This window comes from Heloderma suspectum, chromosome 11 (assembly GCF_057233095.1).
Source record: "Heloderma suspectum isolate Gila_16-S chromosome 11, 16-S_ref, whole genome shotgun sequence".
NCBI classification, from domain to species: Eukaryota; Metazoa; Chordata; class Lepidosauria; order Squamata; family Helodermatidae; genus Heloderma; species Heloderma suspectum.
This window is the reverse complement of record NC_139468.1, coordinates 38,923,438-39,067,070: the sequence shown is the minus strand read 5'-3', so window position 1 is coordinate 39,067,070 and position 143,633 is coordinate 38,923,438. Positions and strand designations below refer to the sequence as shown.

At 46.1% G+C, this 143,633-nt stretch overlaps 3 protein-coding genes across 9 annotated transcripts; 1 reads left to right on the top strand and 2 right to left on the bottom strand.

Moving 5' to 3' along the window:
- Positions 1 to 643: 643 nt before the first annotated feature.
- On the bottom strand, positions 644 to 38,799 carry CLPX (caseinolytic mitochondrial matrix peptidase chaperone subunit X). 2 transcript variants are annotated; one of them, XM_084817446.1, is made up of 14 exons: positions 38,582 to 38,799; positions 34,027 to 34,187; positions 32,118 to 32,235; positions 19,627 to 19,781; positions 18,761 to 18,920; positions 16,698 to 16,739; positions 15,196 to 15,372; positions 13,055 to 13,219; positions 12,654 to 12,742; positions 9,967 to 10,131; positions 7,727 to 8,026; positions 7,346 to 7,438; positions 5,530 to 5,636; positions 644 to 4,390 (listed from the first exon to the last, which is right to left on the bottom strand). In XM_084817446.1, exons 1-14 carry the CDS (start codon positions 38,649 to 38,651, stop codon positions 4,300 to 4,302), a joined length of 1,893 nt encoding a protein of 630 aa, XP_084673572.1. In that variant the 5' UTR covers positions 38,652 to 38,799; the 3' UTR covers positions 644 to 4,299. The 2 variants fall into 2 exon arrangements, with proteins under 2 accessions (XP_084673572.1, XP_084673573.1); XM_084817447.1 differs by lacking the exon at positions 16,698 to 16,739.
- An 11,210-nt stretch (positions 38,800 to 50,009) lies between these two features.
- Positions 50,010 to 72,651, top strand: SPG21 (SPG21 abhydrolase domain containing, maspardin). The gene is made up of 9 exons (XM_084817444.1): positions 50,010 to 50,119; positions 54,926 to 55,017; positions 64,578 to 64,739; positions 65,863 to 65,943; positions 66,801 to 66,946; positions 67,358 to 67,466; positions 67,985 to 68,092; positions 70,846 to 70,986; positions 71,953 to 72,651. The coding sequence occupies exons 2-9, from the start codon at positions 54,955 to 54,957 to the stop codon at positions 72,079 to 72,081; spliced, it is 939 nt and encodes a 312-aa protein (XP_084673570.1). The 5' UTR covers positions 50,010 to 50,119; positions 54,926 to 54,954; the 3' UTR covers positions 72,082 to 72,651.
- Positions 72,652 to 72,851: 200 nt separating this feature from the next.
- Positions 72,852 to 104,405, bottom strand: ANKDD1A (ankyrin repeat and death domain containing 1A). Of its 6 annotated transcripts, none has more exons than XR_014785417.1 (16): positions 104,127 to 104,405; positions 99,522 to 99,625; positions 97,059 to 97,157; positions 95,624 to 95,722; positions 87,306 to 87,410; positions 86,124 to 86,222; positions 84,993 to 85,091; positions 82,283 to 82,381; positions 82,014 to 82,112; positions 80,921 to 81,019; positions 80,279 to 80,377; positions 78,783 to 78,878; positions 77,448 to 77,649; positions 76,514 to 76,645; positions 74,422 to 74,668; positions 72,852 to 73,141 (listed from the first exon to the last, which is right to left on the bottom strand). XR_014785417.1 is itself a non-coding variant. In XM_084817441.1 (15 exons), exons 1-15 carry the CDS (start codon positions 104,158 to 104,160, stop codon positions 74,607 to 74,609), a joined length of 1,524 nt encoding a protein of 507 aa, XP_084673567.1. In that variant the 5' UTR covers positions 104,161 to 104,347; the 3' UTR covers positions 72,852 to 74,606. The 6 variants fall into 6 exon arrangements, 3 of the variants coding, with proteins under 3 accessions (XP_084673567.1, XP_084673569.1, XP_084673568.1); XR_014785418.1 differs by having other exon boundaries at positions 80,921 to 81,016; positions 104,127 to 104,390; XR_014785419.1 differs by lacking the exon at positions 84,993 to 85,091 and having other exon boundaries at positions 104,127 to 104,337.
- Between the last annotated feature and the right edge of the window lie 39,228 nt (positions 104,406 to 143,633).

Sequence of the window (143,633 nt, the reverse complement as noted above, 5' to 3'; positions counted from 1 at the left end):
TGAGCAGGGGGTTGGACTTGATGGTCTTATAGGCCCCTTCCAACCCTACTATTCTATGATGCCCTCCAGATGACTTATACTACAACTCCCGTCATTCCCCCTGCCAGGGGTACTGGAAGTTGTAGTCCAGCACATCTGCAGGGTACCAGGTTGGGGAAGCCTGACATACGATGAGATAGACTGCAATCCTATGCATGTCTACTCTGAGGTTCCACTGGGTTCAATGGGGCTTACTTCTAGGCAGACATGTATGGGATTGCAGTCTTCATTGAATTAACTAGAAAAAGAGAGACATACCTTAAAGCCCAGTGTGTCCAAACAATTGGCAGCAGGAAAGCAAGGTGCTTGTGATCTGAGGTCTTTGTTCATTAAAAAATACAAATTTTAATAGATTTAACAATTAAAAGTGTAACTTCTTGCAAGCCGATGGAACAGGCTTCTGCATGGAACAGAGTGCTGACTTTGGCCTGGGAAGGGGCTTGAGGGGGCAATGAAATAGATTGACTTTTGATGTAACTTGAGCAGAGATTTCTATGGGATTTGTTTGGGTTGGGAATCCAAACAGCCTCAATCCCAACTTTAACCTGCAACATCAACAGAACTACATTACTACAACTCCGCAATCTGCTTTTTCAGCCTTACCCTGATCCCCAACCTGCAGCAGGGATAATGAATTACATTTGCATTGGAATTCACATTAGCAGGACTATTTTTAAAATGTTGAAAAAACATAGACTTTTTCTAGTGAAGAGTTCATGCCCTGGGGAGCACCTAGAACAACCCATGTGCATTCTTCCAATACATTCTATAGGATGTATAGACCAGGTTCTAGTCCCCTTGAATGGAATGAGGGCATTATTTCTGAGTAAAACATGGTCAGGGTGGCACTGTGAATAAGGTTGCCAACTCAAACACCTGGTCAAAGGCACCCTTTGGGTTTTTTTATGTCAGTGTGGGGTCACACACAACGAATGTTCAAGGTATCCCCATTCCCATTTATTTCATTTAACAATATTTATGGATCACTTAAAGAAATTTCTATGTTTTGCTGCTACTTGTAGGGGAATGGCCTGAGGCAGCAGGCCTATCCACCAACCTGAGGAGAGAGGGCCAAGATGGCAGTAACAGCAGTGCTGAGCCACTTCTTGCCTGCTGCTCCAGGTGATCTCTTATTTTGATTTCTGGTTCAAAATAGCTGGCTTACTCAATGAAATACCTGATGGCTGGTAAGGTTAGCTGGGATGGCATTTGCAGTTTGTTTCTGCAGCTGATGGAGGCGAAGGTGTGGTATAGGGGTTACCGTGGTGCGAAAGGATACTGCCCAGTTGGCTGTCCCACAGTAGAGGACGTGGTAGTTTCTAACAGAAGGAGCTGAGGAAGCAGAATCTTGAGCCCTTAATAGTTGGGTCCAGCAATAAATCTTCTTTAAGCATAACTCTACTACTTCTGGCTGGGACAGACTACTATACGTCCTATAGGACCACCAAGTTTGTCCAACGGGCTTTGGAGAAATGAAAATTATTGACTGGTAGACTACGCTTGCTAATATAATACATTAATATTGCCTAGACTCTGTGAAATGTTTTAATAGTCCCCTATGAGATGTTTTAATTAGCTTGGTTATAATTCCCCTTCTTCAGTATTTTTATTTTGGTCCTATTTTTTGTTTAAAAGGGGTATTTTATTATGTTTTGCATGCATATGGCCTGACTGGTCGACAAGCAACAAATGGAACTTTCAGTGCTCCAGTTCTAGCAGAGGCTTGTCCCATAACTCAACAGCAGAAGCCTGTGTAAGGCAGGTGAAGCAGAATTGTCCAGTTTTGGATTTCACCTAAACCACACTGATCCTGCACTGTGGGGATAGGGCTGTGCCATGCACTGTAAGGGCTGCCGGTAAAATGTGCCTTCCCACTTCAAGCATCCTCAGCCCACTGCTGACACCACTGTTACCCCCACAGTGGAAGACACCCCATTTGCTGAAACCTAATGCTAGATTCCCAGCTAAGAATCCTGTGCTCAGCTACAATTGGGTTAAAAATATTTAGTGGACACCCTACATAATTCTAACACCATTCATTTTCTGCTAATCTACTTGTATTTTTCAGAACCGACAGTGCTATCATGACGCTAAAGAGAGGAAAGTAATAGACTGGAGAATTTGCCACGTTCGCTGGTAGAGACCAATTGCTCCCCTTCTGCTCTAAGCTGCATGGGAAAATATCACTGCTTTGCCATGTCTTGGGGAACCATTCGTTTTTTTCTGACATATTGGCAGCTATTACACCAATTCCCATTCTTATTTCAGAGCTACTTACATCGTCTAGGAGCCCACAATTTCACACTAAGGAAAAGAGCAAGGAAAGGCCTGGAAGGTGTTAATCAACCCTCACATGGGCATATATGGTCTTTCCGCTCAGTGGCCATGTTGCTAATTTAAAATAACCAGCTTAAATCAATGCTCAACAGGAATCTAATTCAGCAAAACTTTAGACACATCTCCATATTTGTAAGTATAGATTTTAATTTTGGAAGTAAATGAAAAACATACAAGTCCTTTTGGGTTTTTACAAATACTTTACTAAAGGATCAAGTTAACTCTAAAACAAAGCAATCTTTGCTTTGCTAAAAGATTTAAAATTAACAAGATGCAGGACCAGCGTTTTAAGCTTATAACTTAAATAAGAATTTTGTGCAAACAGTGACTACTGATTACATGAAAAATATTATACAATTATATGTTACTTTCTTGTGCCTCTTAATGTTATAAGAAGGTAGGCTGGGAAAAATATTTGGCACCAAAAAATTGATGCATGATGGCTCCAGTACGTTCAATAAAATGTACTATATTAAAATACTGGCATAGAATTTTAAATATTCTATGTTCTGTTTCTTCCTGTAAACCTTTATTCCCTCAAAGAAAGGTGCAGCAGGTTCCTGGTTCACCTAATATCCAAAATTTCTCAAAACCTACATATGGCATTTAATTAAGTAAATATTAATGAAACCTTTGGTATTATACCCAATTATTTAATGCATTGCATTATGGTGGGTTTTTTTTTTAGTAAAGTGGCACAAGATGCTCTAAAATATGGTCACGCTCTGCAGCCTGTTTAATCTAAAGCAATCTCATTGGTTTGAAAATAACCACTATGGAACATGTGGACCAGAAAGTACTGTCCTTGTTTTAAGCCTTTGATACCCAGTTTTTTTAAAGGGCAATTTCCATAATAAATGTACAAGTACCTCTAGCACCCACTGCACTTAAAGCAGAAGAGATAAAGCAGAAGAGATACATACTGAATGATCTCCAAACTGAAGGAGAGGAAGGTATTTGAAATAGCTTATCTATTTTGTATATGTTAGTTTCCATGCCAAATTTGTAAAGTATCATTACTGTAAAATTCCTTAACTATTGGCAATACCTTCATTGAGTTCTAGAACTGAAAAGGCTAGGGTTGAGCTGAAAGTTATTCAGTAACAATTTCATTGCAAAAAATGGGGATTTTGAGAGGCCCAATGTTTCCCTAAACACCCCCAAAATCTACTTTTTTCATGCTGGTTCACTGCTGTTTGCAGCCCTGGCACCATTTTTGTTTGAAAAGAACAGTCCCCTGATCCTAGTAACAGCAACATCACACAGCCAATCAGATTTTTGCCACATGATGAGAACAAGGCTAGTTCAGTGCCTTCACTCCCAACTAACTTTGTTCTCAGTGGCTGTTCTCACATAGCCAGATCTGATTGACTGCATGACTATGTCACTGTTATTAGAAAGAAGGGTGATTTTCAATCTCCCCAAACTGGCACCAGTTCCTGCTGACTTAGGTTGAGAGAAGAGACTCACAATGGAGTACTGCTGCAGTCATCTAAACGTCAGGTATGAGGAAAGGGGAGCAGCTGCAGGTCACACGTGCGCAGGTGCCTTATCTCTGCAGCACTGCCAGTAGAGGAAAAATGGCCAAAATGTTTCTTCCCCAAGATAACCAAAGGGGGAAGGGGTGAATTCTGCAGGGGAGGAAGTGTTTATGCAGTAAAAAAAGTATTTGTTTTTTAAATTGAGCAAAATATAATGTTCAAAATTAATTGTATATTACATCATTGAAGTCCAAGTGTCCACTGAATAAATCAATATGATGTTACAAGAAATACATGATCTGTTTTTCATTAGCGTTGTCAATATTTTCTGACCATGTATTATATTCAGGAGAGATCCAATGTTATCAATAGGCTGCAAAGCCAGGTGCGGTCTCAAAAATAAAAACATTAAGTGCATTTTCTGCGGACATTTTGACAGTATTTAATTGTTTGCAGCATCTGCTTGGCGAGTCCAGCTTTCTTCTTCTACTCCTGAGTCATATTCTTCTTCTGAAGAATCTTTAGTTGGAGCCCTATGCAATGCAAATAGGATCAAATATTTTAAGTAATGAATAGAACAGAAAGTCATTTCAGAAAGGACAAGTCATGAATGCTGACTTCAACCATGGAATGCCATCTTGTGGACATCTAAGCTTGGATCCAAAAAGGTGCTCACACAAAGAGCTTTTGTCAGCCCAGTGGAATTTTTGACACCAATTCCCATACCATATTGCTTCTTAAACTCTCATATTGTATGACATGATTTCATGATTATGTTGTATGACGCTCTGAATACTTATAGTAGAAGAGTGGGATAACACAGTTATTATTATTAAAAGCATTACTACATGACAACTGAGACTGCTGTTTAACAACAACAAATTTACTGGACCTTTGCATCCAAGTTTCACATTTCTGTGATCCTCACTTTGAGATGCCATGAAATAAAGAAAAGGCTAAAGGTTTTCATTTCTTGTAACCTTTACCCAGAAACAAATATCAAAAGTGGACTCAATCTTTGAAGTAGGAGGTTTGACTTGACCTCCTATGGTTAGCTCTGAATAAAAAGGGTGTTCACTAGTGGAGATATGTGCTCTTTCAAGGCTTATTGGTTAGCAATACGTTACTACTACTGCTCTTTAACAAAGAGCTTTAGGTAAGACTTTCAATGGGCCAATGAATTCCCTTTCAAATGCACAAGCAGTCTTCGATTTCCACATCCCATTACAAAAGCAAACACACCAATCCCTCTTTTTTTAAAAAACAAACCCCACACTAAATGTTACTGGGAAATCTCTCCTCAAACAAACTTACTACCAACTGCTTCAATGTTTCACACAGGAAACAGCCCTGGTGAATTGTATCAAATGAGCACAAATATTTGTAGGATGTATCCCAATGATACAGATTAAAAAAACATTTTGCATGACTGAGTGTGTTGCACAGAATGCTTAATTATGAAAATATAAAAATGTTAACGTTTACTAGTAGTCTCCATATACAAACTCTGCATTAAATATTCAGTAATCACCTACTGTGAGAGGCAGCTACAAAACATAACCACAGAGTAAAATATTATCTAAAACTACATTGTCTAAAAGATCCTAATTGAGAAAAGTGTTTTGTCTACGTCTGCAACCAATCCAATCTAGTGTTGGAAACCCAACGTTACCTGATATATCCTGGGTCTTTTTTTCCTTCCACAACATCTTTGTCAACTTCCACACATACAATATCAGAATTCGGTACTTCAAACATTGGTTCCAGCAATAACTTCTCCTAATAAGTAGGGGATGGAATGGTCATCAAGGTTTTGTTCACAGCAATCTGCACAGTTCCTGCTCCAAGACACGCCTAGCAGTAGATAACGTGCCAAGACTACTCCTGTGTCTAAACTAGGGATGGTGGAGAATTCTGCCACGGATTTCAGTGAGGCCGAATGCACTGGCATTTGGCCCCCTGAAATCCGTGGCGGAAAGACCTGCCCCTCCGCCCCCCCACGGATTCCCCCCGGGATGAGACTTACCTGGGGCAGATGTTCTGGATGGCGGTGGCAGCGGCTGGTCTTTCGACCGGCTGCCGCAGCCACCACTGTCATCCTGGTCTTTGCCGTGATAGGCTATGTAAGTATTTACGTAGCCTATCACGGCAAGCCAATTAAAAAAAAAAAAAGGCGTACGCAAATGGCAGTGGCTATGGCGGCCGCCATTTGTGTTCCCTATTTTTCGCCGATTTATCTTACATAAATATTTATGTAAGATAAAATGGCGAAAAAAAGGGGAACGCAAATAACATAGTGGGTGCTATTTGCGTTCCTTTATTTTTCACCGTTCTAACCTACATAATTGTTTACGTAAGATAAATGGCGAAAAATAGGGAACGCAAATGGCAGCCGCCGTAGCCGCCATTTGCGTACGCCATTGTTTTTTTTTTCCTTCCGGAAGGAAGTTGCCCAGCGGCCGGATTTCCAGCTGCGGGTGGCCCTGGTCGGCGGCTCTGCAGAACCTCCACGGAGCAGAGCTGGCTGGAGAAGGATTTCGAGGGGAGGTGCGGAGCGCCTCCCCCCCACCGCGAATTGCCTTGTTGAAAAGGTAAGTGACTTTCGTACATCCCTAGTCTAAACATAGTCTGAAAGCTTTATAATCTGGGATTTCAAGGTAAGACACTTTCCAGTTGTCTTATAAAGCTGCTTCCCCAACCTGAAGTCCCCTCACCTGTGAAGCTGCCTCGTTCTAACCCCACCTTAAAAACAAGAAATGGCCCCACTGCAAGGCAATGTGAGACAGCTGCTTCAGAGTGGAAGATTTTGGAAAATGAAACAAGTGGCAGAGTATAAGCCAAACAGGTATGACTTAGGGGCAAACTATACTCTTGTGCAAACCCTACTCAAGAAGATGGGTTTGCACAGAAGCTACACAAGAAAACAGATGCTCTTGCGCTGCTCCCATTTATTTAAATGACACATACATATGCAAGAAAACTTCTATAATGCAACTATGCCTCCACATTCTGCTTCAGACACTTCTTGTGCAAACCTTTGCTTCTCCAGGCTTTTTGCTACCCATTAATCTCATCCCGTCTTTGTTACTCCATCGACAGACTTTGTTTTGCTCTTTCTGTCTCTCTTCTTAGAGCTGATTCACACATTTAGAATTATCATGTGGCACAATCTCATTGGGACTCTACCACTTCAGACTGGCGAGGGTTTGCAAGTTGAGATGTTCCCTTATGGAAAAGGTTTTCCTGGACACAGAAAACTAGTACATCAGGAGAGGGATAGGCTGGAAACTTTCTCCCTGATGAGAGTATTTTCAAAGTTGTTTTTTGTTTTAACAAGGTTGCCTAATCTACTGGTGATCCAATTTCTCAAATCTCTCTTGTGAACCTACATTCATCCCCAATGCAGCTAATGGAATTTTTACATGGAAAACCAATGGCTACATTTTAGGTGATTAACAACAATGAGGAGAGGCCATTATAGATCTTACCATTATAGATCGAAGACCTCTAGCGCCCGTCTTGCGGTCTAGAGCCAACCTGGCTATTGCCTTTAGGGCATCCTCAGTAACATTCAATTCACACTGGAAAACATAAAACAACATTACACTTTGCTAGATATTTCATCTTCCAACATTTGTTTTTTCCCCATGGGAATTTCTCTTACGCTTCAGACACTTTTAAAAAATTCTAAATAGTTTATTCTCTGGATTTTGAGCAAGGTACTGTTCATATGTATCTTTAGAGGCCATTTAAAATCGATCCACTGCTTTAATGTGGCTGAGTGAGAGAGTCCTGCTCTCCTGGAAATGAATGCTATAGCATGGAAACGCTCTGAACAGTCTCATGGAGCAAAAGAAAAGCTATCAAACCTTGTCCATGCTGAACAATGCTTGGTATTGGGGAATCACAGCATTCCGGGGCTCAGTAAGAATCCGTACAAGGGTTTTCTCATCAAGGCTGTGCAGGGGAACCACCACTGGCAAGCGCCCCACAAACTCTGGGATCATGCCAAATTCAATAAGATCTCGTGCTTCAACGTGCCGTAGCAAGCGATCTTTTTCTTCCATATCTTGCTGTGTGCTGGACTCTCCACCTAAATTAGCCAGGTCTGCAGCTGCAGCTGCTCTTCTGCCTTTACCCAGATTTGATGGAGTTCCGAAGCCGAGATACTGCAAGACAAAATTTTCAGCATTTAAGACAGCCACATTTACAGTTTTTCTTTATATAAAGATATACTGCATGTGACTACAGATACAACAATACATGGTAGAATTCGTGACCAGCTTGTTACCGAAAAACCATTTTAAAAATGTGAAGTACTATTTGTTACACATCTGTCCCACTCTTTCCACAAGGAGCTTAGAGTGGCATTTTAGCCACTGAATAACCCAGACAGGTAGGTTATGCTGAATGACTTGTCTATGAGATTCTCAGTGGGATTTGAACCCTGGTTTTCCATACTGGAAACCAACACTGTAGCCCCTGTAAGCACAAGTCGTCGCTCTTTTAATTCTCCAGGCAATGAAACCACTGCAGGCCTGCTCTGATGTTTAGCTTTCCCAATGAAGTATTATCATCAACAGAAATACTAAAATCTTTCACAGCATAGTACATTCAATGGGGTAGAGCACATGGCCTTCTTACATAATACATGACCATTTGCTAATGCTTGAAAGTGCTCTTTGGAGAGAGATGGCCATATGGGATCTCCAATTTAAAAGTCATGTTTTACACTGGCAATAAAAAAGTATAATCATGTGCTAGATAAACCAATCATATTGTTTTGAATAGGGGTGCAGAACTTCAGGCCCAGGGGCCAAATCCTGCCCCCCTGGGGTCCCTAAATGGCCCTGCCCCCTTTCCCCCGGCCACCAATCATTTGGTGGTTTTCTGGCTTTTTTGCAGTTTTTCCCCTATTCTAAAGGGTTGAAATGCCTCTCCTAAGGCTTAGTTAAGAACATGGAATTTGGCCTTCAAGCTGAAAGAGGTTCAACATCCCTAATTTTAAAAGTATGCTTGACCTTTTTGGTTATTGACCTAAGAGGATCAAACTAATATTATATAAATACAAGTTGTTTTATGTATATTCTAAATGCAAGAATGATGGTTGAGGTAAAATAAGAACACAAAAAGGTCATGGGCCTTCAAGATTTGCTCTTCCTCTCCCATTCTTTTTTTTTTTAAAGTATTTCGTTGTGCCCCTAAGCATCTCTTCACATCCAATAGTTCATTAATGTTCAGATCTTCATTTTCTTAAATAAAAGATTTTAATTTCTGTCTCTGTGTTAAAAGGCTTTTGATAAAACAGAGCAGATTTTTTAAGAGTCCATTTTATTTGCATATACAGGACCTTTCCATTTTAATATTTACATCTTGCTTTTCCTTTCTGCAGAATGCTCAAAGCAGCTAACACAGAGAAACAGATGAAAAAAGCAAAGCAAAAAATAAACCTATTTAATTAATATTAAACTTACCAAAACAGTTAAATAAAAAATCACAATATTTCATCTAAACAATTAACCACTTAACAAAATATCAGCATAACACTAATTTAGAAATATTTTGTTTCAATAAGCTTAAACTCATCTAACTCACAGCAACGGCAGCAGCAGATAAAGACAACACATATAAAACAAATTACAAATCACTCAAATCTATTAAAAGCAGCAGCACTAGAATGGAATATGTGACACCACAATTATATTAAGCACCTCCATTATAAGGATCACCTCCCCACGTGGTGCATGCCAGGGAGTCCCCGTTCAGTGGCCAGCCACTTGCCTCTCACTTGGGCTGACCGGCCCCCTAGCTCTCAGCTAGACCACTTCCCCAGAGGTGCACTACTCGTCTTACCAGGAGGAAACTCAAAACATTACCCACCATGATGTCCCGCACGTGAGCCCAACAGGGTGGTGCTCTTGCTCTTGTATCGAGTCCAAAGGGTCACCCCTTGAGGACTGCCCCCGGCAGCAACAACATGCATAGCTCTCACCCCCAGACCTTTCACAGCACACTGACCCTGCTCCTTTGCAGAATTAATGATCAGTAATTAAAACCAAGTGCATCTTGTACAGCTAAAATGTTGAATTCTAATTTCCTGCTGCCTTACCTTTTCATTTTTCCTCCGGCTGATGATTCTATCAAGACCATTAAAAGCACCAGAGGCTACAAAGAGGATGTTGGTTGTATCGACCTGCACAGTCTCACCACGTAACTTGCGGGAATTCTTTTCTGGAACATTCACTATTGTACCTTCTAGTAACTTTAACAAACCCTAAGTAAAAGAAGAATGAACAATGTTTTCACGTTTAAGAACGCAAGACTAAAGGCCATCCTGTTCCCACAGTGGCCAAACAGATGCCCGTGGGAAGTCCACAAGCTGGATGTGAGTGCAACAGCACCTCCTGCTTGTGTTCCCCAGGAATTGGTACTGAGGGTCATACTGCCTCCGATACTGTAGGAAATAGATGGCCATCATGGCTAGTAGTCATTGATAGCCTCATTGTCAATGAATGTGTCTCATCCCCTCTTAAAGCTGTCCAAGTTGGTGGCAATCACTATATCTTGTGCTTGCAAGTTCCATAGTTTAAATATGTGCTACGTGAGGAAGTGCTTCTTTTTGTCTGTCCTGAACACCCCCCCACCCCCGTTCACTGGATGACCCTGTGTTCTAATATTATGAAAGAGAAAAACTTAATGCACAGTTTTATCACTGTGGCACAGGCATATAGAAGGGGAAGAAATGGAAGCAGAGACAGATTTTATTTTCTTGGGCTCCAAGATCACCGCAGATGGTGACTGTAGCTATGAAATTAGAAGACGCTTGCTCCTTGGGAGGAAAGCTATGGCACACCTAGACAGCATAGTAAGAAGCAGAGAATCACCTTGCCAACAAAGGTCCGTATAAACAAAGCTATGGTTTTCCCAGTAGTAATGTATGGCTGTGAGAGCCATAAGGAAGGCTATAAGGCTTCCTATAAGGAAGGCTGAGCGCCAAAGAATTGATGCTTTCGAACTGTGGTGCTGGAGAAGACTCTTACGAGTCCCCTGGACTTCAAGGAGGTCAAATCAGTCAATCCTAAAGGAAATCAACCCTGAGTGCTCATTGGAAGGACAGATACTGAAGCTGAAGCTCAAATATTTTGGCCACCTAACGCGAAGAGAAAACTCTCTGGAAAAGACCCTGATGCTGGGAAAGACTGAAGGCAAAAGGAGAAGGGGACGGCAGAGAATGAGATGGCTAGATAGCATCACTGATGCAATGAATATAGACTTGAGCATGCTCCGGGAGAGAGCGCAGGACAGGAAGGCCTGGCGTGCTATGGTCCATGGGGTCACGAAGAGTCGGACACGACTGAACAACAAATCGTGTTCCCCCTTACCTTTTTCCACCGCCTCCCAAATTAAAAGCCCTCAATGCTGTGTCCTTTCCTCACAGGTGAGTTGCTCCAGTCCCTTGATCATTTTGGTTGTGCTCTCTGCACCTTCCCCAGCTCTACAATGCTCTTTTTAAGTACAACAGCACACTCCATATTCCTGCTTAGCTTGCTCGTACTCAATGCTATGCACAAGGTCCCCTACAAGGGTGAGCTCTTGCCCCTCCCCACAGTTTTCCTGAGGGTAGCTTTTCAAATCAGCCCTCTATCAAAGCAATGGAAACGTTTCTCTACTGCTTTGCCTAAGGGGCTGCTTTGAAGAACTGCCTCTGAGAAAATTAGGGGTGGCAAAAGCACGCAGAGAGTCCCTTTGCGGGATTCTCTTGTTTCAGATTTTAATTCAAACCAGGGAAGAATTTGGGGGCTTCTAATGCTTGCATTTCCTTTGAGAACTTTCCTTTGAGGCTTTTTAAATACAACTGAGTTCCTGAAGCTTGTTTAAAAGCCTGAGCTGGGAAGCTTTGCTGGCAGGTGTAGTTAGGATCAGACTGCATCAAGGTCAAAAAAGTAACACAGCAGTCATGCAACACCTGAGCCTCTCAAGAATGCAAACCAAAAAATGAGAAGGAGCGCGCCCCCCCCCCCCCCCGTGAGTGCAGACACAGAGAGACGCTGGCAAAAAGGAAGCTCAGAAGATGAAGGCAGCAACAATGTCACGCATGGGGGCAGGGGGAGGGAGGGGAAGCAAGGGATCCCTGGGAATATGAGGCAGCCTGAGATAGCCAGGAAAGGTGCGCCAGTTGAAGGTGGCTGGAGCAAGAGAGCGCAATAAACAATGGCAGTGGAGGCTGCCAGGAGGTGGAATCAGTGCAATGGGGAAAATCTGTCAGCACCGGGAGGAACAGAGGTGCACAGTGGCAGGAGACATGAGGCTGCTGGGAAGAGGAGTTCCATAGGGAATGCTTGAAGCAGGAGAAGTGGTGGGTGGCAGCGATGCAGATCCTGTGGTTTTCAGCTATGTGAAAATTAAGAATATAAAACTTATGAATTTCAGCAGCCCCAACGTATGGTGTAGCAGCCACATCCTCCTTCCTGTATTTCTTCTTTCACATGTACCTGACAGAAGATATTGTCTTAGCCAGCCCTCAGGGAAATAAATACAATTCTAATCTCAAAAAGCAGAGGAAGACAGTAACGTGGTTCACATGTAATGACAACCCCATTCCTGAGTTGTTTTATAAACCAAATGCAAAGTGGAAGAAGTGGGCAGGTGGGAGACAGCATGATTCCTTGCTCCCATGTGGCCCTGACCAACCACGGGTGAATTGTGTTATATTACGTGTGAACCAGGACAGTATCTAGAGCGCCATAATTTCTAAAAAGGCTTCACTATGTGAGATGCAAAGCTCTCAATACTCACTTGCTGAACTCCTTCTCCTCCCACATCCCGCAACTGATGAATGCCTGGCACACTGCCAATCTTATCCACCTCATCCAAGAAAACAATTCCTGTGAATTAGAGGCAATTAATGTGAGGAGAATTTGGATTGTTTGAGAAGTACAATTTGTACACAGTGAAGGCCATTTTATAAAACAGAACAAGTTTCTGTGACAATATTATGAAATGCTGCCTATTACATACACTTTGTATGAAAGAACAGGCCGAATAGTACAGAGAATAAATGAAAAGGTATGCAAGGCTGTATACTACCATGCTAATGTGGGCTCCCTAAGTAATCTGGATTCCAAAGGGGTGACTGACTACATTCTTTAGTTGCACTTATGGGAGGGATCGAGGGTGCAGGGAGGACCCAGTTTTACCTTGCTGAGCTTTTTCTACATTGTAGTTTGCATCCTGCAGTAGTTTTGCAATGACAGACTCGATATCTTCACCCACGTAGCCAGCTTGAGTCAAAGTGGTACAATCACAGATTGCAAAAGGGACATCCAGGCATTTAGCCAGAGTCTGAGCCAGCAGGGTTTTACCTAGGTTTTAGTTTAGAAAAATCTGTTATTAACAAATTAATCACAGAATTGGCTTTTAAATACAATTTAAATATTATTTTCACCAGTAAAGAATTAACAGTGTGCTCTGCTTTTGTACCAGCAGGAAAAACTTGAACATATTGAGAAATTCAGGTAACTTGACATGGCAATAGTTCTTCATCTACTGGTGTTATTATACAACTAGCAGGTACTTAAGGAATACTGCAATTCCAACCTTTCCCAACCTGCTGCCCTCTAGATGTTTTGCACTGCAACTCCCATCAGCCCCAGCCATCTGGAGAGCACCGGGGGGGGGGGAGCCTGTGCTATTTTAACCCAATCAAGTTGCACATAATTCAAATCTACGTTCATTACATTTTTTATAAACTACTCCAATCCTACCGTTACATTTTTAAATAATGTGAGTAGTCCAAAGGAAGTGTGTCAGGATAAAATAAAGAGACCATAACAATTTTCCTTGTTAATATGCAGGGTGTGATACAAAGTCCATTAGTTTATTTGCATTTTCCTTGAAAAGCAGGTTAAGGCATTATCAACACCTAGTTTACATTACACACACACACACACACAAAGCTAGATGTGGCAATATATATGTTAGCACATAGGTGAATCCCTCTTCCCTCATTAGCCGGCCATGACATACTCATTTATCATTAACTGGAAAATGGTTAAATCCCCATGTCACATGGCTCACAGGCTCTGTGTATTAAATTCATAATCGGCTCTTAGGTGAGCAAATTCTATTTTGGTCTAGGAACAAGATGTGTTCAGACAGAACGCTTTAAAAGAGATAGCATGATCTTTGTTACAGAAACTGAAGAACACTGAACAAAAAAACACAGAAGTCTTTGCTGTATACTCAAAATACAGACAGCATGTTGCAGTTTGGAACAATCCCTGTAGTTTTCCTTGGTTAAAAAGACAGCCGGGATCTAAAAATTGAACTGAGTAGAATTGTTAGGGTAAGGGTAGCAACAAGTTGTGCAGAACTCTATGTGAGGCAGAGACAACAACTGCTCTCTGTGTTCTTGCCTTAAGAAGAATCTTGTTCAACTTCAAAGCTAGCTAAAAAAAAGGTAAAAGGTAAAGGTGTCCCCAGCCAGTCATGTCCGACTCTAGGGTGCGGTGCTCATCCCCGTTTCTAAACCAAAGAGCCAATGCTGTCCAAAGACGCTTCCGTGGTCATATGGCCGGCATGACTGAACACCAAGGTGCACGGAACGCTGTTACCTTTCCCACCGAGGCGGTACCTATTTATCTACTTGCAATTTCTTGCTTTCGAACTGCTAGGTTGGCAGGAAAAGCTAGCTACCCTGCCCAATATACCAGGCCCATTTAAAGGATGCATCTTGGCAATCTTTGGATCCTATGTTTCCCTAGAGTTTTGCTTAAACATTATCACTTTATTTAAGAACACAAGAAGAGCCATGGTGGATCAGACCAAGGGTCCATTTAGTCCAGTATTCTGTTCACATAGTGGCCAACCAGCTGCCCATGGCAAACCCACAAGCAGGACATGAGTGCCGCAGCACCCTCCCACCCATGTTCCCCAGCAACTGGTCTACCTAAGCATACTGTCTCTGATACCGGAGGTAGCATGTAGCCCCTGATAGCTGTATCCTCCATGAATTTGTCCTATCTCCTTTTAAAGCCATCCAAATTGGTGGCCATCACTACATCTTGTGGAAGTGAATTCCATAGTTTTAACTATGCACTGTGTGGAGAAAGTACTTCCTTTTATCTGTCTGAAATATCCCACCTTGCAGTTTCATGGGATGACCCCACTGGGTTCTAGTATTATCTTAGAGGGAGAAAAATGTCTCCCTACCCACTTTCTCCACACCATGCATAATTTTGTACACCTCTATATCTCCCTTTATTTCATTTACATTTTAAGCTAACTTTACTTAACAGTCTATCTGAACTTTAAGCAAAGAGCACTGTGCCCTACACACCTGAGCCAGTTGGTCCAAGCAGCAAAATATTACTTTTTTCAAGCTTTATGTCATCGTGAGTTGAATCTAATACTTCGCCTCCTCGCTTCTCCTGGGGCATCTGTTGATTCACTTGTTGCTGCATTGATGCTCCTAACGCGTTGCCATGGGGACTGATGCCAGCGATCTGGAGAAGTTCTAAAATTTACAAAACATTTCTGACTTGAGAATCAAATTAACTCAACTTACAAAGGCTTGAGATACCCTGCAGGAAATGCACAGTTTAACAGGTTTTTCATGCAATTGCAAGTATTGTTCCATCTACCTGAAAATCATGAGAGATCATAGGATTCGAAGACACGATTGCAACATACAGTCGATGTCATTAGAGGAGTGAGATTACAACAAATATTTTGGAATAATATCAGGAAGGTTCTATTTAAATTGAGAAGTAAGAAACTTCAATTTCCATAATTACATTTGTGTGTTACGAAATAAGTCTACAAATTTATTCTGGAGGTAATTAAAAATGCTTAGGTGCCACAGTAATGGGCAAAAATCTTTAAAAGTCAGATAGTTAATACAAATGATTGTGAAACGACTATCCAGAATTGATTGAATACTACTGGCAAGAACCTTTCCCCATTCCTTTTCATTCAGACCCACCAAGAAAGGAATGTAACTGGCTTTCAGAGACGTCTCATTTGTTTCTTTTGTAATTTTGTAACACCAACTTAAGTCATTCTTTACACTCACTGCATCCAGCAACTGTTTTAATGTAATGCAATTTAGGGTTTCATTTGGAATATATTGGATCCCAAAAGCTAGGCATGGCCTTCCAGCATACACTATGGCTTTTCAAGGTCCTCTCCCACTCTAGTCCTTCACAATTTGGGGGACTGTAGCAGCATCCAATGTGATATGAAGGACAGCAGCAGGAAGGAGAAATACTATTGCCTGCTTGGAAACACTTCAGACATGCATATAAAAGGGCACTTTGGATCCCAGCCACTGTTCATATCAGATGGAATTCTGTAGGATCTGGCTTCCACCCACAGTGGAATACAGGACCAAATTCTGATCACATAACACACTCCCAAGAACAGAAAGGTCTCTCACTGAGGTGGTAAACTTGTGTCTGGATTGTATCGCTTCAGACTAAAGTAGAGGATCACATGACTAAATGTGCCTCCATCCAAAAAATATTTCCTCACACACAAAAAACTATAAGTCAAACGGAAGGGTTCCAGCCTGGCCTTCTTACATGTTAGTTCATTATGTGTAGGAATCTTTTCCCATGAGGGAGCATTCTGCCACAATTTGCCCCACCTGCAGCCTGAAGTGGTAAAGCCTACACACAGGTTTACCACTACCTCAGTGAGAACTAAGCCCAAGTGGCTATTTACGAAATGGATGCAAGCCGGATTTGTCCTACTGTTACCACAGAGTCACAATTAAAATGCTGCTCATGGTTAAATTCAGAAAAGATATTACAGAGGAGGACATGAGGAGAGACAACTTACTTGTAAATCTGTACTCATCCTCCCGTCTTCTTATTTCTAATTCTAAGAGAGAGGATGAAAACAGTAATACAATATAGAGATTAAAAAGCATTACATTTTCTTCACCTCTTGCCCTCTTCTGAATACAGGTTTATGGAGCATAGGTTTCACTTCCAACAAGAAAAAAGCCACATCAGCAAGTGTTCGTAATTTAATAGCCTCTCCCATTTCTGATCTTTTCAAAAAAGGAAAGACAGACAAAGAATAAAAGCCTGTATTAAAACAGTTATGTCAAAGAGTAAGATAAACATTTACGGAATAGAAAAACAAATGCTACAAAAACCCTACACTTACAATGCAATTCTACATATGTCCATTCAGAAGAAAGCTGCAAAGTTCAAAGGGACGTGTTCCCAGGTTAATGAGCACAGGACTACAACCTCAGACATTAAACTCCTTTAAAAAGCCATGTGTTTTTATGTAAATGGTTTTTAATCTCTGTATATTGTATTTTTATGTTTTTAATTTTTGTAAACTGCCCAGAGAGCTTCAGCTATTGTAGAAATGTACATTATAGAAATGTAGTAATAATATCTTATAGAAATGTAATAAATAATAATAAAAAGCCACATCTAAGTATCAGATATTTGTAAGAGTACCCATTTAATCCTATTTCAGAAACAAAGTGAATAGTGCTCATCTCTACTACAGAAAATTTCTACTCTGAATGAACTTTACTGATATTTAACAGCATTAAATGGATCAGGCACTTGTCTTATGAACCAATAGAATGTTTGACCTTTTTTGGTTAAATCATAATGCAATTGCTTTTGAAACTTTACTGAATTTCAAAAACAGCTTGCAATGTGACATGAGAGTCCCAGTAAGGTATTACAGCAGGACGTCTGAGACTGCACAGGAATGTTAATATTGGGGTCTTTACAGACCTGTACACACACTCCTGTCCTAAAGTAAGAAACCTTAATACATTTTAAACATTTAGTTTTATTGTCAAAAATAATCACATTTTTCAAAAACGTGAATTAATTAGAGTTTAATTACACTGATACTGGATTAGTAAAGTGACCTCCCTCCCCACAAATCACAGGAGGGTTAAATTATTTAACTTGTTCCATGCATACTACTCATTACTGCATTCTTGTTTGTCTTTCCTTGTGGCTGAATGTTTTTATTGGTCTATATTTACTTGCTAATAATAGCAAGAGTGTCCCGCCGATAATGAATTACTCCTTTGGCCTTGGCTCTATGTACTTTGTTATGCCTGATGGCCAAAAGCAATAAAGTTTAACTGAACTGTCTGGCTAGTAAGAATACATTGGCCTATTTAACATTCTGATCCAAAGGCTCCTTAAATGAAGATAATTTGTTCAACCCCACTACCTGAGAGAATTCCACCGTTCAGTTTTCATGCACTGACTACTAAGGTACAAATTTACTACACATATCTAAATAAAAGTCACCTTTCTGAAAAGAGAGAGAGAAGTATCTCCATCAGGTAGAGGAAGATGGGAAGCAGGGCCACTCCATCAGCTCTGCCGTAAACCACCCAGAGAACTTTGGCTATGGGGTGGTATAGAAATGCAACAAATAATAATAATTCATTGGGCTCTTTCTCTCCTCAAACATTTTCCATTCCAGCTGGTCTTTGTAGGAACTACAATTTAACTTTAAGAACTGGTGCCCGAGTTTGCTTTTTCCCTCTTCCCTCCCCATCCTTTTTTTTCCTTTCGTGTTGTGTCTTTTAGATTGTAAGCCTGTGGGCAGGGACTATCTTCTTTTATCAACTATATGAAAGCTGCTTTGGAAACCTTTTCGACTGAAGAGAGATAAAAATGCTTTAAATGAACAAAGCAAAACACAGCTGGGTTCATGCAAAAATTCCAGCAGAAACTAGGAAATAATTTTGGGTGCCAATGATCTGTTGGTATAGGCAAACCACCAATGCTAAAATTAAAATAGGATCCATACTATTTAACTGCCAGTTGCACCAGGATCACACAAGAAAACAGCATGAATGACAGTGCCAGGCAATTTGCACATGCATCATAAAAAGATATACAAACCTCTTGGCGTTAAGGAGTTTTGCTTTTCAACTTCAGCTTGTTGTCTCAAATTGGCAGGGATATTGTTGTAGATTCTCTTATAATGATTGTACACAGCAACCGAAAGCACCTTCTTGGCAAAACACTGGCCAACAACATACTTGTCGAGGTAGTTATAGATCTGGCGGGGGTGGGGTGGGGGGAAGCCAACAAATCCTCAATATCAGACGGTGCTTAGTTAATACAGATGATCAATTAAAACTCACTTCTAGTGAGATGATGGAAGACTCCACAGCTAAGGGGCCATTACAGAGTTTGCAGGTGAGCCTTTATCAAAAGATGAGAGTCTCTTCCCCCACAGCTTTTAAGATAGTGAGCTCTTACGGTTTAAGAAGTGTCTGAGGGCTCATACATGTGAACTGCATCAAGAGCCCTGTTGCTAGAGGGGGCATTCCAAAGGTTTCCCTCCCCATAGAGTATTATACCTTTAAGGAAATTTGAGAGGACAAATAAAACCTATGAAACAGAAATTTGTGGGACGCTGCAGAAACAGAATAGCAAAACTGTAACCTTCCTTTATCTTTAGGCTGACAAGGTGCATTCTAGACATTAAACAAAAATTAAAAGGAATGTGCAAGAGGGCCACAGCACAACATAGGAAGCTGCCTTATACTAAGTCAGACCATGGGTCCATCTAGCCTAGCACTGTTGACAGTGACTGGCAGCAAAGGCTCTCCAGGATTTCAGGCAGGACTTTTCCTTGCCCTACCTGGAGGTATTGGGGATCAAACCTGGGACCTTCTGCATGCAAAGCATGTGCTATATCACTGAGCAACAGCCCTTCTCCTAACAAACAGCTGAAATCCAATTAAATTAAGACACTGTACTTTTTTGGGTGGAGGTGGTGGCTTCTGTTGGAAGGCCAACTTCACAGCTTCGGCTGCTGACTCTGGTTCTTTAATGATGCTCTTTTTGGAGTCTGCTTCTGACAACACAACAAAGAAGTGGTGGCATTTTTCACATTTCACAAAGCGGGTAGAAGCTGCAAGGACCATTAAAAAAAAGAGAGAAAGTTAAGTGTCGGTCTCACAAGTGATTGACCATTCAGCTAGAGTGGATTAATGTGAGTCATACTGACAGACCAATTTGAATGGTTTAGAGCAGTGGTCTCCAAAGTGGGATGCGTGCTCCCCAGAGGGTGTGCAAGATGATCCATTGGGGTGGGCAAGCTGCCTGATAATTGAGCAGCCTTCTGCTGCCCCAACGAGCTGCCATGGTGTGCAATGTTGGCAGCAGCTAGGGATGTCAGAGAATTCCGCCAGTGCATTCGGCCCCCCGAAATCCGTGGCGGAATGAAGCCCCCCCCACGAAAGGCGTGCAAAACAGAGCACTTACCTGCTGCCGTCTGCGCTGACTGGCAAATGGTGGCCACAGCGCGGCCACCATTCACTTCCTCATCATAGCTGTGATAGGCTACGTAAATAATTACGTCGCCTATCACGGCTAACGCAGGGACTTAAGTATTTACTTAAATACAAGTAAATACTTGTATTTAAGTATTTACGTAGCCTATCACGGCAAGCTAAAAAAAAACAAAACACAGTGTACGCAAATGGTGGCAGCTACGGCAGCTGCCATTTGTGTTCCCTTTTTTTCGCTGTTTTAGCCTACGTAAATATTTACGTAGGCTAAAACGGTGGGGGGAAAAAGGAACACAAATGGCGCCCACTACGCTATTTGCATTGCCCCTTTTTTTTCACCGTAATAGCTTACATAAATATTTACATAGGCTAAAACAGCGGAAAAAAAGGAACACAAATGACGGCCGCCATAGCCGCTGCCATTTGCGTACGCTGTTTTGTTTTTTTTCCTGCAGGATGCCCAGCGGCCGGATGTCTGGCTGCAGGCGGCCCCGGCCAGCGGCTCCACGGAATCTCCGTGGAGCAGGGCCGGCCGGATTAGGATTTCAGGGGGAGGTGCGGAGCGCCTTCCCCCACCGCGAATCACCCCGTCGAAAAGGTAAGTGACTTTCGTACATCCCTAGCAGCAGCAAAATGGGATGGGAGCCGAGAGGGAAGCTCCACAGCATTTCTCTCTTGGCTCTGGTCCTATCCTGCCTCTGCTGTGGCCCCAAGAGCAACTGTGCCAAGTCTCTGCCAGGCGTGGCAGAGGAAGGTGCAGTTGCTTGCTTGGCTGTGGCACTGGAGCAGCTGCCATCCTGCCGAAGGGGAGCAAATTTGTTCCAAATTTGCTGACCTTTTCTGTGATGATGAGTGGTTGTCAGTAGTACCTAGCAGATATTTTTGAACAAATAAACACGCTTAATCTGTCCCTTCAAGGTAAAGGTGACATTTTAACAATGAGTAACTGCTTTTCGAAAGAGACTCATGCTATGGAGAGAACATTTTGAAAATGGACGTTGGGAAATGGTTCTATCGGTATGTGATTTTGTTGCTGAAAACGATGTCTGTCACCTATAAAAACTCTCATATCTGCATACTTTAAAAACCTGAAAATGGAATTTTCTAACTTGTTTAAAAGTCTTCCAAATAAAGAGTTTCAGTGGGTTTTGAACCCATTTGTTAAAAATATTAAAATGCATCGCCTTCCAATTAGTTTGCAAGAACAACTGATTGACATCAGGGAATATGGAAGTTTACTAGCTGAATTTCAAAACGTTTGCATAATTGGTGGATGGGACTGAAAAATAATATAATTATTTAGTCAGCGTAGCCTAGGGATGGCGGAGAATTTCTCCACGAATCTCCGGGAGGCTGAATGCCAACGCATTCGGCCCCCCGAAATTGTTGGGAGAAATTCTCCGCCGCCCCCCCCCCCCGGATGGGACTTACCTTGTGCGAATGTCCCTTTCAGCGGTGGGTCCCGGCGGCGTTTCGGCAGGGGCAGCGGCGGCGGCCGGTCTTCTGACCGGCTGCCGCCACCGCCATTGCAAAATAAAAAAGGAAAGTAAAAAACAAAACAAAACACCCGTGATAGGCTACGTAATGATTTACGTAGCCTATCACGGCCTATCACCCCATGGGTGCCGCCATTTGCGTACGCGCTTTTTTTTTTTTTTTCAAAGTCACCCGTGATAGGCTACGTGACGATTTACATAGCCTATCATGGCTGACTTTGGAAATCTAGCCGTGATAGGCTACGTAAATTGTTACGTAGCCTATCACGGGGGTGTGTGTGTGTTTTTTTACTTTACTTTTTTTTTTTCGCGGCCAGGAAGACGGGGCGCTCCTCCCCGGCCTGAATTTTGGCCGGGCGAGGCGGGCCGCCTCCCCCCCCTCAGCTGAACTTCGGGGGGGAAGCGAAGCGCCTCCCCCCCACCGTGAAGCAAGCTGCAGGACAAGGTAAGTCCCTTTCGTCCATCCCTAGCGTAGCCAACGATGCACTTCTTTCATTTGGATCTATGTATCTTTCTGAGGTGTCTTTCTCAGCTGTGGCAAAGTATTGAAATAAACTGAATTCAGAACCAGATCTTTGAATTGCTGTACCACAAAGTATTAAACCAAAATCTTCAAAAATAATGAAGCATATTCAACCACATTGTTCTCAATATATATTAATAATTTTTTTAGTGAGAGGAAAAAGGATTTTGTACCATTAATAAATAAATAATTTAAAAAATATTGTTTATTTCATCTCTACCTCATCCTTTAATTTCTATTTTTTGTGTATGTTTTATAATGTACATAATTACAAAGAATATATTTGAAAAGGATGCAACTTCCAATTAATGAAGGCGGGTTTGGTTTTCTGGATTTAGCTATCTATCATTGGGCCTATTTGCTGACTTGTACTAAATTTTGGTCTTCTCCACTTAGATTTTCCACCTCGGCCAGTATTGGAATCTTCTTGTCTGGAGCCTCTCTTTAAATGGATGGCATTAGGTTCTCGGCATACTCAGGCAGACAGAGCTCCTCCCACAGTTTTGGCAGTTAGGGAAGTCTGGCATATAATGCCACATCAATTACAGTTTGACCCATTTTCCCATGCTAAATTGACTTTATGGGGAAATCCAGATTTAAGAATTGCCAAGAAAATGTTTTTATGGCAGACCTGGACAGATAAAATGATCTTTACCCTGGATCAATTAGTGGGGGTTGATGATGAGTTCTTCCTATTTTCACCTTTGCGAGATCAATTTGATTTGCCTGCTACAGTGGAATGGCAGTACTTGCAATTGAAACATTTGTTGGTATCTAGATTTGGTCCTGCTGCTTTTACTGCTTTGGGGTCTACTTTACTACTGGAAATACTCACTGAACCTGATCACATGTATCGACCTATGATTCATGTTTATAAATATTATTATCAATGAATAAATATGATACAAGTGGTTTACAGCAGGAATGGAAGAGGGAATTGGAACGTCCTATATTGTTCAATCAACGGACTGCCGTTTTGGCGTCTGTATCGGACATCTCAACAGATCTTCAGTTATGCGTTATCCAGCAAAAACTTTTGTTTCGGGTCTATTGGGTGCCACAATGTCTTTTTAATAACGGTTTGTCAAATTTGGCTAATTGTTGGAGGTGTAATGCAGTCAATGCTTCATTTATTCATGAGTTTTGGAAATGCCCAATGGCCGCTTCCTTTTGGGAGAAAGTCATTGTACAGATAAATTTTGTATTGGAAAGCTCTTTAATATTTACTAATGTAAATATTCTCTTAAATTATTTACCTGCTTCTTGTAACATAACACATGGTCAGCGTAAATGGATTTTTTGCACCCTTTTGGCTGCTAAAAGACTAATACTACGATATCGGAACTTGCAAATGGACCTATATGCAGATATTTGGTCTGCTTTTACTGAAGTTTATGTGTAACCTATTTTTGCCCTCTTTCTAGAATATTGTAATAATTCGAAATTGAGGGTTTTAGAATATGTTGTTTGTTTTGTTGAAATTCACAATAAAAATGGATAAAAAATAATGTACAAAATATTAGTACGGTAGTACGTGTCATTTATACACAATATACATATATTGGGGGTTCATGCTCAAACATTTTTTACTGATAGGGGTGAGTGATCAAAAAAATTTGGAGACCACTGGCTTAGAGATTTATTTGTGTGCTTCAATTTATCTTCTAAAGCAGAGCACCTATCAGCTACTTCATTTACAAAATAACGTTTAAACTTAACTTTGTTTAATTGTGTGTGCGTGCGTGTGTCTGTATCTATTTATCCATCCATCCATCCATCCTTATTTCAGCAAGGTTTTAAACTCCAGTTTTACAAGAGATTCCAAAAATACAAAGGATCAACATGTGGTTTTTCTTTTACGTGTCTAAAAGGGCTTTTATAAAAAGAAAAACATTGATGGCAAGTTATTAAGCAAATATAATGATCTAGTCAGTATTACTCTAAGCTTGATCTCATCTGTGGGCTTGATCTCATCTTTATCACTCTGAATCCAAGAGGCAAAAGGTCCCCACCTGCAACTGCTCATACTGAGTGAGCAGTAAATACTCCCATAATCCTGCATGCCAGATCTCAAATGGCCCAAACTGACTCCCGGGACACTAGTATGTTGGAAGAGGTTTTGGGCAGGGGAAGTGTAACAAGATCCAGGAGCCTAAAGCCTCTAACAGGAGGAGGAAAGCAATTGCTTTCTGGTTTCCAAGAAGAAATCTTACACCACCGTGCCTTTACATGTGCCTCCCAATATAGAATTAACTTTGAAGATGCTTATGAGGGTCCAGGGACATTCCCTCAGGACAGAAGACATATTATTCAGCAACACATTTTCAAATAGTGCATTCACCAACTGGCCCCTTCTGATATTTTCAGTTTATTTCTAAAACTATTTTAAACATGCTGCTGAAAACATACTCATACGGGGCTTCAGATTTCCTGCTGCCTTGTTGCACAACTTAGATTCTTGTATTTTGTCACTGTTATTGAATTACAAAGGTAGAGGAAAAGCAGTAAGAACTGCCAAGAGTAATTGGATTTTTTATTTTGTTTTAAGGCACAATAATTATCTCCTCAAAAATCACATTTTCTATTTTGTTGTTTAATTAATACCATGGGATGATTGAACAGTGGAAATGTTATGACAATGAGATCCGGTTCTACACAACAATTTAGTTGCCGGGGGTGGGGCAGGATATAACTGATCCATCCACATCTACGTGAAACAACTGGGGGAAGTCATTAGGAGGTTTGGGCTGAAATGTCATCAGCATGCGGATGACACTCAGCTCTACCTCTCGTTTCCATCTGCATATCCCAGGGTGGCTGTGGAACTCTTGAACTAGTGTCTGGAGATTGTTTCGGGATGCATGAGGGTGAACATGATGAAACTTAAAACCAGACAAGACAGAGGTACTGTGGGTTGGGAAACCAACTACTTTGGATGGAAGTTTACAACTGGTCTTAGTTGGGGTTGCACTCCCCTAAAAGACCAGCTGTGCAGTCTGGGAGTCTTCCTGGACTCTGAGCTAACTGGGGAAGCCCAGGTGGCTGCAGGGTCCAGGAGTGCATTTTACCAGCTTAGGCTGGTAGGCCAACTGCAGCCCTATCTGGACAGGACGGACCTTGCCTCAGTTATCCATGCACTAGTCATGTCCAGGCTGGACCACTGTAATGTGCTATACATGGGGCTGCCTTTGAAGACGGTTCAGAAACTCCAGCTGATGCAGAATGCAGCCGCCCAAGTACTGGTGGGGGCAAGGTGATTTGATCACATAATGCCTACACTGCACCAGCTGCACTGGTTACCAGTGTGTTTCCAAGCCCAATTTAAAGTGCTGGTTTTGACCTTTAAAACCTTAAATGGTTTGGGACCAAGTTACTTGAAGGACCACCTTCACCCATATCAGCCTGCTCGCACTTTAAGATCAGAAAGAGAGGCCCCTCTCATCTGCCCACCTGTGAGAGCAGTTAGGTGGGTGACTACACATGAGAGGGCCTTCTCTGCAGTGGCCCCACACATTTGGAACAAGTTGCCATCAGAGATCCGCCATGCTCCGTCATTGCAGGCTTTTAAGAATGCCTTGAAAATGAATTATGTTACTGTGGCCTTCTCTTGATATGATTGCTGTTGTTGGTTTTATTATCGTCTTTTATTGTTGCTTTTATTGCTATTTTATTGTGTTTATGTTTTTATCGCTTTTAATATTCTGTTTTTATGTATTTTATTGATGTGAGCTGCCTTGGGAGGGCTTCTGCCCTGAAAGGCGGCCAAGAAAATTTTAAAATAAAAAATATAAATAAATCCAGAGCAGTAGTCTTAATACAGAAAAAAACATAAGGTAAAATAATACCCTTGATTATATCTACAAATCTTTGGCCTCATATGTTCACATTCTACCAGTAATTGATTGGACAACATAATGTTTACAATAAAATGTGCACACAAACCTGAGCCCTTCTGTGACAGACTCCTATATTCTAATATAAATCAACAGGGCCATCTAGGGTGTCCGGGACTCTGGATCCCTGCTAAGAGCCTCCTGCATAGACTAATATACTTAGTTTTAGTTCCAATCCACGTTCTCATTGTAATCCCTTTTTCACAATAGCCAACTGGTCTGAACCGGCTAGCTTCTTTGCCATGAAAATCCAAAACTTTTAGGATGGTGGAACCATCCTTCTAAATAATTTCTGATTGGCCACTTTGATCACTTACACCAGAAATGTAGTGTATTTCACGACTGGCCCAAACTTCACTCCACCTCAGGTAGGAGGCCAGCTTCCACTGGTCTCGAATAACCACAGATATGTATGACATCACCCCAGTTTTGTTTCGTTTGGAACCATGAACCTTTGGAACCACCTTTGGTAGTCACCAAAGATGCTCTGCAAGAGACTAAGGCTCTCTCAGATCTTCTTTCTGCAAGGAACACATGCTCTAACACCCAAGATCCTACTCAAGTAGATAAGCGTAACTAGCTAAGTCAAATGACTGTATTATTTTTATTTGAAAGTGTGTGTGATTAGTGTGATTAGTTGCTTTCCTTTTTTCCTGCTGCATCGAAACCCTCTTTCCCAAATACACTTTCTTTATATGCCCTTTTATTCTAAGGGTATTTCATGAGGTTCTGTAGACATGTGTATCTCCTGGGTTTGGGGAAAGTAAATCTAAAGATCCTTTAATTTTTTCCCCCTAGGGATGGGCTTAAGCAGGGGATCCTATTCAGTGGGGCTTAGAACACCTCTCCCCTGCCCAGAAATAGCCAGATAACCCAGGGATTTTTCAGGCTAGGTTTAGCCTGTGGTGGCAGCCACTTCAATTCTTTTTGGGGAGCAACCCTTTCAAAAAAGGAGAATCACCACTCCGGAAAGACATCCACCCATCATCACACTTTCCCTGCCCCACTCTTGTGGCTTGAACCATTTTCCTCATGGCCTGGCTCTGATACCAAAATGAGCTGTACTGAGGAGAAAAGCACCTGAAAGATGTATGAACGTGGTTGCCCCAGGCATGTCTAATTTGGCCCTTACTTACACCAATAATCAATTAAACCCATATCTGTGCACAAACCTGATGGAGATTGTTTTCCCTACCCTGGAAATGCAGTGAACTACACCTGGGAGCTTTGGTCTGCACCCCAACCCCTTTGTCCCTATTTCTCCTACTTACAAAGGAGGCACCAAGACAGACACAGGGGCTCCCTGCTGTTTCCTTCTTGAAGATCTGGCTGTACTGTACACACAGCCAGAGCTCCAGAAAGTGAGGTGACACTTCTCTATGCTCCTCTATTGTGTGCGGTAAAAATGTATCTGAATTTTGAAGTGGCCCTTTATGGGTCCATGATCTAAATGTTCAGCCATGAACCCAACAGACCGGAGTTTTGCCATCAGCATCACATTTCTCATTTATGTGTACAATTTTTGTATGGCACCAGAACCAAGCACATCAATGCTCCACTGATGAGCTGTTATCTCTGTAGCTGAGCCTGATAGCTTTTAGAACAAAGCAACATGAAGTTGCAGCAGATACTGCGTTAATTAGATTGCAAATAGCTGGGCCCTGCTGAGACTATTCAAGTTACAAAAAGCCCTCTGGAGACAAAGCAGTAAAGGAGAATGGGGTTGAGCAGGGGGTTGGACTTGATGGCCTTGTAGGCCCCTTCCAACCCTACTATTCTATGATTCTATGAGAAAGAAAAAACCAAACAAAACTCTCTATTCAAGCATCAATCCTCTCTTCAGAATAAATGTCATGATGCTTATATTCCCCAGAGCATTAAGCAGACACAAAACTAAGTTCCATGGAGACAGTGCCAATTCCTGCCATTGTCCTGGAATACCCTCAGGCCCCATGTAGGTGCTGCATGACTTGCTCCACATAAAAGGCTAGTCACGTTAGTCACGTGAAGAATGCTGTTTCAGATCTCTGCACCTTTAAAGGCTTTTTGAAAACTGAGATCACACAATCAAATGCCAAGCAAATTTGGTTTTGACCTACTGAAACCCACACACTGTTTATTTACAGTATATTTATGCCCACTATGCCACACAGACAAGAGGAAATTCTCAGCCAAAGGGGAGACACTGTCTACATTTGCAAAACGGACTATTAAACAAACTACTGTATAGTGGCTTTTGATACCATTGACAACAGCATCCTTCTGAGCCCCCTGGCTAGGATGGGTATACTGACATCTCTCTTCAGTGGTTCTATTCTTATCCGGAAGGCGAGACACAGGAGGCGGTGCTTGAAGCCTGCTGCTCTGTCCCATGGCTTTTGCCACAAGGTTCTGTCTCATCTCTCATGCTTTTTAATATCTACATCGCACCACTAGGTGAGGTCATCCAAAGGTTTGAACAGAGATGTCACCATTATGCAGATGACACAGAACTTCACCCCTCATTTGCATTGTCTGATCCCAGGGAGGTAGTAGAAGTAATAAACAAGTGGAGGATAAACAGCTATATCATTCAATGAGATGAAGCTCTTACTACTCTTGCTACATTTGAATGTATCTCCTACAGCTGTCAAGTTCATATGGATGTTTATGTAGATGTATGGAGTGCTTGTATTAATGCATATATCTGAAATGGAAGTGATAAATCCTTCTTTTCCCCTCTTTTTATTATATTACGGGTGACAGAAATTGTTATTGTGTATGGATATGTATTATGATATGTTCTCTCTTTTTTCCCTTTCTTTCCCCCCTTCTTTTGTTGTCCCCCATTGTTTGTTTGTTTTTTATTATTGTATTTGCAAATAATTTTTTAAAATAAAAATAAATCAGTGCCTGGAGTCCGTTCAGAAGCAGATGGGATTAACGAGCTGAAACGTAATCTAGACAAGATAGAAGTACTTAGTCAAGAACACCAACTATCTGAGTGAGGTAGTTCAACCTGTTCTAGATGGGGTTGCACTCTCCTTAAAGGACTCGATACACAGCTTGGGGGCCTCCTGGATTCACCTATTTCCCTGGATGCACAGGGGGTGGCAGTTGCTAGGAGTACCTTTTATCAGCTTTGGCTGATTCACCAGCTGTGGATTTAACTGGCAAAGAAGCACTTGGCTCCAGTCATCTGTGCTTCAGTTACCTCCAGACTAGATTACTGTAGTACACTTTACATAGGGCTGCATTTGAAGACAGTCTGGGTCCTGGGAGCTTCAAATTGATCCAAAATGTGGCAGCCAGAATTTTGTCTGGTAGTCGCAGGTCATAGCATATAACTCTGATCTGCTGTCAAATCCACTGGTTTCCTATTTGCTTCTGGACTCAATTAAAAGAACTGGTTCTAGCTTTTAAAGTTCTAAATAGCTTAGAAAGAGATTTAAGGATTACTTGCTCCCATACAGACCTGCCCCCAAATTAAAATCAATGTCAGTCTTGCTACCTATCAGTGCCCTCTTGGGAGAATAGGGAGACAGTGTACAAGACAGGGCCTCCTCTGTGGCAATGCCACAACTCTGGAATGCCCTCCCAATTGGAATTCATCATGCTCCCTTTATGTGACTCCTGCCAGAAATTGAAGACATTTTTATTTCAATGGGCTTTTAATGTGTAACACCTAGTTTTATTGCAGCTAGTTGGAACATACAACATCTTTTGCTGCCACTAGGTTTGTGTTTTGGTTTAGGTGTTAACTGTATCTTGTATTACTTTTCAAAATTAAACAGTGTACTTCCATCTTTATTATATGGTTTAATGCAGGGGTGGGCAACATGAAGCACATCCCCCCCTGCTGGTCTCTAGTGTGGCCCCTGCCACTGCTGTCACAATTTGGTGGCACGGTGCCCAAAACAAATGGGTAGTTTGCTGCCAAATTTCAGCAGTGGCAGAAGTGCCGCCACGGAGGAGCCCTGGGGGTTGAAATTAGCCTTCAGAACCCCTGACGTTGCCCGCCCTGGTTTAAATTATTATGATGTATGCCACTCTGGGTAGTTTTAGAAGAAAGGTTGGATATAAATCAATTATTATTTCATTCCCACAACCCTGCATTCTATCAAGTAGACCAAATCACATTTAGAAGTTCTGAAACAGCTTTCAGAATGGTTGGAAGACGTCTTCTAGTTTTTCATGTTATCACCACCACTACTGTGACAACATGTGCAAAGCACACATCAAGAGGCCATTTAGTTTCAGGGCTTGTTCTGATGTAACACTTGTCCTCAGTGTCATGTTGCTAGAAGCATGTGTGCATGTAGGACTTGACAGATATTTCAATTTCCTAACAGCCAGCATTAAACATTGCTGTACCAGGCACTGCACAGAATCGCAAAATATTCAACTTCCTAATTGTCTTCTGATTTTTTAAAATAAGAACAATGGGCCTGGTGCCTGGATTTTTTTCATCCCTGCATGCTCAAAATTCACTACCCACATGGAGTTTTCAGGCATGATTCCAGAAGGAGGAAGGAACCAGCAGAAACGAAGAAGTCTGTTCAGAGAACTTTCCTGCAGAGTTCACAATCACATTACATTCCAGTGTAATACCACACAGTTCTATCTAATTAACACCCCGCACACACTGCTTTTGGGTGCTATGGAATGAGAGCTGGTGTGGAGAAGTGGTTGTTGTTGGATTTGTATTAGGGAGACCTCAGTTTTATTCCTCATTCAGCCATGATGCTTAATCCTAGGAAGTTCCTCCTTATTGGCTTCTAGACTGGTTCCTCTTTATTGGCCAAGGTGGCCCTCTTCCTGAGTGAGGGCTTTTGCATGGCTCTGACAAGCACCTTTTCATATTTCTGCTGTTCTGATCCATGTTGCTGAGTATTTATAAAGCATTTTATATATTTTATATATTATTCAAGAACTGGGTTACAAATATTCCAGCCACTAAACCAGGTGATTTTGGGACAGTCTCTCTCCCTCTCCCACATGCACTAATCTACTTCACAGGATTGTAGTGAAGATAAAATGGGATAGCCCTCATGTTTGCCACCCTGAACTCCTTGTAGGAAGAGCTGGATATAAATGTGAGAAATAAAATAAATGGAGGCAATTATTACATTGCTATGACCTATCACATCAAATCTGCCTTAAAAATCACTAGTTCCTCAAGTGAGCCTAAGGGTGCTACACATACAGGCTCTTTCCAATAACTGACATTCTTTCCAACCATCTTGACTACTAGGAGGAAGCACACACATATTCATGAGGCAACATTAGTTATCAAAAAAAGTCACATTCTGACTCTGCTTCCTGGGCATGTTGAAAAGCGCTTGCTGCAAGAATTAGTACTGAGTCAGCATCTGCAGTGATAACGTACAATATCTGTCACTCAGAACTTTGCAGTGTCTTTTTACTTACCCCACCCCTTGGGTGGAGGAAAACTGCCCATATCACTTGCGGCAGACAAAGAAGATGCCAAGGAAGACAACACTGGGAAGCCACTAACTGCCTAACAATTATGCCGAGCAAAATTCTGCTTCTAACAATACCTCATCAACATGGAACCTGACACAAAGCAAGATGCAGGTAACGCACACCAAGTAGAACAAGATTCCTCTGATGTCACCAAGAAACAGGTCAGAAAGACCATGATCTTTAAATATCACAAAAGGCTGCCCAACACAGGGGCTTCCTGGAGCCTACAAATATTTTTAGAAGCACACTTTGCTATTTGCCCACCGTTAAGCTTTCTGCTTAGGATTGGGCTGCTCCAGCAGATGGAACAGAAGGACCACAATACCAAGCAGCGCAAGACTCATATGCTGTGTGTAATGAATCCATGCTGTATGGGGTTACAACAGATTTACTCCACTTTCTGGGATGCTACCCTAACCTATTCCAGAATCAACTCCCATATTTACATATAGGCAAACTCACAAGTGATTTGCAATTCATGGAACAATTACTTAAACATATATAATATGGCAAATAATGTAACTGTTTCACAGAAACGGTGGAAGTCCATCTACAGAGGGCCCCACCACTACAACTTACACACAAAGGTCTCCACGTGTGTGCATAAGTCACCACACTTCGGGCAACGCAGTTGGTTTCCGCCTTTGCCAGAGCTTCCAGAATTTGACTTTTTATTGTTGCCTTCGCCAACACTTTTCTAATGGAAGCAAATAAAATAGGATTTTGAGTGTTAGAGGCAAGCAGCAGATTTCTGATTTGCTACACTTCATGTTATTCCCCCCACCCCACCCCACCAACAGGTTCACCCAGTAGAAATAGTTGAGATCTCTGCTTGTACCTTGCCCCCCCCTTCTCCCCGAAATTGTTCTTTGTGCTGTTTCCACCCAAACGTGCCAAATTCCAGCCAAATGCTCACAGTGAAGACAAATATTCACATACACTTCTCAGAAAGTGGCTAACTCACTAAAAGATTAGTGGTAATCATTCACTTGAAGAAGCTTCTTATTAATATGGACAAACAAAAAAGTTAAATGAGTTTATAAGTCTGTCAGGAGTGCAACAATTCATGTTATAAACAGTGCCAAGTCCAAATTTTGGGGCTAGGGGGAGAGGAGAAGAGAGGACTGGGCAAGTAGGCCTCCCTCTCTGAGAGGGCCCACCATCTCTTTGCCACTGTCACTGCTGCCCATTTGCTTGCTCTATCCCTCTGGGCCCAACCCTGAAACAGCCCAGAGGGAGAGCATAAGGCAAACAGAGGATGAAGCTCCATCTCTTCACTTCTGGCATGAAGAGGGAAGGTAGATCAACAGGTAATGACAGCAAGGAGGAGCAGGGCCAGGAGACGCCAGCAAGTGGTAGTTGGCCTGCAACAGTGGTGTGGGCCTTGGCAGGTGCCCAATGATGCTGACTCAGATATCAGCCCTGCCTACAAAAATTGCTACACCCCCCCAATTAAATATTTTAAATCATAAAAACAAGAGTGTGTGGAATTTGAAGGGGACCAATTTTTGTGTTTTTATAACTGGACTTCTCTGGCTCAACTTCACATCAGATTCTAATTCATAATTTAGAAGCCAAAGCCTGACTTTAGCTTCCAAATTTACAAGCAGCAAATTGGGTTTAGAATTTAAATTTTAGAGGTACTTGCCTGCTTTTGTTTTCCACCCACTCAGCTTCATGAGGTCATTACACTTTCTCTTGTAGTATGCACAAATATGGTTACTCAATTCAGACAACATCACACCAAGCCATGGTTCAGCCTCCTTATCTATGGTTTGGTGCGCTGTCTGACCTGAGCCTCATATTCCTGTGTTCTCTCTAGCTGTATTAGACATTCACTAAACTGAGAGACAGCATGGATTCAAAGTGTGCTTCAAAATTCCTACATTATTTCTTGCTAAATACTTTGAAAGGAAGTTTCACAAAGTTCCAACATTTAGACCTAATACACATAATGCTAATCTATGATTTATTAAACCTATGGGTTGCTGAATTCTGGGTTGGTGTCATGTGCAAATTCAGCCGCCCTAACAAACTACAGTTTTTTAACCACAAATAACCCAGAAAGAGAACCCATGGTTTGTTGTTGGGTTGTAAACCCTGGGCTGTTTAAATCATGGGTTGTTATGTGTAAACCCAGAATGAGGGTTGTTCATGGGTTGTTTCACCAGCTACAGACGTAGCAAGCAAGAGTGTTGAAAAAACCCAGCCTCTCTACATGCCAGCCCTACAGAACCACAAAAGGCATTTGGGATACAGTGAAGCAGGCAAAGGAGAAGGGAAACAAACAACCCAGGGATAGAGAAAATAAACCACAGTTTGTTCAATCGTTTACCAGACAAACCCTGGGTAGGGCAACAAAACCATGGGTTAATCAACCACGGGTTAGCATTATGTGCGAACCAGGTCTAAATTTTCAAAGAGGGAAAATCTAAATAATGCAAAGACTTTATTTGAAGAACAAAGCCTACTTAAAATGTTTACATACCTTCCCACCTTCTCCTGAACCATCTTTGCTTGCACCATCTTTTGAAGCGAAGTATGCTGGTGTTTCTGAAAAAGTTCTAAAGGGAATAGATCTTAGAGACTGAGTTTCAAAAGTCCCAATTATTCCTAAAACAGGAAGGCAGGAACGGCCACACGTAATACCTGAAAAAGAAACAAATCCCTTTGTTTTGTACAACAAACAAACTCAGCTAGAGTTACAGACAACCTACCCACAACTCAGCTGAGGTCATTTATTTGGAACTTGGTTCCAATCAAGTCACTGAATCTTATTTCCACCAAGGACTGTGACCCACTCCCCATAAGGGCAATCAACAAGCAAGCATTTGCAACGTGGCGCTTCCTCACTGGATACTGATCATTGCTTTTCAGATCACGGTGTAGCTGGATTTGAGCAGATTTGTTGCTACCGTATAAAAGCCTACTGTATTTGTATACAAACACAGGAGAGGGGACAATATTTATTTACAATATTTATATGCCACTTCTCATTTGAAGCAAATCCAGGAACGGTTTACAAAGGAATAAAACCAACCTAATAAAAAAAGGCTGTGCGCATGCACACATATCATGAGGCTGGCACAAAGATGGGTCATGGCTTGGGAAAAGCCAAAGCAAACAGATATGTTTTCAATCAACGTCTAAAACACGCCAGTGTTATCATAGTTTTCCAAAATGTGACCTTACAACAAGGTTAGAGAAGCGTAACATCAGTAAGGTACCCTGACCCAGGTTCACATAGGGCTGGGCCATAAATTATTTTATTTAAAAAATGTCTAGGCTGCCTTTCAAGGCAGAATCCTGATGAAAGTCACCCCACATGTGCCAAGGCATATGCACAAGAACCATAACTTTTTACTGAGATGATGGGAGATTGTTTTGGGTACAGGAGCACCAGTTGAGCAGAGGAGCTTGTGTACCAGGAATTAATCAATGGACTGGGCCAAGAATATGTGTCTTGATGTTACTGAATTCCCTTTGGTGTGCTGTTTTTATATTTTAATTGAATATGTATTGCTTTACCATATTTTTATAACGTTTCTGTCCACCACCTGAAGAAGGTTGGTTATAGGGCTTAGAAATGCCGAAGCTCAGACTCTTTACTTTTTGTTTAGCACAAACCAAAACTTGTAGTTACATCTGAAAAAACAAACTATGGTTCCCACCATACTTTGCAACTTATAGCTTGCAATTCTGATATGGAATGCAAATGTAAACCAGCCTGATGCTTGGATATAATGGCAAAATATAGTTGACATCTGAACCAAAATATAGATGACATCTATACACCAGACTTCTCCAACCTGGTACCCTCTAGATGTTTTTCACTACTACTCCCAGCATTCCTGACTATTGGCCACGCTGGCTGGAGTTGATGAGAGTTGAGGTTGAAAACATCTGAATGGCACCAGGTTGAGGAAGGCTGTACTACACTGTGCCAATTGAGAGGAATTACTCTCAATTTCACTTTCACATGCACCAAGCAATTGTACCTTAATGCTTATTTCACTTTGCTTATGATATTAAATGCAATGTAAATTTCATATTGAGAGAAGAGCAACATAGGATTAGCCATTCACTGAAGATGGCATTTAGGATGTTTTAACTTCTTTTTACCAAAAATGTTTGCCTTCTACAATTTGTAAGAAAAGGTAAGTAGTGGTAGAACTCAGGCTTAAAAATAAATGTTCCTTTTAATGGAGGGCACAGCTATCAAGTCAACCAGAATGCTTTGTTCAGTAACTTTTTGTATGCACTTTAGCTGCAGTTATGCATAACACTTAAAATCAGAATAAGTCTAATGTATAATTATGGCATAGCTAATAATGGTATTTTCAATCTAAAGCATTATGGAATGTAAGACAAAGACTATGTGGGAAACCCGTGAATAATGTCTACCTGTACCTGGAAGTCAGTATAGGGTGGCAGTGGGGAACATTGTTCACTTTCAGCTCAGGTATACTGGAAGTTAGGAATATTAATCAGGGCAATAATCCAAGAGAGAATACTTGGGTCACCGTTTTATTTTGTAGTCTTGTAGTTTGCTCTAATGCATTCCATAAGAGATCAGTTAATGGATGGCGGATGTTAAAATGGGAAGCCAAAGTGAGAATTTTTCTAAGTAAGGACAAAGTTCTCTCGTTGGATCTTTGTTGGGAAGAACCAGTCAAAAACTCACAAGCAAATTGTCCAGTGATTGGTACCTACATAGACACAGAAGTTATCAGGAACTGCTGAAGGTAGGTTAGCGCTAAAGAGGAATTAAAGAAAAGATTCAAGGAGATCCATAGTATTGGCCTATGAATCCTGTTAAGACAGCAGCCGGACAGCTTTAGAAAGCTCTCTGCTCCAACACTGAAGCCCTATGGAGATATTCAAACTGCATACACTGAACATCAGGGTGGGGGTATACATGTAAACTTGTGCATGCATAATCTCCATGCAAATGTTCCACCATAGGCACTCCCCCTATGATCAAGAACCCCGGTTTCCCACTCCCTCCACCAGGCATTCACTATACACAGTCTGAATAACTGCACAGGGCTATAGTCTCACCACCTGAGAATTGAGGTAGGAATACACACAGCACCTTGCAGCTACTATTGGCTGATCAAACCACCTGCAAGCAAGATTTTCAATAACTTCTTTGTTCCAGGTCAAGTAAGAGTTCAGGAGTTGCAGAGGTCACAGCAATGCCTGACTGATGTCTAACTGAAGTGACTCACTGGCAGAAGCCACCTCTTCACCCCGAAACCATACATCAGCACAACAGGTTAAAGAGCTTATGTAACAACTTCTGAAGAACCAAGGCCCAGGGCCGGGACTGGACATTCCTCTGTACTGAATGTGACCCCTGGCCTACATGAAGCAATATTACAAAGTTCTCTGTGTGCCTTCTCCTCACACACCCCCTCTAGAATATTTTTTTGCAGGACTATCTTGGGCACAAACGTGATTTAGGCTGCAATCCTACATGCTTACCTGGGAGTATGTCCTACTGAACTCAATGGGACTTACTTCTGAGTTGACATGCATAGGACTGCACTGTCAGGGTGGAGTTGAGAGTGAGAGGAGGAGAGAAAATGCAGAGGTAGGAAATCCAAACTGCATTTAGGGCTGCAAGCTTTAACAAGTTCCATCAGCAGATTAATCAGCAAGAGCAGTTGATTAATCAGTGAGAACAGGTTTTAGTTACTAGGTTATAAAAAAAACACTTTCTGTTTAACAGCAAGTGTTAACTTTTCTTTATTAAATTGTAAGCTTGGCCATCCTTCCAAATCTTAAAAAAGCTCCAGCATGGGAAGGTCTGGTACACTGATTGATGTATGTATTCAAATCCACTAATGAGTCTGGCCAAGGGTTTGACAGCCCTTTAATATATACATAGCAAGTTACTGATTTATTTAAACGTTTATATCACACCTTTCTATGAGAAAAATTTATTTATTTATTTATTTATTTCATTTCTATACCGCCCAATAGCCGAAGCTCAATCAAAAAAATCAAACACAAGGGTATTTGCGAACAAATAAAAAGTCCTAACAAAATTAAAAACAGATAAAAAGTCCTGACAAAACAAAATAATCATATACTAATAAAACAAAACAATAAACAAAACAGCAAGAAAAAAAGATACTGATGCAGATACAGTATCACAAAAGCGGTATCTGCAGCATGTCTACTCAGTATAGAGAAACATCCGGTCCCCAGCCCTGGGCCTTCATCCTTCAGGAGTTGCTATGTATGGCTCCAATGGGGATTACTCCCAGGTAAATATGTATGCTATATACACTGCATATAGGATTGAACAGTACAGCTATACTCCGAAGTGCACTTACTACAGAGTAAGCCACACTGCACTCAGTGGGGCTAATTACTGAATAAGACCCGCTAAGGATTCCACTGTAGTTAGCTTGGGGCACAATCCTATGCATGTTTAGACAGAAAAAGTCCTACAACTCCCAGCATCCTCCAGCCAGCCTAAGAGTTGGGAGGCCATTTCCTGCCTAAACATGCTTAGGATTGTGCCCTTCGTGTTGCAGCAGCCGCCCCAGCAATCATGACAACAACCCTGTTAGGCAGACTAGCACTGTTATCCCCTCATGTTGTCGATTTGGAAGGAGAGGGAAGGGGGGATGTTTTTGTTGTGGTGGGGGGGGGGGGTTGGCCGGAATATAACGGCTTAAAAAACAACAACAACAAAGCAAAATATCTTCCTGTTGTAACCCGCCTTTGGATATCCTTCCGAAAAGGCAGAGAGCTGCTTTTAGTAAACAAGATACGGGGCTGAGAGGATTTGGGGTGGAGGGGAGACGGGCACCTGGGGCTCCTGAGCCACTCGGGCGACACCCAAAACACTGCTAGGGGGAGGGGGGAGCACTTTTTTGGGGGGGAGGCCTAGCCTATAAGTGGGGGAGGAGGCTTAGGCCCTGAGGGGAGCAGCCGAGGCCTACTGACGGGCGAGGCCTGGCTGCCTACCTGAGGGGAGCTGGCCTGGGCCCCGACCCGGGGAAGGGGGCGCCCACCCCCGCCATTACCTCGACGCGCCGACGGCAGCGAGGAGCTGAGGAGCCGCGCCGCCGCTGCGCAGGTGTTACAAGCGGCCATGTCCGCGCTCCCCTCACGCCTCCTCCCCCCCGCGGCCAGGGGACGCGGACAAGCCTCGCGCCGAGTGCACAGCCGCCGCCTCTCCTCGGCCTTCTTCTCCCCGACCCCACCGACAGCCGCCTCCCGAGCGCTCGACGCCCTGTGTGGCGTCACCCCGCCGCCGCAAGCCCCGAAGGAACTCGGTTGAACTACGCCTCCCGGCGTGCGCCGCGCCCCACCTCGGGGCGCTCGGGCCGCGACGGCGCGCGCGCTGCCTCCTGGGAGAAGTAGTCCAGGCTTCCGACGGAGGACGCGAAGCGCAGAAAAGGGCGGGGCGGGAGGACGTCGCGCAGTCTCCCGTCGGGGAGATGCATGACGGGAGTTGTAGTGCGTGCCGAGCACTCCCCTTCTTCGTGTCGTCGGTCTGCTGCTGACCTTGCAGAGGCTGACGTCGCCTCATGAACATTTTATACCCTCCTCTAACAGGGCTGGTTGCTTGCGCGTTATTTAAATGTCTCCGTTAAATGGAGTTTAGGCTGCAGGTTGCCGGGAGAATTATCAACAACCTCAGATGCGCAGACGACACCGCCCTAATGGCAGAAAGCGAGGAGGATCTCAAGAGCCTCTTGTGGAGGGTGAAAGAGGAGAGTGCAAAAGCTGGTCTGAAACTCAACATTAAAGAAACGAAGATCGTGGCGTCTGGCCCCATCACTTCCTGGCATATGGAAGGGGAAGAAATGGAAGCAGGGACAGATTTTACTTTCTTGGGCTCCAAGATCACCGCAGACGGTGACTGCAGCCATGAAATTCAAAGACGCTTGCTCCTTGGGAGGAAAGCTATGGCCAACCTAGACAGCATGGTAAGAAGCAGAGTCATCACCTTGCCGACAAAGGTCCGTACAATCAAAGCTATGGTTTTCCCAGTAGCAACGTATGCCTGTGAGAGCTGGACTATAAGGAAGGCTGAGCGCCGAAGAATCGATGCTTTCCAACTGTGGTGCTGGAGAAGACTCTTACGAGTCCCCTGGACTGCAAGGAGGTCAAACCAGTCCATCCTAAAGGAAATCAACCCGGAGTGCTCACTGGAAGGGCAGATACTGAAGCTGAAGCTCCAATATTTTGGCCACCTAATGCCAAGAGAAAACTCCCTGGAAAAGACCCTGATGCTGGGAAAGACTGAAGGCAAAAGGAGAAGGGGACGGCAGAGGATGAGATGGCTAGATAGCATCACCGATACAATGAATATGAACTTGAGCACGCTCCGGGAGAGAGTGCAGGACAGGAAGGCCTGGTGTGCTATGGTCCATGGGGTCACGAAGAGTCGGACACGACTGAACGACTGAACAACAACAACAACAACTATTCCTGCATTGAGCAGGGGGTTGGACTTGATGGCCTTGTAGGCACCCTTCCAACCCTACTATTCTATGATTCTATTGAACGCATTGAGGCCCGCTCCTGAGTACACATGTATAGGATGCACTGTTAATTTAGTATACTAACACAAGTACAAGATGTCTATCCGACTTTAGTTTAAGGCTCCCAGTAGTAGGAAGATGGCATACGCTGACTATGGGGGCAGTGTAAAAGCCAGAAAGGGCTGGAACAGCCCCTTTATTTAAAAACAACAACAACAACACATGCCAAACACTATGGCATGTGTTAGAGACACCGGAGAACGATATTTTAGGACGGAAACCCTTGAAAAATAATACTACTAACCCCTGTATGCGCAGAACACATCCAGAACAGAATGGAATGGCCCAGAACAGCCACTTCCAAATAACCCAAATCAACCAAATTCACCAGTCACACATAACTACATGGGACCGAAGCAATAAGCCACCAAACTTCCACAGAAAACGAGGTTCAGATACTGGATCTGGGCAACAGTCAACATTCCCCCAAAAGGCCCAGAATGGCAACATCCACATGAGCCAACTCAACCAAATTCATCATTCACACATAACTACATACGAGGCATGCAATAAGCCACAATAAGCCAGAAAACGTCCCTATCTTCAAAAAGGGTAAAAAGGAGGAACCTGGGAACTACAGACCAGTCAGTCTGACATCAATCCCTGGGAAAATTCTGGAGCAGATTATCAAGCAATCCATCTGTAAGCACCTTGAAAACAATGCAGTGATTACTCGAAGCCAACATGGATTTGTCAAGAACAAATCCTGCCAGACGAACCTGATCTCATTTTTTGATCAGGTCACCTCCCCTGTGGACTGTGGGAATGCTGTGGATTCAGCAAAGCTTTCGACAAAGTGCCCCATGATATCCTGATGAGCAAACTAGCTCAAAGTGGGTAGATGAAACAATTATCAGGTGGATCCACAGTTGGCTACAAAATTGGACTCAAAGAGTGCTTATCAATGGGATCTTCTCAAACTGGGGAGAGGTAACGAGCGGGGTACCACAGGGCTCAGTCCTGGGCCCAGTGCTCTTCAACATTTGTATTAATGACTTGGAGGAGGAGGTGCAGGGAATGCTTATCAAATTTGCAGATGACACAAAATTGGGCGGGATCGCTAATACCCTGGAAGACAGAAACAGCATTCAAAGTGATCTTGATAGGCTGGAGCGCTGGGCAGAAAACAACAGAATGACATGTAATAGGGATAAATGCCAAGTTCTGCACCTAGGAAAAAGAAACCAAATGCACAGTTACAAGATGCGGGCTCAACAATACTACAAGTGAGCAGAATCTTGGAATTGTTGTAGATCACAAGCTGAATATGAGCCAACAATGTGATGTGGCTGCAAAAAAAGGCAAATGCTATTTTGGGCTGCATTAATAGGAGTATAGCTTTCAAATCACGTGAAGTACTAGTTCCCCTCTACTCAGCACTGGTTAGGCCTCATCTGGAGTACTGTGTCAAGTGCTGGGCACCGCACTTTAAGAAGGATGCAGACAAGCTGGAGAGGGTTCAGAGGAGGGCAACAAAGATGATCAGAGGACTGGAAACAAGCCCTATGAGGAGAGACTGACAGAACTGGGCATGTTTAGCCTTGAGAAGAGAAGACTGAGGGGAGAGAGGATAGCGCTCTTCAAGTACTTGAAAGGCTGTCACTGAGGGGAAGGCCAGGATCTCTTCTCCATCATCCCCAAGTGCAGGACATGGAATAATGGGCTCAAGTTACGAAATGTCTACAGAAATCACGTCTGGATTCTTGTTCTGGGCAGTAGTCCACATTCTCGAGTAACAACGCGGAACAGCAACTTCCAAGCGAGCCAAATCAACCAAATTCACCTGTCACACTTAACTGGATGGGAGTGATGCAATGAGCTACAAAACCTCCACAGAAACAATGTTCCAATAACCAGACTTACAGTCTAGTTTTTTCATTTTGTAGCGGATTTGTGTAAATGTGCACTTGCACACGTGTGCATTCATGCAAGTGCATTAATGTACATTTGTAAATGAATGAAATTCTTGTAGAAAAGATCCAGTTCCATCAATGAGTGGACAACAAAACAAAGGACGCCTGACAATCTGCAAAACACAGACAGAACAGATTTAAGAACATTCATACATCCCTACCCATACCTCCCATTTACATTGCCAAAAAGGCATGCAGTTGCAACATAAATTGCAGACATAGGGGAAAGGGTTAAAGCCCCCCACCCACCATTCTAGAGTCCTGATCCATATGGGATCCCATGAGCTTACTTTTGAGTAAAAAAGAAAGAAAACCTAACTACATCTTTATAGTAACATGAAGTTTGACCCTCAGATAATTTGGGAGGGATGGGGATGGAATGCACAGATGGGGGGAGCAGAAGGATCAGGACCTTACACCACCTTTCTGAAAGCAGAAATGCAGTACAAGGGCCCCAATCCTTGCTCTCGCATTCTGTGTGGTGGGGAAAGGACATGCAAGGATCGTGGGCTCCTTCACACCGGGCTTTTATCCTGTGATTGAGATGGCTCCTTTGCGGAAATTTGCGGGCTCTTTACATGACACCTTGATCATCCCAGGCATGTCCTGCACTAAATGCCCTTTGTTCCATTTTTAAATAGATCGCAGATAATGAGCTATCAAATTACCCCGTTGTGTTCTGCTTCAGTTTCCTCTGTGAAAAGAGTTAAAGTGGCAAGAAGAGGAGCGAGATCAATGAGAGATAATGGAAGACTATCAGATATGGAGAGAAGTGGGGGCAGGGGAAGGAAGCGCATGTAAAGGGAGTCAGTGGTGATCCTGCATTTAAAATGGAAGCAGAAAGCTCCATTTTAAATGCAGGAATTTAGGCTGGAGTAGAAATGCCCAATGAATAGGGAGTAACTCCCATCAAACATAGTGGGATTTACTTCAGATTAAATCCCCTACACACACACACACACACACACACACACACACACACACACACCAAGAAGCATAACAGCACTGGACAGAGACCTCAGGATGGGAGAACGGTTCTTTGCTACTTCTGGTCTCCAGACCAGGTGAAGAGGCAGAGAGAACCACTGCCAATGATGATGCCTACATTTATTTCTTGTTGTTGTTGGTTTTTTTTGTAATTTCTGGGACCCCCCCTTTTTTTTTTACAGTTCTTGGTTTCTAGTTTCTTGAAATCTGAAAATCTACACCAAATGTCTCAATATTATGTTCCTAGCATCCTCATCCTGGGCTGCAAGGAGGTCAAATCAGTCAATCCTAAAAGAAATCAACCCTGAGTGCTCATTGGAAGGACAGATACTGAAGCTGAAGCTCAAATATTTTGGCCACCTAATGCGAAGAGAAAACTCTCTGGAAAAGACCCTGATGCTGGGAAATATTGAAGGCAAAAGGAGAAGGGGACGGCAGAGGATGAGATGGCTAGATAGCATCACCGATGCAATGAATATGGACTTGAGCACGCTCCGGGAGAGAGCGCAGGACAGGAAAGCCTGGCATGCTCTTGTCCATGGGGTCACGAAGAGTTGGACATGACTGAACGACTGAACAACAACAACAAAGCATCCTCATCATTATACAAGTCTTAGGGGGGTAATCTTATGGCCGCTAGTCAATGGCTAGTCAGCCATAGGATTGGTCGGTTTCTGGGAACCGACCTCTGAGCTTGCGCTCCAAGGTCGGTTCCTGGAGAACTGCCTCCTCCCCCCCTCCCCAGATGCCACGACGGTGGCGCAGATCATCCCCGGGCTCTGAGCTCGGAAGAGCAGCATGGAGCGGGGCAAGAGGGGGCGGTCCCAGGGGCGGGGTGGGGAGTGCGGAAGTGCCAGTGTGACACTTCCTCTGTGTCATCCAGCCTCCCCACCCCATGCTCTGACCCCCACAGCTTGCTTGAATGCAGGGCAGGTGGAGCGTGGAGGAGAAGGTCCCCTCTGTGTTCCTCCTGCTGTGCATTGGCGGTTGCCTCCAAGTTTGGAGGCAGCCACCTATCTGCATAGGATTGCTCCCTTAAAGTAGCAAAATGCATACCTGGATACTTTTATTAGGACCAACCAACATTCCTAATAAATTCCTAATTGCACAACGTGGATTTGGGGTTTTTATTTCTCATAGACCAGCATGGCTACCGTTGTTTTTGGTTGTTTCCTTTTTAAATTATCAAGGTTATAAATCCCCAGGTTTCTCTCTAGAACCATATATTGCAACTGTCTTCAGGCTGGATAAAGCAGGTTGCAGCTCTTTAAGGAGTAAATCTCCAATCTGACATACACTTACTTCTTAGTAAACATGTTTAGGATTACACAGCAAGTTTGATATCATCCTGAACATGTTTCCCCATCCACAGATCTCCCTGTATCTCCAGTTGTTTTCCTAGCCCACATAATTTTTTGTAACAATCTCAGTTACCTCAGTAAATGGCATCTCCCCCCCAGCCCCCCGGGTCAAGATACATAGTACTCCTCACAGCCAGTCAAGCTGTTTTGGCCCCTGAGGCAGAAATTCCTACAAACAGCTCTCCCCTTCCCTAGAAGTGAAAATACAATAATAACTAATAAATAGTGAATAATTTCCTGCTTATTCATGATGCCCCAAATCAGCTGTCTGAAGCAGTTGCCTCAGGCTCTCTGAAACGTATTGAAAGGACTCTGTCTCCTAAGGACATCTCCATTTGTAAAAAGGGATGTATGGGTGCTTCCAGATAGAGGACTCTGAGCACTACCAACCAAAAGGCACTGTGCACAGCTTTTCCCTCTTTCCCTCCTTAAGGGTGCAATCCTATGCATGTTTACATAAATGTCCTTCAACTCCCAGCATTCCCCAGCCAGGATCATGGAAGTTGGGAGTTGTAGGACTTTTTCTATGAAAAAGCCCTATGAAGACAGACTACAAGAACTGGGCATGTTTAGCCTTGAGAAGGGAAGACTGAGGGGAGATAGGATAGCGCTCTTCAAGTACTTGAAAGGCTGTCGCAGAGAGGAAGGCCAGGATCTCTTCTCCATCATGCCAGAGTGCAGGACATGGAATCATGGGCTCAAGTGACAGGAAGCCAGATTCCGGCTGAACATCAGGAAAAACTTCCTGACTGTCAGAGCAATACGACAATGGAACCAATGACCCATGGAGGCGGTGGGCTCTCCCACACTGGAGGCGTTCAAGACGAGGCTGGACAGCCACCTGTCAGGGATGCTGTGACTTGGATTCCTGCATTGAGCAGGGGGTTGGGCTCGATGGCCTTGTAGGCCCCTTCCAACCCTACTATTCTATGATTCTACTACTATACTATTCTATGATTCTCTCTCTAAATATGTGTAGGATGGTGCTTTAAAATATTTTTTTGTGGAAACAAAAAACAGAAGGAGCAGTGGGAAAACACAGGAGGGTTATCAGAGGAAGATGATGTCACCTGGGCTGCCTATAAATTATGTGAATGAAACAGGGCGATTGCATGATAAAAGTCTCATTTGGAAGCACCCAGGCAAACACACAAAGAAAATACCACCTAATCTATTCTCGGACAGGCATGATAGCAAAGTTAACCTTCTGCTCCCTCCGAATACATCAAACGTGTACAGAACAGTTCAAGTAATAATTAGCACTGGATCTTGGTTAGGATGAAATCCATTTATTTTTGTCATCTGGGGAAAAAAATGGTCTGTGTGGTAAGAGTACTGGTTTCATATTGGGATGGTGGAAATGGCCCCTTTATATGGGAAAAAATGATGCCCAAAGTGTTGGAGAGACCTGAGAACAATATTTTAGAACAGAAACCCTTAAAATAATATACAACACCCAGAAATCATCTGGAACAGAATGCAATGGCCTGGAACACCAACTTCTCACTGAGACAAACCAACTAAATGCACCAGCCACATATAACCAAATGGGAATGATGCAAGAAGCTACAAAACCTCTACAGAATCCACACCCTGGTATCCATTCCAAACGGTATTCTGGGAAAAGGGTCTGGAAAATCAACTTTCAAGTGAGCCAAATCAACCAAATTCACTTGTCACAGATGATTAGAGTGGAATGATGCAATAAGCCACAAAACTTCCACAGAATCTCCATCCACTAACCTTTGTAGCTAATCATCCATACTCCAGAAAATTGGCCCAGAATGCCAGCATCTGAGCTAACCAAACCAACCAAATTCACCAATCAAACATAAGTAGATAACATTGATGCAACAAGCCACAAAGCTTCCACTGCTTTGGAATCCTGAGGCTGAAGGGCAGTTAAGAAACATTTTAAATAATAAACATATAAAAATAAGTTTGAGGAGGGGCATCTTACAATCTGAGCAAGGAGAGAGATGAATTTTTTTGCAGTGGAGTTTTGGACAGAGACAAGAGTTATGACATGGGTGGATCAACAAAAGATCTGAGTAGATCTACTGTCTTGAAAGGATTTAGTGTGCATTCTGGGGCATTTTGGTTGGTTTGTCTCACTCCGAAGTTGGTGTTCCACACCGTTTCCCAGAATACACATTATTGCCTGGAACAGGTACTGGAACGTGGATCCTGTGGAAGTTTGTGGCTCTTCGGATCACTTCCATTTAGTCATGTGTGACTGGTGAATTTGGTTGGTTTGGCTAGGGGGGTGTCTTCACAAGTGATTTACTGAGAGGTTGATGCATTCAGAGGTTGTTCGGGCACATGACGTCATCGCCATCTCACAGCCATCTCGGAGTTTTGCACTGAAAACCTGGTTCTTCTGAGACTACTTGTAGTCCGATTCTTTTCCTTAATTTGGCTTGTCTGCACTTCTGTTGTGATGTGCACTACCTTCCGCATTTACTCTGGCATGATTTCCCTGCCCAGGGGTGTGTCTTTCACCTGGCCATCACCTCACTGACCCCAGTCAAGGGTTGTTTCCCCAGTGTTTTCCCCACCTGTGTTTCCCTGATGTTTCCACCATTTCAGGGATGGCTGTCAGAGTTCTGAGCTACCTCATGGCACTTATTTCACCTTGCCTACCACTAAACTCTGGTGGCTATCCCTGCAAAGTATAGGTGTGCTCCAGGCAGTCTCTAACTTTTCAAGAAAGGTAACGCATGAAAGCGAAATAGTGCTTTTGTCCGGCAATACCTACACCCCCTATCTCACTATCTCCCATTTGCCAGCAAGTCCTATAGCCCGTAACTCACTATCACACAATTCCGCGATAGTGAGATAGGGGCTATAGGACTTGCTGGCAAATGGGAGATAGTGAGATGGGGGAGGGAAAGAAATAAAAAACAAAATTGGTGGAAGGAGGCATACGTTGGGGAAGCAGGTGTCTCCTCAGAAGTAACTCCCATTGTGGTCAATGAGGCTTGTTCCCTAAATATTGATGCTGCATTTCTTTACTGTTTGCTTTGTTGCTGTAAGGAAGTAATTAATGCAAAGCTTGGAACCTTCACATTATGGGATGTTCAGGGGAAGGAGACGGGGGTAGAGCCTGGAAGGGGGGGGGGGCTTCTCTTATTGGTTGAGCAGCCCCTGCCAATCTGATGACGTTCTCTCAAACCCCTGCCACCCCCACCCAGAAGTATGTTCCAGTGAAGCGACTTAGAATGGTGCGATGCACTCCTTTGTGGAGCCCTGCGCAGACCAAAGCTGGTTCCTTGAAAAATCCAGGTAAGCCACCGTTCGCTTCTACTTCCGTTATCGTGGAGACACCCCTTAGCTTGGACGTTGGAGTTCTGGGCTGTTTTCTGAAATACAGATGAACATAGTTTCTGTGGAAGTTTCATGTGTGATTGGTGAATTTGGTTGGCTTGGCTAGCTCAGAAATCGGCATTTTGTGCTGTTCCATTCTGTTCCAGATGGCTTCTAGATCTTAAGGGGTTAATACAAGTATAATATTGGAAGGGTTTCCATTCTAAAATATTGTTCACAAGTGTCTGTAACACAGCCCACTGTTTTTGGCATCAATTTTTTAAATAAAGGAATTGTTCCAGCCTCTTCTGTTCTGGCTTTTACACCATATAACATTTTCACATAGGGCATATGTTAATCCTCACCTCTGGGTAGCAGCAGGCACTAACCAAGGTTTAGAAGAAACCATACAGACTGGAATATGTCAGAAGAATAACTTTCCCTGTCAGCTGTGAACGTCACATGGTACCCTCTTTAAACAAATTCCTTAAGAGCATCCCCAAATAAATCCAACAGGCTAGTTCTGCAAGAGAAATATCCTGGAGTAAATAGTTTACTGTTTGCAGTTACAGTTATAAAGCTATATGGATTACTGATTAATGTGAGGACATGTGAATACATAAATAAACCAGATGCACGTAGACATGGATGAACCAGAAACAACATACAATGCAGAACTAACTCGAATACACCTGATAACACTATGTAAACCACTGACCAGCCATCTTATCCTTTCTGAAAAACTACAATGGGAGAGGTTGACACCTAAGTAGAATTGTAGTTTTCTCTGTATTTAAAAAAAAAATAATGTAATAAAAACTTTATTTAAAAAAGGGAGGGGTGTTGAGAGATACGTATATGCAGAGCTCCTTGGAGTAAAGGGAAGATATGTATCAGTGTAATAACATAAACAGACAAATAATGTTACATCAAAGCTACACCATTGCACAGTGGGGGACACTTGGCTTAACAATACTACCAGTGAGAAGGATCTTGGAATTGCTGTAGATCACAAGCTGAATATGAGCCAACAACGTGATGTGCCTGCAAAAAAGGCAAATGCTATTTTGGGCTGCATTCATAGAAGCATCGCTTCCAAATCCCGGGAAGTACTAGTTCCCCTCTACTCAGCACTGATTAGGCCTCATCTGGAGTACTGTGTCCAGTTCTGGGCACCGCACTTCAAGAAGGATGCAGACAAGCTGGAGAGGGTTCGGAGGAGGGCAACAAAGATGAGCAGGGGAGTGGAAACAAAGACCCATGAGGAGAGACTGACAGAACTGGGCATGTTTAGCCTGGAGAAGAGAAGACGGAGGGGAGATAGGATAGCGCTCTTCAAGTACTTGAAAGGTTGTCCCAGAGAAGGCCAGGATCTCTTCTCGATCATCCCAGAGTGCAGGACATGGAATCATGGGCTCCAGTGACAGGAAGCCAGATTCCGGCTGAACATCAGGAAAAACTTCCTGACTGTTAGAGCAATACGACAATGGACCCAATGACCTGGGGAGGCGGAGGGCTCTCCCACACTGGAGGCGTTCAAGACGAGGCTGGACAGCCACCTGTCAGGGATGCTGTGACTTGGATTCCTGCACTGAGCAGGGGTTGGACTCGACGGCCTTGCAGGCCCCTTCCGACCCTGCTATTCTAATGATTCACTCCCAGAGGGGTAGGAGTCCTGTTAAATCTATTGCAGGAAAAACAACAGAGAGTCTTGTGGTACCTTAAAGACTAACGGCGTAATCCTATGCATGTTTAGATGGAAAAAAGTCCCCTAATTCCCGTGCTGGGAGTTGTGGACTCTTTCCTGTCCCGATATGCGCAGGGTTGCGCCTTAGCCCATTTATTCCGGCGCAAGCTTTTTTGCGGACCCCAGCTCAGCCCCCATCCGCCGAAGCGGGCGACAGTCCACGAAAAGATTTTGCCAGGATAAACAGGTGCTAGTGTTGAGTCAGGCAGTCTTCCCCAACCTAGCGGCCCTCCGGATGTGTTGGACTACAACTCCCAGCACCCTCCGCTGCAGGGCATCCTGGGAGTTGTGGTCTAAGACATCCGGAGGGCAGCCAGGGGGGGAGGAACGGCTGCCTTACGGCGCCGCACGCCTTGCTTACGACGGCTGCGCGGGCTCTGCGCGCGTGCGCCTCTGGCGTTGTCCTGAGGTCACGTGACACAACACGCCCGAACGCACGCTCTTCCTTCTTCCGCCTCGGTCGTCATGGAGTCCTGTTCGGTCCCGTTCCCGGAGCCCCGCCCGTTTACGTGTGACGTCAGGCGATTGGCGCGCGGCTTGGGTTCCCGCCCACTTGGGGAAGTGCGGGGTGGGGGCGGGGCTTGGCTGGCTGCTTCAGGGCGCCGCGAGACGAGGAAGCGGCGGCTGCGGAGGGTCTCGCTGACGGGGGCGCAGCCTAGTCTTCCCTCCCGTCCGCCCTGGGGCTGAGGAAGACCCGGTATATCGGGGGGGGGGAGCGAGTTTGCGCCTCGTTTGAGGGGAGGGGTCTGCGCCCCCCCCCCGAGGGCATGCTGCCTTCCTTGACTGAGAAAGGGGGTTTCTGCTGCTGATATGGGGGGGGTCTGGTGCAGGGCCTTAAAAACACGGGGGGGGGGCGACGAGAAGGCCTGGCAGGTCAGGTGCCCTGTTGTTGCATTACCTGCACTTCTCCTTATTATTGTTAGTAGCTGGGGGGCCCTCCTGGAGCCCCCCCCTTGAGGCTCAAGTAGCCTCAGTGGCACGGAGTGCCTCCGACCGGCTTCGGTTGGTGGCCCGGCTACCCTCCTACCTGGACAGGGCTAGCCTGGCTGCGCCGGTCGATGCTGCGGTAACCCCCACGTTAGGTTCCTGCAGTGCGCTCTACGTGGGGCTGCCTTTGAAGACGGTTCAGAAGCTGCAGCTCATGCAAAATGTGGCAGACGGGCCGGTAACGGGGACCAGGCGGTCCAAGCATATAGGACCGATGCTGGCCCGCTTGCACTGGCTACCTGTGGGCTTATTCCGAGCGCTGGTCATAGCGCTGGTTTTGAGCTGGTCATAGCGCTGGTAATTCATAGCGCTGGTTTCGAGCTAGAGTCTTACATGGCTTGGGACCACGGTACCTGATGGAACGCCGCTCCCAGCATGAATTGACCTGTGCGCTGCACTCTGCATCTCAGGCCCTCTGCTGGGAGCCTCCACCGAGGGAGGCTTGGAAAGGCGGCAACAAGGGAGAGGGCCTTCTCGGTGGTGGCCCTCCAGTTCTATAGAATAGCCTCCCTGATGAGGTCTGCCTGGCACCAACATTGTCATCTTTTCAGTGCCTGGTTAAAACTGCCCTTTTCTCTCAGGTGTTTGGCAGCATATAAGGAGTCACTTTGATTGTCTCTGGCTGATGGTTTTAAATTGTTTTATATATATGTTTTTGTGTGTGCTATTTGTTCTGTGTCATTACATGAAAGGTTTTATACTTTATATAATGTATTTTAATGTTTTTTTAATTTTTGTGAACCGCCCAGAGAGCTTCGGCTATGGGGCAGTATAGAAATATAATAAATGAAATAAATTAATGAATAATAAGTAGTAGTTATGAGCCAGAGTGGTGGTATGGCTAGAGTGCTGGACTAGGAGTGGGGAGATCTGGATTTTAAAACTGGGTGAATAAGGGTCAATTATCTTCTCTCAGCCTACCCTACCTCACAGGGTTGTTGTGAGGATGAAATGAGGGAGGAGAGTTGTGTGCTCTGTCTTAACCTCCCTGGAGGAAACAGGTCTGTGTGTCTAAATCTGCAGTCCGCTGGTGTACTTTCCTGAGGGTCCAGGGGATGGGTGTGAGGGTTATATAAGTTAATTTGTGGGTGGTCTTGGGAGGTTTGAAGAGAGTTAACACTAGGAGGGAGCTCCTAGGCCCTAAGAAGCAAGGGTCAATTGTGGTGGTGGAGAATAGATGTACACTCTTCCCTGGGATGTGAAAATATAGATTTGGTTTGTAAGTCTGGTTCATTAATGAACACCCTCCCCCCACACACACACACTCTCACACACACGTTATTAAGCATGTAGGTTGCTTGATGTCTGCATAATGCATGTGCATCAGATAAACTTAGCAGTGCAATTCTATGCATGTTTATGAAGAAGCAAGGCTTGCTGTGTTCAGTGGGGTTTAATTCCCAACTAAGTGTGTATTCATATTGCTTTGTTGAATCTTTTACATAGACTATGTCTGCACTTCTGTATAAAGTGCACCATTATATATTTTCCACAATGCCTTTGGCTTGACCCATTGGTTCTCATTTCATGCTGAAACTAAGGTGGAGAATACAGGACTGCTTTCCCACACATTCTTTCCTTGTTTTTCCTTCTCTTCCTCTGTTGTCCTTTGCCTTTGTCAGAATTCTGGATTGTAAGCCACTTGGGGACAGAGACCTGTGCCTTTCCTTGTGCTACCGTGTAAAGCATCTCGCATGTTGGTGACATATTAAACATACAGGTACCTTAGGGAGCAATCCTATGGCCACTAGACACTGTCTAGAGGGCCATAGGATATGCTTATTTCCAGGAACCGACCTTGGAGCCTGCTCTCCGAGTCGGTTCCTGGAAAACTGACCTCCCCCCTAGTCCTCACTGCCTCGGAGGCAGCGCAGAGAAGCCCCATCCTCCAGGCATGGAAGAGGAGTGCAGAGCGACTGAAAAGGGGCGTTCCTGGGGGCGTTCGAGGGCGGGGAGAGCAGAGCTCCGCATACGACACATCCAATGTGTCATATGGCAGCTTCCGTTCTCTGTCAGTCCCCCCACCGATAGAAAGCCGAAAACGGCTGTCTAGCAAAAAATAGCAAGGCAGGAGAGGCGCGGAGGGAGAGGCGCACCCCCACCCTGGTGCCTCTCCTGCCTTCCTTAGGATAGGTGGCTGCCTATCTTGACAGGATTGCACCCTTAAAATAGCATCTAAGAGTCATGGGATGTTAGCTGACTAAAGCAATTTTGTTCAACTATGTTTGTATTTAAATAAAATAGTGCTACGGCAGATTTCAACTTTAAGTTAGTTTTAATACAAGTTCTTATAAGTCATCCTTCCAGATGTGTTGGACTACAACTCCCATCATTCCCAGCCAGCATGCCTGGGTCCAGCAGATCTGGAAGGCACTAGGTTGGGGAAGATTGACTTATAAGAGTGCCTACTGTCTGCAGCTATCTTCAAAAACGCATTCTCTCTCATACAAGAGGGAATGCCTCTTCTAAAATGGTACTTGCCACAACAGAAGTGTGCATCACCCATGGCTATAATGATTAAAGTGTGTGAATTTTGTGAAGCATTTCAAAAGTATAAAATCTTTTGGATTTCTCTCTCTGACTGGGAGTATGGAATGCATGGTAAATAAAGCAAAAATATCAGTTGAGTCTATAATATGGTTATAATGGATTACAATGAGGGTTGGAATATGGAGGTGGGGTCTAAGCACTTGGTGGTGGGAATTAGAGATATCCCTTTAAAGTCTCAATCCTGAGTTGTGAGACTGAAGCTCTGCATAATTCACTACCAGACAACAGCTGACTGTACTTCACTCCATACTTAGGTGATCAACAGAGGATTTATGACCAAAGCTAGGGGGCAGGGGGAAGACACAATCCTGTAATTGTGGTGCATACTTCACATTATTTTTCTCTTTAGTATTTTCCAGCTTCAGTTTAGCACACCTAGCTTTAGAGGAAGTGATGTTTGGAATCTTCTTGGTGATTTTAATTGCGATCCTGGCTAACTTCCCAAATGGTTTGCATTTGGTTTTGTACATTGTTTGTGATAATGCTGTTGTCTATATCTACAAAAGGCTCAAGCGTCAGGGTAGGAATCAAGAATGGTGAATTAGTTGGTTCAAAGCACATCAGTAAAGAAGGTGTTGAATGTGGAGCAACAGCTGTCTATACTGCCTACAGCTTGAAGATGTCAGATTCTAATCAGTAGTATTATGTCTGACATGACAAAAAGGGAAACTAAGGGATGGCATTAGTTAGTACTAGCTCTCTTTTTTACTGCAGAATTACTCATTTTGTATTGCGTTCCTTAGATCAGGTAAACAGATGCTTCATCCTTCTGAGGTACTTCCTTATGTTATTGGGCCCCAGGTTTTACTCTTAGCATCTGTATTAGCTGTAATACACACATATTCAAGGTCAGTCATATTTGTGTCTGGAAAATGTAAGTCCCTATGCCCAGAAAGCTCTGTATTCAAACAGATTATGCTAATCACTTCAGTATATGAACAGTATTTATTACATACTGCCCAATAGCCAAAGCTCCCTGGGCGGTATCAGGCAAACATTTGCTTAATTCACATTCTGGGGTTGATGGTTTAAATGTCTGCAGAATTTGTGGAGCTATTTTCAACAAAAAATAACTTGGAAAGAAGACAAGGGAGTGGGAGAGGGACCTGGAGGCCATGAAAGACATAGGTACAGTCTTGGGAGCATCACCTCCTGAATGCTGGAAACTTTCAGAAGACTTCCTGTACGGTTTTAAATATGCTTCCATAATCCTAAGTGCTAGCCATGTCCTGAGTGAAGTGTTTGGGCTGTTTTCTCAGGAATCCAAACTCTGTACTTCATACTCCATTCCCTGTGGTACTTTGCTCAAGTGGAATTATACAAAATGCACAGTTCCAGTTGGAATGTATAGTCTATATTTCGTAAGGTTTCTACTGTGCCAGCTTGCTTATTGTTACCATTTGCTAGACTTTAACCATAATCATAACCAAAATGTGCTGTATTGGCTGGCTGACTTGTTACACAAAGTAGCAACGGGTTCACCTGTTATGCACAGTTCCCTTTTGGGGCAGTTACACTGTATTTTTTGGAAGAGGCAGTTGACCTCTTTGCTACCTTGTACTGTCTGTCTAGGAAACATGTATTAACTCACTTCCCATTTTAAACTTCTACTTTTCTTCTCTTTCCTCATTTCCTCCCTCCCATACCTGAACATTTCTTAGGGCACAATCCTATGCATGTTTAGACAGGAAGAAGGCCTGCAATTCCCAGCATGCCTCAATCAGCTATGCTGGCCGGGGCATGCTGGGAATTGTAGGATTTCTTTCTGTCTAAACATGCATAGGATTGCGTCCCTGGTGGCTTATAGTAAGGCACCACTAGAACAATTCTGAAGGGAGGAAAAATCAACTGATGGGCTTTGAAAGCAGGTTTACCCTGAAGGGATTCCTTGAATATGTAAGTGCTTCTGTGTCTTTAACTTTAAACTTGCATTCTTCATGATAAACATTTCTCCTGTGTGTTTCAGGTTTTTCTTACCGTGGGTTCATTACCATCATGGGAGAGATTAAAATCTCTCCAGATTATAACTGGTTCAGAAGTACAGTTCCTCTGAAAAAGGTAGGTTTGGCTTTAATTTGCACTCTGACACTGAGCTAGCTCTAGGACATGTATGTAGGAGAGCTTCTGGTGCTGTGGAATTGACAATTTAGTTGCAAACTGGGAGCATAATAAGCAGGACCCTAGAGGTGGAAAAATATTGAATATCCTTAGGCACCCAAGTTCTTTGTGTCCATGTTACATGTATGGAGTTTTGTGCAGTGTTTTTGTGTGATCTGTCGTTTGTATGCAAGCACGTGTTGTATAGATGTGTCATGGATCATGGCTTCTAATGTTTGAGAGCAGTGATTCTTGGATCCAAGCTTCACCAAAATCTTGTTTGCCCTTATTTCAGAAGAATCATGCCATGCACAGGTTTTAACAACATTTAAAAGTCCCCTTTCAAGAAGCTTGTATTCTTCCTTCCTGCAACCAAAACAAGGCTGTTTAACTCTTTCACCTCTTTTTCCCTGTCAACTTTACTATGGGGTGAGCAGGAATCATGTGGTGCCAATAAAGGTTTTATAGGTAGTAGTGCAGAAACAGCTGTATGGTCTCCATGAGTTAGAAGCAGCTTGGTGGGCCACAGATCCTATAGTGCATATCAAAACCTTGGAAACTATTACAGAGCAGTGTCAACAAGCATGTGGATTGTGGCATCCAGTAGACATTGTTTACTTGGACTTTCAAAAGGCTTTTAATAAAGCCCTTCACCAAAGATGCCTGAGGAAACTTCGCAGTCATGGGATAAGAGGAGAGTTCCACTTATGGATTGTTAACTGCTTACGGAACAGAAAGCAAAGATTAGGAATAAATGCTCAGTTCTTATAATGGATGGATGTTAATAGTAGAGTCTCCCAAGGATCTGTATTGGGACTATTGCTTTTTAACTTGTTCATAAATTATCTGGGTTTAGGCGTGAACGGTGAAGTGGCCAAGTTCGTTGATTACACCAAATTATTTAAGGTGATTAAAAAAAAGAAGAAACAGCAAAGATCTCTCTGAACTGGGGGAATGGGCATGAAAATGGCAAATGCAGTTCAATGTAAGCAAGCATAGAATAATACACATTGATCCCCCCACCCCACCCCAAAGAAGTCACATATATGCTGATGAGGTCTGAGTTGGTGGTGACTGGTCAGGAAAGAGGTTTTGGAGTTGTGGTGAAACATCGACTCAGTGTGTGGCGGCTGTTAAAAAGCTGAATTCCATGTTGGGGGTCATTAGAAAAGGCCGAAAATAAAAATGCCAAAATCATTTTGCCTTTATCGAAATTTATGGTGCAACTACACTTGGAATACTGGGTACAGTTCTGATCACTGTGCCTCAAAAAGAAAATTATACAGTTGGAAAAACTGCAGAAAAGGGCAACCAACATTATCAAGGGGCTGGAGCAAGTCTCCTAAGAGGATAGGTTATAGTACTTGGGAAGTTTTAGCTTAGAAAAAAGCAGGGACATGGTGGAGGTGTATACAATCATGCACAGTGTGAAGAAAGTGGATAGGTCTCCCTCTCTTGTAGAACCCAAGATCATCCAATGTAGCTAAATGGCAACTAATTCATGAAATACTTCTTCACACAGTGCATAGTTAAACTATTGAATTCGCTACTGCAAGATATAGCCAGCAACTTGGATGGAGAATTGGGCTAGCAATAGCTACTAATCACGTTAGCTATATAACACCTCCAGTATCAGAGGCAGTATGCCTCTGAATACTAGTTGCTAGGGAACATCTTTGTAAGCCACCTTGGGAGCCATTTTGGCTAAAGGGCAGAATAAAAATGCCGTAAATAAAATAATAAACATGAGCAGGATGGTGCTATCGTGCTCATATCCTGCTTGTAGGTGTCCTGTAGGCATCTGGTTGGCCTCTGTGGGAACAGAAAGCTGGACTAGATAGATCTTTGGTCTGATCCAGCATGGCTCTTCTTTTTATTAATTTAAAATTTGAAAATATTTATAGGCCACGTTTCAGGGAAGGAGCCATTCCAAGGCGATGTACAACAGTACAATACATATAATAAAATGCATAATAAAAAAAAATGTAATAAAAGCAGCAAATGTTCCACAAAATACCAAGCATCAACATAAGTCAGAACCTACAACATAATTGCTGCTATAACTCTTTCTGATTAAACCTAATCAGGGGAAGGGCGAAGAAGGCCATCTTAAAAGCCTGCAGTGATAGGGCTTGGTGGACCCCGATGGCAACTTATTCCAGATGTGTGGGGCCACTGCGGAAAGGCCCCCTGTCTTGTGTACTTGCCCGCCTAACTGCCGTCACAGGTGGGTGAGTGAGAAGGGCCTCTCTTGCTGATCGTAAAGTGCCGGCAGGCTGATATGGGTGAAGGTGGTCCCTCAAGTAACTTGGTCCCAAACCATTCATGACTTTAAAGGACAAAAACAGCATTTTAAATTGGGCTCAGAAACACACCAGTAACTAGTGGAGTTGGTGCAATATAGGTAATGTATCATATGATCTCATTTTCTCTACCAGTACTTGGATGGCCAAATTCTGCACTAACTGAAGTTTCTGGACTGTCTTCACAGACAGCCCCATGTACAGTGCATTACAGTAGGCCAGTCTGGATGTCATTAGTTCATAGATAACTGAGGCAAGGTCTGTCCTCTCCAGATAGGGCCACAGCTGGCATACCAGCCTAAACTGGTAAAACACACTCCTGGAAATCGCAGCCATCTGGGTTTCCCCAGTTAGTGCAGCATCCAGGAGGACTCCCAGACTGCCAGTCTTTTAGGAAGAGTGCAACGACATCTGAGACCATTTGTAAACCTCCATCCAGAGTAGTTGGTTTCCCAGCTCACAGTACCTCCTGTTTGCCAGGATTAAATTTCAGCTTATTCACCCTCATCCATCCCAAAATAGTGTCAAGACACTGGTTCAAGAGTTTCACAGCCTCCTTGGGATGTGTAGATGGAAACAAGAGGTAGAGTTGAGTATCATCGCATACTGATGACACTTCAGCCCAACCTCTAGATGACATCCCCCAGCGGTTTCATGTAGATCTTCCCCATGTTTTTTTTTTAACAAGATGGAACATTGAATCACCCCACAGGCTAACAGCCATGGGGTGGAGCAGAGGTTTCCCCCCACCCCCAGCTTTACTTTCTGAGTCTCCTCCTCCAGGAAGGACCAGAACCACTTTAACACTGCCTCCTAAGCCCAGATAAACGACTCAGAAGGATACCATGGTCGATGGTATCGAAAGCCACTGGGAGGTCCAGAAGACCAACAGGGTTGCACTTCCCTCCCATCTATTCCCTGGCATAAGTCATCAACCAGGGCGACCAGGTCTGAAACCAGTATCATTCAATGCTGGTTGGAGTTGTGAGAACACCGTCTGCTCCAGCACCTTGACCAAGAATGGCAAAGTTGACCTCAGGCAGTAGTTATCCAAAGCCATGGGGTCTAAATTTGGCTTCTTCAACAAGGGCTTTACTTCTGCTTCTTTCAAAGCTATAGGAACTATGCTGTCCCTCAAGGAGGCATTGACCACCTTGGAGGTCCAGGTACCCAACCCATTTGTGGCAGATTTCATAAGGGTCTAAAGAGCAAGTAGGCCTCAGTCCTCCAAGCATTTCCTCACATGTTCCTATGTTCTTAATATTTGATGTTCGTGGGTACAATTTGCCTTAGTAATGCTGCCTTTCTGCATGGCATGGCACCCACACAAAGGGAGGGTGGTGTGGAGAGACATGTGTGAGCCTGCCTTTCATGAGGAGAATTCTGTCCCATGACCAAAGGAGAGGCAAGAATAAGAGTAAACAGCACAGCTCCTTCTACTTTTCTTCCTTGCAGTGGAATTATTTTGACCCCACCCCCCAAATATCAGGCTTTATTCTACTGTGAAGTCCCTTGCTTCCTTTTTAATATGCAGCAACCACCTGAATTACAGCAATGCAAACAGCTGCTACTTAGGCTGAATGACCACAGCAACAGTTGAAAACACGGGGCTAACTTTCTCCTGATCTTTCAAAATCTGGGTGAAAAAGTTCACTGTGGTGAGTAGCAGGACTGGGGAGGCATCATATGACTCACTTGATTCACACAGCCAGCATGCTGTGAATCGGCTGTGGTTGTTCGGGAGAAGATTTCTCCAGCGGAAGGCCTGATTAAACCCTGCGTAGTTCATTCCCGCCAGGGAGGAAGAGAATTAGTTTGCTTTTGGTAGCACAAGGAAGAATGTGTGTTTCTGGAAGGAAGACTTTCAGTGTGTGTGTGTGTATATATATATATATACACACACACACACACACGTACACGCGCGCACACATGCACGCACGCACTCTGGTAACAACCTTAACAGGAGAGAGGAGCACAGGGGGACATAGGCCTCAAAACAAATGTATTTTCTCATCTTCATGTGATTTCAGGATAAATCAGAGTATATTACAATCCTGGATGCTTTCTTTTCACTCTCTCTTCTTTTTTTTTTTTTTAAACCTACCACCTCTTTAAAAAGCAACAAGCCCTAATAAGAGAAGTTTGGAAATGCATAGACATTTTATACCTCTGCTTCACTCTTTTCCCTGGTTGCCTGTGCCATTCCCTCCATTCCAGTATGTTCTGTTGCCTTTTTTCTCTTCAGCTCCAGAAGTTCTGAAATCACTTGAGCACTGAGTGGCTCTTTGGGATCTGGATTGAATGTATGTCTAATATGGGTAGGGATGGGAGAGAGAGAAACGTCTTGTGGTATATCCTAAAGGCCCTAAAGTTTTACTGCTCCAGTACCTCTCCTCCAAGACCATAATCTGGCTGTGCCTAAATATTTAAGACAGGGACCTCCTTGCTTCAGATGTCTCAACTAAATTTGAGCTGCTTCTTTTCAAGAAAAGTTTTTTCCCTAAACCTAAACCCCTATCTTTGCTTAGAGGGCTTTTCCTATCCTTTGATTTCTGTTTAAGAGACATATTTTTATAATTGTTCACCTGGTTACAAGGGAAGTCCCATTATGCTCTGTTTGTAAACTTTGTATGCTTTGTAAGCAAAGCATAAGTAGTTGCTTTGCTTGGCTCAAATTCTAGTTCAGATAATGGGTTATTTTTTTTAATGTTTAACACTTTTGCTCATTCATGACTGGGCTGCATTCATACATTACAAGTTGTATACTAACACACACAAAACCCCACAGCCGTGGGATCATCTTGGGAACATCTATGGGGTTAATGTATTATAAAAGCAAGCTAATTATGTGTGTATGGAAAGAAAGAATGCTGCTGAGCTTTAAGAAACTGTAGGAGGTTGGGAATCCAGGGCTCTATTCTTAGACCTCTAGGGAATTTCCTGTGCAGTTTTCCCAAGCTAACTGTACTGGTCACGCTTCTGTGTAATGTTTATTTATTTATCTGTGATATTTATGTTGAAGTGCAGCTTGTGGGAATGGGAGGAGGGACTTGTGGGAGTCCCTGGAATGTCTAGAGATATGAGATCTTATGGGCACTCTTCACAAGCTGGTGACGTAACATCTTGCAAATACATTATATCTCAACTTTGTAGTTGGTGATGCTGCCTGAATCTCTGGCTGCACAGAGGGCTTTTTACAGAAACCCTGCAAAAGAAAAGAAAAAATTAATAGGTCTTCCTAAATGCACTTGGTACCTTATAAACCAGAGGAGGGCAACCAAAATGTGGTGTGGGGCTAGATGACCTCCCCCCCAGCCCTCCGTAGGCTGAATGATGTCAGAGGGCATGGCTATGTCCCCTGCCATCATTTGGTCCCCAGTGGGTGCACTGGGAGGATGATACTGCTGGCACATCTGCCAAGAACCAGTTCCCCTGTGCATGGCTCTTCTCCCATTGGAGAAGGCCCTCATACAGTGAAGCTTCTTTGCATTCCCGTTGGAGGACGTGGGGCACGTGAAGCTGAGCTGGCAGCTGGAGGAGCACTCTGGAGGCACTGCCTCAGTCCTGGACACTTTGCCCCCATGTCAGCTTCCTCTGGCAGCTGGAGGAGTGCTCCGTTGGGTGGCTTCACCCACTTAGTGGCTTTCCCATTGAGGAAGGTACCCTGCGCCAGAGCCCCCTGCCCTCGTGCCCTGCTGTTACCTCAAATCTGTGATTGGAGATAACAGCAAGGTTTCCTCCAGGGGATGGGGCTAGCCCAAACTGCTGGAGGAATCCAGGAAGGCTCTGTGGGCTGGATGGGCACCCTTTGCAGGCTAGAGCCAGTGTAGTGTAGTAGTGAGAGTTACGGACTGGGAACCGGGAGATCCGGGTTCTAGTCCCCACTTGGCCATGGAAGCTCACTGGGTGACTTTGGGCCAGTCACAGACTCTCAGCCCAACCTACCTCACAGGGTTGTTGTTGTGAGGATAAAATGGAGAGGAGGATAATGTAAGCCACCTTGGGTTCCTTGCAAGAGGAAAAAAGGCCAGATATAAATGCAATAAATGCAATAAATAAAAAAATAATAGATTGGGAGGTTGCCCTTCCCTGTTTAGGCTACAAGCCACAGTGCATCACATATTCATCCTCTCTATAGACTGTGTGGTATGAAGATGGGGATGGAGGGGCATCTAATGGCATAGCTGGTACATACGTTGGAGGAAGGGCAGTGCAGAACAGTGTTATAATGCATAACTCATCTTAAAACTGGCAGAGTTCAAACAACCATTTTTGCCATTGGAAGGTAACCAAAGTGACTTTTACAGAAACTGATACAGGAAGTTGCATTTGAGTGAGACCATTGGTCCATGTAGCTCACTGATTGGCAATGACGCTCAAGGATTTCAGGCATGAGTCTTTTGCAGCCTTACCTGGAGAAGCCAAGAATTAAGTTGGGACCTTGTCACTGCAGAGCATGTGCTCTACCACCAAAGTACAGCGTGTCTGGGAAATAGGTAGTTTCATACGGTGTGGTGAACTGTGACCTTATCGCGCAAGTGTGCATTCACAAGACTGCTTTTGGCTGTGACAAATACAGGCATAAGTCTCATGGTAAGACTCCATGTTTAAAAATTGTTGTATAAACAGGTTAACACCTCATGCCAAGTATATTTGCTTTCGAACTGAGACCAGTGCTTCTGTTCAGTAGGTATATTGTCTGCAACAGAAGATTCTGATCGTGTTAACAAACAGAACATTTATGAACAGTTCATAATTTTTATGAAAATTGAAATGGAGACAGGTCAGGGACTCTGGTTGTGGATTTCTGCCATGTAGCCACGTTCAGGATTTTCTTCTTTTCTGTGTGAACTGTACAATTTTGCTAGCAGCATGTGATCTTTCACATGCTCCATCAAGTACAGCTCTTACTGTAGACTGAAGACATCTAGTTAACCGTCTCTAAGGATTAATGAGGTATTTTACTTTTTAAATGTCAACAGAGACATTGAGTGATAGAGCTGAAGGAAAAGCTGAATCTTTGGTATTGTTTACAGCAATAAAAGTTCTACAGACTTGACACTGAGTGAATAAAGTTGGCATTTTTATGTGCAGAAGGTTTTGGTATAATTTAGAACCACTGAAATATGGGGGCTTGTCATTGACTTTATGTATTAACTTATTGCAGTGACTTATATCTTGCCTTTCAAGGTAGAAATCCTTCAAAGGTGTCTTACAAGTAAGATACAGATACATTAATGAAATCACTCCTCAGCATTAAACAAAACAGGTAATAAGGATCCATCCCATGGGGCAGTTGATGGTATAAGATCTTGTGGTGGAAGGGAGGGGAAAGTGTAGCTAGAATAGGGCCCTGAAGTGGTCTTCACCTTCCTGCTGCCGCCGCCTCCTCTCTGTAGGGTAAGGATTGCCCTTATTCATGTTTCAGAATATTGTGTAGCAATCTTACTGAGACTAAACATGTAATCTTTTAACCTTCTGTCAATAGTTGGAGTCAACTATATCCTGGCAGTGCTGAAAAAAATTCATAAAACTTCCTTCCACAACTTTATGTTCCTCATATTCCTCAACCATGATGAGGTTTGAATTGCCGTGAGTGTTCCAGGTCTCTCCCTCCCTGCCTTCTAAATCTAGTGAAAACTATGTTCTGTTGATTGGAGTTTATTGCACTGTGCATACCTGGATAAAGTAGGCACAGAATGCGCTTCACTATATTTTAATGAACAAAAATAAAGCACTTGTAATATTCTTCTTACAATTCTTTTTTATTGTTCCTCATCTTCAGAACAATGTTTAAAATAAAATGCCATCAAAATGGAACACTTAGTTTGGGCTGCAGTCCTATATACACTTTCCAGGGAGTGAGTTCCATTGAACTCAATGGGGCTTACTTGTGAGTAGACATATGGGATTGCAGTGTTGGGAATAAGTTTTATTAAACTCAGTGGGATTTACTTCTGATTGTATAGGCAGAGGTAATACTTTGCTGCCTGGAGTGTCTGCATTAAGAGCGTACATTTATTAACCGGTAATTTCCTTATCCCAGTGACTTCTTGACACTGACTAAATTTGGATCTGGAATGTCTGTCATGTAGTTTCCTTGCTTAACCTGAGTGTCTAAAAAAGGAAGTTGGCTGTGAGTTTCTGTCCTCTGACCCCTCAAGAGCAAAACCACTCCTCCCCAAGGTATTTTCCATCCCAAGATTTGCTTGTAAGAATTGAGGAAGCAGGGAAAGTCTGACTTCTGAATATTTGAGATTTGCATGCGTTCTTGATATTGGTTCTGTTCCAAAGTAGACTGTCTTGATGCTCGCATGATTGATCTCCATCCTGTTTTCAGACAGTAGGCGTGTGTGATGTGCTTTGGGTACATTAACTTTTCCATGACCTGTGATGTTTCAGAAAAGCAACATACTTGCATCCAAAGCAACAGCAGTGAGAGATGTCTAGAAGTAGTGTGGCAGATAGAAGGGAAGGAAGTGGTTTTCTTAAAACACTTCTGAAGCTCAGTTTGAAATTGGTACCGCAGCACATAATTATTTCATATCTCTTACCTTGCAGTAAACGTACAGGAGCTTACAAGACATGAGGTATTGCCCACTTCTTGTGTATAATACCTTGTATTGGCAGGTTATGTGGCATTAGCTATAGAGCTAGTTTCAGGTAGAAAAGCAGTTGATTATCTTTCACAACTGTGATTCTGCCTCCAGATAAGTGTTAGTAGGCAGTGTAAACATCAGAAGCTAGAAGCTGAGGCTACATTTAAAAGTTTTATTACTTGCAAAGTGAAATAGTTAAGAGATTTGGAACGGATGCAGTTTTCTGGTGTGTTTTTTTAGGGTGACTATAACATAGGACTGACGATACTTGTGGACAAGTACAAGGATTTTTTTTTTAAATAGTGTAACATGTTTCACTGTATGCTGTTATGTAATAGAAATGCAGTTCTAAGTACAGATGTGCCTTGCTCAGAGCAACTTGGAGTAGTTAGTAAAAGAATGTAGGCCTAGATCCAAAGAACTACTACCGTTGTACAGCAAATCCCTCCATAATTAAAACAACTGCTTTTTGAGAGAAGATACAAGGTGGACTTGGTTCAAGGAAAATCTAATGGGCATGGAGCATCTTTCACAGTGGCTGCAGAAATACTGTTACATGCATCAAAAGTAGCTATTGCTAAAGAATGATAATCTTGCTTTCTTTAAATTTGTTTTGCAGATTATAGTAGATGATGATGACAGTAAAGTTTGGTCACTCTATGATGCAGGACCCCGGAATATCCGATGCCCCCTTATATTTCTCCCACCTGTGAGTGGAACTGCAGATGTGTTCTTTCAGCAGATTTTAGCCTTGTCTGGATGGGGCTACAGAGTTATTGCTGTGAGTATCTTCAGCACAACCTGTACAATTCTCAGCATTTGAGCAAATACCCAAGCTAAAGCTAAAACTAGCTTTTTATGTGTTCTTAAGACCAAATGAAATGAGCTACGTTTCGGCTCAGACTCTCTGATTCTGTTCCTTTGAAAGCTGCACATAGGTTTTTTTTTTTCTAGTGTGCCTACATTGCCTGCATGTGTACTTATCAAACATGCTTTGAAATCTGATACTAAGTTTTCAGATTGCATTTAACCCTGGTGTTCTTTTTGATGGGAAATCATTCTTCTGTAGGAAGATGCCCTGTGTCAGCATCATCTAATCCTTCTTGGTAATTCAGGTTATGAATATAGGCAATTCCTTTATAAAAATGAAGAATATAGGTTGGCTTAAGAGCCAAGGCTTAAAAGCTTGGGTCATACATATCTTGGCAGATCCTTCTGTTTCTCCTCAGCCTGTAGTGTTAGAAGACTGATCACTACTGTCCCATGTACTAATTTCATACATAGGAGCAAGGCTTCTTGGAACTCTCTTCCACTGGAGACTCATTAAACCTGAGTAACATTAAGAGAACGTTGGTTGAGCTGCCTTTAGGAGTCCAGGGCCCAGATCTCTGAGCTATTATAATGAGCCCCGAGCCCTTGTGGTGATGATCACAATGTAGAACATGAAAAGACTTCTGAAAATGTAGAACATGGCTGACTTCTGCAAGCAGGTGTTATGAAATTCGCCTCCGAAGTCTGTGTGGATTCAACAGTGTCGCTGTCTGTGATTGAGAAGAGCATTTACATTATGTGTAATATTCCTGCTGCCTTCAACATATTTTAGGGGGCCAGTGGGTAAAACTGCAAATAAACATTGAAATCCAGACTCAGCCAGCACTTGTATTAAAGTTTTCATTTAGAGAATAATAGGATTTCAGTCGAGCTTGGATTATAGCATGCTGCACCCTAGCACAAGATGGGATTTATTCACCCATTTAGGATGCAAATACATCTCTACTTCAAGTTGCAGGCTGGCTTTTAAGTTACTACCGCCACAGATGCCAGAAAGTGCAGGAAGCTTAATCTATGGATTTATACTTCTGATTAACTTTTCCATTGTTAACCTACCTTTCTAATTACTTTAGTTGCAGTATCCAGTTTACTGGGAAATTTTTGAGTTCTGCGATGGATTCAGAAAACTATTAGACCACCTACAGCTGGATAAAGTTAGTGCCCTGAGATTGACAAATAGCCTGTGCTTACAGTAAAAATGTTAGGTAAAAAGCCTAGAGTTTATTAAGAATAACAATTGCTCCATCAAGGGGGAACCCCTCCTTTCATTCCCCCTTCAGATTAATTTTGTTACTTGTTCAGGTCCATTTGAAATAAATAACTTAGGGCATGATCCTATGCATATTTAGACAGAAATAAGTCCTACAACTCCCAGCATGCCCCAGCCAACGAAGTCTAAACATGCATAGGATCGCACCCTTATTCCACTTTCTAACTAGAACTTGTTCTTAGCCATAATAGATCTGACTAGCATTCTCTCAAATGGTTTATAATTGTTGAAGTGTGGCTTACATAAGCTGTTTGTAAAACAGTATATAAGTTATGAATTTACTAAGAGTATTTATATACCATCCTTCATCAAAAAAGGTCTCAGGGTGGTTTACAGAAAATGAATGTATTTCCAGCCAATAAGAGCTTGCTGTATTTCTGTGAGTACAATTGTGCTTGAACATAATTGATAGATTTCAAAAAATGTCAGGTGATGAGGGAGAACATAATTTTATTTGGAACAATTCATTTCTGTATCACTATTATGAGAGCTGATAGAACATGGTCTCTAAGAGTGATTATATGAATTAGAAGGTCCCTGGTTTGAATCTGCTGCCATGAACTCTCACTATGTTGTCCTAGGCAAGCCACCGTCTTGGATTTCCATTCTCAGTATGGTGATAATAGTGGCTAGCTTTCAAGTGCTTTGAACATTAAATTATTATTATTATTATTATTATTATTACTGAACAATATTAAACATTAGCAGAATTATTCTAAGGCATCTTTGCTTTTAAATTAGGTTCACCTCTTTGGTGCTTCTCTGGGGGGCTTCCTTGCTCAGAAATTTGCTGAATACACCCATAAATCTCCCAGAGTCCAATCTCTGATTCTGTGCAACTCTTTCAGTGATACCTCAATTTTCAATCAGACCTGGACAGCAAACAGGTGAGATGCAGAAAAAACAAATCTGCTTCAGCTTTTTAAAAGTAAAGATAGATGAGTGTAAATATAATTCCTTGTCTATCTGTTATGAACATTGGGATAAGCAAACTACTGGCAAGTACACTTTGGCCTTTGAAAAGCTGTGTTTTCTTTTTTAAACCAAGAACTGCTCCACTTCTCAGAATTAGCTTTTAGAATCCATAAATGTTTTCTGCGTTTTAATAGAATAACTTTCTTTGGTCATGTTAATGCAAACAATTAACAAGTACAGGCTTTAAAATTGAGGGAGTGTGTGCGCGTGCGAACAATAAATACAAACAGAGCTTTGTACATAACATTTCGCATGACAGTCCAATGTTTCTTCTGGAGGCAGGGCAAAGCAACCAAAATTGCCTTATCTTCTTCTCTTTTCAGCTTTTGGCTCCTGCCTGCTTTTATGCTGAAGAAAATTGTTCTTGGGAACTTTGCATCTGGTCCTGTAGACCCTGAAATGGCTGATGGAATTGATTTCATGGTTGATAGGGTAAGGACTCACAAATGTCAAACTGGTAATTGTGTGATTTGGTTCTAAAGGTTTGCATGCTGAAAAAACACCTAATATTAGATATTTTCTTCTCATTCCTTTTTTCCTATATGTCATCTCTTTTACACTGTAAGCCTGCAGGCAGGGACAGTCTTGTTTTTATTGATCTAGGTCGCACGTTGCAACAACCCACAGTCAACAAAAGGTGGGTTGTTGAAAAAACAAGTGGGAGTGAGTGAGCATGCTGCTTCTTGGCCGCCCATCTGATTCCTCCCTGGGTCGGTTATCGGGATGTCTGAACCTGGAACTCTGGGTTGCTGGGGGAGAGACAACCCAGAGTTGCAACTCATGGTTAAACCCCTTATGCAAGCTGCTCTAGGAGCCTTTTCAGCTGAAAAGCAGAGTAAAAATGCTTTAAATAAATGATTTTGTTGCATACCTTGGGTATTTCTTTATTGCCCCATCTTAGACTAAATTCATAATCTTCTGATATTTTGTTTATTTTAAATTTCTGAAAGCTGGAAAGCCTGGGTCAAAGTGAGCTTGCTTCAAGACTTACTCTCAATTGCCAGAATTCCTATGTGGAACCTCATAAAATCAGAGACATTCCTGTCACTATCATGGATGTAAGTAGTATCTTTCTTAGCATTTGGGTGATGTAGGATTGGGATTGGGGGAAGAGCACCTATAGCACATAATCCGAGGAAGATGCAAAGTCCCATAAAAGAGAAAGAGCATGTAAAGCAGAGTGGGCAGACCCTTGGCTTGTCATAGTTTCTCTCTCTCTCCCCCCTCCCCCTTCCCCCCCCTCCTCTGGTACAGCCTTGAGATCCACCAGCCAGAACCAGTTGCAAAATGGCAGCTGGGGATGGAGGGTGGGCAGAGCCAGTCACAAAAGGAAGGCTTGGGGTGGAGCCAATTGCAGTTGCTTGGTGCATCCCATGATGAGCCATACGCTGGGGTGACCTGACTGTACTGATACAAAATTTGTATCCGAGTTTCTACAGAGTCTTCTGCTGCTGTACTATGAGTCATACTGTCTAGTAATTTTCCTTCTGAGTGTATGCATATGACTGCAGTTGGCTTCAGAGGATAAGTGAATATAGTGCTCAGAACCCTCCCTCCTCTCTCCTTTATTCTCAAATGAACAATTAAATAGAACAACCCTTGAAATGTATTTGACCCTGTGCTCAGAACACCAGGTCTTGCTTCCATGAAGGGTGACGGTAGAGTTGATCATTCCTGAGAGGTGGAGAGGAAGACTCATAGGGACTGTAGAGTGAACAATGAGGGGATGCAATGTAAGATGCTCGAGAAAAATATTTAGTGGGTAGAGGGGAAAGAATGACATGAGGAAAAATAAACTATATTGGTCACCCGCTTGCAAATCCATTCACAGGTGCCAACTATATTCTGTTCGACATTGTGCCTGATTTTGCGGGGTGGGGTGGGGGTGGCAAAACAGTGGAGGGAAGAGAAGGAGGCAGGCAAGGAAAGGGAACAGTCCCAGGTCTTACACAAGTGAGAAAAGAACCAAAGGCAGGAAAGTGGGGCAGGGGCACCTCCCTCTTGTAACCCCAACTCTCATTGTTGCCCCGGCCTTCCTCCACTTACTTACTGCAATAAGTAGCTGTTTCCATGCTCGCTGCTTCCCCATGGTGTGCTGACAGACAGAAAAGGCTGAGAGGAAAGAGAGGAAAAAGACACACCGCTGCTGCTGTGGATGACAGTGTTTTCCTCTTGGTTATACACTTTGCTCATCTCAGAGCAGAAACTGGCCCACAACTGCTGTGGGACCCATGCCTCCAGCAGCACACCTGGCTGTCCAGTTGGCAGCGGTTGTGACCAATCAGCATGCAAATGCTGGATGAACAAAGCTGAGTGGCTGCTCTCTTGTCCACAGCACATGCTGCTGACAATCTTTGCGTGAAGTAGGGGAGGCGGGACTAAGAACTGTTAGGATGGACCTCAGAGTGGCTATGCGACTGACCGGTCAATCTCAATCAGTGTTCTGCCCATCCCTGATGGAAAGCAGAGTATTCATAACGATAAAACATACCTGAACCACTACATGATTTCTTTCTTCAGTTAGAAGGGTCTACCTAATAGCACCTGTTGTTGCAGAGTAGTACTGTTTCATAATCCGTAGCAATAAGCAAGGTGACTCGTAGAAATGCAACATGCTGAATTTTGCAGCAATTTGCCAGAAACACCTTGAAGAGGCTATGCTTTCAATACAAGGACTTGGCTCAGAACCTCTCTGGCATTTAATGTCGCAATACACCTAAAATGAGTGAAGAGGAGGGTATAGATAAGTTGTGGGCAGCATTTGACCTGACACCTTCTACTATACTCCACACCACTCCTGTCATTGGTCCAGGGCTATATGCTATATGTGGAATTGCATTGACAGAGTGCATTCCACTGTGTTCCATTCACATTAGTGGGTGCAAAACATCTGTATGAGTGGCCAAGTCACAATACATGCAAAGATGCCAATTTAGCAGTATGGTTGATTTTAAAAAAATCAACTTTGCACTTGGTCTACATTAAATGAATATTTTAATTTTTAGAAGGTAGTTGAAAAAGCATAATCCTTTTTCTTTTGCACTAAAAAAAAAAAATACATTGCTGAAATGGTGCTGACCATGTGCTGAAGCGTAGCGGCCGCCGCAATAGGCTTAACAGCCTAAAATGAAAGGGTATATGTCAAAACCATGTCTCTTCAAAAAGACAGAGTAGCACTAAGGTGATCTACACCCTGTGCTATTGTTGCGTTCGTTCCAAAAATCTCTCCGAGTCAGAAGAAACATAGGAGAACATGGATGATGTCATCCAGATGCCCCATAAAAGATGTGTGTCAAAGAGTGGCCATTCCAGAGCAAACTCCTAGTCTGGAAGCTCATCCAGCCTACTCAGCTACTTACTATGGCCAAGAATGGAGGTCCATTACTTACATCAGCCTTTCCCATCCTAGTGTCCTCCAGATGTTCTGGACTTCAACTCCCATCAGCTCTGACCAACGTGGCCAATGATTAGGAGTGTTGAGAGTTATAGTCCAAAACATCTGGAGTGCGCCAGTTTGGAGAAGAATGACTTGTGTTATGCGTGTCCTCTTTCAGTTACCCAGCTGCCATAGACATCTCCAAGCTTGTTGGTCTGGCAGCGACCTCAGCTTTAGGGGAATGTGGTTGGGCTCTATCAAGGAGAAAAACCTAGCTATGCTAGGCTCAGGCACCATTCTCATGGAGCCTTTTGCATTCAGAGGCACATCTTCAAACTGAGTTACACAGCCAAGCTCCTAAAGAGAAAACGCTTCAGACTGGATTGCCTCAGACTGCGGAAGAGTGTTCGTGCTAACCAGCTGGCTGTTTTGTAGGTGTTTGACCAGAGTGCTCTTTCCACTGAAGCAAAGGAAGAGATGTATAAGCTGTATCCCAATGCCAGGAGAGCCCACCTCAAGACAGGGGGCAATTTCCCTTATCTCTGCAGAAGTGCTGAAGTAAATCTCTATATCCAAGTAAGTTTGCATCTCAATTTTATCTCCTATCAGCACCAGGTTGGAAACGCAGTGCTTTGTTGGGGGTGGTGGGAAAAGGAGCTTTATATGAACACGGTGGTGTTGCATTGCTGGTAGGGTATAAGGTGATTCCCACAATGTCCTACTGCTAGAGGCAGACATAGAATCATAGGGTTGGAAGGGGCATACAAGACCATCGAGTCCAACCCCCTGCTTAGTGCAAGAAGCCTGATTCCCAGGCGGGTCCCCATCCAAGTACTAACCAGGGCTGACCCTGCTTAGCTTCGGAGATCAGATGAGATTGGGCGCATGTTGCATGAATGGGAGAAAAAAATGAACAAGACAGCTGTCTCTACTTGGGCTGCAAGACGGGTGACAGGATCCTGAGAAAATGGATGTCATCCCCCCCCCCCCATCAAATAAATGGGCAACACGATGTCATAAGGTTCATGGCACTTCCAAATGACCCTCATTTTCAGTGACCTCATTTCAGGTTCTTGGGCAGGTAACTTTCCCTTTACTCTCCTCAGTTTGTCTTCTGGGTAACTGTTATTTTTTGATCGGCCATGCCCACCTTGGCAGCCATTTTATGAATGGGCAAACCCACCCCATGGTAGCCATTTTGTGAGAGTGCCCACAACTTTCTCTCAAAATTCCAAATGTGCCCACTGGCCTAAAGAGGTTGGAGACCCCTGTAATTCCAGACACAGTAGGTATTTCTAATTGTGCTGTTGGTGATGGCTCTGGGAGAGGTTTCTACCTTTTTCTAAAAGGCTACATATGCATTTGCTTGTGTACTGCAGCAGCCCTTGAGCATCAGAAGCTGCATTTGGCTGTAGTCCTACGTGGGTTGAGCAGTGCATCCTCTCACCAGAGCAAAATAAACATTTTAAACTTGTTATGGAAAACTGTATGTTATGGGGAAGTGTGAGTATGTACTACTTTGGCTATTCATCTTTCCCATAGGTACACTTACTTCAGTTCCATGGTACCAGATATGCTGCAATTGACCCCTCCATGGTCAGTGCGGAAGAACTTGAAGTCCAGAAAGCCAAGCTTCAAGCCAGCAGTGAGCAAGAGCCGCAGCAATTGTAGTTCTTGGACTTGCAGTATCACTTCATTCAGAGGGTTGTACTTTTCCTTTTGTTTCTTGCTGTCTTCCTTTACAATTGCATCTTTTAAATCTGTGCTTTCCTTACAACTAAACCGGTTAGAACTGTGTCCTTAAACTAAGCTGGACCAATTTCATTAAATAAAATACACCCATGGACATTTGGTCACGTCATTGTTCACAAGCTAGATTCAGATGATAAAAGTGAAGGATGCAACTTTAGAAGACTCATTAAAAACAACAACTATCTAAGACAAACTTTTGCTACCAAAGCCTCCACACTATTGTGTTCTTAAAGATAATAATCTTTTTTAATATAAATATATATATATATATATCCATGCAGAGAGGAGTGGGTATGTATCATGAGCAAATTACGGATATCTGAAAGTTCATTTATAATCTGAATATTTAGTTTAAAAAACTATGTTGAAGTGCCAATGTTGCTATTGCTTTTCTTTATATACTGTTGAATCAAAGCATTCTTTTTTTTGTAAAACTACATTGCTATCTAAATTTTTTTGAATAAAATTTCAGTTGAAAAAAGCTCTATTAAGAGTGTGCATGATAACTGATCTGTCCTCATAGCTGTACACAGATATTTAACATCCAAAGATGGTCTTCCATTTGGTACCAAAATCTGCAACATGTGAGAAGGTGCCCAACAATTCAGTCAGCCCAGGACTTCGGGTGTAGCGGCTACTCCAGGATCCAATGAGAGATGTGGATTTCACTTAATTAAGAAAAATGAATTGCTTAAGGGAAAAATCGTTTATTTGAAAATCAGATGCTTAAACACTGTTAGAAAATACAAAACTTCATGACAAATTTAAGAAAAGTGTAATATCATTGGATACAAACAGGTCACTATCCTGCCAGGGTTGAATGAAATCCACACGGTGCTTTGAAGTCGAGACTGCCTACCTGTATAGCATCTTAATATCTGAAGTTGACACACCTCCCTGCAGTGAACTTGTAGCTGTCTGTATGCTAAAGAGAAGAGGCTAGCCTTCCAGCTTATCTCCATGTGCATAGCTGAGGTGTCTAAAACAAGAAGTTAGTGTGGATTACAAAAGTATTGGCTTGGATGTAAAATAGTTGGCTTGGATGTAAAATAGTTTCCCCGTAACTTGGTATGAAAGCCTAAATCAGCCCCTCCCTTCTCATCTTCACATGAGCTGAGTAAGCTGCTGCTGCTGCTCCTCCAGAAATGCGGTGCATCCAACCAACCGCATCTGGGTATCACTCTGAAAAAGTATGGAACTGCTGTCTAGAGCCAACACAGTAGCTGCCCGGTGTTTATCAGGCACTATGTTCTTGTACAGAGTCTGAGTTTATATGATCGTTTTTTCATGTGTTACAGAAAAGATACTGCCAAGCTGTTCCTGAAAAATATGCAGTTCATATGCACCTGCGACGTTTGTACAATTGCATCTTGTACTGCCTATGTTTAGATACAGATATCATTCAAGAGTTACAGGAAAGATGCACTAAAAATCTGCGGGCCAGTCTCTGCTTTAATGTATGTTGTGCCTCTGAAAATATCTCTGCAGTCAACAGCAAAATTAGTTAAAAGGGAACTGTCCAGGACATTTAAAAACCTTTGGCAGAATCCAACCGAAGTGAAGCAGCTATCTGATTCAGTCTCATTGGAGTCAATGGGACTTAAATGTTTAACTTTAGCTGGATCGTGCCGTGTGTGTGTGTGTGTGTGTGTGTTGGGGGTGGGTGGAGAGAGAAATCAAGTAAGCAAAATGTCTGACGAGCATAAGCAGAATATGGTGAGGGAGGGTGGGCTCAACAGAGGAGAATGCATCTTCAGGACAATTATTTTTAAAAATAAATTATACCTACAGGAATAGGATGTAAACAAGTTACACTGAAAATAAACATGGATCACTAGCACCTGATTGGCAAGAGAGGAGTGTATGAAATGTCTTCATAAATGCAGCCTCGCACGGTGAAAGATGAACTGCAATAATTTTCTAGTGAAAATTAGTCAAATGTTTTCTGTAGCTGTGCTACCACAATGCATTGAGAAGAACAGGTAGCCACAGAAGAATTGCAGATTCAGTACTTCACAGTGATCTTTTCCAGTTTGCCCTTTACACTCTAATCACACTTATTCAAGAGTAAATTCTGTTGATTTAATGGAATTTACTTGTAAGTAAGCTTAAGAGTGCAGCTTTAGTTTCAGTCCTGGAAAATAAGATGTATACTTCCTTTCTTAGTTGCCACATTTGAGGGAATAGTAAACCAAGCGTCCCCTTTTCTGTAAGAATGCATTGCTGTAACTAGAAACTACTGATATGACTGGCATTTACCTGATCCTGAATAAATGCTGTAATTTGACCAGTGGAAAATGTTGCCACTTGTTATGGCAAGAAGCCCTTAGAGTTATAGGTATCTTTTGGTCAATAGTTTAAAATGTTTCCATTCCCTTGATGACTCCTTAATGAAACTTCCGAAGTGGCAATATATGCAGGGCCTTCCTGTCCCTTCTTGGGCATCACATTGCAGTACACCTCCTTGGAGAAGTGGAGTCTGCATTTGCCTGTTTCCTGATGCTTTCTGTTAAAAACAAAGTGTAGATCTATTGTCATTCAGATTTCTCAGTAACCATCCATGTTAGGCTCCAACAAAAGGTCTTCATTCTTTCTAAGACCAGGTTTAAATTACTGGGTTTTCTACTCTTCTGTAACAATGGGGTTTAATGGTTGTGTATGATAAATGATCTTTGCCGACTCCTCTTCTTTGTGCCTACTATGGGGCATGTTCCCTCCCTCTGTTAGTAGACAATTGGTCATTAATAAGGGCCTTTTTCTTAACACTTAAGCCCTAAGCTACAGAAAGTTAGTCATGCTGAAATCCAGTTGAAACTAGAGGGTCAAGTTTGTTGCAACTAAAGCCCTATTCAGACCTTCTCCAGGCATACACCAAATGGACAGAGAAGGGGGAAGTAGGATTTTGCTGCTGGTCCTGACCTGGATGTGTGTTCAATACAATGAACTGGTTTACAAGATCACCACAGCTTATTTGAGCTACAGCAAACCACAGTGCCCCTGGGTGCCAAATTGCTTATTCAAGCCCTGGCAGCAGCTTGTTGTGTCATTTGAACCAGGCAACACGGCTTGTTGGAGGGGGAAACAACCCTCTAGTAACCCATGGCCTGTTGTAGGGTTGCTTCCCCCTCCAACAACCCATGCTGTCCAGGTTCAAATGAGACAGGAAACCATAGCAACTCCCCACCAGGGGTTGAATTTCCAAAGTGGCTGTGGGTATGTGCTGCAAACCACTGTGGCTTAAATAAGCCATGGTGGGCTGCGGTGACTGTGTGAACCAGCCCAATATCTGCAAAGGGATTCCTACTTTTGTACAGCTGTACATGCATAGGTACTCCACATGACTGTGATTCCTAATCACACAAGGGCATGAAATTTGCATGAAATATGTACACATGTACAGCTGTACGTGAATAGGTGCCCCTTTCCAGACACCTTGTCAATGTATGTATGTCAAAGGGGCAGGGGGACATTGCATGTGACATCAGGGGTAGGGCCAGCTTTTCACATTCTGCTTCCCCTGCTCCATGCGTAGATTGTAGGCTTGGGGGACAAGTGAAGAGGGCTTAAGCCTCAACGGCGCCAATTCATTTATTGAATGAATAAAATACATAGCTATTGCTAAAAGTGTTCCAAGGTGACCTACATTAATTAGAATAAAATCATGTTTAAAAATAATGTAAATTATGATGCCTAGCAATATAATTTTGGGAGGGGGGAGTAAATGCAAAAACCAACTGGTCAAGAAGGAGCTAAAACAAAATAACTAAGAAATAGTTATCTTTCCTTGGTGCCTAAATGCTGACAATATGGATTTCACAGGGAACAAAGATACAACAGCAGAGAAGACCCTGTCTTTAGTCACTACCCTCCTTACCTCAAATGGAAGAGGGACCTGAAGGAAGGCCCTAAGTCAATAAAAAGTATGTGCTCAGGCACATATGGGAGGAGGTGATCCTTCAGATATTCTAGGTCAGGCCATTTAGGGCTTAACAGGTCACAATTAGCACTTTGATGGCATTGGAAAAGCACTGGCAACCAACATAGATTTTGCAGATTGGTGTAGTATGTTCATTGTGGGGTGACCCAGTCAACTGCCTTGTCATTACATTTTGGACCAACTGAAGTTTCTGAGTGATCTTCCAAAGGCAGCCCCACATACAACACATTAGAGTAGTGTGACCTTGCTGCGACAAGAGCTTGGGTAACTGGCAATATCGCAGTCAATGGGACTTAAAAGAGTGGCTAGCTTCCTTTGGATTTAGGTCACAGCATAAAATTAAGCTGACACTAGGCTGGATGGTTCAACTTAATTTTATCCAAAGCAAGATGGAAATCCAAGGACTTGCCTTACCTGCCAAATCTCTCCTCCCAATGCCCACCAGGCCTTCATACAGTCCTTTGATTGGGTTTTCCCCTGCCATGATTATGCCATGAAGCCAAATTAACAAGATCCTGTGACCGTGTTCCCTGTAGCTTTTGGTGCCTGAAAAGTAAGAACAGGCAGTGTTAGAGACCGGGGTTGGAGTGAGTAGCTGGGGACTTGGAGAAACCAACACCAGGCGCTTTTAGTTTTCCATCAATAAAAAACAAAGTTAAGGAAAAATATACCTCTGCTACTCACACATGGCCTTGAAATTGTTCCAGGAAAGTGAAGCAGAAAGATATCTTAGGCATTTTTATTTACACAGTTAGCTGTAGTTAATCTCCTTGACAACTTTATTATTGAATAAATGATCATTTACTGAGGAGTTGCATGAATGGATTTATTCAGTCTTCCAATCAAAGCTTTATGTATTAGAGTTCAGGCCAAGTTACTATTTTTTTTAGGCCACTGATGAAGACTGTTCGTTGAAATGCATTTGGCCTTGTTTAATACAGTTTTTATATATTAAAGCATTGTCAAAACCAGTGTTGTATTATAAAAACCATTTTCATAATACAGTGCTAGTACAGTCTCCTATTGTTTTCCTTTAAAAAAATCTGTTAAAGGGGTCCTACGCCAGGCTACTGAGAGGGGCCCTTTTAGTGGAACATTTTTATGGAAAAATTAGTAGACTTTACCAGCACTGCATTATGAAAACCATGGGCCCTAAACCACTGTTTGATAATCTGGCCCTGGTGAAAATGGCCTTGATTTCCATCCTCAGAAAGAAAAACTCACAAGTGCAGGGCCAAGTATAGGCATTTCTTTTTACCGTTCTGCAACCTTTTTGCAGATCGCCTGGCTAGAGCTTGTGAACTTCAGTGAGAAGTCCTCTGGCCTAGCGATAAGAAGTTCAGCCTACCTGCCCACTGGTGTTCAATTGCTCTGATATGCGCCTCAGTGAATTTCCAGTAATGTGCTAGCTTCTTCCACTCGCTGGGCTTGAGGTATTTGGTAGCAAGCCGCCACATGACTGAGCGGATGTGCTGAGTCTCCAGCCGGTGGTCCTGCTTGAAAGTTAAGTGCTTGGCTACCCAGGAGTCGGAGTCACTGTTCAGATTATCCTGCAAAAATGTCAAGGTTTATTTCACTGCTAACTGAAGAGGTATTAAACAAAGAAAAAGAAGGCTTTTACTGCCTGAATATCATTCCCCTGCTTCTGGAGAAGATTTGGTCTCAAGCTCTATGCATTGGTTCTTTGGTGGGGGTACTGCCCTACGCTGCCCATAACACATCATCAATGTGTTCTGAACCACTTGCATCACTGAATTTGCTGCCTTTCTTGGCAATGTTTCCTGACTCCCATGTCTTCACCTGACTCTCTACAGGGTGGGCAGAAGGTAGATCTGGATCTATTGGTAGATCTCTGGGTGATTTGCAGGAGATCAGCAAGGATTTCTGACCCTCCAACCGTAGAAGCAACAAAATGACTCTTCCCCTCCCCCCACACACTAAATTATCCTGCTGAAATGAAGAAAGTGTGAGGAAATCAGGAGTGGATTTTTGTGTGGAAGGACTATGAGTTGCATTCAAAACCAATTCCTGAGGTCAGAGTTCTTTAATTCTATGTCTTTTGAACCAGGCTCCACTTGGTGGATCTCAGGGTTCTAGTAAAAAACAAAGTAGATCCCACAAGTCTGAAGTTTGCCCAGCCCTGCTCTAGAGGGCAGGGCCTTTGTTGTCCCTAAGCTCTGTATGAGATTTTTCCCCAAACCCACTTTCTCTGGCCTTCCATTTCTTCAGTTCAGTGCTGCCTCATGCCGTCTCTTCCCTTGGTCCTCTGCCTCCTTCACTTTACTCCCTACTGTTCCCCTTTCTTCTCAGCAGTACACTGATGCTAGGCTTTTGTCAGCTTTATTTTCTCAACTCCTTTCCATTTTTGGTCCTCCTTTTCTTGAAGTCCATGCTTTTCTCAGCTTGCCTCCACCTCTTACCTGGTCCCTGTCTTGTCGGCACCATCGCTTCCGCCCCATTCCCCCTTCTCGCCAGCAGTACACTCCTCTTCCTCATCTCTACCCTCCATGTGAGATTTTTCCCAGCCAAACTGACCTTTCCCTTCTTTCACAGAACCCGCACTGTTTATTGACATTCTGTTGCTGACTCCCTTCACCAATCAGTGTTTGTGAACATTCCACAATGGCTTTCGTCTGATGACTATGGCTAGTCACTCTGAATGGTAGATACGACGCCCAGCTACCTTTTCCCATTTGTAAAACCGATCAGCTTTGATGATCATATCAGCCAAATTGATGTGGTTCCCACGGGCAGCAATATCTAGGGATGTTTTTCCTTGCTGCAATCAAAGGGAGGAGAAGGAGAAGGAAATAAATACAATGACTACAATAAATACAAATATAATACATATAAGCAAAAAAAGTGCAAGCATTTATCACTGTCTTAAATTATTTGATTTCTGCCACGTCTTGAGTGTGCCTGCCCCATTTACTACTGATGACAGATGCAGCCTTCTCCTCTCTGCTTTTCCTTCCTCTCACCTGGGCCTGCTCAGCTCTGTCTAGCACTCTGCTGCCAAAGTCCTCCACCACTCTCCTCCCTCTAGTCACGGGACACCGCTCCTTCAACCCCTGCACTGCCTTCCTGTCCGTGCCAGCATCCTGCACCCGCTCCTCCCTCTTGCCTCCAAAGCCCCGCATGGCCTCGCCCCCCCCTCGCCCAGCTCTTCTATCCCGACGCATCCCTGCCTCTGATGGTTGCTCCTCCAACGCCACCATCCCCTGCTGGCCAAAGGTCTCCTACCCCGCCCTTTCCCTGTTGCTGCCCCGGAGGCTTGGACCTGCCTCTCAGGATGCCTCGTGATGCCACCTCTTGGACTTCCTTCCAGTCCCTCCTCAAAGCCCACCTTTTCCATGAAGCCTTTGGCACAACCCCTTGCAACGAAGCCTGACAACATGTAATTGAAACAACTGGACATTGCTTCCCCTGTTTACCCCTTCTCCTGTGCTGAGTTTTAGATAGTAAGCTCCTCTTGTACCCTATAAAGTGCCATGCACCCTGATGCCCCCATGCTGACAGAAATAACAACAAGCAATGGCATGCATGTGGAAATGGGCCATCACAGATGTAACAGCCAAAGCTTCTCCATTACCTGCTCCCCCTCAAACACAAAGCTTTCCCAGAGAGTCAGTTTGTCTATTCATCTAGCAGCCGCCAAGAGTTCAGCGCATCAGCAAACCAGCACTTTACTCCAGTCTGCATACTTATTTCTTTAATCCCCTGTATCGTGCTTCCTAGCCCTCCCCCTCCCCCATGGGCTCTTGAAATGGCTTGCAAGAAAGCCGCATCATACAGTGACATTGTTTCTGTTCCTAATGTAGTCTTCAATGAGGCCTCTACAGGGCGCTAGGATCACACAGGCCAAGTTTTCTGACTCCCTTTGGCATTGTTCTTGAGTCACCACTTTCCAGATGGTACCTCCTACAGAGGACCTCAGAGGCAAGGGGATGGGGCTGAGCTACTGGAACCTGCTCGGCTCTGGGTGAGTAGAAGTCCTCCTTTGCTGGCCTTCCTTGCTTGCTTTTTCCGTATCAAAGAGCTTCCCCTTCAAACACCACATGCGTTCCTCTTTTCAAAACCTCTTAACTGTGGCTGACAGGAAGGGGAGACTTAAAGTCAGGTAAAGCCTGCACACGTACAGAGCCCTATTAGAGGGATTCCTGCAACCGGGTTATTTACCTTGTCTGTTAGCTTTAAGTTCACGCCAGCGATAAGGATCATCTCGGCAATGTCCTGCCTGCCGTGTTCTGCAGCAATATGAAGAGGACTCTGCTGCCTCTGGGTAAAATGGAGAACAAGAAGCTAGTTTGAACAAGCTCAGGGAAAGGCCCATTGCAGAGCAGGAGAGTAGACTTTAGGCTTGCGGGATCTACGGTGTGTGTGTGTGTTTACTAGAACTCTGAGATCCACCAGCTCAAACCTGGTGCAAGACACAGACTTAGAATTACAGAATCTGGAGCCCAGGAACTTGTTTTGAGTACCAGAACTGAACAGAGCTCACCGTGCTTCCATTTTTATTCCTCCCCTGCCACCAATTTTTAGCTCCTAGCATTTTCGCTCTTCCTAACGTCACTGACCAGTATTCTATTTCCCCCTTTTACACAACTTCTCAAGTAATTTCGTTGAAGAATCTGTGATGTATAATACAAGACTTGTGCTGGAATTTCTTTAATAATCTCGTGGACTTCCTTCCGATACTCTTAAATCTCATTAAAATGCTGTCAGTAATGTAAAATGGCTGCCCTATATTCACCAGCAAGCAGCCAGAGGTGGTATTTATTAGATCCTCGATCAGTTGGGAGCCCCAGTGAAACATCTTACATTATCGGGGATATCCAGGTCACATTCGGCGTCAATTAGGAGTTTAACGAGGGCTGGATGGTTCTGTAGCACCGCGATGTGCATAGCTGAAGAGTTCTGCTGTGGAAAGAAGCAATGTTAATACTTTTGTATAGAGCTGAAGGGGGAAGGCTGGTTTCGAAGCTACAACTTTGGAGCTAGATGCTCTGCCTGAACTCTAGGGGTGCTTCCGGACGAGCCTTTTGCCACACCATTGCTCTGCCTCATTCACAGGATTTTATGGGAAGATCCAGCCATCACCCTCATCAGCCTCCTGTGTTTCCCCACTGCTTCTTCCATCTTCTTCCTTTCCACAAGAAATCCATGAAGGAAGAAAAGATGGAATAGCTGCCCAAAGCCTTTTGATGGGGAGTGCTAGGAGCCCTCTGTCTGGAAGCAGCCCAGGTATGGCCGTGGGTTATGATGGCTCAGTGGAATTAACAGGTATGGCGCCCTGCAGGTGTGCAAAAGCACCACTGCTTCGTCTGATCCACAGACATACTCTGGCACCAGAAAGGAACACATTTTAGGGCTAACAGCACAGAGGAGGAGAGAGGCCATCAACATACAAAGATCATACAAAGAGTTCAGGTTCTCAGGCAGAGATATCTCCCAGCCTTTGAAACTGGAGATGTGAGGAACTGACTGCTAGAACCTTTTGCACGTGAAGTCTGCATTGAGAAAGGCCCTCCTGGTTCAAGAGGATTCTTTTAGAACCTTTATATCCATCCCCCTTTTTTCTGTCACGGAATTTAAGTTGGGGTATGTGGAATTCCCCAGGAGGTCTCCCATCCAGGCACTGACCAAACTCAGACCTGCTTAGCTTCAGAAAGGCGGCTGCATCGTGTGCCACCGGATCATGCAGGGTACAGAAGCCAAGGATGTGCTGGAGGGTGGTGGAATTTCACCTGCTGGTTTGAGCTAGACAGTCAGAGCTTTGGCTGCGGGTCTCTTCGGACTTATTTAACTTGCAGCAAGAGTCCGAGAAAGGAAGTCCAGCTGGACCCAGTAGATAAGCTCTCATCCCTTCTTGTCACCTGACTAAATGTGTCACCTGACTAAATGGGCCACTTACGTAATTCAGTGCATCTGTCTGGATCCCTGCATCAATAAGCATTCTGGCCACGTCTTCATAGCCATTCAGTGCAGCATAATGAAGGCTGGTCATCTTTTTCTGAAAGTGAGAACATCATTCAGACGATACAACCTTGTGCTCCCAAAACGCCTCGACGACATCAGCACTGTCTGGTTATTCAGTCTCTTACAAGCTGTCCCAAATATTGCTCAGCACCCTCCCTGGCTGGGAACTGGGATGGCGATCACCTTCCAGTGGGCTCCACTTACCTGAGTTTGGGCACTGACGTCACAGCCAGCTTCCAGGAGCAGCCTGATGCAGCAGCGATGTCCTCCTTCGGCAGCCAAGTGCAGTGCGGTCAGCCCTTCCTGGGAACGGAGAGGTAAACGAGAACTCTGGCTGCACTCCCAATTCACTACAGTGAGGGGGAGGCCCCCTGCAGCAGCCAGAGAAGGAGCTGCTGTGCCAATGCTCGCTTTCCTCTGTCCTCCTCATTCCTTTTTCCTTTTGCATCATGTCTCTTCAACAGCGAGCCTGCGGGCAGGGACTCTCTCATCTTTCAACATATGTACAGTACTTAGAACACTTTAGGGTGCAATCCTATGGGGATAGGCGGCCGCCTCCAAACTCAGAGGCGGCTGCCTATCCAGTGCAGGGTGGGCGGAGCACGGAGGGGATCGTTCCTTCCGCACTTTGTCTGCCCTGCGTTTGTGGCTAGACAGCCGATTTTGGCTGTCTAACCGCGGGAGGGTGAAGTGGGGGAGAAGGCTGCTGGACAACACATGGGAAGTATCGTACTGGCATTTCCGCCCTCCCCGCCCTGGAACGCCCCATTTTGGCTGCTCTGCGCTCCTCTTCTGAGCACGGAGCTGTTTTGTGCTGCCTGCGAGGCAGCGCAGAGGCGGGGGGAAGGTTGGTTCTCTGGGAACCGACCTCGGAGAGTGGGCTCCGAGGTCGTTTCCTGGAAAATCACATATCCTATGGACTAGTAGCCGTAGGATTGCTCCTTTAAGCACTTTATAAGTTTTAAATTATCAACATGATCATGGCAATGGCTAGATCCCATCAGCCCCAGCCACCATGCCAGTGATCAAGGATGATGGGAGTTGTAGTCTGACAATGTCTGGAGGGCTGCGGATTCCCCATCCCTGTTTTTGGTGTGGTGTAGCAGTTTGAGTGTTGGACTAGGACTTGGGAGATCTGGGTTCTAGTCCTCACTTGGCCATGGAGCTCACCAGGTGGCTTTGGGCCAGTCATGGACTCTCAGCCTAACCTACCTCACAGGGCTGTTGTAAGGATAAAATGGAGAGGAGGAGGATCAAGTATGCTGCCTGGAAGTCCGTGAAGGAAAAGTGGGATATAAATGTAATGAACAAACAAATGTGGATTAGCTCCAGTTATTATTGACGCTGATACTGGACTAGCAATATACCTTACAAAATAACATGAGCAGAAAACCTTTGGAGTTCATCCTCTAAATGGTGGTGGTGGTGGAGACAGCGGGAGTGGAAGGAAAGGAAAAGCAAGAATAACAAACAACACAGAGAGAAGGAGAGTAAAGAATAACAGGAGATGAATGCAGCTACACATTCTTAGTGCATAGTTTCAATTGGGGTGAGAACTTAAAAGGTTAAGCAAAAAAGCGTCATGGAAAAGGTGGATTTGGAGTAGAGATGGATGAGCTCTCTCAAGCTTGCCTTGGATGAACCCAACCATGATCCAACTAGGGTATGAGCGCAACAGCACCCTCCTGCTCATGTTCCACAGCAACTGGTCTACATAGGCATACGACCTCTGCTCATGCAGGTAATATATAGCCATCATTGCTCCTCTTGGTTCCACATGGACCTATGGCCCGACTGGCATCCACCAGGAAAAGAGCCTTCAGTGTGGTGGCCTCCTTCCTATGGAATTCTCTGCCTTTGGAAGTCGGGCAGGTGCCAACATTGTGTTGCTTCTGGCAACTCCTAAAAACATTATTATTTTGGGAAGCCTTCCTTGAGTGCAGTTTTATCAGAGCTCTGTTTCTTTTTAAAAATAGTAATTATTTTAACATAGTGTTTTATTTTTATCCTATCTGAATTGTTCACTGCTCTGAAATCTGTCTGATGTAGAGTGGTATACAAATGTTGTAAATAATAAAGAATAATAATCATGACTAGTAACCACTGATAGCCTTCTCCTCCATGAATTTGTCCAATCCCCTTTTAAAGCTATCCAAGTTGGTGGCCATCACTATTTAATTAATTAATTACATTTATATCCCACCTTTCTTCCATCATGGAACTCAAGGTGGCTGGCTACATGTGGTACCCAGCTGGTCTCCTCTCCAAGCACTGACCAGACCCAAACCTGCTTAGCTTCAGCAAGGTGAAGCTCTTGTGCCTTCAGACCATGCCCTGGGACCACTACATCTTCTGGAAGTGAATTCCATAGTTGAACTATGTGCTATGCGAAGAAGTCCTTTCCATCCATGTCCTGAATGTCCCGCCAATCAGCCTCATCGGATGGTCCCACTGGGTTCTCGTATTATGGGAGAGGGGAAAAAGCATCTCCCTATCCACTTTCTCCGCACCACTTTCTCCCTGTCCACTCCCATGAGATAACTTTGCCAGCATCTCTAGTCTGGAGCTGGGGTTGGAAAAAGAAGTAGCACTGCAGAGCTGCTCTATGATGAAGAGGAAGAGACTTTGGGGGCAGCGGTGGGTGGGAGAGTCAGAAGAGTGAAGATGATGGTGAGGGAAACAAGCTGTATGCCCATGCGGTAAGCTGCTTTGGCTGTTAAATGGTTGAAGTCATTCCTCTCCAATCGAGTGCTCTCCAGTTGTGTTGTACTGCAACTCCCATCATTCCTAACCAGTCCAACACATCTGGAGGGCACAAGGTTGGGGACAAGGTTGGGTTTAAGTTCTCCTTAAAGGGCTGTGTTTACCTTTGCTCCCCAAGGAGAACCCCCCTTTTAAAAAGTCTTCCACTCACTGTATTCTTCTCATCAAGGTTCATTCCGGCTTCTATAAGCTTCCCCAGCACCTCTGCATGGCCATTCTTGGCAGCTAAATGGAGAGCTGTGTTCTTCTCCTGCAGACCAATGTGACATCCAGCATAAGTAAGAGGAAGCGAGAGCTACCGGGCGGGTCCAATAGGACCGATGGTGGCATCCTTTCCAGGCATCAGTAAACTGAGGGCCAGTCTAGTTAACTCTCTGCTGAAAGATGGGGTCAACACACCCTGTCAGCATGGAAAACGTACATAAAACATTTGGGTCAGCCTTCTACAACTCCATGTTCCAGGCAGTCCTTAGCCACGATGAGGCGTGAATTGCCTACGTGGTGGTTCAGCCTTCCCCTCCCTAGTTTAGTGAATAATCAGTGTTTTCACTCTTACGGCTTTTGGAGTCAATTCTGCCCCTATTGGAATGAGTGAGAAAACCAAAGATTAAAAAAGAGAGCTTTGGCTATTGGGTGGTATACAAATGAAATCAATCAATCAATCAAATAAATAAATAAATACCTTACGCGGGTAAGGTGCTAGAGGTCAAAGTGACCCTGCAAACTTCTACTTGTTGAGTTACTGGTCTACAGATGCTTAGCCCAAACCTGCTCATTTCATGCGAGAAAGAGGCGTAAAGAGTAAAAAAACCAATATGTTTCCTCTTTCTATAACTGGCAAATCACTTACTCCCCTTCACATCACCACCACCAACCATACCAGGGCTCTATCACACCCCACAGGTGTACAGATGTTAATAGCACAATATGTTTTCTAAAGTTTAAAAATCAATGGGGTCACTTAGACCCCACATACAATTTGGGTAGGTTTTTTATTCTGGGGTATTGCTGATTCTGGTGACTTTTGTGCATCTGTGTTATTTTACTGAAGCTCTCAATCCAGTCATGATTTTTTTTTTTAAACTTGCAAACAGTATTATGCTTAAGAAGTTCTGCCAGGTGTTTTATTTGCGTGGGCTTCTGGGGGGACATTGGACTTTGATCCCAGATTGGTACAGTCCATTTTTCTATTGATAGGGGGTTTAAGCCTCTGCAAGGCAGGATCCAGTGCACCCAAGAGCATCAGCCATTTGACAGGGCAGGCGCCAGTCCCTTTACCTACCTTGTCTTTGATGCTGCGGGTACAGCCTGAGCCAACCAGGAACTCCACCACCTCCAGTTGCCCGTTCTCTGCAGCTAAATGAAATGCGGTTCTGTCCATCTTTAAGGAGAGAAAGGTTGGAGACGTGTGGAGGAAGCACCATAATCGCTGCGGATACTTAACATTCACTTTCATGTCAACAAGGTGGTAGGTGCCACACAAAGTGTGTCCGTTATTTCATTTCCGTGCGTTTCTGAGCTTTATCACCCATTGTGCACTGATCTATTTCCAGCTTTGCTGACAATATCAGTAAGACTAGCAGTTTTTAAGCTGTTAGCTTCCGAGATTCCTTTCCACACTGACATGTGAGAAGCCCTGTGTATTTGCCATGGAAGGCCTCTGTGTCACGGAGGATTCTGGGAAGCGCTCGAGGGCAGGAATGGGGAACCTTTGGCCTGTGGGCTGAATTCAGCCCACCAGGCCACCCCACCCAGCCTAGGGAGGCCTTGGGCAAGGCCCCCCCCCCAAGAAGGGAGAGGGGCAGGAGGGAGATCGTGCTCCAGGGGCATCCACCTCCCCACCCCTGCTCTAGCGTGGAGGTCTCCAACAGGGTGCCCTGAGCAGCAATATGCTGACAGACACATCTCATGGCCTCCGCTATGCTCCTGGTCCCACCTTTCAAAAATTATTATTTCTTAAGATGTTTTAAATTTTAAAAACATTAACTGGGAGGCTGACATGCTGCACAGTGGGGGGCTGCCCTTCAGCACCACCGTCCTTTGGGTTCGTAAGAGTGGTTTTGTGATTTGGAGCTCAGACCCCACTTCTGCCTTTACTTAAGTTCTTGGCCAAGTTAGCTCTGGCAGCCATTTGGCAGCCCTGCCAAATTTGGCACGCCATAAAAAGACAAATAAAATTTGGCAACCATTCAATGGCAGCATTTTATGAATGGGCAAGCCCCTGTGGCAGCCATTTTGTGAGAGTGCTCATGACACTCCCTCAAAACTCTGAATGTGCCCACAGGCCCCCAAAGGTTGAGGACCCTGGCTCTAGCACGTGCTTTCCGCTCACTCACGGCGAGATCAATACGATACACAAGCTGTCTTTCAGGGCAACCTGTCATCCATTCCTGATCATCTCATTGAGGAATCCAGGGTTCCTCAGTCCATAGCTTGGGAAAACCACTGTCTTAGACTTGCCCACCTTATCTTTCTTATCCAGCTGCACATCCTCGAGGTCTTCCATGATGAACTCGATCACCTTGATATGACCTCTCTGGGCTGCACAATGCAGCAGGCTGCGTCCATTCTGGGAAAGACAGGGAACAGGTTTCAGCTCCTGAGGGGTGGGCCAAGCAACTGGCTTTTAAAAAATTAGCTTAATCTGCTACGCTTTCCATTTCTGGTACCATACAAGACAGGAAATTTAGCTCAGGGATGGGCAGGCTTCTGGCTTGCAGGATCCAGTCTGTTTTTTTACTTAGAACCCTGAAATCCACCCATTGGAGCCTGGTACAAAAGACATCCACTTAGAATTGAATGATTCTGATCCCAGTGATTTGTTTTTAGTACCAGAACAGAGCTCACAGTCCTTCCACAAAAAAATCCACTCCTGGTTACCTCCCGTCCCCCTTTCTTCATGTCAGCAGCATACCTGAGGGCAGGGACAGTCATTTCATTGTTGCTATTGCTAAACCACTGGGAGTCAGAAATCCTTGCCAATCTACTGGAAGTCACCCAGAGTTCTCCCAGTAAATCTTGATCTACCTTCCGCCCAGCCCTGGTTTAGTTAATGATGACTAGCAGGTTTTGTTTGTTAAATGGTACATCAGAGGTCAGCAACTGGTGAAGTTCAGCCCCTGAGCGATGCAAGTTGCCCCCTCTCTTCGGTTGCCAAACTTAGAGAGAGAGTGAGACTGAACAGCATCTAGACAAATGAGATTTGGCAGTAGGCCATTTTGAGCCGTGGGTGTCATGGATCTGCCACAAAAGGTTGGCGGCACAGTTGTCAACGTGCCTGAAATGATTACTGAAGAAAGTGACTATGGGCTCCTTCACACGGAGCTTTTATCCTGCAATTGAGATTGCTCCTTCACAGAAGTTTAGACACTCCAGGGCATCTCCTGCACTAAATGCCCTTTGTTCCGTTTTTAAATAGATCGCAGATAATGAGCTATCAAATTACCCCGCTGTGTTCCGCTTCAGTTCCCTCCGTGAAAAGAGTTAAAGCGGCAAGAAGAGGAGCGAGATCAATGACAGAGAATGGAAGACTCAGATATGGGGAGAAGGGCGGGGGGAGGAAGCACATGTAAAGTGGTGATCCTGCATTTAAAACGGAAGCAGAAAGCCCCGTTTTAAATGCAGGGTTTTAGGCTGGTGTAGAGATGCCCTATTTCACCCCCACAAAAAAGCAAAAGCTGTCTTGTCTTGGAGCTGCAAGCCCCAGGCAATTAAGCATGTTGCATAGAACATAATTAGAAATCTAGAAAATTAAATAATAAGGTAACTGGTACCAATAGAGAAGACACAAGCAGGTTCACAATGAATTCAGGGTAACTGGCATAAAAATTATGGTCAAGATGACCTGGGGGGTGTCTCCACGAGCAATTTACTGCAGGTTGGCTGCGTTTGGAGGTCATTTGGGGTACATGACGTCATAGCCATCTCACAGCCATCCCAGAGATTTTCATGGAAAAGACAGTTTTTCTGAGACTACTTTTAGTCCGATTGCTTTCCTTAATTTGGCTTGTCTGTGCTTCTGTTGCGGTGTATATCAACCCTCCACATTTATATAATAGCTCTGCCCAGGAGTCTGTCTTTCACCTGGCTGTGACCTCACTGACCCCAATGTTTCCCCTCCCAGTGTTTCCCCAATGTTTCTGCCATTTTGCTGCTGGCCCTTCAGGAGTTCTGAGCTACTTCATGGTATTTACTTCGCCTTGCCTACCACTAACCTTTGGTGGCCATCCCCCCAAAAGTATAGGTGGGCTCTCTCAGCAGCGTCTATCTTAAAAAAATCCCCTTAAAAGCGCAACGTCGAAATAGCCCATTGCTGCTCCATTGTGAACCCGAAGCACTCCAGTTCACCAACCACAGCCACCTGGTGGGTGTGGGGAGTGGAATCTGGTTTCAATCTTTAACATTCCCCCCTTCTGTGCATGTTTACTCAGAAGTAAGAAATAAATCTCACTCCCCTGCTGTGAAAGGGTTGAAGGCAGACTGCATAACTCACCCTGAAGCGCTCTTTCAGGTCTCCCTTGCTCTCTTAAATCAATTGTGAGGTTGTGCTTCTTTGATGTTCTGTAGTTTCTCATTATGCCTTCTCATTGCAGGGGAAGGGAGAAAGAGAGAGGGTGGAAGCAGTAGGCAAAAGTGCACACATGGGGGGAAATGGGGTGGGGAGCAGTAGCTCCGCAGCAGATTGCTGGGGTGTGGTAAAACTGGGGTAGGGGGAGCTAGAAGTGGGGAACATTGCAAGCCTATGCATCTCTACTCAGAAGTAAGCCCCATTGGGTTCAGTGGGGCTTCCTCCCCTGTAAGTGGGTTTAGAATTGCAGCGAACATCTCCCAGAGGAGTTCTGAGAAACAAAAAAGAGGAACGTTGATTGATGATGATGATGATGATGATAAGGAGAATCCCTTCAAAAATGGGCAAACTGAAATCTGAATTTGAAGTAGGGATGTCAGAGAATTCCGCCACGGATCTCGGTGAGGCCGAATGCCAGTGCATTCGGCCCTGCGAACTCCATGGCGGAACGGCCTGCCACCCCCCCGCGGATCCCCCCTGGGACGAGCATAGCGGACGCTATTTGCGTTCCCCCTTATTTTCGCCGTCTTGGTCTACGTAAATATTTATGTAGACTAAGACGGCCAAAAATAAGGAACGCAAATGGTGGCGGCCGTAGCCGCCACCATTTGCGTATGCGTGTTTTGTTTTGTTTTTTAACCCAGACATGATAGGCTACGTAAGTCCTTACGTAGCCTATCATGGCTGAATTCAGGGATGCAAACGGCGGTGGCTATGGCCGCCGCCATTTGCGTCCCTGCTAGCCAGAGGCTGGATGTCTGGCTGCTGGCGGAGCTGGCTGGTGGCTCCGCAGAATCCCCGTGGAGCAGAGCTGGCCGGCCAGGATTCCGGGGGGAGGGACAGAGCGCCTCCCCCCCCAGCGGAACCCGGCAAAGCCAGGTAAGCGGGGTTTTGTACATCCCTAATTTGAAGACTTCTTGTGAACCCAGTCCTCCAGAGCTCCCCTCAATCTGCTTCAAATCCAGTCTTTAAATTTAAGAGATTTAAGAGAGCAGGGGAGAAGCAAAAGAGTGCTTTAGGGCGAGTTACTACAGTTCGCCTTTAATCCTTTCATTGCAAGGGAGTGAGATTTATTTCCTACTTCTGAGTAAACATACATGGGGGGAATGTTAAAGATTGAAAGCAGGCTAGCTAGAGTGATCTGGGTGATTGAGTGTCGCCACTAATGCAGTAATGTGAGGGGTCACGTTTAGTCCTGTTGCTATTGCGCTATTGTGGTTTTGGAGGGTACATAAATTTTAAAAATGGGTAGGGGAGGGTCAGACATAGGTTGGGTGGTGGGGGCGTTAACACACACTCCAGCGAGAGAAAGCAGAAGGGGAGAAACAAGGTGAGAGTGGGAGGGAGGAAACAGGCTCTCTAAATGATGAAGGGGACGAGACTCCACCCAGTAGCCACCCAAACAATTCGCAGTAAACTGCACCTGCCCTGCCCAGAGCTGGCTTTGGGATAATCCAGGTTTGGAGCTGATTCGACTCCAGTAAAAACCACAACGAAATGGAGAGCGAACTAAACCCGTCACCATGGAGATTCCCCCCTTGTGAGTTACAGCAGTGTCTGTATCAGACAAAAGGTAGAAAATTATCTCTGGAACAGAATTACAATACAAGCAGGACAAAACAAAACCCAAAAATTTAGACCTTGGTTCAAGAAAAATTTAGCATGCAGTATTAACTCGCGGCTGTTTAACTAGGACTGAATTCTGTAGGGGGAGGGAGGAATCAGTGAAGATCGCCTCCTCCTCCCTTCAACCAGTGGGAAAGCTCCACTGGACCAACAGCCTCCCCACTGATTCAATTGCAGTGAAAACCACAACAAAGTGGAGAGCAAAATAAACCCGTTGCTGTGGAGATTCCCCCCTGGATGGTACCCAAAGAGAAAATGCTGATTTAAAGACCGATCACAAGGGCCAAAAAGTTATTTGAGTAATGAACAGGTGCAAGAATGCATAATTCCAGGTCAAAAGTGTACTCAAAGCTTTTGCTTATCAATTAATGAGCAAAAAATGTTATGTAAGGTATACACGTTTTCCAGGAACCGACCTCCCCCCACTTCCCCATGCTCCGCGCTTGCGAGAGGAGTGCGGAGTGGCTGAAAAGTGGCGTTCCTGGAGGGCATTCCGGGGCGGGGAAGGCGGAAATGCCTGTATGACACATCCAATGTGTCATACAGCAGCCTCCCCCCTTCCCCGCTCTGCCCTCCTGCGGCTAGACAGCCGCAATCGGCTCTCTAGCCACAAATGCAGGGCAGGAGAAGCGTGGCGGGAACGATCCCCTCTGTGCTTCTCCTGCTCTGCCTATCTGAATAGGATTGCTCCCTTAATTTTTAAAAAAGACGAAAGGAGGAAAGAGTGATGCACATATTCAAGACGGGGATTCCAGAAATGAAGGCGGCAAATGATACAGCAGCCATCCCTTCAGGTGAATGAAGCTGTTCTTCCGCCTGGGAGTTGTGTGAACATCCCCCTGCCCTTTGCAGACAATCTGAGTGCAGAAAACCACTCCTGAAGGAAGTTCCTGTCCTCGGTGCGTCTCTTTTACAACCGTAAAAAAATCCCTTGTTCTTCCAAGTTATTCATTACAAAAAATATACAGACTTGTGTTCCCAGCTGTGTATGCGTTTCATGCAGAGGATTACAGGCACACCCCATAAACAAACCCTGCCTGCCCAGACAGGAGGACCTGATGCTCCGGCCTAAGAACCCCCACGCCTCTGGAGGTTACTCGCCCAGCCACTTCCTCATGCCTTTGCCTTGTGTTGCCTCCAAGCTGGTTCTGCGCACGCCAAGATAGTTTTGGGCATGGGCTGCAGCAAACGGGGCTTCAGGTTTCAGAATGCCACGGCAAATGTGCGTGCGTGCGTGTGTGTGTGGGGATGTTTGCTGAGAGGTAGTTGCCTGGCAGCTTCATCCACATCCACCTTCATCACAGCTTCCTAGATCCCGACCAGTCAGGCTTTTGGCCTGGGCCTGATACCGAGGATGCAAAAGCCTCTTTGGTCAATTATTGCTATCTAGAGTTTGATAGGGGCAATTGCACATAACTGATCTTGTTGGACTTTTTTTTTCAGCCTGTGACACAAATGTGGGATGTTGCAGGTTCTGCAGTGGTTCCCCCCATTCCTGGACCGGAACTTCTCATAAGCCTTGTAAGACTAATTGACCGGGTTCGCACAACACGCTAACACACACTCAATGGTTGAGTGTGGGTTGTTTGTTGAACCATGGATTAGCGTGTTGTCTGAACCCAGAACATTTTCCACGGGGTGGCTTGTTAACAATGCAGTGTGGCTTATTTTTCTCAAACAAGCCACCTTGAGAGCCCATGGTTTATTGTTGGGTTGTTCAGGCTGGTTAATAGGCCACATTGCAGAAAATGTCCTGGGTTCAGTCAACACACTAACCCAAGATTCAACAAACAACCCACAGGTCAACAAACAACCCACACACAACCACTGAGTGTGGGCTAGGGTGTTGTGTGAACAGCGCCACTATCTCTTTGCCTTACACACACACACACACACACACACACACACACACGTTAAGGAGACAAACTTGGGGACATAGGAGGCTGCTTTATAGTCTTGGCTCACCTTATACCCTTGGTCCATCTAGCTCAGAATTGCCTATACCAGGAGTGGACCACTTGGTGGCCTCCAGATGTTTTGGACTGCAACTCCCATCACTCTGACCATTGGGCATGCTGGCTGTGGCTGATGGGAGTTCTAGTCCAAAATACCTGGAGGGCACTAGGTTGCCCACCCTTCGTCTATGCTATTCGGTAGCTGTGCTCCCTGGTTCCAGACAGGTTTAGGGTTATGAATCTCCAAAAAAGAGGACATAGAAACATAGGAAGCTGCCATATACTGAGTTGGTCCATCTAGCCCACTATTGTCGACATGACCAGCAGCAGCTCTCGAGGGTTCCAGGCAGGATTCTTTCCTAGCCCTACCTGGAGAAGCCAGGGATTGAACCCGGGGCCTTCTGCATACAAAGGCTGTGCTCTGTCACACTGAGCTATGGCCCCTCTCTAAACTAAAGAGGATCAAAGAGAACCCAAATTGGCATAAAATGTTCACGTGATAATTTATATGTAGAGATGCACGTTTAGAAATACTATAATTTAAAAAGAAATACAATCCATCTCACCATAGTGGGGAAGACTATGGTGAGACGATCAGGTGAGCTGCGTGCTTCCTCAGTTGGCTGTCCAAGTGATAACTGTTGATGGGCCAATTAAAGGCCCTTTAGCTCTTCCTTCTAGTGGTTCTTTATCTTGAAGCCAGACTTGGAATGGACAGACCTTTAAACAGAGGGCGCCTTCAAACAGAGGGCAGTCCTCTGGCAACCCTTCAAATAGAGGACTGTCCTCGGCAAAAGAGGACACATGGCCATCCCACTTGGAGATGCCGAGGATTGAGCCTGGAACCTTTGGCATGCAAAGTGGGGGATCTACCAAAGAGCTACAGCCCTGCCCATATTTCATTAGATGTCATCTAATTACGCTCTGCTGATTTAAAATCCGCTGTGGTGCAGCAGCTACAAAGTTGGGCTTGGACTGGGAAAACTCACTCGGCCATAAAAACGTACTGAGCAAGATCAAGCCAGTCATTCTCTTTACTTCACAGGGCGACTATTAGAGTAAAAAGGACCCTGCATGCCAACCTGAGCTCCCTGGAGGAAGGTCAAGGGTTGCTGCTTTCTGCTTGCATTAACCACTTTGAGTCCTTATGCCTGGGTGGAGTATCTGTCTCAATACGCCATGTAACAGTGCATGCCACTGTATATACCCAACTCGGCTGGGGCCAGAACAGTGGAAGGCTACGCCCAGTGCTGGACAGCAACAGTCTCCCAGTGATTCATTGCAGCCAAGGTTCACCAGACTTCCTGTTTCAGTCAAGAACATGTTTACCGCCACGGAACACATAAAGATGATCCCTACTATACACGTAGTGTCTGTTCATCACCACAGAGTAACCACAGGAAACCTCTATATGCACGTGAAATTGAGGAGAGCTTTCGGGTCAAAGGGCATGACTCCCCACCTGGTCTTTGGCTCTGTCTCCCCCCTTCTTCAAGAAACCACTGTAGCAGAGGCAAAACAATAGGATTCTGTGAATGTTTTAAGGCACAAAAGGTTGGATCGCTGTTTTGATACTTTGGAAGGATGACCCGGTGAAGGTCAAAAAAAGCCAGTTTAAATGTATAGAAATCACAGTGGATGACTTGCATCACCGGAAAAGGATTCCTTGACCCCAAATACCCCCCTTTTAGACACCAGAAACGCTTCCCTCAGAAAACGTAGTGAAAAAAAGTGTTTCAGTGACTGTTTCTTGGTAGCCACCTTGGATTTTTCACCCAGCAAATTTCCCACAGGTTTTGGGGAAGCTCTGGGCCAATTTATTATCCACCTTTCCAAGGCATCAAAGCAGCTATCAGGGCTCCACCCTTGCTTCTGTAAAATGCTCACATAACCGTATTATTTTGTCTCCGCTGTCCATTGAAAAGAGGGTTCCGCACCCCCCCTGCATCAGCAAGAGGCGATTTCTGCTTCCCCGACAGTTGCAGCAACACCACAGCCCCGTGCACCCCCTGGAGGTGGGGTTCCCCTCTCCGATTTATTCCTGGCTAACCTCAGCAAAGAGAGTACAGGTTAGGTTACACCAGAAATGTAAACTGGCTTCAGACTAATTTAACTGCCACGGCCATCTATCGCGGCACTCTGGAAACTATCGCTCTCTGAAGGGCAAGGGATCTCAACTGAAGAATTCTCGGTGGATTTGCAGAATTGTAATCATGAGTTCCTGGAACGAAACTATAGGTTCTTCCAGATGGAGTGTTTACTGTGCAATTGCCCTGCCTTATTCATGGAAATGTATGGGATGTCCAGACAACAGCTTCCACTGGTAACCCTCCTGTGTTTCCCCACTGCTTCTTCTATCTTCTTGCTTGCTACAAGGAATACCAGCACAGTGTTTTTTGACTGGTAGCACCAGGAACCCTCCATCTGGAAGGACCCGCAGCCAGTTAAGCTGATTTCAAACCTGGTTTTTATGTCTAGACTCCCAAAGGGAGCTAGCCCAGACACACAGTGAAGAGCTACAGCAGACAAAGGCTAGCAGGACTCTTGGTCAAGCTGTCTGTGTTCAGGTCTCCCCGTGGCGCCTTGGCTGCCGTTGAGCTGCTAACGCTGGGAGTCCTGAGGACGCTGTCGTACCTTGTTGATGCAGTTGGTTTTGGCACCAGCATTGACGAGGATCTGAAGGATGCGCAGGTGACCGAACCAAGCAGACAACAGCAGTGCATTCATCCCAAACTAGGAAGCCAGAGAGAGACAGACGAAATACCATCTTTATTCTGGAATGAAATGGCAATTAGTGCACATGCTTGCTGCCCATGTTTGCCTTGGGGACAGGGAGGGCATTCTCTAGCACAGGGGTGGGCAATCGTTTGGGCTGCAGGCACATTTGGCAATTTGAGACAGTGTCCTGGGCACCACCGCAAAATGGCTACCATGAGAGGCGTGGCAAAGGACAAATAAGTAGCCAATGAGCATTCCCAGGATTGCTCGGTTAATGATGGGAGTTGCAGTCCAACAAATCAGGAGAGTCCCAGCTTGGGGAAGGCTGCCATGGAACCCAAGCAAACCAGCAGTTGCAGCAGCCTCAGCAGGAAGCTGGGGAATGCATATTTCACTCTCCGTGCCCAACCCACCCTGCCCTCGAGCCTTCTCAAGTCATCACGGCATTTAGAAATGAAATAATAAAAAAAAATAGGGCTGGTTAGTCATGACTAGGAACATAGGATGCTGTCTTATGCCGAGTCAGACCCTGGGTCCATCTAGCCCAGTATTGTCGACACTGACTGGCAGCAGCTCTCCAGGGTTTCAGGCAGGATTCTTTCCTGGACCTAACTGGAGAAGCCGGGAATCGAACCTGGGACCTTCTACATGCCAAGCATGTGCTCTGTCACACTGAGCTATGGCCCCCTAATTTATGTCTCACTGATCTGAATAGGTCTACTCTGAGTATAACTAAATCTGGATGCAGCCCTGGATGTCTATTATGCATTAAAGTTTCTTATTGCCAGCTTGGAGGCCCTGTTGTTGGGCAAGAAGGTGGGATATGAATATTTAAAACACAAGCAAACAAACAAAGTAATTCCTTGAAGGGAATTCTCATCCAAATGACCAAATATTTATTTATTTGTAATTACTGATCTGTAATTATTTATAAAGATAAAATTATTAATTTATATTTATCCATATAGTCATTATTATATCTATTAACATATATTAATTCATATTGACAATTTATAATTATTATTTGATTATAATTTATATAGGTTTATATAGGTTTGATTATAACTTATTATTTGATTATAATTTATATAGGACAGAATCCAGTTGGACTGGATCCATGAATTCCATTGTGCTGGTGCAAGGGAAGCCCGCTGCACCAGCTAATGCTGTTGGCATTGCACGAGAGGTCCCTGACAATGCAACTGATGTCAGCACTAGGGTCCGATGGGATACTGCCCATAAGAAATATAAATAATTACAATCAATCAATCAATGACCACAAACTGTTTCTTTTTTTAAAAGCTGGCCACATTTCACAATCATGTCCACTTCAGAGCCCCCTGGGCCTTACACTGTCCTCGTCATTCACGGAGGCGTCATGCTCCAGGAGAAGCCGCACTGCCTGCTCGTGCCCGGCCCCTGCTGCCCAGTGGAGGGCGGTCCGGTCTGTCTGGAAAGGAAGGGAGAGCTTAAGCAGGAGGAAGAGAATGGAGAGCAGGCCCAGCCCTCCAAGCAGGGCTGGTCCAAGACATGCTGCTTGAAGCAAGAGACTGAATGCCACCCACCACATTCCAGGCCCAGAAGCCGACCAGGCTGGCAGCCGAATCGTACTTCAGCTCTGGCTGCCTCTACTGCACCTGAGGGCAACAGGGCAGCTTAGGGGTCCAGCACAGGCCACATGCCACACTTCCAGCTCTGTCCTGTCTCGACTTGCCAGCCTTCCTAACTTGCAGCCACCTCACTCTGCCTTATGGTAGGGCTGGCCCTGGCTCCAGCTGCTGGGAGGTGCTAGGCAAGTCTCCTGGCAAGCTCTCCCCTGCCACTTACTAGCTGGCAGGGAAGCAGCACCCAACAGAGGGGTCAGCATGAAGCAGAGCTCCAGGCCCAAGCTGTGGTGGCAGCATGGAGCAGCCCTCCAGGCCCAGGCAGCTCATCTGTACCTGCCTCCACAGCCATCTTGAAGTTGCTGTCCCTGGCTCCAGCATCCATACGCCTGGGCGGGGTTGGCATAATTAAGACAGCACTGGCGGGCGTAGAAGTGCAGGCTGTCACTGCCAACACCCTCCCCCCCAAACACCCCAGTCCAGCCACAGCATCGGTGGGCCAGCAGCAATGGTGACCTGGCCACGGCATTGAGCAGAACCCAGGGTAGCTGAACTCACTGGTGCACCATCTTCATTACCCTGGACCTGCCCCCGAGGTGGACACCCTGGGAGTGGAGTTAAGTTAAGGCCCCCTGTGTGGGCCTGGAGCTCCACTGGGCACCGTTGCCAGCCCCTGCCGCCACCCAGCTGAGCCACACCAGCCAGAGCGGCAGTGTGCCCTGCTTGGCCCCGCGCACTCGCCTGGGTCTGCTGCATGCTGGCACCAGGCCTGATGTAGCGAGACTGTGCGTTGCTCTCTGCCATGGGGATCTGGGGCCCATTTGAGGATGTTTATTTTATTTTATTTATTTATTTACTTCATACCGCCCATTAACCAAAGCTCTCTGGGTGGTTTACAAGACAACGCTTAAAACCACAAAAGGCGATAGCACTGAAAAACATCATATAACCATAATTTTAAAACTGGATAAAACCACAGTAGGAACCAAGATAAAACCCAGCAGCAGTGCAAAGATCTAAACACACATTCACACCATTTTTAAATCCGAAGGGCTAAAAAGCCTGGGAAAATGAGAAAGTCTTCACCTGGCGCCAAATAGCCCACAATGTAAGCACCAGGTGAGACGCTTTAGGACGGGCATCCCACGACTGGGGTGCCACGACAGAAAATGCCCTCTCCTTAGTAGCTACCTGCCTCGCCTTATTTGGTGGGGGCATCTGGCCCCAACAATATACTTACATTAAACTTGCTTGGGATATGAATGCTCAGGAGGAAGGAATGGAAAAAGAACACCTTTTTCCTTTCTCATTCCCCAGAGCCACCCCCCACCCTGCCCTGGCTATATAGCAATAATATGTCCAGATTCAAGATTAGTAGCTATCCCCAAACCTGATCCCTCTAGTGTTATACATCACAGCAGGGGAAGGGCTGTGGAGAGGGCAAAGAAAAACGTGTCCTTTTCCCCGTCCCCTGAGTGGCACTTCAGGGCTCCTGTTCCAGGAACACTCCTGTGGGTGCTGCAACAGGACTAAAAGTAATTGATAGACCCTATTCTCCTCCATGCATTTGTCTTGTCCCCCTTTGAAGCAACCCACGCCTGTGGCCACCCTCACACCCTGTGGCAGTGAGTGCCATCAGTTGAATAGGCATTGCCTGGGTTTGCACAATACGCTAACCCACACACAGTGGTCGAGTGTGGGTTGTTGTTGAACCACAACATGTAGTGTGGCTTATTTTCCTCAAACAAGCCATCTCAAAAACCCAGAATTTGTTGTTGGGTTGGTCACCTTGGTTAACAAGCCACACTGCATAGTTAACAAGCCACCCTGCAGAAATATCCTGGGTTCAGACAACACACTAACTCACAGTTCAACCAACATCCCACTGCTCAGCAACAACCCACACTCAACCCCCGAGTGTGGGTTAGGGTCTTGTGTGAACAGCCACATTGTGTGAAGGAGGGCTTCCCCTCATTTGCACCTAGTGCTGGTCTGTCTTCCAGTGGTAAAGACTTCTGATCTGCCTTCCCCAGTCTGGAACAGTCCAGAGATGTGTGGGACTTAGTGTCCCCCACCTATAGCTCGGAGTTGTTGACCAACACATCCGGATGGCACCAGGTTGGGGGAGGCCAATTTCTATTTGGGGGGAGGATGCAGTATGGTGCGTGCATGATGATCACCGCACCCACAAACACAACTTAAGTACCTACATTATTCTTGGCTTTGACGTCCACCCCTCTCTTGATCAGCTTGCCCATGCGTGCCGTGTCATTTCGTTTGGCCGCGTCATGGAACTCTTTTTCCGAAAGAAGCACTTGGAAGAGGAAGAAGAGGGCACGAGGGTGCGTTAATGATTGCTGGGCACATTACAAAAAACACAGGAGTTAAATTCTAGAGAAAACTGGAGGCGTGTTGCTGAGCGCAAGGAGGGGCTCACTGAACAGATGGTCAGCTCTGAGTCTTCCGTCAGACTCTGAAGGTGGCTCATTCTGCTGTGTGTCTCTACTAGGACAGGGCTGAAAACAGCATGAGGAGGGCCCAGTAGAGCCTCACTGGAAGGAACAATGCCAGAGCAGTGAGTTACGCATGGACCCAACAGGCAGCCTCTTCAGTGGACAGGGATCTGGCGTGGAAACATTTTCATGACTATCTATTTTCATATAAAGTTTCCCACTTTTAGAACTGCGTTGTTCCACAAAACAAAATAGTAACAGAATAAATGAATACAATACACGTCAAATTGGTCAACTAGACTGGATACAATACTAGTTCAGGGCCAGCTCCAGGAGGTAGCACATTGGGCACATCCCAGGGCCCAGCTCAGCAGAGCACAACAGCACCCCCCACCCCATCTTCCCCAGCCACATATTCCCTCCAATGCTCAAGGTAAGATATGGCTATCATGGCTAGTAGCCACTGAGAGCCTTCTCCTCCAGGAATTTGTTCAGTTCCCTTTTAAAACATCCACAATGGTGGCCATCACTACATACTGCGGTAGCAAATTCCATAGTTCAACTCTGCACTGTGTAAAGAACGCCTCCCTTTTACCTGTCCTTTATCTCCCACCATTCAGCTTCAAGGGATGACCCCATTGGCTTCTAGTATTATGAGAGAGGGAGAAAAATATCTGCCTATCCACTTCCTCACACCATGTGTAATTTTGTACACCTCTAATATGTCTGGCCTAATTGCATGTTTTCTAAGCTAAACAGTCCCAGAAATTGTAACTTTTCATCTCAGGGGAGTTGCTCCAGTCCCTTGATAATTTCGGTTGCCCTTTTTTGCATCTTTTTCAACTCAATGATATCCTTCTGGATATTGGAATCCTACCAATTAAGGGGGCTATGCACAGGAGCTGGGCTTCTATGCACAGGAGCTGGGCTTCTATGCACAGTTCCCTCTTGTGGAACTGGGACCTCACTGCTAGCAGCTGCCTTGAAATTAGTAGCCACAACAGGCAATTCAGATGTACAAGTGGAGTGCATGAAGAAGTTTCATCATGGGTTGGACTGCACACAGAGACAGCCTGAAGCCATTTTCATAACTGTGGTAGATGGGGAGGCTGGATTGGGCTGTGCACAGAGGAAGCCTTGCAGTGATTTCTGTGGCTGTGGTAGGTGTAGAAATGGTGGTAGGTGTAATTGTGGGCTGTTCTCTTGTCCACCCTGATTCATACTGAGGCTTCTCTATGCAATCCTGGATGCAGCAGAGATCGTGCAGTCCATTTGCAGAGCGTCTTTGCTGCCAACAATAAATGGATTTTTTCAGTATGAAAGATACGGTCAACAATTTTCTCCTGAAGCAATGTTATGGAGATGCTGTCGCCATGTACACATTCACTCCTCCAGCCCTGCGTGTCAGGAAGCGATGCTGTGCAAAAGGGGACCACGTTCGCTCGTAGAGCAGACACAGTTAACATAAACGTGGGAGAAGATGGGAATTTAGAAAAATGGAGCACATCCTAACTCCACAATCATCTTTGCATGATATAAAAACATGTATTCACAGTATAATTGTTATCTGCCTTAATCTACCAGGGAAGGTGGCATTGGTTACATTAAAAAACCCAACACCAAATGAACCAGTGAAAACCTACGGGCCTTGAAAAACCTCTCCAAGGTCATTCAGGGGCAGAGACCTGATTACTCTCCACGCTTCTCCTCCTCCCTGTGAAGCTGTACATTGTCACTTCAACAATTGATGCCATCAGAAAAAAACACTTATCAGCAAAGGTCAGTTTGCACGTCTCTTGGTGTGACCTATGATCAGTGTTTATATACTGTACGAAACTATGTATAATATAAATAGCACTCTCCCTAAAGATAACCACAATGACAGGGCAGGCATCTGAATGGATTTACATAGTAGAAGAGATTTCTTTCTACCTTTATTTCCTTTATAGGATTCTTATGATTTTCTAAAAAAAATCAGCTGCAGGACAGGTAGAAATTTAGCCAATGGAAGTTTCAAAAACAGATGGGGGGGAGGGAGAATTGTTGTGCAGAGGGGGAAAGTAAAAAAAAAAAATCACACATAAATTTGTTTGTTGGTTTTATTTAAGAAATTTATACTCTGCTTTTTCCCTCCATAGGAGTTGCTCAAAGTGGCTTGCAAAATATAAAAAGCATAAAAACAACAACAATAATCAGAACACATTTACAGTAAGCTTAAAGTGAAAATCAGAAAACTTCTGGTTTGGATTGGTGCTAATTGCCTCTGAGCTCCTCTTGCTTGATTTGTGCATCCTTGGGAAAGTATCCTTCTGATTAGTGCCTAAGGGAGCAATCCTATGGCTGCTAGTCAGAGGCTAGACGGCCATAGGATACATCGGATACATCAGTTTCCGGGATCTGACCTCCCCCCCGCCATGCTGCCTTGCAGGCAGTTTGGAATGGCCCAACGCTCCGCGCTCGGAAGAGGAGCGTCGAAAACAGGGCATTCCTGGGGGTGTTCCAGGGCAGGGAAGCTGGAAATGCCGGTACAACGCATCCTATCGGCTGTCTAGCTGCAAATGCAGGGTGGCTGAAACACAGAGGGAATGATCCCCTCCGTGCTTCTCCTGCCCTGCATTGGATAGGAGGTGGCCGTCTATCCCGATAGGATTGTGCCCTAAATATATTTCAGGTGTAGTTAAGGACCATGCTAAACAATATGTTCATTGTATGCATGTATTTAATGTATCTGATTTTTGTTATTTAAATGGCAGCTGCAGGGGAGGGCAGTCATGGAAATCAGTGGTTGGGTCCAGCTTTAGTCATACTTGGAGTAGACCCACTGAAATCAATGGGACTTGTTAGTCACAAGTTAGGTCCCATTGATTTCAATGGGTCTCCTCCAAGTATGACTACATATGGATCCAGCTCCAGGACTGGGACTGCTGCACACAGGAAGGGGAGATGTTAACTCCCCCCCACCATTTCATGGCCCTGATAAAAAGATGAAAATGGCAAATAGCTGCTTCAGGGAGGGAAAGGGTTACATTCTCCTCCCCATGTGCCAGGATCCTGATAGCCCTCACAACATAGGTCTCTTTTGGATGAGAATAACGTAAGAACATCAGAAGAGTCCTGCTGGATCAGACCAAGGGTCCATCTAGTTGGGTGTTCTGTTCACCCAGTGGCCAAGCAGCTGTTGACCGGGAACCCACAAGCAGGGCATGAGCGCAACAGCACCCTCCTGCCCATGTTCCCCAGCAACTGGTTTACACAGGCTCACTGCCTCTGGTACTGGAGGGAGCACATAGCCATCAGGACTAGTAGCCACTGATAGCCTTCTCCTCCAGGAATGTGTCCAACCCCCTTTTAACGCTGTCCAAAGTGGTGGCCATCACTACACCCTGTGGTAGGGAATGCCATAGCTTAAGGATGCGATGTGCTGTGTGAGGAAGTCCTTCCTTTGATCTGTCCTGAATCTCCTGCCAGTCAGCTTCATGGAGGACCCCACTGGGGTCCAGTATTTTGTGAGAGGGAGAAAAATTGGTCCCCTTCTCACGGATCCACCCCCAAACCCAGTGAAGCTCCAACTTCTCAGAGGACAAGTTCAAAACGAGCCACCAAACGGAGACCAAGAGCTGTGGCTCAAGGCGCATGCGGCTCAGGGCGCAGAAGGCCGTTCTGGTTCTGCGACACCCCGGAAAGGGGCCGGATCCGCGTCCTCGCTTGCAGCCAGCCACCCCGCTGGCTTCCAAGGCCCTCGCAGCAGGGGGTGGGCAGAAGGAAGATTTCCAGGCGTTTCCTGGGAGCGGAAGGCCGGCACGCCCGGCGACGCACGCGCTTCCCACCTGTGCCGAAACAGCCTCCCGCAGCCGGATGCCCGCACAGTGCTGGGCCACAACTCCGGGCGCCCCCGCGCGCTGGAGTCGCGACCACGCCGGCATCGCCCTCCTGCCCCCCCCCCCGGCTTCGCGGCGCCTGAGCTTCGGCACGGCGGGCCGCCTGCGGGAGAGGATGCGGCGCCAGTCCTGGAGAGGGGCGCGCGGGCGGAGGGGCCTCGGGCGGCGGCCCGCGGGCGCGCTCCCTCCGCGCTTGGCCAGCTGCCTCTCCCCGAGCCCCCCTTCGGCCTGCAGCAGAACCCCCCCGCTCGCCCGCCCCTCGCCCCCCCGGCAAGGCGCGCCCCCGCAGCCCTTGGCGCAACGGGGGCGGTTGCGCCCCCCGCGGCCGAAATCCGAGGCTGGAGGCGCGTCGGGGCGGGGGCCGCTCCGGCTCGCGCGCGTGCCCCGGCGGGGGCCCAGCCCTGGGCGGCGCTGGCCTCCCTCGCAGCGGGGTCGCGCCCGGGCCAAGGCCCCCGCCCCCGCGTCCCGCCCCCCCCCGACGTACAGGTGTCATCCTCGCAGGCCAAGTCGTCCTCCATGCTCCGCGCCGCCGCCCTCCTCACTGCCGGAGCATCCTCCGCCGGGCCGGGAGCGCCTCTCGGGCGCAGCCGGGCCGGGAGTCGAACGTCCTGGGCTCCGCCGGCCGCTCCGCCGCGCGCCCGGGAGCAGGCCGGCCGCGGCGCGGGTGGGCTCGCATCACGCCGCCGCCTCCGCGCCGGGCTTGTGGGAAATGGCTAAAAATAGCCTCGGAGCCGGCGCCCGCGAGAGCGCCCCGCCCCGCCCCGCCCCTGGGCGCGGAGCCGGCGGCGTGGCCTCGCGTGCGCGTTGCGGGGATCGTTCCGCCGCCCTTCCGCAGAGCTGCGCGGGCGCTCGGCCCCGCAGGAGGCGGCGAGGGGAGACAGGCCGAAGCGGGACCCGGCGGCAGCGAGCGGGGCGCGCCGCAGGCAGCGCGGCCGGGAGAGCCGGAGCCGCCCGGCGGGCTCGGAGCGAGGGCGCCCTCTGCCGCCCCCGCCCCCCCGGTCTTTACTCGGGCTGCGTATATGGGGGGGTAGTTGGCGTGTGGGGGGTGGGTGGAGGAAGGGTGGCCGTAGCCCCAGCCTGCCTAAGAATTATCTGCATTTCTGCAACCTGGAGATAATCTGCGATGTGGAGATAATGAGGGCCTTCTCTGGGGTGGCCCCCACTCTGTGGAACTCCCTCCCTAGGGAACTCCGCCATGCCCCCTCGTTAATGAGCTACCGCCGCGCATTAAAAACGTGGTTGTTCAGGCAGGCATTTGGGGCGGGCTGGGGTATTTTTTAGAAATATGGTGTTTTTACAGTAGAATTTTATTGTTTTAAACTGTTTTATTATATACTTTGTCGCCCAGAGTGGCTGGGTGACCAGCCAGATATGCAATTAATAAATTTAATAAATAAATAAAGTAAATAATCAGCTGATTTATGTGCACACTCTCCTCCTCCCCACATCATCATCATCATTAACATAATCGTGACCCTCCAACATTGCACAGATGAAAATATGATTTCTGTGCCCCTGTCAGTGCTTGCCCTCACTCCTGCCTTGTTAGATCCTGTACACCAGCGGTCTCCAACCTTTTTGGCGCTATGGACCTGTCCAATTTTTACACAGACCGGGCTGTGTGTGTTTCCACCGGCAGACTTCTGGCTGCCCATTTGCATCCCTGTTCTTTGCAGTAGTTGGCTACGTAAAGATTTACATAGCCTATTACTTGTAGAACAGGGACGCAAATGGAGTCTGCATAGCGGACACCATCTGCGTCCCAGCAGCCGGAAGTCCGCCAGCGGCCGGAGCTGGCTGGCAGCTCTGCAGACTTGCCGAGGAGCAGAACTGGATTCCTGGGGGGGGGGGGACGGATCGCCTCCCCCCCCCGCAGACCCAAGGTGAGGGGGTTTCGCACACCCCTGTGGCCCGGTTGCTGACAGGCCACGGACCAGTACCGGTCCGTGGCCCGGGAGTTGGGGACCCCTGCTGCACATGACATGCCTTACTCCCACCCAACCTGAGGTCGTCCAGATATGTTGGACTGCGGCTCCCATAATTCCTAGCCAGCATTCCTTCCCATGCTGGGGAATGCTGGGGGTTGTAGGACTTTTTCCTGTCTAAACACACATAGGATTGCACCCATAGTGTAAAGGAGCACCGTGGAGAGCTCCCTTAGAGTTCTGACAGAAACCTGGAGTGGATTCACTGCCCCACTGACATCGGAGCCACCAGCCTCCACTGCTACAGCAGACTTCCCCAGCCTGGTGTCCCCCAGATGTGTTGGACAGCAGTTCCCATCATCCTAGGCCAGCATGGCCATTGGGAGTTGTAATCCAAGACATCTGGAAGACACTGGGCTGGGAAGGACTTCCACTGGCACATCTGGAATCTGGGAGGACGTGAAGGGTTTTGCACTTAGAGGATACCCTTGCTGGTGTATTTGTGCTTTTTGTTAATTTAAATAAATACAGCTGTTTTGGCCACATCTCCTGTGTGTGTGTGGGGGGTGGCTGAAGTCCAAATCAGCCCCCCCCACATCAGTAGCCACAGATGTTCCTAACCTTCTCGAGTGGTGGGTTAGGAACAGACTTTACTGGACACGCAACAAACTTACATCTCAAGGTACATTGGCTGAGGTCAGCCCCATAGCCAGCATCCCTTGCAGGAAGAAGAAGGGAGAAGACAGAAGAGCAGAGGGTGGAAAAGAGCAGGAAAACCTTCCAGAGGTCCCCTCCCCCCTCACTCAGGTAGTATTAACCCTTCAAGTTCAGGTTAAGTGACTCAGGGCCCTTGTCCCTCTAAATCTGCTCCCTAGACATTCAAATTGGAGTCTCAGGTTTCCTTGAATGGTGGCCTGAGCCAGGAGAGAGTCAAAGAAGAAAACTCTTCCACTCCTGTAGCCATCCCTTGGTTCTGATTTAATGGTTATGTTAGCTAGAAAGTAGGAGAAAAAATGTGAGTGCTGGGCATTTCTGGATCTCTTAATGAGAAAGGGACACATGAATTATACCCCAAGGTAATTTGACCATATCTAGAGAGCCAGAATTTAGTACAGAGGTAGCCCTGATGTTCTAGAAAGGTCTGAAAGGGGGCATTCATAGATTTCTCCGTCCAAAGGAAAGGTACTTCCAATATATCCAGACAATATTCTTGGCTTTGTTTCATTTTATCTGGCTGTAAATTTCCCCTGCTGCTAGTATTTTATATGCATTTTTGGGGCATTTAATTAGTTTTATTTAAAAATTTATGCTAGTCGCTCTGGGAGGCAGCAGCCTGAAGAACAGAATATAAATCTCATAAATAAAACAACACACACACACACACCCATACACACACACAACTTCAAAACCTGAAGTTTCGTACACACACAGCCGAAGACATCACTTGAACAATCTGAGCGGGGGATGTTTCTACATCTTTCCTGTCCTGAGCACACAGGTAGAGCAGAGAGCTCAACATGTGCTGTTAACCCAGTGAAGGTTTGAGCCCAGACTGAGGGCATGTACACTTGCTGACCCTGATTGACCCATTGCAGCTGGGTCTGCTTCTTCCCTGGCTACAGTTTGGTCTTCCTCCTCACAGGTAGACCCCGGCACATCTAGCGACCAGGCAGGCACCGTGACAGTGACTCTGAGTGTCCTACTTGGTCCGTCGGCGCCGGTGCTCAGGAGAGCCACGTGACAAGGGTGGAGAGTCAGGAACCACACCAGGACATGGGCCAAAGGGGTTCTTTGGGATCTCAAGTGAAGCATTTCTGCAGCAGGACTCCTTAGGTTGCCCCATTTCTTCTGTGAGAGCAAGGTGTGTTGAGGGATCAAAATCCTCCTCCTCCTCCAAAGAGGCCTACCTGAAGGTGATTCAGCCAGGAGCCTGGCGGGGTCAGCCTCTTGTCTTGCTTCCCTATCACCGCTTCCATGGCCCTCCACTCCCTGAACGGCAAACATCCGCAGCAGGGAGGTGGCTGTACCCATGTGGACTCCCTGCATGATTTAGAACCCTGACTGCATAGGATTCTGAGGTTCCAGAGCACGCAGGGAGTGTCGATGCATACATCAGGCTCCATGTTGCAAACTTTTGCCCTCCAACATGTGGAGGCTGGTGGAACCAGTGCTAGGCATGCGACAGAGGATGCAGTTAGCTGGGATGTTCTTATTTTTGCCTGACGCGATTCCAATCATGGGAGGAGAACGTTTGCGTGTGGCTGACATGTATTCCAAAACCATCGAAATACTTCTACAATAGTTAAAAAGGTGACATTTGGTACAGACACAGTCCAAGATACTCTGATTACTTTTTAAAGTGTGAAAACACAGTATTTTACACTACTCTGTCTTGAAGAACCAAAGCGTACCCTCAAATCCACTCTCCATTAGGTGCTTATGACTTTTATACAACCATATTCCACCCAGCACTTATTAGTGCAGTCAATGCGAATAGTGTGTGTGTGTGTCTGTGTGTGTGTAAGGGGGAAATCCAATTTGGTCTATGATGAGATATTGTGACTGGGGATGAAAAAGTGTGATTGACCCACAATTGAGGTGCCATGTTCAGGAAAGGCAAGGAAACATCACAAAGAACAGGCAGTGTGCTGGTGAGGATCTTAGAGTAATGCAACAGAGCAGCTGAGTGCATTGGGTTCCTTGGAAAGAACTTCTCAAAGAGGAACTGGCTTCAAGAGAAGGAGACAATGCCATTGGATGTACTCAGGCTTGGATTAAAGAAAGAATTCAATAGCTTGGCTCCTGGAATGAATAGAAGTCTTCCTTTAAACTTTTGGCTGAATTTGGCCTGGCTGATTACACATGGCAAAAGCCAGAGAGGTAGAGGTTTCTGGGGCAAAAGAGACCATGATAGACACCTGGTGGTGCTTTATTTAACCTGCCCATCTTTTCAGAGGTGAGGAGGCTTCAGGACTGGAATAGATTTCCTGGCAAGGCTTTAGATTGGCCAGTTTAGGCTACCCAGTGGGTTGCTTGACTGAGGTTCAAGGAAGGGTGGCATGAAGGCCAGGAAGGCATTTGCATTTATCTGGAGTTCCCAGGTTTTCCTGCTTGCACGGTGGCATCTTCTCTTCATCAAGTTACTGCAGAGGGAGGACACAGAGAGCACGAACTTCAGGTACAATAAAGGCATGTAGCTAAAATAATACCACCAGGATCTTCTTGCCCCTAGCTGCCACGAGTCCCTTGCCTGTGCAGCTTTTCAGAACAAAAGGCCTATTAGACAAACTGCTAGTGTGATGCCAACAAAACAGATGTGCAAAAGTCGTCCTGGCTGAGCTTCTCAATAGCTGCTCATCTTTGCCTCTGCTTGTTCCTGCATCTGCATCTGTCGACTTCCCACCAGGTGGCAGGAAAGTCTGCAATGTCATTGTGTGGGGAGGTTGGAAGCCAGATGGGACTTAATTATTTCTTGCAAACAGTGCCATGTCCTTGGACTGGCATAACGTGGCTTCCAAACCTTCAACGGCATCTAAGACGGCCCAGTATTTATCTGCAGCAGAATGAGGCGGGACGGTCTCGTCCTGAGGTGGTAGAATAAACTTCCTCATTTCTGACTGCAAGTAGTGAAGACCCTTTCTTGAATTCTTCCTGAGATAATCACTCCATTGACATGCCAGCTGTGTGCCAAACCACTTAGGGTGGTTTGCAGTTGAAAATAACAATTTACAATCCAGGCATGACAACACAAAAGGGCAACAGAGGATGGGAGGGAAGAGCCAAAGACGCACATTCAGGTGCCAAGGTTTGCATGAACGTTACATAAGTGGAACTACACAGTGGAGCTGCAGGAGATGGTCCTGGGAGGGGCGGAGCCAAATGGCAGCTGGTCTCAGCCAAGCCAGAGGAGCCCCCCCCGGCTTACCTCTTCCTCTGGTGTAGCTGGGTGGAGTGGCCACCTCATGCTCCCCCACATAAAAAATATCCTCCCATTAGAGCAGGGGTGGGGAAGCTCAGGCCCAGGGGCCAAATCTGGCCCTCCTTGAGTCCCAGATGGCCCTGCCCCTTCCCCTTCCCCTTCCCCTTCCCCCTTCCCCGCAACCACCAATCATTTGTGGTTTCCCAGCTTTTGAGCAGGTTCTTCTCCATTCTAAAAGGTTGAAATGCCTCTCCCAAGGCTTCATGACTGTCAGGAAGAGCCTGAAGCGTAAAGATGCTGGTATTTTTGGAATTTTGGCCCTGCCCCTTTCGCCTTCAGCCCCACTTACCACTGGAAAGTGGCCCCTGGGAGCTTTTCTGAAATGGAATTTGGACCTCGGGCTGAAAGTGGTTCTGCACCCCCACATTAGAGGATTCTAGCTCTTGCTGTACTAATCTTCTACTTCTATGGAGTTTTTTTTTTGTTTAAAATAGCAAAGCATTTTAAAAATGGGCTACCCCACTTGAAGCCTGGAGTGGTACAGTCTAGCCTATAACCTCTGGACTCTACCATCTCATGCCTTTGTCATTTGGCTGTACCTTCACCTGCGTGAATCCATTCTGGGTTTCAGTCAGAACCAGCCAGAACTCTAAAGGAGCTATCTAAGGTGCTGAACCATGTCCCCAAAATAGGTTTAGCACTTTGGGTAGCTCCTTTAGAGTTCTGGGTGGTTCGGACTGAGACCCAGAATGGATGCACAGCCCCACCACAATCAGAGCCACCAGCCTGCACTGATCCAGACCATTGGTCCATGCAGCCCAGTATTGACTGCTCTGACTGGCCCTGGCTCTCTAGGGTCTCAGGCAGAGAAGGGTCTTTCCCATCAGCCACCATCTGATCCTTTTCACTGGAGATGCTGTCAGGGATTGAACCTGGCAGCTTTTGTATGCACAGCTGGTACCCAGGGGTCCCCAACCTTTTTGGGCTCGTGGGCACAATGGGGAATTTGTGAAAGTGCTGTAGCACCACCACAAAATGCCTAATCAGTGGATCTCTGCTTTGGCATTTACCTGCTGCATCTGTGAAACGTAGGTTGCATCTTATTCAGCCAAAATGTGTGTTTTGTTTCTGTTGGATACCACAACGTCTCTTTAATTAGGGATTGTCTAATTTGGCTAATTGCTGGCAGTGCAATACAGCTAATGCTTCTTTTAAACATATGTTTTGGCAATGTCCAACAGTTGCGTCTTTTGGGGAGGAGGTTATTACACAGATCAATTTTGTACTGGAGTAGTCTTTAATATTCATGGATGTACAAACTCTTTCACATTATTTTCCTGCTTCATGGAAATGAATGAATGGTCAGTATAAATGGATTCTCCGCTCCCTTTTGACAGCTAAAAGACACATATTACAAGACTGGAAGGACAAATGCTCCCCTCCTATAATGCAATGGATTGCGGACATCACAACACTTTCAATATAGACAAGAGGAGGCTGGGGGATGTTGACCTGGTGTTGAACGGGGTACGGCTACCCTTGAAAGACCAGGTCTGCAGCCTGGGGGTCATTTTGGACTCCCAGCTGTCCATGGAGGCTCAGGTGTCAGCTGTGAGCCGGACAACGCTGTATCAACTCCATCTGATACGGCGGCTGCGCCCCTTCCTTCCCGACCATCTGCTCCCATCGGTAGTACATGACCTGGTCTCCTCTCGTTTAGACTACTGTAATGCGCTCTACGTGGGGTTACCCTTGAAGACGGTTCGGAAACTGCAGCTGGTACAGAACGCGGCGGCTCGCCTGATTAAAGGCAGCCGCTGGTGAGATCACATCACTCCAGTGCTGAAGGAGTTGCACTGGTTACCAGTTGTTTTCCGGGCCAAATTCAAGGTGTTGTTTTTGAACTTTAAAACCCTATATGGTTCCGGCCCAGCCTATCTTAAGGAGCGCCTCCAGCAGCACCAGACAGGCCACTTAACAAGATCAGCCTTGGATGGCCTTCTCTCTGTCCCATCAGCCAGGACAGCTAGACTGGTGGGGACGAGGGAGAGGGCCTTTTCTGTGGTGGCCCCCACTCTGTGGAACTCCCTCCCTAGGGAACTCCGTCATGCCCCCTCTTTAATGAGCTTCCATCATGCATTAAAAACGTTGTTGTTCAGGCAGGCATTTGGGGTGGGTTAGGGTATTTTAGAAAATGTTTTTATTGTAGAATTTTATTGTTTTAAACTGTTTTTATTGTATGTTGTACATCGCCCAGAGTGGCTGGGTGACCAGCCAGATGGGCGATTAATACATTTAATAATAAATAAATAAATAAATAAATAAATAAATATTTGAACGGGTGGCATATAGGTGCCACCTTCAAATGGGTATCTATTTGGATATTTGGTCCACTTTTGTTGAAGCCCATGTGTTAAGAATGACAGCCTCTTTTCCACCCTAAGATTAGGCCAGGCAGTCAAGCCTGATGTACCCCCCTCCCCAGCCCTTCGCTCAAGGCCAGGCGCAGCCCCTGCTAATGGGGAAATGCTAACAGCTGGAGCTGGTGGGGAGATCCAGACTCTTGGAGGCCAGGGCGGCCCTCCCAGGGGCTGAGCCAGTGACTGGCTGCAGGAAAGTCTGCCCTGGGTTGCCAGAGCTGGGCTTTAAGAGGGGGCTGAGGTTGAGACCTAGGGTCTCCCTTCATCCTGGTGGTCCTGGACCTGCAGATGGCTGGTTGCTAGCTGGGGAGACCCATACTTAGGTATGTTAAGGATAGGCCAGGTAACTTTATTATTTTGCTTGGGTGTGCGTTCATAAGGCTCTCTGTGCATGTTTAAGTAATTTGGCTTTGTAGCCTTTTGTCCAATTTGCTACTTTCCCTCTCCCCCTTTATTTTTATCTTAATAAACCTTTATCCAGCCTTTAGTTGGTGTGATTTCTCTGCATAACCTCAGTGCTAACTTCAGTGCCTCTTGGCTTAGGAGGGTGGCTACTGGGTATTTTGGGGGACTGGAAGGCCAGGTTTGGCCAGTCCTATTTTGGAAGGAGAGCTGGGATCAGTTCCAGAGTGGTCCTACCTTGCAGGAAGGTTGGAGCTGGTTCCATCGGATCCTTCACATCATGTATAATTGCTAGAAAGTTGTATGCATTTCATATGTATTTGTTGCTATGGATATATGCAAATCCATGTATGTATATTTAAAAAATGGGGGAGGGAGTTCTGTGGATGCCCGTGGGTAACAGGGTGGGGACCACTTCATGGGCAAAAGACCTTCTGTCTCTCCCCAGCTTCTTTGGGGGCATCTGGTTGGCAACAGAGTGCTGGGATAGATACCTCTTCCGTGGAATCTAGCACAGCAGTTTTCTCCCGAGAGATTTCTACTGACCTGCTTCACTGTCAAATATGAACTTGCTGGATAAGCATATGTTGAGTCCATGGAAAACATTGCACATCGTATCTATTGCTACATACCGGGGGTGGGGAAACTGTTTCAGCCCCCTGGCCAAATTCGATTTTGGATCGAGGGCTGCACTCCAGCAGTGGGTTGGGCCAAAAACGCACACACACACGCAGCATACTGTAGCTTAAAGCTCTTCTGAGAGACATTTCAACCTTCCAGAATGGGAAAAACTGCACAAAAGTCGGGAATCCACCAACGATTGGCGGTTGGAGAAAGAGGGTGGGGCTAAGGAAAGGTGCCCCTGGAGGGCCAGATTGGTACCCCAGGAGGGCTGGATTTGGCCCCTAGACCAGAGGTCCCCCACCCCTGGCACATAAGCTTAATTGAAAAACAGATTATCACAAAGAGTTTCCTCCGATTTAATTTGTGCATGGGAATTCTACAAGGTTTCCCTCTTTTTGTATATCATTCTGGAAAGATATCACTAACGCATAGTCAATAGTCTCTGTATCAGGAAGGTTGATGCAGAGACAGGCGTCGGAGCGTTCCAAGGTTGGCGCATCTGACGCATCTAAGACCTGCCAGCAGGGCGGAAGGGAGGGGGGAGCGCCGTCTGACGCTCTTCTTCCTGGTGTGTGTGTTTTAAAAGCAGTTTCCCTCCCACTGTGAGCAAACAGAGGGGCTGAATTCAGACACTGTCAGGGGCACGGTTAAGGGCTGGGAGGGCCTGGGAATCGACAGATCCTCCCTGCTCCACCTATGCTTCTTTCCCAATTGTCCCCCTACCTTTTCCCCTCTGTGCTGCCAGAGAGACGAGGGGCGTGGATCTTTCCGCTGGGGCGGGGGTGCGTGTGAGATCAGAACTCCTCCTCCAGAGCTCCATCTCTGACCTTGAAGAGGGATTTCCAACCTATTGCGTGGCTCCTGGAAGGCTGTCCTAGGGATCAAAGGATTGCACAATCTTTCCTTCCGATACAATTGTATCATTTTGCTTAATAACCTCTGGTATTATGTTGCATTATATGCTCACTTAGTACCTTTCTCAGTTTACTTGTTTTGTAATAGAAATCCACCCCACCCCCCGCCAGTAAAAATAATTTTAAATAGTAAATTTCTACTAACCCAGCCAGCTTATTTGTTCCAACATCAGGCATAATGTAAGAGAAAATGACAACAACAAGAGATGCAAATTCAGTTGTCCTAAAACCAGTGAAGCATGTGGACATGTTAAAAGAAGTCACATATCTGCAGCTGCAAATGCAAACCAGGTCACTTTTTTCAGCATGTGGCTCCTTCTAACAGCAAACTCAGGTGGCTGAGTGCCAACAGGAACGGAGGCATTGGGAAACGACAGGGCAGGATCATGACACTTGGGGGAACTCCGAGGTTTATAAAGATACAACATTCTGAAAACAAACTACAGTCCCCTCTTAAAAATGACACTAGGACAGAGCCTGCGGTCACAGCATACTGAGGGTCAAATGGAAAAGAAAAACAGAGACCTGGGATGGGGAGGAGCCGTATTCCCTGCTTGAATTCCCCAGTCAGAGCCATAATAACGTCCTACAGGAGGGTGTTGCTGGCTGGCAGGAGGCCTGAACAGAACCTGGTTCCAGCTCCCAGATGGTCTTGCACCTGCCTGACATCTCCTCCTTGCCCGATAGGATACAAATACCTGGCCAGGGGGCGGTGCCAGGCCTGGGCTCCGGCGAGTCAGAGGGTGGAACCTAGGGATGGACTGGCAGATCAGGGGGTGGACATTTGCCCTCTTTCACAGCCCTCAATTTGAAAGGCTGCCGGAGGACAGTCCACTGATTTGAAGGGATCCTCCCTTTGGAAGGCTGCCCGGTCCAGGTCTGTTTTAGAGACAAAGGACCATCGAAAGGAAGCGCAGAGGCCTCGGAGTTGCCCATCCACCGCTGGGAGCCCCTGGAGAGCAGACTGAGCAAGGCACGCAGATCACCCGGTCACATTCTTCCACACCATGGCGAGATGTACAATATTTGTATTACATTATAATAACTATTTATAAATGTGCACCTGTACAGGTACATGACCTTATGCGTGCACTGATTCATCAGTGGCCCCCCTACTTATTTCATTCACTTCTATTTCATTTATATCACACTTCTTCCATCCAATATAGGTGCTGAGAGCAGCTTACAGATACAACAGAAACACTAATATCATAACACACCACAATCAAACGACAGATACAACAATCCAAAAGAAGAACTCAGCAGTAGGTGGATGTCACCAAGTCAGGGTACACTAGAACCTGGTGGCTACTGCTGGCTGAGGGAGTGAACCCTAGTGGTTTATACTGGCTCCCCCCCACCAACCCCCTCCCCCCCGGGACTCCAATTTAGGTGTCTGAGTAGCAGCCTTCCCCAGACACACACTCTGGAGCTATGCACAAGTTATGGTATTTATTCAAGTCAATCAACAAACAATCAGGCACAGAAACCAAAAATATGTTTTAGTCCAAAATGTCCCACTTTTTTCCCAAGGTCTAGATATGCCAATGGAAGTCTGTGTCCTTTGGCCTTACAGTTAGTCCAGTTGCAATGTCTACTCCTGCCCGGGGCAGCAGCAACTGGGGTGTATTGGAATGAGGAACTCCAACCAGGAGATGGCAGCAGAAAGGCACAGGACTGGAGTGCGGTACTGTACAATCCCTTGCACTAGGCCAGGAGGAGAATTCGGTGACTCCGCAGTTAGAAGCCAATAAAAATTGTTAAACCAACCCCACAGTACTAGTGACAATCTAAAGCTCCCAACTTAGTAATGATTTCAACCAGAAACTAAGGGCCCATTTATTAATGATTTCCAGCTGTTAAAAACCGAGGTAAAGAAGATTGCAGTAAAGATCAGCAATTTGGTATTTCTGGTACTCAGCATGAGAACAGCCCAGTTTTTCAGTCTTGCCTTCACAAACACAAAAGGCCTTCAAGCATGCAACTACTCCAGCTCTCCTCATCACCAGGGAAACCTCCAGCTCCCCGCCCCAATAGTCTTGCCCTGGCCAGAAATGCAACCCCTCCTCTCCAAGAGCCACTTCAGCCACTGCGGGTGGCTGACAAGGACACCTCCCCCAAGTGCCCCAAACACCCCTTTTGTTTTTTAGATCATTTTAACAGTTACAGTAAAACATATGAACAACTCTGTTCAACCTGCAAATGAGCTTCCTCGTGGTTTGGCCTGCTGCGTTCAGATGGCTGGTTTCCTCTCACTACCTACTTCCACCCCTGGTGGAGTATGTTCTTTTCTCTACACCTTGACCAATCAATGCACGAGGTGTTCTGAAGACTTTTGACAAACAAACCAAACCCCTGTTTCGTGAATCTTCCTCCACTTTCCCAGGCTGCCCTTCTGCAGGGGAGGATGCTGCTGGTCGGGAAGGATGCTGCTTCCTGTGGCACCTCCCTTTTTCCTCCTGCTGTGGCTGCTGTGCATGCCTTTTTTGGGAAGGAGGCCTCTCCGGCAGCTACTGTGCTGATGACAGATCGGGCTTTCCTGTGCAGATACTCTGTCAGTGCTTCCCGCACTGCCTTCCCTTCCCGGGACAGCCGTTCGTCATGCTTACACCCAGTGTATACTGACATTTTGGGAGAGATTCCTGTGTCTGCCCCGTCTGGTCTGTGCATCTACATTTGGTGTTCTAGAATGGAAACTGGGGAGTGAGTAGCGGGTTTGGCCCCAGCAGATCAGCCTTTCCTGCGGAGAGACTCCATCAGTGCTTCCCGCACTGCCTTCCCTTCCCAGGACAGCCGTTTGTTGTGCTGATGGGCCGCCACTGCCTCTGCTTGGGACCTAGGCAGTACTTTACTGAATGCTCACCACCAAGAAGCAAAAACTGGTTCTTTTAGCTGTGTTAGTATGTTATTTTGTGGCGTCCCTAGTGAAGGACTGGCATACCATAAAACAGCCCTGCTAGACCAGACCACAGTCTATTTAGCCCGGCATCAGGGCTGGTTTGAGATCATACTCCTGTTCTGCTGGCACTCTGCCCCGTTCATGGAATTCTAATGGGCTGTCGCTGACCACATGGTCCATATGGAATCAGGGTGTGTTTAGCCCTTGCTGCATCCATCTTTCCCCCACCCTCAATATATTTTGTAAGGCGTGAAAGAGTAGAACCGCTGTGGAATTCTTTAGGTGGTGTGGACAGGAAGCTGTTCCATTGTGGGGTGGGGAGCAGTCCTGCGGGAAGGTGGATGGTGAATTAGGGAGGCTCTTCTTTTTCCTCTCACTTGCCGTGTACTTCTAGATGCAGAGCCATTTCATGTCCTGTAATGCATGTCCATTTTCCTCTCCCAGACTGTCTACGATCTTACCTAGTAATAGAACACAGCAGCAGCTTACTCCGAGTCAACACGGAGGAGCAATTCCTTACAGACTTCCACGTCACTATCTTGGAATAGTCATGCTGAAATTATGCAAAACCTTTCTAATTTTACTTGGAAGTACAACTGCAGTGTGCTTGGTCCGAGGATCCTTCTTCCAGAAGACATTACACGCGTGCACAAAGCAGGGTGCTAAAATGGCGCTGAGAAGGATCCTCCTCAACGTGTCAGGGGGAAGTGTGTTGAGCTACCTAGAGGAAAATGACCTCCTCCAGCTCTGCTCAGGGTATTGAAAGAGAGGTTGAGAATGAGGTGAGTTCTTTCCACAGCAGGACTGTACTCTCTTCCCTCTCCTTTAATGTCCTTCTGATTAAGAAAATATCCGACCATCTGAAATGCATGCAGTACTTCCCCATATGCACAATTGTATTGGCCCCAGGCACCCGTAGTGTTGGAGAGGCCTAGACATCCATAATGCTCTGCTTAGGTTCATTGTAGGCCTCTGAGCATGTGAAATGAGTCAAAAGGCAATAACAACCCCAGCGCATTCCATACTAATTAGTAGAGTGTCTTGTGCCTGGGAAGCAAAGTTTGTTTGTCTTAAAGCTGCATGTGGCTATGCTGGGAATGAACTCTAGGTGGAGCTTGCTAGTATCGTGCTGCCTCACTGCTGACATGTATGGTATAAGACCCATTGTACCCCATGGCTCTGGGTTCAGAGAAGCTGTCTGATCCAACCACTGGGTATGCCTGTGTGCTGTAAGTTACGCAATAAAGTATCTCCTTATCAGTAAACCTGAGTCTGATTTATCACTCTCTTGGTACCTCTAAATTAAGACTTTGAAGCCTACAGCCGGGGCAATACAACAGTCTGATGTGATAGACCAGGAACCTGACAGGGAATTTATATTCCAGTACACATTCTTCACCTGCAGCAGACCCTCGAAATCTCATGAACAAACCCAGGAGATCGCCTCGGAGATGTGCCATGAAAGTCCCTCAACACCAACAGCGGTTTTGTCTGAGAGGTGGCAGCTTGATGCTCACAAGTGGCTTTCTCCTTGGCAGAGGTTGCAGATCCAAGCTATCGCACCGACCGCCCCCCCACAGCACTATCAGAACTAGAGATAGCCACGGGTACTTTGTATTAATATGGTTCCATGTGCTGACTGGATTTGGTTCTCTCAGCCTTGCTGGTCTATGGATGGGACCATCTAGTCTAGTATTCCCCAACCTTGGGCCCCCTGAGGCAGAAGTACAACTCCCATGATCCCCACTCAGCATGGCTGACGATCAGTGGTGATAGCAGTTGTAGTGCAGCAACATCTGGGGATGCAAGGCTGGGGCCCGCTGTGATAGTTTGAGGGCCGTGTCCCTATGGGACCACTTTGAGGTATTTCATTCAGGGAGAACCACTCCAGGCAAATTGTGGTGGTGGTGGTCGTGGTGGGTAGAACGGCTGGAGAAACCCACCCATTTCGGCAGCAAGGTTGCTGCTGATGTGTGAATAAGCATGTGTGGGGGGGAGTTATGGATCCAACACTCATCATCCCACACTCCCAGAAACCACTGGTTAGGCTTTGGATAAGCCCCCCTCCCGGGGCAGGTGTTGCCTGTCCTTGCTAGCCATGAAGGCTTCTGCTTGTGTCCTGTTTCTCAGCTTGCCCCGACCTTGCCTGGAAACGCAGGAACATGCCGCCGCCAGTCCCCGTTCGATTTGGTGCCGTTTGTCTGGGCGAGCGCTCCTTCTCCGGAAGCATTCCAGGTTCAACTGGCACTGGAGGGACGTTGTCTGTGTAAGCCCCACGAACAGCTGCAGATACATCTGTAACAGAAGCAACAGCTCCTCAGTGATTGTCGCTCCGCGGCCGTTTCCCAGCACCTAAGGCTACCCTGTAAGTGTCCTGGGAAATGAGTCCAGCGTGTGTGGGACACGCCTTCTGTGTGGTCATGACCACGGAAGGCGTAAACAGTTTCCACAGCAACAGGACGTGAGGAAAAACGGTCGGCCTGGTGACAGCGATGATCCCACTTTGCTGATGAAGTTGCTACGGCAACGGAACGTGGGAATGCCATCACAGGGGCGATGCAGGAACTTGGCTCATAGGCACCGCGTATTACCCTCAGACCTGATACCGCAGTGCTCAGGGATGATGGGAGCTGCAGTATGTCTGTGTTTCCCCTGATCTCTATGTGTGCTCTATTTCTGTGTGTGTCAGGGATGAATCTGAGCATGTGGAGACGTCTAGCAGCTCAGGTTCAGAATGGGAAGAGCCAGGACAGGGGGAGGCTCCCTCCCTAGCGAGCTCAGATAGGGCAAGGCCTTTTTCCCAAGACCTTGGCGCACAGATGGCTCAGCCTGAAGGCCCCCCCGCTCCATGAGAACCCAGGTTTCAGGCAAGGAGAAGAGCGCAGGGCGTGACTTGAGGGATGCCAGGGTCTGTTGCAGAGCAAAGCAGGAAAAGTCAGTGGCGGAGCTCAGACGCTCCACCAGGTTGGCTACGCGTGAAAGCCTACATGGGAGGGAGTCGCCGTAAGGGAGGGGCATCCCCCCTAAGCTAGCCTGGCCGAGAAGTTCTTGCCCAGACTTCTGGCAGCTTCTCTAACTTCCGCTTCAGCTCCCCTACTGATATTCCTAATTGGGTGGAGTAGCTGTTTCCATTGTAGTCTGAGAGTTTCCTAGAATCTGCATTTGTAAAGATGCTAGTGGTTAACTAATAAAGTAGTGAGCCTGAAGCCTGGCATCTGGAGTGTGTTGATTGCCAAGGGGGAGGACGAAGGATCTTGACAGTGTGTGTGTGTGTGTGTGTGTGTGTGTGTGAGAGAGAGGGTAAATGAACTCCGAATTGTTTCCGACTGTCCAAACCCTCCGCAGCAACCATTTGGCACCCCCCCCACACACACCCAATTTAAAACTGTGAGAGGTGCCTATAGGACCAAAAAATACTGTGGATGCTGCTGCTGCTTCCTTTGGCTACATATGCAGATAGCCTGTGATGGATTTGTGGAGGAGATATTAACCCAACGATCCTCAACCAGTCTGGAGCTCCAATGCCTATTATCTGCAGGCCCACAACCGCAGTGCACCGGGATGATGGGAGCTGCAGTCATGGAGACCAGCCTGTGCTGTAGTGGCACTACTTCTCCTTATGCAAGGACACAACCGCCCCTGGCCCCCGCCACCCAAAGCCCAAATCCACAGCAACCTTTTTGCAGTTGTCCCCAAGCAGGTAAACATGTCAGTATTCCATTGTCCCTTTGAGATGCATGTCCTTGGGTTAGGTGTGTTGGGTTAGTTCTTGGGATGGGTTAGTTCTTGAACAGCTGCTCATTGCCTCTGCACTGAGCAGCGTTGGAGGGGTTTTGATGTACAAGTTCTGAGGTTCTTTAGCACCAGTAGTGCTACATTGTCAACTGTTGAACAACTCTTTTTAAACATTCAAGCTACACCCACAAATTAAGAGTTTTGAAAGAACTCCTCCGTACAGACGGCGTCGCCCAGAGCTGTCAATTCAACCTACCAGCAATCCTTCAAGGTCAGAAACAGATGCCTTTGCCGGCCCTACATCTGAGATTCTTTACCCAGACATAGTAGCAAGGTAGCTGGGACCTTAAGCTGGGACATTACTGCACTATAGTCTCCCCGTTATGACACTGTCAAAGTTTGGGCCTGCACTTGAAAGTGGAAGAGTTACTGTATTCTCTGATGGGAATTTATCTGTCGGAAATAGCAAAACATTATGAGAAAAACTCTGAAGAAATTGAATGCTGTAAATCTGCGAGGATGTACTTGCTTTGCAGTGCTGTACCAGAGAAAGGCAGTGGTGCCTATTGGTGGGGGCAGCCAGTGTCTCAGAACTATACATGAAGGTGCCCTCTCGCAGAGGAGTTCTCACCGACCAAAGGATGGAACCAGTCTCGTGTGTGAAGGGCTGCACAGGAGCTAAAGGTCCCAGGGGAGAGGAGATGAATATTTAGCCATTTTTTGAAGTGTGTGGAAGGAGGTCAGGTCTTTTTGCATAAACTGAGACGTGCGCTGCAGGATCCCTGAGTGGGGTAGCAAAAAGCTGTTGGGATAGAATAGCGCAAAGTTAAACGATGCAATTTGCTACTACAAGATGTAGTGATGGCCACCAAAAGGGGGGTAGACAAATTCCTGGAGGAGAAGGCTATCAATGGCTACTAGTCCCAATGGCTATGGGCTACCTCCAGTATCAGAGCAGTATGCCTATGTACACCAGTTGCTGGGGAACATGGGCGGGAGGGTGCTGATGCACTCATGTCCTGCTTGTGGGTTTCCCCTCAGCAGCTGGTTGGCCACTGTGTAAACAGAATGCTGGTCTAGATGGACCCAGCAGGGCTCTTCTTATGTTCTTATAGTATTGTTATCCACTTTGGGCTTCCTTTTGGAGGGAAAAGTGGGATACAAATAAATGGTGGAGATGAGGAGGAGGAGGCCTCTAGAGTTACTTCCTTGGGTGGGTTTGAAATTGGCATCAGTTTTCCATATTGTTGTGCTTTGATTCCCTCTCCAAAATAAGGAGCAGTGGGAAAATGGCTAGGCACTGGGCCCTGAGGGCCCTGGAGAAGATGAGTCTTTGGCCATTGGGGGTATAGAAATGAAATGAAATGAATGAATGAATGAATAAATAAATTAAATGAGTGACAGTCTAGTGAATAGTGACGGGTGAGAAATTACTTGAGTAGGTATTCCAATGAGAACTTATCAAATCCACACTTTCCGAACCTAAACATGAAACAGAACACAGTGTGCTGCTGAAATCTGCACATTTCCAAAGTTTGTGATGCACTTAGCAAGTAAAAATTAGTTTGTGATGCACAAAATTCATGCATTTCAAAAAATGTGCACAAAATGTATACATTTGCCAAAATGCACACAAAAATGCTTTATTCAATAGGGAAAATACATTTATTTGCAAAAATGTGCACAAAAATGCCTGCATTTGGGAAAATGTGTAGAAAATGCAGATTTTTTTTAAAGGTGCACAAGAAAATGCATACAATATTTTTGTGGCGCCTGATCCACCCACCCACCCCAAACCTGACAGATTTGCCCACCCTTCACAATGGAACACAGATCTCCCCATCTGAAAACCTGGCAAGTGGAATGTAAGCGCACGAGGAAGGTCTCGGGATGTGGCACGGACTGCACAAGCTGCTTGAAATATGAATCATGCTGGAACGGGCAGGTGCACAGCCATGCAGCCAGAGTCCAGGAGCTGAGCTGAAGGAAGCAGGTGCTGTTGGTCTCCTCTTTCTGTCTTCGAAGGCAAGGGGGTGACAGAGGCCTAGATGAACACAGACAGCAGCTTTGCAATGTCATCTGGAGTGGATGTGTAAGTAAGTAAGGATTAGGGCTTATTTGGCATTGAAGGCAGAGAGGAGAGGAAAAAACCCACGCCATTTTTATCTACTCCCTTCTCTTCCAAAGGAGACTGTCAGCTGAGTGGCATCACAATGGGGGTGTGGAGAGTGCCACGGGGCGAGCTCCAAGCCCCCCGGCAGAAGAATATTCCTCACAGGGGGCCTGGCCTCATTGCTGTGCAAGTCCCATTGGGTGTGGCAAACCTCATTCACCAGCAGCATCCATGGGAGTCAAAGAATTATAGCCCTAGGAAATGCAGAGAGATGAGGAAAGGTTTGCTGAGCAGCCCTGTACAGGCCAGCAGGGGCTGGACTCTGCACGGCAGTGTTCTCCCCTAGAGAAGAGCTACTTTCTCGCATCCCACCGTCCCCATTCCCTGACTTGCTGCTATGTAGCTTATTGCTGTAGAGTGCAAAAACATCCTGAAGCAATAGGGAGTATCACAGCTTTCCCCAACCTGGTGCCCTCCAGATGTGCTGGACTCCAACACGGCCACAGGCCATCCTGGCTGGGAATGATGGGAATTGTGGTCCAACACACCTGGAGGGCACCAGGCTGGGAAAGGCTGGAGTACAACCAGCTGAGCCCTCCCCTCCCCCCAGACTTTGTCTTGCAGGGGAACGCAAGATCTGGAGCAGGGGAAAAATCCACCCTGTGGGGCTCCCAGAAGAGATGCTGGAGAAATCTGAGCCAGACTAAAATCAGTTCGGATTTCTAAGAATCCGACCATGGAATCTGCTGTGATTTGGCCTCCTCGGGCCACACAGAGACCGTGGACTTGCAGATTTTTTTTTACTTTCCCAAGATTTACACAAATTTTTGAAGGAAAATACGTTTCTGCTGAGGTATATACGCTGGGAAAAATTGAATGGAAGACAATACGCTAAATGTTACATACTAACATATGTTACATAAATTGGTGCAGACTCTCTTGCAGAATTATTTGGGTATTTTTCCGCATACCGGAATAAAAATTAGAATTTCTCTGTGAATGGACACCCGGACAAATGACACTGCACAATCCACAAAACATAAACAGGACGAATTTCACAAAATCCAGACATTCCTAGTTCCCAGCTCAGCCACCTTCTTTCCCCTGTCTTTTCTCTGCCATGGAAGAAGACAGAGCAGGCAGAAACGGATGTGGACCTTGGTGATATAATCCAGGTAGGGATGGACAGACTCGCCTCTGTCCAGCCGCCCAACCCTGCTAGCTACGTGCAGAGAGCCACCCGGCCTTCTGTGGGCACCCAATGAGCGGTGCACAGTCGGCGGCTCCCTTGCCAAACTGCCATTTTGTGTAAAAATGGCGGCTTGGCCTTTTTGTAAATAACCAAACACGCAAATAGTGGCTGTACAGGGACTATCTACACAACATTACAGGCCTAAATAGACCATTTATGCTTGTAACATTGTGTAGATGGTCCTTTTATGGCCGCCATTTGTGTACATGGTTATTTACGAAAAAGGCTGAGGCACCATTCCGAAGCAGAATGGTGGCTCGGGAGCGGGTGTCTGCACACTTGCTTGACTCCGCGCTCACTGAATCAGGCAAGCGCGAGGGTCTGTGGAATAGCAACCGGGAGGCCAAGCCGGCAAGAATTTGCTGGGCTTTGAGCCCCAACCGGACGTCCGCACTATCCCTGAATCCAGGGCCCTCCACATGGGTGATGGCAGCTTAAATAGTTTGCTGCTAAACAGGGAGAGCTGTAGGGCCCATCTTCCTATCTATCCCTCTGCTGCAGCCTGACAAAAGGGCTGCCGCCAAGTGACAGCATGTCCTGCTCTAGATCGAGTCCTGGCTGTTTGCAAGCAAGTACAGGGAGCGATGCAATGCAGTAGTCAAGTTGGCAAGCAAATGGTCAAGCTCACAGGTTTCAGTTGAAGGGGGTTTAGGCGAAGGCAGGAGTGGTCAAAATCCAGGCAGAGGTCAGGACACCGCCAGTCGGTCAGGCAATGAGGATCATGCAGCAACAGGAGCAGTCAAGGTAACAAGCAAGAGGTCAAACATAGTAAATCAGTCAGGTGCGTCCCACAGTCCAGAAGGTTAGTAAACAGAGCATCAGTCACAGGGCACGATTCAGGAGGCAAGGCACATGGCAGAGGCTGGATGGACCAAGTTGTTCCAGCACCAGCTGGCTTTCCAGTGAAGGCTGTTAAGCCCAAAGCCATCCGACCTCACCCAGAGCTCAGCTGCAGCAATCGGAGCTCCCTTTCCAGAGCCTGCTCCTGAGGAGTCCCTTTCTCCCGAGGAGATGTTTCCTGGCAGTGAGCACTCCTTCGCGCAGGAGCTCTGCTAGCCTGTCGCTCCAGGCGACGATGCTCCCGGGGGCCAGGGGTGGCTCAGCCTCTGCCTCGGAGGCAGGGCCCCTTTCTCCTGCCAGGGATGGCCTTGCAGCCATCTCCCCTGAGGGTTGAGGCTCCTGTGGGTCTGGCGGGTGTCCCTGGTCTGGGGTGCCCTGGGCTTCTGGGGCCTCCAGCGCCTCCTCTGAGGAGGGCTCCTCCAGTCGGGGCAGGACACAGCAGAGGGAGAGGCGGCGGCTGGTGGAGCTGGTCTCTCCGCGTCGCTGGTGGAGTTGGCCGGCTTCCCACTGTTCCCTGGCCTTGGCGCTCTCCCTGGCAGGCAGGGGATGCCGCCTCCCAGTGGCCCCTGGTATCCTGGCTCAGGCCCAAGGCCAGCGGGGGCTTCCCTTCAGCTCTGCAGTCCCAGGGCAACGGGCCCCCAAGGGCATGGCTAGGCGCCCGAAAGATTTTATACACAAAACTGCATAAAATTTGCACATGCTAATTTATATCCACATGTGCAAACACAGAAATCTTTACTAGGATTTCTTTAAATTTCACAGAAGGCGAAGCCAGCCAATGAATTTCCCACAAGTGGAGGCTGGTGGCTCCAGTTTTGGAGGGACAGCAATTCCATTCTGGGTTTTAGTTAGAACCAGCCAGGACTCTAAAGGTGCTATCCAAGGTGCTAACCCCATTTGGGGATAGGGTGCAGCACCTTGGATAGCACCTTTAGAGCCCTGGCTGGTTCTAACTAAAAGCCAGAATGAAATCACTGCCCCTCCAAAACTGGAGCCATCTGCCTCCACTTTTTCCCACCCAAATCACCCCAAATAAAAGCTTCCTTCGACACCCATGGAAGTATTTTCCCCCTAAGTATTTAACTGCCATGTGGGGGTGATTTGGGGAGGTCATGGTGCACTGGGAGGGGAGAGTTAGCCCGTTTCTCCTAAACTGCAGCCCCCCCGGAACCCCCTGCCATGGTAATGAAGCTCAGAAAAAACATTCCCACAGCAGTACTTTTCCTGAGCTTCATTGCTACATGGGTGGGTGGGTGATCTCTGGAGGGTTTTGCCACATGTGGGGAAGGGAGGAGAGTAGCCCTTCCTTCCTCAGCTGCGATCCCCCTGAAAATGCCCCCTCATGGCAATGAAGCTTGGAAAAAACACCCTTCCATTGGCTCCAGTGGGCACTCAGTGCTCTTGGAAAGAGAGCCAGAGCCCTGGGAAATCGACTGCGGGGCCTGGGCGTAGCAGGGCCCCTGCCGGCACCTTCATCTTCTCATGCACCTTTTCCATTTACCCTTCCCACCTGTCCCCAGTGATGCCTGCTGCACTGGGGCTTGGAAGGAGAATGGCAGGATGTTTGTAAGCACCCATTTCTCAAGTGCTCCAGTTTCTGAGCTACCGGTGGGCTGCCTGACATTAAACAATGCAACAAGGCAAACTGGGCAAGGTGCTGGGGGCTGTAAATCACAGTCTCTGGCATTTGCATCCAGCCGCCTCCCTCGCCACGCTGCTGCAGCGGATCAGGAGGCAGCCGCCTCGCCGTTCCGGGGATGATGGCGTCTGAGTGGCGCTGCTTTGCCTTTCTCTTTCTTGAAAGGGAACATGGCCCCTCTGGCTAAAGGAGGTTCTGCATCCCCGCTCTGCGCTGACTGGCAGCAATTGTCCAGTCTACTGGTCAGTGGACTGGACAACTGGGGTTCCTCCCACCCCTGCGAGGAGATGCCCGGAGTTGATCCCGAGGCCTCCTCCATGCAACGCAGGTGCTCTGCCATGGAGCCACAGCCATCTACAGGTTAGACGACTGTAATGTGCTTCTACATGGGCTGCCTCTGATGTCGGTAAGACAATTGCACTCATCTAAGAACTTAAGAGCATAAGAAGAGCCGTGCTGGATCAGACTGAGGGTCCATCTAGTCCAGCATTCTGTTCACACCGTGGCCAACCAGCTGCCCACAGGAAACCCACAAGCAGGGCTTGAGTGCAACAGCACCCTCCTGCCCATGTTCCCCAGGAACGGTGCACATAGGCATACTGCCTCTGGTACTGGAGGTAGCATAGAGCCACTAATAGCCTGTGGCTCCATGAATTGGTCCAATTCCCCTTTAAAGCCATCCAAATTGCTGGCCATCACTACATCTTGTGGAAGTGAATTCCATAGCTTAACTTTGTGCTGTGATCTCTAGTGGTGCTTGATTATGCCAGCAGTGGCCCAAATCCTGATCCAGGGGGTTGGTGGGTCAGTGAGCCTCCTTTCCCCAACCAAACTCTGCTAAGATTGAAAGGTCTAGTAAATTCCTGAGTCGGCTTGCTGACAATTTCATCCTCTGAAACAAGAAACATGGGAATCAGCTTTCCTAGGCCTGATTTTCACCAACAGGGAAGAACCGGTGGAGGAGGTGAAAGGAGTGGAGACAATTGCCAAGCAGCCCCCATTTTGAAGTGCTGGGTGATTTTAGAAAATGGCTGAATCTGAACTATCCAGGAAGGGCAGGAAAGGATTAATCCCTGGACTCCTGTGCCTCTGAGGACACGCAGGTAGAAATTCCTGCGGTTGACTCAGCAGAAACCAGCCCTTTAGGAGCAGTAGTATTAAACAGCCCGCCGGATAGTGAATCTCCCTGCAAACCTAAGGGCTTTTTCTAGTGTCTAGAGGGAGAGTGGGCAAAATAGTGTCTGTGGGCACCAGTGGGCCCCCAGACTCCTTTCTTGGCACCCACCCGCTACCCCTCCCATGTTTTTTCTAATTAACAAATTTTGTTCCAGCTGCTGGTAAAAAGAAAAGTGAGATCCTGCTGCTGCTGCTGCCATCTTCATTTCGCATTAATGCCTCTGGACCACACGTGGGTCTCAGAGACATTCTCAGGAAATTAAGATTTGGGCGGCTGCAGGCTGATGCTTTCCCCGGCAGCCACCAAGAAAGAAGGGAAAGAAGGACAATGGGCTCCTGTCGCTTGCCTGGTAAGCTGGGCAGGGCCAAAGGAGTGGGACAAAAATACAGCCCCCTCCCTGTGTTGTAGCATCATCACCATCATCATTTCTATATCAGCCCCTAGCTGAAGCTCTCTGGGCGGTTTACAGAAGTTAAAACATTAAATACAATAGAAAAAGTTTAAAAGCCATTTACCTAAAAGCGCACAGACAATGTACACAAACACCATATAACTAAAACAACTTTGAACTGCCAGAGCTAGAGACATATCCAGGACTGATTAAAACTCATCACGTGCTGTCAAATGCCTGGGAAAAGAGAGAGGAGATTTTGCATGAGCTGCAGCTTCTGAACTGTCTTCAAAGGCAGCCCCACGCAGAGCGCATTGCAGTAATCTAACTTGGAGGTTACCAGAGCATAGACAACTGAAGCCAGGCAATCCCTGTCCAGATAGGGTCATAGCTGGGCCACCTACTGAAGCTGGTCAAAGGCACTCTGTGCCACTGGGTCCACCTGAGCCTCAAGTGACAAAGTGTTCCAGGCGGACCCCCGAACTATGGACCTGCTCCTTCAGGGGGAGTGCAACCCCATCCAGAACACGTTGAACACCCTCCAGTTTAGAGTTCTTCCTGCCACTAACTAAGACTTTGGAGTGGTATTTCAACTTTTTAGAATGGGGGAAAAACTGCAAAAGCAGGAAAACCCTCAAACAGTAGGGTTGAGGGAAAGAGGGTGGGGCTGGGGGAAAAGGGTGTGGCCTTCTGGGGAAGCTGGAAGGGGTGGATTGGGGCCTCTGGGGGGCAGATTTGAATCTTGGGCCTGTGGTCCCCTACGCCTGCTATATATGATGCTGTTCCCTGCGATCTTGGTGTGGTTGCCTGTGTGCATATATATTGCTTGTTTAAGTAAATATTTCTATTCTTGAGCCCTTTGTGTGGGAGTGTGTGCTGAAGAGGCCAAAGTTGTCTGATGCACCAAGTAAAGGTCCCCTTAACCTGTGTACTGCAGAATGTGAGTAAGGGTAGACATGAGTCTGCAGAGGACTTGCATTCATGAGACCTTGTGATGGCCATGTCATCTTGGGAGTCATGGTACCAGTTGTCAGACATGACGGGTGGGAGTTCCTTAAAAGTGACACACTGAAGGCACAATGGCCAATCGTTCCAATGAGCAAGAAAAATGGAAGTCATCTACAGAAACCGAGATGGCTGCGGAAGGAACTTTCTGATGAGCTCAGATTTAAACAGTATGTGTATGGAAATGAAATGAGGATGAACATAAAAGCACACCCAAGCTTGTATAGGGAGAGTGTTAGGAATGTGAAAGCTTAAAATGAGTGTAGGCTTGCAAGATACATAACAAAAAGGGGTGCTTTGGAGGGCTACGTTCAGGCCAAGAGGAAGAACAAAGGAATGGTAGGTCTGCTGCATGGCTAGGATGAAGAAATGTTAGCAGGTGACAGAGAAGGCGGAACTACTCAACTTCTACTTTGCCTCAGTCTTCTCCCTCAAGAGTGCTCAGCCTGACAAAGGTAGATCAAATGGTGAAAGAAAGGATAGGGAAAGAGGTGGTATAAAAGCACCTATCCACTCTAAAAGGATTCAGGTCTTCAGGGTGACATGAATGGCACCCTTGGATATGTCAGTCAAGACATGTAGTCACAAATGCCCTGCCTGACAGGTCAACACCTCTGCCTCCAGACTGCCAGCCCTGACCACTTCTGTTTGTATTTCATTGTCAGGTGTCTTTTGCTCATTGGCAGAATCGGATTTCCCCCCATTTCCCCGAATTTGTGCAAATTCACATTTGTGCAAATTCGCACTTGCAAAAATGCGCTAATCTCCCCCAAAATGTGCAAATCCCCTGCAAATGTGCATTTTTATGCTTTCGCCTATGGGGGAGGTGTGCATTTGGGGACAATTTTTTATTTTTTGTATTTTTCCATGACTAAATTTGTGTAAAATTCTGGAAAGTAAAAAAAAACCCAACGGTCCACAAGTCCACAGAATCTGTGCAACTTGGGAAAAGCTGGTCCTCTGTGAAATCTGTGGGTCATTCATAGAAATCCAAACTCATTTGATTACGTTGTGGATTTTTTTCAACATCCCTACTGACCACACACTCATATCCATGTAAAAATTGTTCAACTATTGGCAAAAAAGAGAAAGAGAGAGATGGTTTGCAGATCAAGATGGTGGCACAGCAAAGTGTGGCCCTGCAGGCTTCACATTGTTACATGTTCCCGTTTCTCCAAGCTGTGAGAAGTTCCAGGAACAGTGCTTACCAGGGCTTGGGCTCCTTTCGATGGAGAGACTGCTGGAGGCCTATGTCACTTTTTGTAATATTTGGGTTTATTTACAAATAAACAAGTTGGGCATAGGTGGAGACAGACAGTCTAAGTCCACCTAAAAGCAGCAAATCCACTGACCTCATCAGATCCCCAGAGAGGAAGTCCAGCATGCCCCAAAGGGGCCTTCCAGCCAATAGCTCTCAGCTCTCTCCTTTCTCTCTCTTCTGTTCTGTTCCCCAAAATGCTTCTGTTGTTGCCCCAGATACACACTGAGTTTGCCCCCTACCTTCAGCTAGAACAGGGGGAGGAAAGAAGGATGAACCATCTGTGGAGAAAGGCCTGAGAATAAGCAGAAGTAGGGAAGGGAAGCAGGGCTATTCCGTTGCCTTGCTGAGAGACTAGTTTCCTTTGGCCCACCCTCAGCTTGTACCTAGTGGCAGCCATTCTACCAGGTGACCTAAACTGTTCCCATTCCAGCTGGTCTTTGTAAGACCAGTAACTCTAAGCACTGGTGCCCGAGCTTGCTTCTTTCCTTCGCCCTCCTTGTCCTTTCTACCTTGTGTGTCATGCCATGTCCTTTACATCGTAAGCCTAGGGGCAGGCACTGTCTTAATGCTGATATTTGGAAGCTGCTCTGAGTTCCTTTATGGTTAAAATGTCTCCCACTTTCCAGGGGAGCAGCCAAGAAAAGATTTGGCTGGCAGGCTTGGCCACTGATGTTTCATCAATGTTAAGCAGCCATTCTGGCCCCCTTAAAGGTCTCTTGTCTAGACTCAGACTCCTTCCCACTAATCAGACAGCAATCTTATAATTGCATTGCTCTTGGCCATGAAATGACAAAAATTGATGTTGATGGAGGGCAAACTTGCAGTCACAGGGCTTGTGCAGGAACACTTCCCCATGGATTGTGCCCTAAATCACAAGTCTTCAGCCTGAACATGTCTGCTAGTCCTGCACTTTTGGGCTGCCCCAGGGATTCCACCCTGACCCCGACAAAGAAGACTGTGCATCACATCTTGCTTCTGTACTGCCCACTTCCTTTGTCTCCCTTAAGCCCTCTTTCGTGCTGCCTCTTCGTGCTATGTTATCTGTGCCTGTGCTGACACAGCAATACCATGTTCTGGGATGGATTTCAGCAGGGAGCAAAGCTCCGGATACCTGCCAGCAAAAGATGGGATTACTGCCGATGGGATGACTGTCATAGGCAACATAAAAAGGCCTGTGAGCTGGGTGGCAAAGATTTTCATGCTGTCCACATATCTCTGAACTGCATGATCTTTGATAATGATGGGAGACCCTGGAACACCAGACCACAAGATTCTCAAATAAGGAAAAGGGATGCATGTTGCACCAACCTGCTGATTCTCACCAGCACCCCACAGTCCCTTTCAGTTGCCCAAAGACTCCTTGGCCCCACATCCAGGGTTTGCATCTTCACAATGTAATTTCTAGTGGCCATTTCTAGTGGGCTAATCTGATGCTGTCCAGATGGCTTGGACTACAACTGCCATAAGCCTCAGCCAGCATGGCTCATCATCATCGTGGCGAGCACTCGTGACCGAGTAAGATTGTCTTCCAAGAGTAGAGTCTTAATAGTGGGTCTGCAGGTGGCTGTGAAGGCCAATTTTGGATCCGCACAGCCTCCCGCAGCGAGGACATAGGTTTCCAGGTGGAAGGCGGTCACGGCGAGGGTTTGCTTGACGTGCCTTCCACTGAGCTCGTTTCTCCCTTTCGCCCTGTCCTCGTGCTTCTTCAAAGTCCACAGCGCCTTTAATATAGGCTGGCCTCCAGTTAGAATGCTCATGGCTAACGAGCAGGGAGTATGAGAGTTGTAGTCCAAAACATCTGGAGGGCACTAGTTCCCCTTTCCCTACCATAGAGGGAACACAGAAGGGGCAGAATTGCATTCCCTTCCCTAGCCCCACCAGGGCTCTCCACCTGCAGCAGCCCCTTGCCGCGTTTTGACCTAGCCTGGCTATAAATGCCTGGTTCATGGATGGAAGAAGGAAGCCTCAAGCTGGTGCTTGGAAGTACTTATTTATTTGATTTATGCACATATTCAATCGTCATTTGCTTAAAACCAAAGGTTGCTGCAAAACAGGAGAGAAAAAAGGGGAACCCCCCCAAACAAATCCACAATAAAGAATTAATCAAACAATTTGATTTAAATCCCACTCTATCCCATGGACTCAGAGCAACATCTTGTGTTTTTTCTCTAAGAGTGTTTCTACATGAGGCTGTTAACTGTCTGTTAATCTGTTGCATCTACTTTCAGTTTCCTTGCAGAATTGAGCTCTAAGCACTACATGAGGAGTGTTACCTTTCCTGCTTTTCCACTGTATACCCTCCAGGTGGCACTGTGGTATAGTGGAATAGCACAACTACAAAAGAGAACATTGCGCTTTCATTTGCTTTCACATTTAAATGCTGCATTTCCCCTGTTCTAAAAAAACTTGCCCAAAGTGCTGGTTAGACACAGAAGCAAAGCTGGAGGGTCATGACATCATTTAAAGAACTTCTAAAAGACCATGAGTGCACGATAAGTGCTCCATGTAGAGAAGCCCTAAGTGAATAGTCCTGTCTCCTTCGGATTTACAATCTAAGGCAGGGGTGGGCAAGTCTGAGAGGTACGGGGACCATTTTTACTGCCTATACCCTCCTATGGGCTGCTGGGTGAACTGAATATATATGAAAAAAATTGGCATCAGTAGAGGCTACAGAATGCCCAAAGGGTCAAATTTAGCTTACTCACAAGCTAAATTTGACCTTTTTGGTGCTCTGTAGTAGCTACATATGCCATTTCCCCCCTTAAAATGGTTTTAAATCTTTTTTCTGGGTTGCCCCAAATCCAGCAGGGTGGTGGGGGCTGCACCTGGGGTGGTGGGGTCCTCATACAGCCCCACATTTTGCTGACCCCTGATCTAAGGCAGCTTCCTCCAACCTGGAGCCCTCGAGATGGGACAGCATTTCGAGTTCTCCAGGACTCTTCATCAGGCTAGGTGCCCCCCCCCCCAAAAAAAAGGATGGGGGAAGAATAGAAGAGTCCAAAAATTAGGCCAGATGTGTTGACCTTGTGCCCCAAACATCTGAAGGCGCCAGGTTGGGGAAGCCTGCCTCAAAGGGATGGCAAAATAGCAAGGAGGGGCCTTTGATGTGTTCTGTTTAAATTATTATACAACCATTGCTGTCAAGAGCATTCTTGGAAATGCGTTAATGCCAAAGCAATGGACTGGTTAGTGTATATTACCCTGATTAAATTATACAGACTTTTCTTCCTCCCCCGCCCACTTTCCCTGTGTCAGCCTTTTTCTCTGCCTGTATCTGCTACCTCACCTCTCGCTCTTGCTGTTGGGGCAAAAGAGGCAGGTCTGATCCACAGCTCTGCCATGCCTCTGCTGGGATCCCCCCAAGCACATCATTAACATTCAGTGCCTGCCGGGACTGCGTCACCGGCCGCATGGAGGGGAGATTCCGACGCAGTGATTTGTTGCTTGAAATTCTGGAGCTGAACATAACAGGCAGCCAGGATTGCTTGACCAGCAACGTTTAACTTTTCCTCCCAGGTAAGAACTGGTTCTTTTAAAACTATCTTTTATTTTTGCCATGGACCAATCATCTTTTTCAAGAGCTAGCAGCAAATGGTATATTGCATCTCCAAAATGTCTGTTGGTGAGGCGGGGGGAGGGGGAAGAATCATGTTAACTAAAAAGGTAAAGGTGTCCCCAACCAGTCGTGTCCGACTCTAGGGTGCGGTGCTCATCCCCATTTCTAAGCCGAAGAGCCAGTGCTGTCCGAAGACGCTTCCGTGGTCATGTGGCCGGCATGACTGAACACCGAGGTGCACAGAACGCTGTTACCTTTCCCGCCGAGGCGGTACTTATTTATCTACTTGCAGTTTCTTGCTTTCGAATTGCTAGGTTGGCAGGAGCTGGGACTGAAGACGGGAGCTCACTCCATCACGCAGCACTTGGGTCTCGAACTGCCGACCTGCCGACCTTCCTATATATCCATGTAAAACATGGATCCTAAACCTTTGCCCCTGCAACATTCATGCAAGGCCTTTTCCTGCCCTGGTGGAACATGTTTTGAGGTGCTTTGTTGGCATACCTGTTGGTCCATAGCTGTCTTAAGCACCCTGGTGTTGCCGCAACGTCTCTTAGGAAGCATGAGACTCTATACCAAAAGCAGAATGTGTGGTTTTCATAGCTGGGCTGGATCAATGCATTTATAATCACAAGGGAGTTAAGATAACGGCTTCATCCAGATACATTTTTCCAGAACATGAAGGCCAAACAATTTAGACTAAAAAGAGTTTTTTCTTTCTTGGGTCTGTCATGTACAGCATACAGTATAGGTTTGTACGCAATAGGTTTGTGTAATTTTTTGAAGTATATGTTCGAAGTATTCATCTGGCAGCTCTAGAAAGGGTTTATTATAGGAAAACAGTGCCCAGGCAGGCTGTGTGTGGGTGCAGAAACAGATCAGGACAAGGCATTCTGCTTGCCTGAGGCCCTCTGCAAGGTTTGTTTCGATCTGAATGAGATTTGTGGGTAGGCAGATGCATGGAATGGATCCCCAGACATATTCCTTGCTCAAGCGGTGTTCTTAAAATTATGCCTTCGCTACAGCAGGCTATTTAGAAAACATCGCCACCGTTGAAAACTGCAGCTTGTCCCATAGGCTAGCAGAGATGAAATGCCAGCGCAGAGAATCAGGTACCACTTCTTGGCTTGGAATGTCTCAGGTGTGGCTCTCATTTCTGCTTTGCAATTCTTTGATGTTCCTGCTCAAATTCCAAAATGTGTGAGTGTTTGAGAGGTAGAATGATAGGCAGGGATAGGTTGGGTGTACGTGTTTCGGCCACAGCAGCTATACGAAATAATTTCTTATGCCTTGATCTCCGTGTGTGCGCGTGCGCGCGTGTGCGAGAGAGAGAGAGAGAGTGCTACATCAGTCAAAAGGGTTTTTGATGCCTACATACTCGTTTCAGAGCATCCCAAATCAATGATGAAATACAACAGCCTTCGCCAACCTGTTGCCTTCCAGATGTGTGGGACTGTGGCGTCATCATCCCCAGACATCATAGCCAGTGCTGGTTGGAGATGATGGAAGCTGTAGTCCAATACACCTGGAGGGTGCCAGATTGGGGAAGGCAGATACAGAAGCACAAAAATGTGTGTCTGGAAGTTTCCTCTATAAGAATATAGGAATCGCGGGATCAGACTCCAAGATCCATTCAATCCAGGATTGTGTTTCCAGCAGCAGCCAGCCAGATGTCCCTGGAAGCTCACCAGCAGGGCTTGAAAGTGATGTTCACTGCTAGCAGTGAGATATACTGCTTCTGAACATGGAGGTTCCTTTCAGCATAATAGCCATGCTTAGCCTTAGGGCACAGTCCTGTGGTGATGCCCGTAAGCCTCTGAACTTGGAAGCTTAAGGGCACCCTATGAAGACTGGGAGGGGCAGCGGGGGCGATCTTTGCCTCCAGGCTCCTCCCACTCTGCATTTTGCTAGATGGGCTTTTTTTGCCTTTTTTTTGTCGCAAAGTGACCTCGGAGAGGGGGGAGGGGGCTGGGGAGGCCTCAGGATACATTGCATCCCAGCTACCCCAGTCCCCTCCCCTCTCCACCCATCGGCACGCCCCCTTTACCCCCTCTCCGAGGTCACTTTTGCGACCTTGGAGAGGCAGCCAGTGCAGCTGTCTCTGAGCCAGCTGCAAGGAGGAGGTGGAGGGGGTGGGGAGCATGGATTCCTGGCTCTGTGGCTGGAGTACCCTCTTCTGACACTGGATCTAGGAATCCGAATTATCCTAAGGCCCCCAGACTCTGCCGAGGGGCCACAGGGCTGCTCCTTTAACCATTAAAAATGTGTCTGCTCTTTTCTACAAGCCAGCTACGCTGCTTATCCTCACTGCATTTTGTGGGGTGTGATTTGCATAAGTTCTATAAATGCTACGACTGAGATGAAATGGCACCCAAGTGTCGTGATCGTGGCCTCTTGTTTTTGCAGGGGAGTGCACCGCAGTTCACTGCTGGGGGTGGGGTGGGGTCCTTCAGAAGCAGGGCGGTGAGTCTCCCTCTTCCTCGCCACATAGGAAGCTGCCGGATACTGAGTCAGAGCGTCGGTCCATCGAGCCCAGTATTGTCGACACTGACTGGCAGCAGCAGCTCTCCAGGTTTTCCAGCCCTACCTGCAGATGCTGGGGATCGAACCCGGGGCCTTCTGCCTGCCAAGCACCTGCTATCTCACATTTCCATGACTTTGGGCCAGTCACAGACTCTCAGTCCAACCTGCCTCACAGGGTTGTTGCTGTGAGGATAAAATGGAGAGGAGGATTATGTATGTTGCCTTGGGCTCCTTGGAGGAAAAAAGACAGGATATAAATGCATGCATGCATGCATGCATGCAAAAATAAATGTTTTCTTTTGCTGGGACCACTCTGGACCAGGACACTGTGCTGTTTCGGGGGAAGAAGAGAGGGGTGGTGGCCTTTGGAAGACTAGGGCATCTCCGCCCTATGTAGATTGTTTTTCTGGGGCCGGTGGGCAGTCACTGATCAGAAGCCAGCAGAATTCCCACACTTGATGTCTGTCTGACTAAGCAACATCACTGTCCCCCACCCTTGCTGAAGGGGGGAACAGGAAACCTGGGCTCACCATACTACATACCTAAGGTGAGTATGCAGCCTTCCCTCCCCTGCAATCACTTTGAATATTTTGCCCCCCCCCAATTTGCAGAATGCCCGCGAACGGGGTGGCAACTTGGGGGATGCCATTTTGCAAACTCTCTCCCTCTCTCTTCACACATCCACACCCACACCCAGATATGAAAGCTACGTTTCTCAGGAAGTTCAATTGTGGACCCCGGGGAACTGCAGCACATGCATAGACCTGGCCCACAGAACTCCCCGATACCGGCGCTCACCCCACCACCCTGAAAATTCACACCTGACCCACAGGTGGAGAGACCTTTGACAGCGAAGGCCCTGCTTTATCTGAATGGCTTGTGCAAAAAGCAAACACTGCAAGAATCATGGGTACATCTGCAGAAAAACCGTTGTACAATTCGATGGCCAACTGAAAGAAGCAAGCCTGTTCTCGAGGGTGCTGTTCCCCTTCCTCAGTTGCCAAGTCCCAGGGGGCACTGGAAGGTTTCCCCATGTTTGTACCTCACCCCAACATCCTGCAGATCTGGCTCAAGCTATTTTACTGCCCTATGGCGAAATTAATTTTGCTGAGCCCTTCCCTCACATCTTCTTGTATGGGTGGGGTGGGGGTAGTTACGGTTCTTCCTCACTAGTTCCCCCCAGAACAGGCCCTTTAGGGGAAAGGAGTGAGGGGAAAGGGTGCAGCAATCAGAAAACATTGGGTGGGAAAAGGGCACTTTTTTGTCTCAGACGTCTAGGGCTGAGGTATGACAGCTGTGGCCTGCAGGGCAGATGTGGCCCTCTGCCTAATTTCATGTGGGGTGGCACAAGGACAGTGAGATTGAGATGAGGTAGCAGACAGAGAGAGAGAGAGAGAGAGAGATGGGGTGGCACAAAGAGAGAAAGAGAGAGAGAGATTGGGATGTGAGGGCACAGAGAGAGACTATTGCTCATCCTTTCTTGGCTTGGCATAAAATCCCAATAATGCTAAGAAATCAGACAGAGAGGCAGTCCAGGAGGCTGACGTTTGGATGTTGGCAGTGTCCTAAATTAATTTTCCAGATCATGAACTGAATGCTGTGATAGCATTTTCCCTCTGCAAAAGAGATTATAGAATTACTCCAGTGCTAATGATCAGTTTAATGTTACGGTGGCTTAAAAGTCTCGCAAGGAACAAGACGGGGGCAGTAGATGGGAGGAGAACAAGGAGTTCCTCCACGTTTCGGTCAGGTTGCAATTATGGGTGTAGAGCAAGGGGTCAGGCTAGGATAAAGATGACCAACTCTTTGTGTATTCTCAAGAGCCACCCTGTTCTCCAGGCAGCAGGCCACAGGGTGGCAATATATTTTTCCACGCATCCTCACCCCCTCACAGCTGGTCAGGCTGCACAAAAAAGCTGGGGGCAACTGGCAGGAAAGGCTAGGGATGTTGGAGAGTTCCGCCACGGACTCCAGTCAGTCCCCTGGAGTCCGTGGTGGAATGGGGCAATCCCCCCCACGGAATCCCCCCGGGACGGAGCCTACCTGGCGGTCGCAGCTCTGGCGGCGGCAGCTCTGGTGGCAGCGGCTCCAGTGGCGGCTCTGGGTCATCTTCCAGCCGCTGCCGGGCTGCAGCCACAAATGGCAGCCACTACATGGGCCGCCATTTGCATCCCTATCAAGCCGTGATAGGCTACGTAAGTATCTAAGTAGCCTATCACAGCAAAAGACAGAGACACAAATGGCATAGCGGCTGCCATTTGCGTCCCTGCCTTTTACCGTGATAGGCTACGTAAGTATCTATGTAGCCTACCACGGCAAAAGGCAAGGACGCAAATGGTGTAGCGGCCACCATTTGCATCCCTGCCTTTTGCTGTGGTAGGCTACGTAGATACTTACGTAGCCTATCACGGCTTACTGCAAGGACGAAAATGGCAGCCGCTATGACGGCCGCCATTTGCGGCTGCTGCAGCCCGGCAGCGGGTGGAACTCCGGCTGCGGCCAGCCCTGGCCGGTGGCTCCACGGAGCCGGCCAGGGAGGATTCCGGGGGGAGGGACGGAGCGCCTCCCCCCACCGCGGTTTGACCAGCACAGAGCCAGGTAGGGATTTCGTACATCCCTAGTGAGAATAGGGAAGGTTGCAAGCATGACCCTGGGGGTTGGACTTGATGGTCTTATAGACCCCTTCCAACCCTACTATTCTATGATTCTATGATTTTCCTCTGTGAAATGTTAGAGCATTTGCTTTTACCATATTCTTGATTTCAGATTGTCTGGGCCACCGAGGGCCAGAGGAAATTCCATCAGATCCAGTGGGCCATATTTGGGCTAGGATATAGAAATGAATTGTTTGCCGGGCCAGGAACGAGAAAGAGAAGCTGTGGGTGTGAGTGCGCACGCAAGAGGATTCTCAGTGCCTACAGGGGATGAAATGAAAAGGCAGACTCTGTCTATATTTAGGTGAGGCCAGCGCTCACAGGGTGGGTAATCCTCTTTCCCCAAATTATCTAGCCTGGGGGATTAGGATCTTTAAACTCCTTGCCAAACCACCCCCACGCCATAAGGCCACCACAGAAGAGGCTGATGTTTGAAAACTCACATTTGGCTATGGAGAGACCGTGGCTACGAAGACAGAGCACCATGTGCGGGGCCCTGCATTCACCTCGGCTGGTGCTGGCCTTGAGGGTTCGCATAAGCACAACGCTGCCTCCAGGTTTCTGAGGGCCCTTGGGCAAGACGCCCTCCGTGGGCTCCCTCCCTCAGCGAGTCTGCCTTCTCACCACCGTTGTCTCCAGCTGCTCTTCCTCCCCACCCACTTTCTCATCATTGCTACCACTTGCTTCCTTGATCGGCAGTGAGCAAGGGGGCCGTGGCGTTTCCTGCTCCTACTTCTCACCACCACCGTTTTCTGGGCCACAGGGAGAGGCAGGTGAAGAAACAGGTCGCGATGGTGACGGGGAGAAGGAGCAACTCCAAGGGCCTCTTGTCAGTGGGACCCTGCCGGGGTGTGGGCCCTTGGCAGGTGCCCAACCATGCCTACGCCTGACGCCAGTTCAGCCCAGCACAATCACATCCCCTCCAGTGTTCCATGATGAAAACAGGGAAACCTGCTCACTTGTAACACTCTCCAGTCACTGCCCACCTCCACCCATCATTCTGTTCTACCTTGCAGAAGAATTGCTGGGATACTTTTACCCAGCAACAGCCAGGCCTCCCCGATCTCAAAGCAAAGAGGGTGAGTTCTCTTTGTTAAGGCAATTACATTTTTCTAGAACAATGTGAATTCTTGGCAGAATACGCATCCCGTGGTGCCTAATTGTGGATGGACCAATCTGTTTCCAGTCCAGACACTTTCACATAGTTTTTACCAATAGTTCTGTTCCATTTCTACAGTAATCTTTTTTTCTTTCAAGTCTCAAAATAATACTTAAATCCATAATTTTTAAAGTAATTTTAAAAAACAAGAATAGCTTTTAACAAGAAAAATCAAATACCGTTCCAAGAAGGGGTGGAAATCTTGATACAACCAGTTCCAAAATAAGTACATAACATATTTTGTTCAATAACCGATGCTTCTCTTATTCCGCCCTCCCGCCATCAAAATTGTATATTACAGAATCACTTATTATTCTGTTGTTAAACATCTTCTAACACCTTTTTGCCTATAATCCGATAATGATTCATTTGTACTCTGTCATAATTTTTAACACATATTTCAATGCGTATTTTCTCTGAAAATACAAAATCCACATTTTGGTATGCTTAAGCCTGCTGAGAACTGTGTTGCAACATTCAGAGAAATATGAAATCCAGTTGATAGCTAAGTTCTAATCCCCACTTTAGTCTGGGAGCTGTGGATCAGACAATGTGTATAGGCATGAGAAAAAATACTGAAATCTTCAAGCTTTCCTAGCCTAAACATGCAATCCTATGCATGTTTAGGTGGAAAAAGGTCGTACAACTCCCAGCATTCCTCAGCCAGCCTGGGTGGGGAATGCTGGGAGTTGTAGGACCTTTTCCATCTAAACATGCATAGGATTGCACCTTTAATGTGCATGGATTTACATGTGCATTTATTTACATGTCTGTGGACTAGAGACTGAGATTTCAGTTTCCTGAGATCTGGGAGAGGGAGCTGTCACCTGAAAAGTGGTGACTGCAGCAATTTGCCCTAAGCAGGTATGATGATGCGTACCACCGCCCTATGACTTACAGCAGCGGTCCCCAACCTTTTTGGGACCAGGGACCAGTCCGTGGAAGAAAATTTTCCATGGACCGGGGGGGGGGGATGGGACCAGGCCGCAGTAGGGGTGTGGGAAACCCCCTTACCTTGGGTCCACGGGCGGGGGGGTGATCCCTCCCTCCCCCCCCAGAATCCTCGCCAACCCTGGACTCACCATGAAGCTGCCGGCTGGCTCTGGCAGGGGGAGGACTTCCGGCCACTGGGATGAAAATGGCGTCCGCATAGTGGATGCCATTTACATCCCTGTTCTTTGCAGTAATAGGCTATTACTGCAAAGAACAGGGCCGGAGCTGGCCGGCAGCTCCGCGGACTCACCGTGGAGCGGAACTGGCCAGGGCCAGCGAGGATTCCGGGGCGGGGGGGAGGGACGGATCGCCTCCCCCCCCGCGGACCCAAGGTAAGAGGGGGTTCCCACATCCCTACTGTGGCCCGGTCCCTAACAGGCCACGGACTGGTACCGGTCTGCAGCCCAGGGGTTGGGGACCCCTGACTTAGAGGACATGCCAGTATCAATTAATCACTAATTATGCCCAAGGTCCACTCAGGCAGTATCACGGCCTCCACACCATGTTTGCCATGTTCCCCTGGCTGGGCTGGGAGCACTGTTAATCTTTATACCTCTGAACACAGTAAGCAAGGTTGAGGATAAGGTATTGTGGAGGAGGCCTGTGCAAATCAGCAAAATTCGAGCTCATTGTTCTCTCAGTTCCATCTCAAAGCTTGTTCTGAATCATGTCTGTATCAGATTGTGATTATTGGGTTTTTTTTTCTTTTTGAATGAAAATTCATACATATTTTCATGTGCATTTCCTCAAATGTATACTTCAGGTTTTGAAATGTACACATTCCTCTCCCATTGATTAAAGCTGCAATTTTTGAATGTACACATTTTTTCATGTGAATTGTTCAAATGTACACATTTTTATATGCATTTTTCAAATGTACACATTTTTATATGTATTTTTCAGTTGTACACATTTTTCATATGAATTGTTCAAATGTACACATTTTTATATGCATTTTTCAAATGTACACATTTTTATAAGTATTTTTCAATTGTACACATTTTTTCATATGAGTTGTTCAAATGTACACATTTTTATATGCATTTTTCAAATGTACACATTTTTCATATGCATTTTTCAAATGTACACATTTTTATATGCATTTTTCAAATTTACACGTTTTCAAACTCTTTTTTGGTGGGTCCATGGACCACATCACAAGCTCAGAAATGTACGGACTTGGACTGCAGATTGGTTTGAGTCCCACTTTTGAGTCTGGAAGGTACGAATTGGGTAAATGTAAGTAAACAGAAACGAATTTCTCATACATCCCCATCTGAGAGGACAGGTTCTCTAAAATCACATCACAGGACCCACTGAATATTCAAAATGGGGCTTAGGCACAATCCCATGCTTGTTGTATGGCTGGCTGGGGCATGCTGGGATATTTAGCACTCATTATTAGTCTTATTTATTCATAGGCAGAGAGGCAGGGATTTACTGATGGAAAACAAGGATAAACTTACAGAACTTATACTCAGGAACAACAGAAACAAACTTGCTAGCTGCCTTGGCTGCACAAACTCTAACCCTGGAGGTCATTTAGAGGGTGGTACGACCACCTTTGTGTGTGACAAAGATCGGCATAAATCTAAGTCTTCCCCACTATGGCAAGATGTACTGATCTCAGAAGCTAAGCAGGGTCAGCCCTGGTTAGTACTTGGATGGGAGACCACCTGGGAATCAGGCTTCCTGCACAGAGCAGGGCGTTGGACTCGATGATCTTGTAGGCCCCTCCCAACCCTATGATTCTATGATTCTAATCAGTGGAGGCTGGTGTCTCCAATGTCAGTGGGCTGGGGAGTCCGCTCTGGGCTTCAGTCAGAATCAGTCAGAACTCTACAGGAGCTGTCCAAGGTGCTTTGCATCGGAGCCACCAGCCCCCACTGAATCTAATCCACCCCCTTCGGTCCCTCAGGCTAACTGCCTACTCTAATGGACAAGTCCCAACTGTCAGTCCCAAGTGCCAGTGAGGCTGTGCTCCCTCCCCACCGCCCTCCCTGGTTCTGTCACGGAGAAGGGCCTTCCCTCTTGACAGACAGCTTCGCAGTCTGCCAGATCACTTTGTTATCCGTGAAACTCCCATGAAACGCATGGAACTTTGATCCGTGAAACTCCCCCAGGAGGCAAAACAGGGGCAGTGACAGCTCGCAGGGTCTTTGGGGTGGCCTTGGTCAAGCGGCGTGTTTGGGTAGTATGCAGAAGAGTTGCACATGCGATTGGGGAACTGAGAAGGTGTCGCACAGGAAGGGGTGACTAAAAACCTGAGTTGGGAGTATTCAAGGCCTACCCCCCCAAATAAATTCCAAATTCTACACCTCTGCTTCAAAGGCGCTCAAAATAGAATCAATTTTTCGCTGTAGGTTTCTAGCTAGGTTCAAGGCTTACAGAGGTCAGTGGCTCGTCCTCAGAGGATCCTGAACTCTCATCCTCATTAGAAGAGGCTCCTGACTTAACTGTTCAGGGAGAGGACTCGGTTCCAGAAAGGCATCACACAGTTCCAGAAAGTACCACCACCAAGATCCATCCTGCTGGGTCTCCAACAAAGCTCAGTTCCCCTAGGGGTTGGGCTCGATGGTCTTATAGGTCT

Coding starts and splice junctions, on each gene's coding strand:
- SPG21 (XM_084817444.1), top strand. CDS start 54,955: ATGGGAGAGATTAAAATCTCTCCAGATTATAACTGGTTCAGAAGTACA. Junction 68,093..70,845: donor TTCCTGTCACTATCATGGAT/GTAAGTAGTATC, acceptor GCTGTTTTGTAG/GTGTTTGACCAGAGTGCTCT. Junction 70,987..71,952: donor AAGTAAATCTCTATATCCAA/GTAAGTTTGCAT, acceptor TCTTTCCCATAG/GTACACTTACTTCAGTTCCA.
- ANKDD1A (XM_084817443.1), bottom strand. CDS start 104,160: ATGGAGGACGACTTGGCCTGCGAGGATGACACCT. Junction 82,382..84,992: donor ACCTTGATGAGAAGAATACA/GTGAGTGGAAGA, acceptor CTCCGTTCCCAG/GAAGGGCTGACCGCACTGCA. Junction 74,669..76,513: donor TGGGAGGAGAGATTTGGCAG/GTAAGGCAAGTC, acceptor TGTTTTTAACAG/AAAGCATCAGGAAACAGGCA.
- CLPX (XM_084817446.1), bottom strand. CDS start 38,651: ATGGCCGCTTGTAACACCTGCGCAGCGGCGGCGCGGCTCCTCAGCTCC. Junction 32,236..34,026: donor GTTCAGGAGAAGGTGGGAAG/GTATGTAAACAT, acceptor TGCTTCCATTAG/AAAAGTGTTGGCGAAGGCAA. Junction 13,220..15,195: donor GCTTGGACCAACTGGCTCAG/GTGTGTAGGGCA, acceptor ACTAAAACCTAG/GTAAAACCCTGCTGGCTCAG.